The sequence below is a fragment of the Balaenoptera musculus genome, chromosome 8 (assembly GCF_009873245.2).
Source record: "Balaenoptera musculus isolate JJ_BM4_2016_0621 chromosome 8, mBalMus1.pri.v3, whole genome shotgun sequence".
Taxonomy (NCBI): Eukaryota; Metazoa; Chordata; class Mammalia; order Artiodactyla; family Balaenopteridae; genus Balaenoptera; species Balaenoptera musculus.
In genome coordinates, this window is record NC_045792.1 from 105,662,145 (window position 1) to 105,803,778 (window position 141,634).

Consider the following 141,634-nt stretch of genomic DNA (forward strand, 5'->3'; position numbering starts at 1 on the left):
GCTTTAGTGGCTTCTTCAGATTAAAATTGGGACAGCTTTTTTCTTTAGTTGTACAGAATGTCCTTAATTTAGGAATTTTTTTTATAGTAGGTCCTTGTTGGTTATCTGTTTTAAATATAGCAGTGTGTACATGTCAATCCCAAACTCCCAATCTGTCCCTCCCCCGCACCCTTCCCCCCAGTAACCATAAATTCGTCTCTAAGTCTGTGAGTCTGTTTCTGTTTTGTAAATAAGTTCATTTGTATCATTTTAATTTTTTTTAGATTCCACATATAAGCGATATCATATGATATTTGTCTTTCTCTGACTTACTTCACTTAGTGTGATAATCTCCAGGTCCATCCATGTTGCTGCAAATGGCATTATTTCATTCTTTTTAATGGCTGTGTAATATTCCACTGTATATATGTACCACATCTTCTTTATCCATTCATCTGTCAATGGACATTTAGGATTTTTAAACTTTATGATGGTTGGAAAGTGATATGCATTCAGTAGTGATATGCATTCATACTTCAAATTTTGAATTTTGCTCTTTTCCCAAGCTAGGGATACGTATGCTCCCTTCTAGTGATGCTGGGCAGCTCTCAGACATGCAATCACAAGGCTAAACAACGGATACATTTACAACCATTCTGTTTTTCACTTTCAGGACAGTATCAATAAATTCCAAGAGATAGTCAACACATTATTATAAAATAGGCTTTGTGTTAGATGATTTTGCCCAACTGTAGGCTAATGTTAGTATTCTGAGCACATTTAAGGTAGGCTAGGCTAAGCTATGATGTTTGGTAGGGTAGGTTTATTAGATGCATTTTTGACTTACTGTGGGTTTATCAGGACTTAACCCCATCGTAAGTCGATGAAGACCTGTATAGTACATAAACCCTCCTACCGAAATAATTAAATATTACAGATAAAGCTGAAGTTCCCTTGGGTTCCATACCATCCACAATCACACTGCCTTTCAAAGAGGGAATCCCTGTGAAGTCTGCTGTGTATCTTTTCAGCCCTTTCTCTGGAGATCAACATACACATGTGCATGTGGATCTCCTTACTCTTAATTTTATGGCTGGAAAAGCCACATCTCTTTGAACTCAGCTGAGTTTGGGGGCAGGCCTGAGAATGCAACTCAGGCTTCCCAAACTGTAGCCAATATAAACTGAAGAACCCAAGTGAAAAACCGTGAAGAGCTTGAATAGCCTGAGAAGCACATCAACCCCCAGGCCGTACCATTCACTCCTTCACACATCAGACATTTCTAGTGAGCAGTCCCCGTGGGTCAGGCGTGCATGGCCATCTGTGTGAGTCACCATGCTGGGCAGGATCAAAGGCCTGGAACCTTTGAGCACCTGCAGTTCCTAGATGCTCTTCTGGCCCTTCTGGATCGGACAAGGCCGGCTCTGTCTTGTCATTCAGGCCTCAGCTGAAACCCATTTTTTTTTTTTTCGGCCACGCGGCTTGCAGGATCTTAGTTCCCTGACCAGGGATGGAACCCGGGCCCCCTGCAGAGGAAGCGAGGAGTCCTAACCACTCGATCGCCAGGGAATTCCCCCAAACCCATTTCTAAATCAGCCTCCTTCCTGAGCCAGCTACTCTTCCCCCCCATAGACACACACACACACACACACACACAAGTGCCTAGGAACCCTTAAGATCCTTTGAGAGGTTTCCTTGGTTCTCAACCTCCTCCCAATGAAATTTGATCTCCACGACAGCCAGAACCTTTTGGGGTCCCCGCTGTATTCCCAGTGCCTAGAACAGAGCTAAGCATACAGTAGGTGTTCAATAAGAACTGTGGAGAAAACAGAATTCATGTATTTAACAGGTATTTATTGAGCACCTACTATGTGTCAGGCACTGTTCTAAGCCCTGGGGCAAGGGTGAGGATGCAAAAATGAACACAGCAAAATCCACAGCCCTTCTTAGCAGCCACCCTTCTCCGTCAGGTGTGTGAATCGAGCGAGGTCCACTCTGCCCAACCCAAGGCCTTTTCTGCATATCTTGGTCGGTCACCTTTGTCCTAAGTGCCTGACTGAGCCTGGTACTTGACCTATAGCCTCCTTATCAGTATAACAAAAGAGACAGAAAGCAATACTGTGGTAGACTGGGATTAATGTTTTTATTAATGATAACATTCACACTGCATTTTTCTAAGATTTATCCAAAAGAGCATATTGTATTTACATGCAATGGCCAATTCAAGATAACAAATTCAGACCACAGCTCCATTAAGACTATGGCTTATTCCAAATTTCAATTAAATACAGCATACTCCTACCTCCTGCTTTCAACATGTACAGTAAAACCCCACTCTTCCTCCTTTTAGGGAATATAAAATTGCATTGATAACTGCACGGATTAGCAGTGATTACATTTGAAACACTTAAAACCTGAGAGACAAGCCCAAATAAGTCTGAGTGCTAACACATCTGTGCTCGAATTCACCCGTGAATCATAATACAGACTGGTCAGTGGTCAACAGTGTATGATTTCAGTGGCCCTGGCTTCGACTGGAAGCTACACCTCGCTGAGGCAGAGGGGCTGTACCCCTCACGCCTCCTTGACTACATAACACAGATGAACAGGGCCTTTTGTTGCTCTGGTGGTTAGATGTCCCTTTTTGCTTTTTTTTGTCTGTTCTCATTTCTGCTTGCTTTTAAAAGAAAAAAAGTCTTTGGCCCATTTAGGTGGGGTTTTTACATCACAACATGTACAGGAATAAAATATGCACGTGCTCTGCAGCAAGCGCCTTCCTCTTGCTCCAAGGGTTCGGCCTCAACACCATATCACTGGAGTTCAGAACTCTTACAGAGGCGAGCCCCACCAGAACATAGTGGTCAGAAAAATAAATACATGATTTTAACAGATGGACAGCTAAGCTTGTCATTACAGCCCAGAGGCAGTGGGTATTATTTCATGCCACGATCCGTTCTTTTTACATTAAATACTGAAGACGATTCAGTGCCTCGTCGCTTTTTGGTCAATCACTCGATCAAGGCACTCCCATCCGAAGGGTAGGCTGTGTTAAACCCAGCACCTGTCACCTGTGACATTCTAGGAGGTCACCGATAACCCATCTCCCTCCGTCTCCCTGGAAACGGGAGTGGGTCTCCTCTCTCACCAGCTGGGATGCCCAACCCTGACCGCCCTGAGGTTTGCTTTTCTCAAGTTTTGTTCCTTCCTCAGTGGCAAATGTCATGTTCTCCCTGCCGCCACTTTGGGTAAGCAGGAATCCTGAGGCACCTAGGATGTTTGATTTTTCAGTGAGTGCTCCAGACACATAATCTTCGACCATCACATCCCCTGCTCCCCATTTCTGAGGCACGCCCACGTCTTCTTTTGCAGCTTAACGAGGAAGCTTAAGGAAGGCAGTCGGATGGGGGAATGCAGCACAGCTGCCCTCGTAAGGGAACTGGTCCTTCTGGGATGCAGGGACACCACAGTAAAATGCCTACATAGGGTTATCCACCCAGTAAGTTGAGAAGGAGTAAGAGACCCACAATTCCACCTAAAGACTTTACGAAATAAATCTCTCGTGCGGTCTCCCTTACATTTAGGGCCTTCCGTTTTTAAGGCACTGGGTTTTGAAGACTTGCAAGGTCAGGAAAACTAAAGATGAGACATACTACATGCTTCAAACATGGAGAGGCAAATGCAGACGACCAAACTAGACAGTGACAGAGTTACCACAGGGACAGAATGGGTTCCAAAAGCACAGCTTTTCTTGGTTAGTGCATTGCATGTGCATTGGCTATTAACTGCTAACATCTGCAGCTTAAACAACGCTTTTCTCTCGGAAGGAAACAAATGTTTACATCGCTCTGATAAAATTAAATGCCCGTAAGTACCAAGTGTCCGGTGGCCGCCGAGGAAGCGTGCCGGGTCGGTCATTTCCAACGAGTATGAAGTCACAGCCCCACTCATTCCATAAATCGCTCAATGACAGTTTCATCCCTTAAGAAACATAAGGCGATGGGAAGACCTTAGGGGGGACTTTATCCAATGTCCCCCAGGTTAGGACCTGCTTGGAAGGAGTAGGGTTATACTTCATGGGGTGGAGCCTCCCATCTAGAAAAGCAAAAACACCAAACCCTCGAAGGAAAGGAAACGTCTGAGTCTTTTAGAGCAAATTTTCATCCTGAACTACAATCAGGATTCACAGCTATTTTTCATTTGGTTTTTCATCGGAAGAGCTCATTTTCCTTCCCGGCAGTGCTAAGGGATTTACTTTTTGGAATTGGAGCTGAGCCCGAACAAACTCACGATGTCAATCATTGCTTGTTTCAGGTTCTTCCCGAAGCGATGAGAATCCTTTCATTTAAAAACAAAAAACCGAAACAGGTTACAACGTGGAAATTCTCACATTTCAAGCCTTTTCACTTGTAATCTGACTCGAAGAACTAACATTCCTTTTTGTCAATTCTCTAAGCTTTGACTTAGTCACTTAATCATTAAGTTAGAGCGTCTGGAGAGATGTTAAGGGTTAATAAAGATAGCATACATGTTTGTGTGGGTGTGTGTTTTCTTCTTTTCCATGATAGGTTATTATAAGACACTGAATATAGTTCCCTGTGCTATACAGTACGACTTGGTTGCCTACCTATTTTATATATAGTAGTGTATATTTGTTTTGTTTTGTTTTTGAAAACTAAGGTGCTTTATTTCTTTGTAAAAACAACTTATCAAGAGTAGTTTGAACAGTACTTTTCTTATTCTTGTCATATAACTTATTGTATGGAGCAAACATCATTTCCATGCCTCAGCTAATTGTCACACAGCTTTTGAAGTTTCCATTAGCTTCCAACACTTTATCTTTTGCAGTGAAATAACTCTGATAGTTTGTTTTTTTCATTTAATTTTTATTTTATATTATAGTTGATTTACAATGTTGTGTTAGTTTCAGGTGTACAGCAAAGTGAATCAGTTATACATATACGTATATCCATTCTTTTTCAGATTCTTTTCCCATACAGGTTATTACAGAATATTGAGTAGAGTTCCTTGTGCTATACAGTAGGTCCTTATTGACCATCTACTTTATATATAGTAATGTGTATCTGCTAATCCCAAATTCCTAATTTATCCCTCCCCACCCCCTTTTCCCTTTGGTAACCATAAGTTTGTTTTCTATGTCTGTGACTCTATTTCCGTTTTGTAAATAAGTTCATTTTTATCATTTTTTTAGATTCTACATAAAAGTGATTGCATGTGATATTTATCTTTCTCTGTCTGACTTACTTCACTTAGTATGATAATCCCTAGGTCCAACCATGTTGCTGCAAATGGCATTACTTCATTCTTTTTTATGGCCGAGCAATATTCCACTGTGTGTGTGTATACACACACACACACACACACACACACACACACACACACATACATCTTCTTTATCCATTCATCTCTTGATGGACATTCAGGTTGCTTCCATGTCTTGGCTATTGTAAATAGTGCTGCTATGAACATTGTGGTGCATGTTATCTTTTTGAATTAAGAGTTTTCTTTGGATATATGCCCAGGAGTGGGATTGCAGGATAATATGATAGCTCTATTTTTAGTTTCTTAAGGAACCTCCATACTGTTTTCCATAGTGGCTGCACCAATTTACATTCTGTGTGGGTGTGGTTTCCCCTAATCTAAGGCTTCCCCTAATGTCAATGCGTTACATAAAACACAATAAGCAAGTGAATTCTAATCTTCTCTGTTAAAGGTGAACCTGGCATTGCCTGTCAGGCTATGTACAATGTGGAAAGGAGAGAATATAAATAAGGATTAAATGTGCCATGCTAGGAAGGTGGTCACAGGTTCCATTCACAGAGAACACTGCAGACCCCTGCTTCAATGTGTATGTGTATTTCTTACCACGTGCACACGAATCTTAATCCACCCTCCAATGTTACAGAGAGTCTGGAAGCTGTAGAAGCACTCCAACATTACGATTTAAAACCACTGCGACCAGCAAAGATACACACTTTCAACCAAATAAGATCGATCCCTTTAAAACTATTAAAAGACTTTCAAAATCCGTTTTGAAAATGTCCCAACCAAGTAAGAGTATATAACTGAATTGCAATTTTCTGTCAAATCAAGGACGTGCTCAAAAGAAAACAGTGAAAAACCCCATCTTTAGAAGAGAGAACTTTTGTACTTACTGTCTCAGGGCAGGAGAACTTGGAAGAAATGTGGAAACTGATGAGCTTCTCACCCACGAGAATGTACGACACCCCATAGCCGTCGTCAGCAACCTACGGAAAAGCAGGTTTAAATGGATCTGTGGGGGCACTTCCCTGGCGGTCCAGTGGTTGAGACCCCGTGCTTCCACTGCTGGGGGCACGGGTTCCATCCCTGGCCAGGGAACTAAGATACTGCATGCCGCAGGGCATGGCCAATCCATCAATAGAACCCTGGGCAATGAGGCCACGGGCAAAGGGAATTTCTGACATTTTCACTATGAGACTGCCATCAATATCTGCAGACGCTTGGCTGCTTACCGGTCCAAAGCCGCCTCCGCTTGACACATACTCTGGATTCCTTTCCAAATTGAACAGTTCCACCTGCTGCTGAGGGGTCTGGCTGGTGGATAATCTCCAAGGCTCAGATAGCACCTGTGGAGTAAAACAAGGAAATGTTCCAACAACACTTCCCAATTCCATCTTCTTCTGTCCCCGAGGAGCCCGGGTGGAAGACAAGAAAGGGCTTGCTCGGTGTTTGGACTGTTTCAGACACCAGAGGCCTATGTCCCTGAAGGCCTCGCCGGCTCGAGGCAGGTCTGTGGAGAGGGATGGAGCAGGTGAGGACACCCGGACTGCAGGGGCCAACACCGGCTGATGGGGTCTTAAGGCAGAAAAGGTGGCAGATACGTGGAGTAAGATTCGGAACGGGGGCAGTGGTGTGCTGGAGCTGACTGGTACCAGCTCCCCTGAGCTGGCTGCCAAATTTCCGGAATTTTCCAAGCTGCTTGTTAAACACAGCCATTATTAAAAAATTAAATTTTATTGGGACTTCCTTGGCGGTTCGGTGGTTAAGACTCCACACTTCCACTGCAGGGGGCATGGGTTCGATCCCTGGTCGGGGAACTGAGAGCTCGCATGCCGCGTGGCACGGCCGAAAAAAAAGAAAAAAACACTCAGAGCTCATCACCTGCTAATTATTTTAGTACAAGCCATGGCATTCCAGGGGTTGAAGAAACGCGGCTCCAATTTTCCATGGTGAGGACAGGTGAGCCCCGAGACCCACCTGTGAGGCCAGTTCCGATTGGCAAAGCTGTACTACTGATCTACTAAGTTTTGGTTTAGCCAAGAAAGCTGAGCGGGCTGCCCCAGAAGTGACTCACCTCCTTCAGGAAAGGGGAGTCAACAGCGAGGTATTTGGACACCACATAGAGGCAGAAGAGATGGCGGTCGATCCCGGAGCCGGTCATCGCCAGGCGGCACAGGTGCTGATGCTTCTTGGCCGCAATCTTGAATAACTTGAGCCTCTGTTCAACCTAAAATAACAAAAGACGGGGACTTTCAAGTCGTGCATCACGGGCTAAGCTCCAGGATGAGGCTCACGGCCCTTCTCTCCAGCGGTCCGACAGGGTGCTGAGAAAGCAGGTCACTGGTGGCGGTGCGGGTGTCGGGGGTGGGGGTGGTCTCTGGGTGGTTGCCAAGGCGACCTGACCAGAAACCCCCCTGGCCGACTGCCGCTTCCGCAGATTCGCTGTGAACGGGGTGGCGTGGAGGCTGCAGGGGGACGAGTTGTTGGAGAGGCAGTTTCGGGGTCCTGTGTGCAGCCCACTGGGCGTCATTCCACCTTTTATACAAATGAGACCACCAAGCAGGTAGGAAAGCTCCAGCCTCCAAGTCTCATCAGGTGGAAATGACGCTCTGTCCCTCTTAGCGGGCTGCGATTGTTCCTGCGGGTCATAAATAACCCTCCAAAGTGGTCTGGAAGCTCTACTAAAACAGCGCTTCTGGGTCTTCAGGTTGGACCCAAAAAGCTTGCTTCAGCTTCCTTTGGGCCCTGTTCAGTCAATCACAGAATGAGGTGACACAGCACCCTTCCGTGGATGTGGAGGCCCATCCGGGCTTTGGCCCACCCACCCCAGAACTGGTCCTCAAGGCTGATTCTGAAGGCAGCTAATGACAGATCAGAGCAATCCGTCACAAGACCTACTGAGCTCTTCCCACAGAACTGAAAGCCTTTCCAGAACGGAGGTTCCTCCAGAGCAGAGCAAGAACCCTGGGCCATGTCTCCTCGGGAGTCAGCAGGCACCTGCACTCTGGGTCAGGCAGAACCGGCCGTGGATGGGCCTCAGCCCCTAACTAGGTGTGCGGCCCAGCAGTTTGCCGAATTCATCTAAGTCTCTGTTCCTTTATCTACAAAAATGAACTGATGATACTTCATGGGCCACCGCTAGGACTGTCAAAGGCAACGTACAGAAAACCTGGAGCCCCGCGCCTGCTCAAGGACCTTCAGCATGGGCAGCGGCCTTCAGGAACCCCAGGCAGAACGATCCTGTGATCGTCACTGTTTTCCCACCCAGACGCCGACCACTTGCACTGTCTCACAGCATCTCCCTGCCACTCCTTTATTCACTGGCTGTGTACTGCTCTGATTTAAAGACTCTTAGGAAGTATAATCTGATTTATAGAAGTTACAGAAGGACAGAAGATTGATGCAAACATGAACCTTTGTGTCTGTCCTGATGGTTATCTTTTTTCTTTTCTTTTTTTTTGCCACACCACGAGGCATGCAGGATCTTAGCTCCCCGACCATGGGTTGAACCCGCACCCCCTGCAGTGGAAGCACGGAGCCCTAACCACTGGACCACCAGGGAAGACCCCAACGGTCACCTTTTAATACTTTCTGTCCCTTCGAGAGGGGTGAAGGAAAGGAGATACTGGATATGGACCTGCTGGAGAAAGTATGCATGGGATTTAATCAGGGAAGCCTGCATGTCAACCTCAGGGGCTGTTCTGTGAAAAGCACTGTCCCGCTTCCGGCCGGGCAGCACCTACCGTCTGTGTGGGGTCCACCATGGCCAGCACAAAGTTGCACGACTCAGTGGTGCAGGAACGCACGGTCTCCGTCCTGCCCTCTCGGAAGAGCCGGGTCATGGAGGCCTCGTAGGTGAGGGAAAATTTGCCCATGTCCTGGGAAAGGAAAAATATTTTAACACAAGGCAGGGCATGTTGACGAACTAAAGCATAAGAGGGCATCGCTTAAGGTCAGCCGGGAAAAGCACACTTCATCGTCAGCTGCAGTTTCTAGTCATCGTCAATTTTTACTCGGGCTTATGCAGCAGGCAGGTGGAAACGTCATTAGCTTTGCAAAGGAAGGGGGGGTCCAGGTTTCTGTTTCCAAATGCAACTGGTGCCATGACCCGATTTCCTGAGTTTCACACACCTGCCCAAGTGCAGACGCGGCTATGGAGGGATACAGGACAGGACCAGGAGCTCGGCATGCAGGAGTAGGAAATTATTTAACTTCAGGAGAGGGGACCGGTTGAGAATGTCCTCCTCCAGGGAGCGGGAAGTGGGTGGGTGGCCAGCGCCTGCAGCACACAGCCCCCCGCCCCCCAGTAGACAGGAGGGAGAGAAAGCAGGAGGGAACAGCTGTGTGGGAGCTGGCAGAGGCGGTGGGGAGCAGACGGGAGGTCTCTTTAGAATGTTCGCATTTTCTCGGTGAAATAAGTTCACCTACTGAGAGTGAGGATGGGGAGGCGGCACTGGAGTCAGAAAGGGGGTGTGAAACAGGCTCTGAGGGCACAGGGAGTGGGTGGTCTGGGGCCATCAGAGTCAGGGCTCATGAATTAAGGAAGAGGAGCCAGCGATTTGGGGTTTTTCTCTGGCCATGCAGGACCAAAGCAGGCAGACACCTGGACTGCGCTGGGGATGGGTCTGCTGTGCTTGGGGCCCCAGGGCCGAGGTCGGGGTGATGGTGACAGGCTGTGGAATCCAAGTCCGGAGAGGAAAAGAGGGAGGCAAGATGGGCAGAGGGAAGGGCAGGGTGGAGGTCCTGATGGGGTCCAGGAACGCTGGTGTCAGGGAGCAGAGGGGAGACGGGAGGTCCCCCTCTGCTCCCATGGCTTGTACTAAAATAGTTAGCAGGTGATGAGCTCTGAGTGTTTTTTTCTTTTTTTTCGGCCGTGCCACACGGCATGCAAGAGATGCCTGAGGCTGGGACCCTGCAGGTGATGTGCAGATGGTACAGCAGGTGATGCATGAGAGCTGGGCCAGGTCCACGGGAGCTCGGGGCAGCCCAGCACCCGTGCCATGGGAGGAAACCATCTGCAAACCACCTGCTCGAAGACGACCAGGTTCCCCCACATGGACGGGGAAGTGCTGAGCGGCAGTTTGTAGACCCAGATGATTCCTGACCAGACGACATCCCTCTGGGCATTTGGGTCCTGGCGGCCCCAGGGTGACAGGGGACACCCTGCAATAGGCCGATACTGTTAAGTAAATTCAGGAGCGGTCAAGGCTGAACCTCTGGTGTGCGAGCCAGACCCGTGAGTAGCCTTGCAGGGCTCTTCCCCCCACCCCCAAGGCTGGTAGGGTTGACTTAACATTGGCTGTTCCCGCCATCCTGCACGTACAGGGATGAAGCCAGCCGGCCATGGGGTCTGAGTGCCATCCCAGCCTCTGGTGGCCCCCAGTGCCCAGCACAAAGACCCACCAGCCCACAACACTCGTCCTTTAATACACCGGTTATTAAATTTCCCTTGGATGGGGTCCTAGAGGTTCTAACTCCTCATTCTGTCCTACGGTCAGCAGGGGGTCCCAGGTCACTTACCAGATATGCCTTTGGGAGAACTCCCTACAGGAGGGGAGCTTACTATGGGGTTGCTTTCCAAGGGGCTCATCATGAAACACTGGGGAGCACGGAGGGAAGGAGGGGACAAGGAAAAAGTATAAATGTGGTATTTTAGTCATTTAATACAGGTTAACTTGGGATAGATGATGCAATGATTTATTTGAAGTCAACTTTCCAACATCAAACTTTAACTGTATAAGTGGTCAGCGCAATCATGCATTACACCCACAATTTTAAAAAATGGCCATCTCAAACCTCGTGGCCAATGCACTGACTGTTAGTGTGCTCAGACCCCTCACAGAGCCAAGCCGGGTTATGCCCGCAGCCCACTTAACCTGCTGCCACCAGCCTCCACAATGAGCCCTGTCCCCGACAGAGCTGGCCTTCAACCAAGCGTGCAGGAAAGAACCTTTGAACAGATGAATCCGATTTACACTATTAACAGATCACTTCAATCGATCATTTTCAATAGACTGAGTGCCATGTGAAGAATTGGTGTGCGCGGAGGGAACAAGAAGAACGTTCTGGTTGTTTCTAGCCGGAGCGCAAAGAATAAATATGAGCCCTTAGGTTATTAAAACAAATAATCCTTAACTTTGAAAGAGTAACTTGATTTAAGAGTCACTGTAATACATGCTTACGCAAAAAATTAAAACATAGAAAAATATAAGAAAATGAAGATCAATCTTCAGAGCACTGCCTGCCAGTATTTTCCATCTCTCCTTTCCAGATTTTGCATATAATAAAGTGAGAGTCAGGAAACGTTTTCTGTAAAATGCAGGTGGTAAATATCACCGTCCTGGTGGGCCAGGTGGTCTCTGCTGCAACTTTTCAGCTCTGCCACCGTAGCTCAAAAACAGCCGCGGACAATACGCCAAAAAGTGGGTGTGACCATGTGCCAGTAAACTTGATCTCTGCTCTCTGAAATTTCATTTGATTTTCACCTATCACAAAATAGTCTTAATTTTTTTCAACTATTAAAACTGTAAGACCAGGGACTTCCCTGGTGGCGCAGGTGTTAAGAATCCGCCTGCCAATGCAGGGGACACGGGTTCAAGCCCTGTTCCGGGAAGATCCCACACGCCACAGAGCAACTAAACCTGTGCGCCATAACTACTGAAGCCCACGCACCTAGAGCCTGCGAGCCACAACTACTGAGCCCACGTGCCACAACTACTGAAGCCTGCACACCTACAGCCCGTGCTCCGCAACAAGAGAAGCCACCACAATGAGAAGCCCGTGCACCGCAAGAAAGAGTAGCCCCCTCTCGCTGCTACTAGAGAAAGCCCGTGTGCAGCAACGAAGACCCAATGCAGCCAAAAAAACAACAAAGAAAGTAAGACCATTCTCCACTCAAGGGCCATGTGAACTAGCTGAAGGGCCCCTGTGGCCTGTGGGCCAGAGTTTGCAGATTACTTGTAAACAATGATTAACATCTTGTTTTATGACAAGTTTTTTCACAGAATACACCATAGACATCACTTAATGGTTACATAATATTCCATGTACAAAAATGCCATAGTCTAACAAATTTCACTTTGAGAACCTTTTAGATTGCTTCAAATTCTTACAGAGGGGCAAGCTTAAACTCATCTTTGTCAACCTGTCCTTTCACTGAATACAATTCTCAAAGTAGAATTTGCTGGGCAAACGGGTGTGCCTTCCCAGTGATTCTTCAGGCTGTGTGCACCCCACAGATGACCATTCCCAACTGCTGAGTTCGAACACCCCTTTCTCAGGCCACCCTTCCAAACATAGAATGTAGAAAAGCTCTTTGTAAACTGCACAGGCAAAAACTCAGTCTTATTTAAGCTGCACTTACTAGGTTCCTAGTAAGATTAAACTCTTGCTGTACATTCACTGACTGTTTGTTGGTATTTCTCTTCTCTTGTGAACCACCAATTTCTGCTCTGACTCCATGTTTTTCTATTGGGCGGTTTATTTTCCCGAAATGGAACCATCTAGCCAGTTTTTCCAACTTCACTGATGACTCAAGTCATTCCTTCCCATCAATGTTAAATGAATCGCTATATGATTTCACAGAACTATTCTGGCACCAAAACTACACTGTATGAATTACTATAAGCTTCTGATTTCTATATTTTTGGCTTTGAAAGAACAAGTCGCCACCTCACCCTGCCCCGTCTCCACATGACCACTTTTCCTTTTCAGAATATTACTGGTTATTCTCATATAAATGTTAGCCCTCCAGATGAACTTGAAGGTAAAGCGGTCAAGCTCCTTTCCTAAAATCATCTCCGGACCTCTTACTATGTTCACACTGCACGCGTGAACCGGGAACATCCATCTCCACGGTGACAAGTCTTTCTATCCAAAATCACAGCCTTCTCTCCCTTTCCAAGAGTCCATCCCTTCTCGACAGCTCTGGGCCTTCCTTCCCAAAGGTCCCGTCTGCTTTATAAACAGACGCCTGGGCAGTCCAGTGGTTAGGACTCCACGCTTTCACTGCCTAGGGCCCGGGTTCAATCCCTGGTCGGGGAACTAAGATCTCACAAGCCGCGTGGCACGGCACGCATGCCTGCATGGAGGAACAAAGAAAGAAAGAAACACCTGGGGTCCCAGATTTTTGCTTCCAGTTTGCATCACATTTTCCTACTATGTTTTCTGCTTGGCTATTGTGGCTGTACGAGGAAGATGCTGGTCTTTGTATAATTCTGCACCGGGCCTCCTTCCCGAGCACGCTTCTTAACCGTAAAAGCTTTTCCGCCCGCTCCATCTTCTGAGCAGACGTGCGAATATTCCTCCTGCCCCGTGATCCTGTCGGCTGCACTCGCTGTACTTCATGGAAAGCTGTCTGGGAACAGCTTCCTGGAGCCTCTTCATCCTTCTTGTTTTAATGGGGTCGCCTCCACACTTTACCTTTGAGGAATACGCTGGTGGCTGATACATGATGGGATTTACTGTGTTAAGGAAACAGCCCCTATACTAAGAGTTATCGAAACAGGATGCTACATTTTGAATGCCCCGTTAGCACCTGCCACAATGACTGGTTTCTTCTCTGATCTAGTAATATGATTTAATCTACTATTGGATTTACTAATACCAAACCGTCCTCCTGCCGTTGGTACTAACTATTGCTGGTGATTATATTTTCCCTATACTGGTAGATGCTATTTGCTCTTATTTTGCTTAGAATTTTTGCATCTGCATTTGTGAGCAATATTGGTCCGTGGCTTTGTTTATTCGTTCATCCATCAGCTGAAAAGCTGTATCACAGCGGTTGAGAACATGGGTTCTAGAACTAGCTTGCTTGGATCCAAGCTCAGCTTTGCCACAAACGAGCTATAGGTTGCAGGCAGGATACCGCACCTCCTCGAGTATAAAGTGGAGATGAGAAAGTACCCTCCTCGGGGTTGCTATGAGGGTTAACTGGTTGCTGCCAGCACTCAGCCTGGCACTGGGCAGGCTCCGTGCAGGTCATTGTCATGACCAGAGTGAAGCTAGTCCTGGGAGGCCATCAGGCAGCTTCTTTCCTTCCTGAAGCCTCTGGAGCTGCCCACTCTTCAAAGCCATGAAGCTGCTGCCAGCCGGTTCACACTGGCGGGCGGGCAGCTCTCCAACTACCTATCTGTCATCCATGCACACCGACCTTCTCAGACTGTCTACCTTGTCTGGGGCCCACTTTACTCATTTGTGTTCCTGCAGAAAATCCTCATTTCACCGAGATTTTCAAATGTGTTGCTATGGAACCTGGGATCCTCTTATTAAAATCGTCTCTGTATCTGAAGTGTCACCACCTCCTCAGTTCCTAACACTGCAGACTTACGTGCCATTTGCTTATCAATTTTTAAAAATCAAGATAATTAAATCTAAGATCCAGGACCTCAATCCCGTTATATCTTTTAGTCACTTGATCTGCCAGACAAAGCTCAAGTCTCCTACAATGACTGTGCTTCTCTCCAACCGCTTTGGGTGCATTTATTTCAGGGAATGTGTTACTTGGCAAAAAAAGGATCATCATGCATCATCATGACCAACTTTTTTTTTTTGGATTTTATTTTTTTATACAGCAGGTTCTTATTAGTTATCCATTTAATACATATTAGTGTATATATGTCAATCCCAATCTCCCAATTCATCACACCAGCACCACACCCGCCACTTTCCCCCCTTGGTGTCCATACGTTTGTTCTCTACATCTGTGTCTCTATTTCTGCCCTGCAAACCAGTTCATCTGTACCATTTTTCTAGGCTCCACATATATGCATTAATGTACGATATTTGTTTTTCTCTTTCTGACTTACTTCACTCTGTATGACAGTCTCTAGATCCATCCATGCCTCTACAAATGACCCAATTTCGTTCCTTTTTATGGCTGAGTAATATTCCATTGTACATATGTACCACTTCTTCTTTATCCATTCATCTGTCGATGGGCATTTAGGTTGCTTCCATGTCCTGGCTATTGTAAATAGTGCTGCAATGAACAATGGGGTGCAAGTGTCTTTTTGAATTATGGTTTTCTCTGGGTGTATGCCCAGTAGTGCGATTGCTGGATCATATGGTAATTCTATTTTTAGTTTTTTAAGGAACCTCCATATTGTTCTCCATAGTGGCTATATCAATTTACATTCCCACCAAGAGTGCAAGAGGGTTCCCTTTTCTCCACACCCTCTCCAGCATTTGTTGTTTGTAGATTTTCTGATGATGCCCATTCTAACTGGTATGAGGTGATACCTCATTGTAGTTTTGATTTGTATTTCTCTAATAATTAGTGATGTTGAGCAGCTTTTCATGTGCTTCTTGGCCATCTGTATCTCTTCTTTGGAGAAATGTCTATTTAGGTCTTCTGCCCATTTTTGGATTGGGTTGTTTGTTTTTTTAATATTGAGCTGCATGAGCTGTTTATATATTTTGGAGATTAATCCTTTGTCCGTTGATTTGTTTGCAAATATTTTCTCCCATTCTGAGGGTTGTCTTTTCGTCTTGTTTGTAGTTTCCTTTGCTGTGCAAAAACTTCTAAGTTTCATTAGGTCCCATTTGTTTATTTTTGTTTTTATTTCCATTACTCTAGGAGGTGGATCAAAAAAGATCTTGCTGTGATTTATGTCCAAGAGTGTTCTTCCTATGTTTTCCTCTAAGAGTTTTATAGTGTCCGGTCTTACATTTAGGTCTCTAATCCATTTTGGGTTTATTTTTGTGTATGGTGTTAGGGAGTGTTCTAATTTCATTCTTTTACATGTACCTGTCCAGTTTTCCCAGCACCACTAATTGAAGAGACCGTCTTTTCTCCATTGTATATCCTTGCCTCCTTTGTCATAGATTAGTTGACCATAGGTGCATGGGTTTATCTCTGGGCTTTCTATCCTGTTCCATTGATCTATATTCCTGTTTTTGTGCCAGTACCATATTGTCTTGATTACTGTAGCTTTGTAGTATAGTCTGAAGTCAGGGAGTCTGATTCCTCCAACTCCGTTTTTTTCCCTCAAGACCGCTTTGGCTATTCTGGATCTTTTGTGTCTCCATACAAATTTTAAGATTTTCTGTTCTAGTTCTGTAAAAAATGCCATTGGTAATTTGATAGGGATTGCATTGAATCTGTAGATTGCTTTGGGTAGTATAGTCATTTTCACAATATTGGTTCTTCCAATCTAAGAACATGGTATATCTCTCCATCTGTTTGTATCATCTTTAATTTCTTTCATCAGTGTCTTATAGTTTTCTGCATACAGGTCTTTTGTCTCCCTAAGTAGGTTTATTCCTAGGTATTTTATTCTTTTTGTTGCAATGGTAAATGGGAGTGTTTCCTTAATTTCTCTTTCAGATCTTTCATAATTAGTGTATAGGAATGCAAGAGATTTCTGTGCATTAATTTTGTATCCTGCAACTTTGCCAAATTCATTGATTAGCTCTAGTAGTTTTCTGGTGGCATCTTTAGGATCCTCTATGTATAGTATCATGTCATCTGCAAACAGTGACAGTTTTACTTCTTCTTTTCCAATTTGTATTCCTTTTATTTCTTTTCTTCTCTGATTGCCGTGGCTAGGACTTCCAAAACTGTGTTGAATAATAGTGGTGAGAGTGGACATCCTTGTCTTGTTCCTGATCTTAGAGGAATGCTTTCAGTTTTTCACCATTGATAATGATGTTTGCTGTGGGTTTGTCATACATGGCCTTTATTATGTTGAGGTAGGTTCCCTCTATGCCCACTTTCTGGAGAGTTTTTATCTTAAGTGGGTGTTGAATTTTCTCAAAAGCTTTTTCTGCATCTATGAGATGATCATATGGTTTTTATTCTTCAATTTGTTAATATTGTGTATCACATTGATTGATTTGCATATACTGAAGAATTCTTGCATCTCTGGGATAAATCCCACTTGATCATGGTGTATGATCCTTTTAATGTGTTGGTGGATTCTGTTTGCTAGTATTTTGTTGAGGATTTTTGCATCTATATTCATCAGTGATATTGGTCTGTTAATTTTCTTTTTTAGTAGTATCTTTGTCTGGTTTTGGTATCAGGGTGATGGTGGCCTCATATAATGAGTTTGGGAGTGTTCCTTCTGCAATTTTTTGTAAGAGTTTGAGAAGGATGTGTGTTAGCTCTTCTCTAAATGTTTGATAGAATTCACCTGTGAAGCTATCTGGTTCTGGACTTCTGTTTGTTGGAAGATTTTTTTTTTTTAACGTCTTTATTGGAGTATAATTGCTTTACAATGGTGTGTTAGTTTCTGCTTTATAACAAAGTGAATCAGTTATAAATATACATATATCCCCATATCTCTTCCCTCTTACATCTCCCTCCCTCCCACCCTCCCTATCCCACCCCTCTAGGTGGTCACAAAGCACCGAGCTGATCTCCCTGTGCTATGCGGCTGCTTCCCACTAGCTATCTATTTTACGTTTGGTAGTGTATATATGTCCTTGCCACTCTCTCTTTGTCCCAGCTTACCCTTCCCCCTCCCCATACCCTCAAGTCCATTCTCTAGTAGGTCTGTGTCTTTATTCCTGTCTTGCCCCTAGGTTCTCCATGACCTTTTGGGGTTTTTTTTAGATTATATATGTATGTGTTAGCATACGGTATTTATTTTTCTCTTTCTGACTTACTTCACTCTGCATGACAGACTCTAGGTCCATCCACCTCACTACAAATAACTCAATTTCGTTTCTTTTTATGGCTGAGTAATATTCCATTGTATATATGTGCCACATCTTCTTTATCCATTCATCTGCTGATGGACACTTAGGTTGCTTCCATGTCCTGGCTATTGTAAACAGAGCTGCAATAAACATTGTGGTACAGGACTTTTTGAATTATGGTTTGTTGGAAGATTTTTAATCACAGTTTCAATTTCATTACTTGTGATTGGTCTGTTCATATTTTCTATTTCTTCCTGATTCAGTATTGGAAGGTTATACCTTTCTAAGAATTTGTCCATTTCTTCCAGGTTGTCCATTTTATTGGCATAGAGTTGCTTGTAGTAGTCTCTTAGGATGCTTTGTATTTCTGCGGTGTCTGTTGTAACTTCTCCTTTTTCATTTCTAATTTTATTGATTTGAGTCCTCTCCCTCTTTTTCTTGATGAGTCTGGCTAATGGCTTATCAATTTTGTTTATCTTCTCAAAGAACCAGCTTTTAGTTTTATTGATCTTTGCTATCGCTTTCTTTGTTTCTATTTCATTTGTTTCTGCTCTGATCTTTATGATTTCTTTCCTTCTACTAACTTTGGGTTTTGTTTGTTCTTCTTTCCGTAGTTCCTTTAGGTGTAAGGTTAGATTGTTTATTTGAAACTTTTCTTGTTTCTTGAGGTAGGCTTGTATTGCTATAAACTTCCCTCTTAGAACTGCTTTTGCTGCATCCCATAGGTTTTGGATCATCGTGTTTTCATTGTCATTTGTTTCTAGGTATTTTTTTATTTCCCCTTTGATTTCTTCAGTGATCTCTTAGTTATTTAGTAACGTATTGTTTAGCCTCCATGTGTTTGTGTTTTTTACGGTTTTTTTTTCCCTTTAATTGATTTCTAATCTCATAGTGTTGTGGTCAGAAAAGATGCTTGATATGATTTCAATTTTCTTAAATTTACTGAGGCTTGATTTGTGACCCAAGATGTGATCTATCCTGGAGAATGTTCTGTGTGCACTTGAGAAGAAAGTGTAATCTGCTGTTTTTGGATGAAATGTCCTATAAATATCAATTAAATCTATCTGGTCTATTGTGTCATTTAAAGCTTGTGTTTCCTTATTAATTTTCTGTTTGGATGATCTGTCCATTGGTGTTAGTGAGGTGTTAAAGTCCCCCACTATTATTGTGTGACTGTCGATTTCCTCTTTTAGAGCTGTTAACAGTTGCCTTATGTATTGAGGTGCTCCTATGTTGGGTGCATATATATTTACGATTGTTATACCTTCTTGGATTGATCCCTTGATCATTATGTAGTGTCCTTCCTTGTCTCTTGTAACATTCTTTATTTTAAAGTCTATTTTATCTGATATGAGTATTGCTACTCCAGCTTTCTTTTGACTTCCATTTGCATGGAATATCTTTTTCCATCCCCTCACTCTCAGTCCGTATGTATCCCTAAGTCTGAAGTGGGTCTCTTGTAGACAGCATATATACGGGTCTTGTTTTTGTATCCATTCAGGGAGCCTGTGTCTTTTGGTTGTAGCAATTAATCCATTCACGTTTAAGGTAATTATCGATATGTATGTTCCTATTACCATTTTCTTAATTGTTCTGGGTTTGTTTTTGTAGGTTCTTTTCTTCTCTGGTGTTTCCCACTTAGAGAAGTTCCTTTAGTGTTTGTTGTAGAGCTGGTTTGCTGGTGCTGAATTCTCTTAGCTTTTGCTTGTCTGTAAAGCTTTTGATTTCTTCATCGAATCTGAATGAGATCCTTGCTGGGTAGAGTAATCTTGGTTGTAGGTTCTTCCCTTTCATCACTTTCAATATGTCATGCCACTCCCTTCTGGCTTGTAGAGTTTCTACTGAGAAATCAGCTGTTAACCTTATGGGAGTTCCCTTGCATGTTATTTGTCGTTTTTCCCTTGCTGCTTTCAATGATTTTTCTTTGTCTTTAATTTTTGCCACTTTGATTAGTATGTGTCTCGGCATGTTTCTCCTTGGGTTTATCCTGTATGGGACTCTCTGCGCTTCCTGGACTTGGGCGGCTATTTCCTTTCCCACGTTAGGGAAGTTTTTGACTATAATCTCTTCCAATATTTTCTCTGGTCCTTTCTCTCTCTCTTTTCCTTCTGGAACCCCTATAATGCAAATGTTGTTGCGTTTAATGTTGTCCCAGAGGTCTCTTAGGCTGTCTTCATTTCTTTTCATTCTTTTTTCTTTATTCTGTTCCGCAGCAGTGAATTCCACCATTCTGTCTTCCTGGTCACTTATCCGTTCTTCTGCCTCAGTTATTCTGCTATTGATTCCTTCTAGTGTAGTTTTCATTTCAGTTATTGTATTGTTCATCTCTGTTTGTTTGTTCTTTAATTCTTCTAGGTCTTTGTTAAACATTTCTTACATCTTCTCGATCTTTGCCTCCATTTTTTTTCCGAGGTCCTGTATCATCTTCACTATCGTTATTCTGAATTCTTTTTCTGGAAGGTTGCCTATCTCCACTTCATTTAGTTGTTTTTCTGGGGTGTTATCTTGTTCCTTCATCTGGTACATAGCCCTCTGCCTTTTCATCTTGTCAATCTTTCTGTGAATGTGGTTTTTGTTCCACAGGCTGCAGGATGGTAGTTCTTCTTGCTTCTGCTGTCTGCCCTCTGGTGGATTAGGCTATCTAAGAGGCTTGTGCAAGTTTCCCTAATGGGAGGGACTCGATCGTGACCATCTTTATTAAGAACTGTATTACTGTTAATTTTAGGTACAATTGTGGCCCATCAGTTGTCGTTTACCTGATACTAACATGGCCTCTTGTGCTCTTCTGCATCTGTTTATCTTCCTGACCTGAGTTATAGAGGAATCGAACCTACAGGCCACCCCCTGGATCCACCCCTGACTCCAGTGTCACCTTGGCAGGTCACCTCACCTCTCTGAACCTCGGTTTTCTCACCTGTAAAATGGGCAAACAATAGCTCGTCCCTAGTGAGGGGACTGTGAGAGTGCTGAGACCAGTGCCTGGCACAAAGCAAAACTCACAAGGGCAGAACCGGTATCCAGGGACGCTGCACTGCATCTGTGCACAGCACTCAAGTGTTAAAACAAAAGTTCTCCGTTAAAAACAGGGCATATCTTGGGACTTCCCTGGTGGTCCAGTGGTTAGGACTTTGCCTTGCAATGCAGGGTGTACAGGATCATTCCCTGGTCAGGGAGCTAAGATCCCACATGCCTCGCGGCCAAAGAACCAATACATAAAACAAAAGCAATATATTGTAACAAATTCAATAAAGACTTTAAAAATGGTCCCCATCAAAAAAAAAATTCTTAAAAAAAAAAAAAACGGGTTCGATCCCTGGTCAGGGAACTAAGATCCTGCACGCTGCTTGGCACAGCCAAAAAAAACCCCCAAAAAACAAACAAACAAACAAACAAAAAACCAGGGCACATCTTGAGCCAATGCCACAAGGATTTCCGCCAGCCCTGGAAACCAGGGGTGCCCTCTCAGGGTGGAATGCTCCCTCCAACAGAAAAAAATCCCACTAAGGTCCTCCCGGGGCCTGGGCTATGTCTCTGATGGGGCCGTCATGTGCAAGCCACAATGTGCCCAGGGGCCCAGAGAGAGGCAGTGGAAACACCAGAGCTTCTGCTCCTACAGGGACCCCCTCCATCCCAGAGCACCTCCCGGGACCTGGCATATCCGCTTTTATGAAAGAGGATGTCAAAGGTCAGAGACATCCAATCATTTGCCCTAAGTAGCTCTGCTTTACCAAACCCTAGGATTGGGTGCTTAAAGGTTTATTTCCCACTTCGTGGAGCAATGAGATCTCACTCGGCTACCATCCCCCACATTCTCCCTCTACTCCTGCGCAATACGGGAAACCGCTGCTGCCCCAGGTGCTTCTGCTGGACACTTGTCCCATCTGTCTGTGGGAGGAGCCCCACCCCCGCACCATGACAGGCACGACCTGCTCCCATGATGGGTCCGCCCTACCCACTGGGCAAACGGCCTTGGTCCTGCATTTAGGGACCGCAGAAGCCCTCAGGATGAAAACCCCAGCTCGGGGTCTCACCTTGTAATGAGCCAGCTGGAGGGAGAGCTGCACGAAGGCGTCCGGGCTGGTTCTGCATTTCTTGATCAGCCCTTTACCGAAAGCACTGAACAGAAAAGAACAGAAATCCACGTCGCTGGCCAGGAGGTTCGCGCTGCTCAGGGAAGTCTCTATGACTTCCTGACACTTGGGAAAGAAGGAGAAAAGCTTTCACTTAATGGGAGGGAAGATACTGACACATACTCTGAAGAAAACAGCAAGCTGGCTTTCAGCACAGCTAACAGAGTCGCTGCTTGGAAATACACACATCGCTTTTTCTTCTTGGTGTTTTCCAACCTTTCTAACCTAAGAGCTGCAACGAGTTAGCAACACGGCACGCCCCCCCGCCCTTGAAGAGCAGTGGGGTGGCCCAAGCAGGAGGAACTCCTGGTTCCCAGTGGGACCCCAAAGGGCATTTCAAAGTGTCACAGGTTCTGTTTCGTGAGATCCATTCTTGTTATATGCTGGCCATTAAGGAACCAGTTTTAAAAAGGAAATGGACTGGGACTTCCCTGGTGGTCCAGTGGTTAAGACTCTGCACTTTCACTGCAGGCGGCATGGGTTCGATCCCTGGCTGGGGAACTAAGATCTTGCACGCCGCAACGAAGATCCCACGTGCTGCAACTAAGACCCAGTGCAGCCAAATAAATAAATATTTAAAAAAAAAAAAAAAAAGATCCTGCATGCCGTACAGTGTGGCCAAAAAATTTAAAAAATAAAGTAAAAAGGAAAGAGACTGTGGTACAGTCGTACAATGGGAATGAACGCTCAACTGTGAAGTCACACGGAGGAATCTTAAATGACTATCACTAAGCGAAAGAAGCAGATCTGAAATGGCTACACACTGTACGATTCCAGTTATGAAATTCAGGGAAAGGCAAAATGATGGAGACAGTGAAAAGACCAGTGGTTGCCGGGAGTGAGGCAGGAGAGAGGGATGAATAGACAGAGGAAAGGTTTTTTAGGGCAGTGACACTGCTCTGTATGATACTATGGTGTCATTACACCTTTGTCCACACCACAGATGCAGAACACCAAGAGAGAACCCTGGGGAATTTCCTGGTGGCCTAGTGGCTAGGATTCTGGGCTCTCACTGCCAGGGCCTGGGTTCAATCCCTGGTTGAGGAACTGAGATCCTGCAAGCCACGTGGCAGGGACAGAGGGAAAAAAAACAGTGAGCCTTGACGTGAACTACGGACTCTAGTGATACTGACTTGTCAGTGCAGCTTCTTCGACTGTAACAGATGCACCAAGTGTCAGGGGACGTTGGTAGCGGGGGAGGTTGTGATGTGTGAGGGCAGAGAGAGCGCGGGGACTCTCTGAACCTTCCACTCAACTTTGCTGTGAACCTGAAACTGCTTTAAATAATAAAGTCCATCAAAAAAAATTTTATTTTTAATAAACGGTAAGTGACTTGGTTAGCTAAAAGGACCCTAGCCACACACTTCAGCAGAGGTTACATCTCTCTGAGGATCACACACCAGCCCCAGGGATGCAGGCTGGACAAAAAAAAGTGCAGATGGGCAAGACTGCAGGACTAGATGCAATATTTTCCACATCAAAATGTCTTCTTGGGGCTTCCCTGGCGGTCCGTGGCTAAGACTCCGTGCTCCCACTGCAGGGGGCGCGGGTTCAATCCCTGGTTTGGGGAATCAAGATCCCGCATGCGGCACGGCACGGCCAAAAAAAATAAAAAAGAAAAACACTTCTCAGGCCCCAGGAATTCCTGCTTGGCTTAGGTAAGCTAGGATTTGGTATTTCCAACCCTAAAATTCCTTCCGGAAATGGCTTCCACTGAGCGAACTGCATCGGAGAACACTTAGAGGGACAAAAATGACAAATTAGTGATTTAGAGTATTCCAACTCCAAAGGAAGTGATTTTGGTTTTCACTTTTTCATTGTGATGTCTAGCTAAGTTTGAGCTGGAAATTTCACTGACAATCTTAACCAAATGCTTTAAATGACAGAAGAAATATTTGCTGGGGCTTCCCAGGCAACAGGAGCTGTAGCAACTCCGGCGTCCCAGTAAGAAACCCCCAGGCAGACAGATTTCCGTCTCGGGGGTCTTCAGCTGACCTCGTGAACACTTCGGAAGGACAGCTGGAAAAGTCAACTGTTAAGAGTTTAAACTTGTTTCCCACCCAAGGTAATTAACAAGTGCCTGGTCACTGGGACTTACTTCCTGCGGGATGTCCCACTGTAGCCGGGTGGGGTATGGGATGTTCGGGTTGGTGTCCCCTTTACAGTGTCCATCCTCTGCATAACCCAGCTGGAAGCTGTCCGTGGCCAGGACATACTGTCGAAAATAAAAAGATACATCTGTGAAGTCAGAGCTCATCACAGCTAATAGCGTTACATAAAAGTTATCTGACCTCCCAAAGTAGACAAACCCTCGTTCTTTCTAGAGATAACATCAAGACTTAACCATAGGGCTTCCCTGGTGGCGCAGTGGTTAAGAATCCGCCTGCCAATGCAGGGGACACGGGTTCGAGCTCTGGTCTGGGAAGATCCCACATGCCGCGGAGCAACTAAGCCCGTGCACCACAACTACTGAGCCTGCGCTCTAGAGCCCACGAGCCACAACTACTGAGCCCGCGTGCCACAACCACTGAAGCCCGCACGCCTAGAGCCCGTGCTCTGCAACAAGAGAAGCCACCGCAATGAGAAGCCTGCGCACTGCAATGAAGAGTAGCCCCCACTCTCGCCGCAATTAGAGAAAAGCTGACACGCAGCAACGAAGACCCAATGCAGCCAGAATTTTTGAAAATATATAAATAAATAAATTTATTTAAAAAAAAAAAGACTTAACCGTAACTACTTGCTTACAGTCTGCTGTGCATCTGACATCCTCTGCCCAGCCACCTAGTGAGATATTCTTACCTCCATTTCAGGGGCAAGAAAAATGGACCTGGAGAGGTTCAACAGCGTTTGCACAGGTAAGGAGCACAGCCAGGATGCGAGCAGAGCATGTGACGCACAGAAAGCAGCTCAGAGCCTGCTTCGAGGTCCCAGGCTGTGAGCTAGTGCCCTCTGGGTGCTACCCCACTGAGTATTTACACTAGCCTGTGAAGTAGTAATTATCATTCCCGCTTGTATAAATGAAAAAGCAGCCTCAGAGAAGCAAAGAGTCTGTCCCAGTTCACACTCCTCAGGGGGCCAGGATGTGGGCCCAGGTGTGGATGTCTTCTGTTCACTGGCAGGTAAACCTACGCCAGTTTACTCAACGGTATCTACAGAGCACCTGCTACGGGTCAGCAATGCTTCTGAGCACCAGTGATAGGACGGTGAACAAAACAGACAAGAATGTCTGCCTTTCTACAAAAGGTTAAAGGTGGCCATGACCTAGCAATTCGGCTCCTAGGTATGTACTCAAAAGAAATGAAAATAGGGAATTCCCTGGCAGTCCAGTGGTTAGGACTCTGTGCTCTCACTGCCGGGACCTGGGTTCAATCCCTGGCCAAGGAACTAAGATCCCACAAGCCACGCGGTGCGGCAAAAAAAAAAAAAAAAAGAAAGAAAAAGAAAACATATGTTCACATAAAACTTGTATGCTAATGTTCACAGAAGCATTATTTATAGTAGTCAAAAAGTAAAAAGGATCCAGATGTCCACCAAGTGATGAATAAACAAGACGTTGTCTAATCATATGAAGGAATACTATTCAGCCATAAAAAGGAATGAAATACCGTTAATGGTACAATGTAGATGAACCTTGTAAACATTAGCTAGACACACAAGACCACGCACTGGGTGATTCCGTTTCTATGAAATGGCCAGAATAGTCAAACTGACAGAGTCAGAAAGGAGATTAGTAGTTACCCAGGGCTGGGATAAGAGGGGGCTGAGGGTGGGGAGTTTCCTTAGGGGGTGTGATAAAAATGTCCTGGAGGGGCTTCCCTGATGGCGCAGTGGTTGAGAATCTGCCTGCCAATGCAGGGGACACGGGTTCGAGCCCTGGTCTGGGAAGATCCCACATGCCATGGAGCAACTAGGCCCGTGAGCCACAACTACTGAGCCTGCGCGTCTGGAGCCTGTGCTCTGCAACAAGAGAGGCCGCGATAATGAGGCCCGCGCACCGCGAGGAAGAGTGGCCCCCACTTGCCGCAACTAGAGAAAGCCCTCGCACAGAAACGAAGACCCAACACAGCCATAAATAAATAAAAAAATTAAAAAAAAAAAATGTCCTGGAATTAGATAGTGGTGATGGATAGACAACCACCTGTAATGTACAAAAACCACTGAACTGTATGCTTTAAGAGGGTGAATTTCATGGTATGTGAATTACATCCAATAAAACAGTAATAAAAATATTTTTAAAAAAGGAATCCCTGCACTCAGGGAGCTTACATTCCAGTGGGGGAAGCAAAACAAACAAACAAAAAACAACTCAAGGGACTTCCCTGGTGGTCCAGTGGGCGCTCCCAATGCAGGGGGCCCCGGTTTGATCCCTGGTGAGGGAATTAGATCCCACATGCATGCCGCAACTAAGAAGTCCACATGCTGCAACAAAGCTCCCACGTGCTGCAACTAACACCCGGCGCAGCCAAAATAAATAATAAATAAAATTTAAAATATTTAAAAAAATTTTAAAAACACAACCCAAGGTCAGATGGTGATACTGTCAAATGGTGAGGGGGGCAGGGGGGTTCCAGGATGGGGGAGCGTGGGGGGGGGGGCGCATGCATGTGCGGTCACCATCCTGCAGAGCTGGGCAGGTGAAGGAGCCCAGCCTATCTGTGTCTGCACTGTGTCAGAGCCCCTGAAGAGTCCAACACAATTAAGCATCAGGAACACACCGACAGCCAACAGGATTCAGCTTGGACCAGATTTGTTTTTAGCTGGCATGGGTGGCGTCCTTGTACCGGCCCCTTAACTGGCTCTGGCGTGGGCCTCCACGACAAGACAGTGGGTCAGTTCCCATCCGTGCGGGGAGCAACTGGGCTCCTGTCTGACCCCTGGAGTCACAGGCCGTTCTGTCCACTGGGCAGTTAACAGTTAAACACCGCCACTTCCAACTAGTCACCCCGGTCTGAGACTAAATCCCTTTACCTTATCTTATCCAGAGTACTGAAAAAATAAGCCTGGCCTTGTCAGCATCCAGTAGATTTCTCTGTTTGGTAAATGTACCCTACGTAGTCCAGACTGCCTAGGATTCAGAGTCTTTTCCCGTTTACCAAAGAACAGCTCTTATGCACTTATTACTGGGAGAGTCCTTGGAACAGGGTGTAACAGACCTAGATCATTATCCTGTGCAAACAGACTTAGAAGGTCTTGTGGTGGTGTCCAGTGGTGCCGAAGGGGGTTTGATCTTTGCTTGATTTTCAGCTGAAAGGATCTCTAAGCCTTTGCCGGCAGAAGCAAAGACCAGGGTGGTGATGAGCCTTTTGGATACCTGGTTGTTTTTATCACGGATAAATGTCTTAGGACCACGCTGTTGTTGTCTTAGACTGGAGCATTTTTTCCCCCTTTTTAAAGGTTTCCCCACATAGAAAACCTCCCTTGGTTGAAGGAACAGCAGGTTAGGTTTTGCTGAGACCCTAACCAGGGGAAGACAGTCAAGTAAAGTGGAAAAGGGACAGGAGGAGCTCCCCTGTGGATGTCATCACAAGTGCACTACACGATCTGATTTCAGGGACAAGACCCGGGCTCTACGCCCTGGGCAGGGCGGTGAGGTGATCGGCCTGCGGTCACGGGGGTGTGTCTCCCATGTGGGAAGTGACAGTGAGTCACCGTGTTCCACTCCATTTATTAGAGCAGCAGCAACATAAAGACTGCAGAAATACTGTGTCCACTGTGACTCTCAAAGGGGCTTATCCCTTCAACAAAGTAACCTCAAGTCTCGTCAGATGGGATGATACAGAATTTCTGAGTCGAGTCCACTGGTTTGGTTGTTGTTGTTGTTGTTGTATTTATTTATTTTTAAAGACACCCAATTTATTTTGATGTTTATTTATTTATTTATTTAGGCTGCGTGGGTCTTAGTTGTGGCATGCAGGATCTTTAGTTGTGGCGTGTGGGATCTAGTTCCCCGACCAGGGATCGAATCCGGGCCCCCTGCATTGGGAGCGCGGAGTCTTAGCCACTGGACCAGCAGGGAAGTCCCATGTGTGGTTTTTTTTTTTTTAAATTGAAGTATAGGGCTTCACTGGTGGCGCAGCGGTTGAGAATCTGCCTGCCAATGCAGGGGACACGGGTTCGAGCCCTGGTCTGGGAAGATCCCACATGCCGCGGAGCAACTGGGCCCGTAAGCCACAATTACTGAGCCGGTGTGTCTGGAGCCTGTGCTCCGCAACAAGAGAGGCCGCGATAGTGAGAGGCCTGCGCACCGCGATGAAGAGTGGCCCCCGCTTGCCGCAACTAGAGAAAGCCCTCGCACAGAAACGAAGACCCAACACAGCCATAAATAAATTAATTAATTAATTTTAAAAAAATTGAAGTATAGTTGATTTACAATATTATGTCAGTTTCAGGTGTACAGCAAAATGATTCCATCTTATGTATATATTTTCAGATTATAGGTTATTTCAAGATATTGAATATAGTTCTCTGTGTTATACTGTAAATCCTTGCTGTTTATCTATTGGGTTGGCCAAAAAGTTTGTTCAGGTTTTCCCGTAGGATGTTACAGAAAAACCCGAATGAACTTTTTGGCCAACCCAATATTTTATGCCATAGTAGTTTGTTAACCCCATACTCCTAAATTTACCACTCCCTTTTCCCCTCTGGTAACCATAAGTTTGTTTTCTATGTCTGTGAGTCTGTTTCTGTTTTTTGTTTTTTATTTTTTTTGGGCTGCACCACGTGGCTTGTAAGATCTTAGTTCCCTGACCAGGAACTGAACCCAGGCCCTCAGCAGTGAGAGCACAGGGTCCTAACCACTGGACCGCCAGGGAATTCCCTGTTTCTGTTTTGTATATAGATTCACGTCTATTATTTTTTAGATTCCACGTATAAGTGATATCGTATAGTACTTGTCTTTCTCTGTCAAGTCCACTGTTGACAGGTCTAGAGTTTAGCAATTTCCTTACAAAAGAACCTGACAGGCGAATTCAGAAAACAAAACCTTCACTCAACTTTTCATGCCAAACATGACACAGGTCAAACAACTCAGAGAGAAATGAATTTTAAAACAGTTTAAAAGGTGGCAGGGCCAATAGGCACTGTATTTTAAAATGTTAGGTGGGGGACTTCCCTGGAGGTCCAGTGGTTAAGACTCCGCGCTTCCACTGCAGGGGGCACGGGTTCGATCCCTGGTCAGGGAACTAAGATCCCACATGCCGCCCGGCACGGCCGAAAGAATAAAAATAAAATATTAGGTGGAGGGAGAGGATGACAGGGATTTGGTGGGTTTTCTTAGAACTTGGTAATTCTAAGAATTAAGTGAAGTGGTAAAAGGCACGCGGCATTTTTATAAACCAAGATTTTAATATCCTTGCTTTTATTTGGCCTAACACTTGGCAGATAGGAAAATCTTGAAAACATAGCAAAGAAGGGGTCGTTTATTTCAAAATAACTGAGCTTCAGTTCCGCCCTGATGTCACTGCATTGGAGCCAAGGCCATCTCATTATTTTGGCTCCATCAGGACATGACATTAAATGTTTCCATTTAAGGAACCTCAGCGTAGGGAATGAAGCAGGAATGACTTCTGTTACTGATTTAACTTTACATTCGGCGCCGACACCTGCTGAAAACACTTATTATAACCAGACAGATACTATGAAGTTAAATTCAGTCTGGGGTTTGGTTTTCCAACAGCAATTTCCACACTCAGGTTAAACCTGAAGGCACTCACCTCCCAAAGGTGACCGATGATGGGGGCGTCGGCCCAGGAGTGCTCTGCGTTTATGCCCATCTTGCCGTTTTTGAAGATGACAAATGTGATCGATTTATCAAACCACCTACACGAAACAAAAATGTTTATGTGACTTACATGTTTACAGAGACAAAAATAAACCCAAACGATGTACTTGTTTTCCTCTGGATGGGCTCATTGACTTAGCACCTGCAGAGGTGAACAGGTCTCCGTAGGTGACAATAAAAGCACACATAAAACCCTAAGTCGTTCATTTCTCCCCTGCTCCCGATGCAGAGATATGCATTCAGGTACTGGAGAGCAGGAGAACAGGGCGTATCGTTGTAACAAAAAAGGATGCACAAGGCAACTGCGGAGAAATAGGAGGCTGCAAAGTCGTCCCTCGGTATCTGCCGGGGGGTTGGTTATAGGACCTGCTGCCGATACCAAAACCTGAGGATGCTCCAGCCCCACACAGTCGGCCCTCCGTACCCGCAGGTTCCACAACCGAGGCTCTTAAACAACGGTCCACGGTCTGTAGTTGGCTGAACCCGCGGATACGGAAGACCAACTGTGCCTGCCGCAACCCTCCCCCACCCCAGCCAATCCTCACCCCCAACCTGATGGGCAGGCAGGACCTCACTTTACAGACGAGGCAAAGGAGGCTCCAAGAGGTGGAAGAGCCTCACCACAATCACGCGATCGGTGAGCAAAGCCAGAGCCGACATCCGGGTCAGGCCCCGGGTACCACCTTCCCCCACCTGGTTCCAGGTAACCCGCAGCCACTTCTCACGAGCATCTCCAAGTGGAGGTGTCGTGCACAGAGAGGGGAAGGACCTCAAAGCTGCTGCTTGAGCTGTGTGTGCGTAACAGTTTTGGTGGAAAGAAGAGAGTTACCAGTCATGTCTTCATGCTAGCCTTATTCCTTAAGAGCGTCGATACACGCTTGAGGCTGGGTGTCAGCCACATGTAACATTTCTTCCAAGTCCACGGGCAAACCACTGTGTTTTGGAAGGTAAGCGTGATACCTGTCGAAACACCTGCCGTGCAGCAGAGACTTGGCGTAGCTATCCATCGACGTAACCGGGTCTTCCTCCCTATACCCTTGTTCTGTTTCGTCCAATGTCACGAAGAACGTGGCTTTTTCCACTGCATCCAGAGACTGCTTGTTCTTCCCGTGTCCAAAATAGGCCTGGCGACACTTGGCCCAGGGGACTCTGCAGTGAGGATTAAATACAATTAAACCTGCGGCAGGGACTTCCCTGGTGGCGCAGTGGTTAAGAATCCGCCTGCCAATGCAGGGGACACGGGTTCGAGCCCTGGTCCGGGAAGATCCCACATGCTGCGGAGCAACTAAGCCCGTGCGCCACAACTACTGAGCCTGCGCTCTAGAGCCCATGTGCCACAACTACTGAGCCCGTGAGCCGCAACTACTGAAGCCCGCGTGCCACAACTACAGAAGCCCACGCGCCTAGAGCCTGCGCACCGCAATGAAGAGCAGCCCCCGCTCGCCACAACTAGAGAAAGTCCTTGCGCAGCAACGAAGACCCATCGCAGCCAAAAATAAAAATAAATGAAAAAGAAACGTATAAAAAACCTGCAGCAGTTTGGTGACATCTCTTTATGTGGGATGTTTGAAACGACAACGGTTTTCAGTTTCCAGTGTTGTAGGGGTTTAAGGAAAACTATGTGTTTGCGACTTTCTGCATCTGCAGTCACCCACCTGCCTGCCGGCTGGGCTGCTTTGTTTGCGGGCAGGGGCCTCGCCTTCTCCTTGTATCTGCTCCAGGGCAGTCGCAGGCATGGAACCTCATCCATAAATGCCGAGTGAAGGACAAGAATGCAGACGGGCCCCAAGCTCCGCCGTCCAGGGCAGCGGACCCACAGGCAGGCAGGGCCCCCCTCACATCCTTCCCAGCCCCGCACCCAGACCCCCTCCACGGAACCACCCCACGGAAGCCACAGCAAGTGCCAAGAGCACTTCCCTGGTGCCGGGACGAGCTCACGGGCCCCGACACCACCGTCCCATTTTTCAGATGAAGAAACTGAGGCACAGAGATGAAGTCACAGCTCCTTCGTGGCAGGTTGGGATTCCTACCCAGGTCAGCCTGCCCCAGGTCCACGCGTCCATGCTACAAACAGCCACACGACACCCCTGTGATAAGGGGCACCCCCGGGAGCTGAATTCAGGGATCCTTTTCCGTCCCGCCCTACGTGGGGTACACAGAGCTAACGGGACACCCACTGCTTGAGAGCCACCCCAGCCGTGGCTTCCCCGGATGGCTCCTGGGCCCCCTCACTCAGGCCTCTGCCCACCCTTCCACGTCAGGGCCACTTGGCCTCTGTCTCCCACCCTCTTCTCCCCGCGCACCGAGTGCTCAGCTGAGGCCACCCATGCGGCCAAAACGCCCATAAACACAACGGGTCCCATCACAGGCTCAGCCTCAACCGCTCTCCTCAGTGCCTGGGGACAGCGGTGACCACCAGGATGGCTGGTACGAGCGCGGCGCTCAGGCAGATGAGACGGGTGATGCCCCACGGGGGAGCATCAGGGTGGGAGCTCGCTGAGCCTGCATCCCGCCCTGCCCCACCTCTGCCCAACTGGGTGCCCCCATGACACTCAATCAGCACTGGGGACCCAGGGCTCATTCCCCAGGACACACGCCCCCTCTGTTCCAGCTGAGTCTTCGCCCCCCAGAGATGGCCAAACACTCCAGCTTCTCGGACTGAGCCTCCCTTCCTACGAACACTGCCTGTTTCTGGTCCTCAAGCAGCGAGGATCTTGCTTCCAGGAGCCCCTGGACCAGAATGATCTCCTAAGTCTGCTCAGGTCACTCCAGCCTAACATGGTCCCTTTAACAGCAGCCCATCACAGAATCAAGCCCAAGTGCAGCCGGGCACACGGGACCCATCCCAGCTGGAGTTCCGGCACCCCGACCCACTCCACGGCTCCCAGCATTTGCTCCCTGGACGCCTCTGTGGCCTGTCGGTCCCCACGGCTCACTGCCGACCTCTGTGTGCCCTCGCCCGGGCACCTTCCTCTTCTCCACAGGTCGGTCACTCACCACCTTACTCCCAGTGCTGCCCTAACAGTGGCCACACTGCTGACCTCAGGGGTCCTCAGCCAGGGACCATACTGCCCCCAGCGGCCCTGGGCAAAGCCTGAAGACAGATCTGCTTGCCACGCTGGGGGGTGCTACTGGCATCCAGTGGGAGAGGCCAGGGGTGCTGCTCGGCATCCTGCGGTGCACAGGACCGCGCCCCCTCCGCCCCCTAAAGCAGACGTATCCAGCCCCGAAGGCATCAGAGCCGAGGCTGCACAAGCTTCAGACGAGGCAGGAAGTTAACCCCAACACAGAGGCCCCGGCTAAACACGTCTGTTTCTAGATTAAACATGCCGCAGCCCGGGGAAGACGCCTACTTCCTTCCTTCTGTCACGTGCCCGGGGACCCGTGCACATGCACGTCTGCCTGTCACACGGAGATGCCCGAGGGGACCTGAGGGTGGGGGCAGAATCCGCTCCCCGGGGACAAAGCCAAGCCAAGCACTGCAGGTCGTGGACACACCTCCCCGCCAGATGGGACCCTGGGTGAGGAGAGCGCTGTGAGCACCCACCCCCCACGGCCCCCAGACACAGCGGCATCGCGGAGGGGCTGCGCACCTGTCTCCCGCCGTGAGGGCCGCCAGCTTCGCCTCCCCAGCCTGGGGCTCCGACGGGTCATCCAGGATCCTCTGCATCTGCTGCTCGATCTCCCGGGGCTTCAACAGCCGGCCGTCGTGGTAGAGCCAGACCTTGAAGTAGCGGCCCTTGTGGAACACGACGATGTGCTTGCTGTCCCTGAGGTGCTGGAGGGTGTCTGGGGAGGCGGAGGGGAGAGACAGAAGCCGGAGGCACCCGGTTAGGGGAGAGGAGAAAACCACCCGTGACGGCACCACTGCCTCTCCCCGCGTCACCCCGCTCAGCTCACGAGTCCACTTCGCAAAGGTCTGCAGAGGACTTGGTAGAGCACCCGAATTGAGAGCTTTGGGATCAGACAGGCCTGAGCGCTAAGCTCTGCTCGACCACCCACCGGACGTGTCACCTGGAGCAAAGGACGCAACCGTCGCTAAGCCTGAGCCCTGGTGGGCCTGGGATGGACCCAGGCGGTGCCATTGTCTCTCCCTTACATTCTTGAGGGTGTCCCGGCTGGGGCAGATGTGGCCCCCCTACACTGGGCAGTGGGAAAGAAGGGGGGTCATGTGTCCCAGGCTGCTGGAAGTGAGCTGCTGAACCACGAATCTGGTTTCCCTGAGCACAAGCCAGGGTGCTTTCCACCATAAACCCTGCGTGGGAGCCAGAGCAAAACGCCCCTGAAACATCCAGATGAAGAGATAGGAATATTCCTAACCCAACCTAGAAAAAACTCCACCATAAGACAGCCTTCAGGCTTCCCTGGTGGCGCAGTGGTTGAGAATCTGCCTGCTAATGCAGGGGACACGGGTTCGAGCCCTGGTCTGGGAAGATCCCACATGCCGCGGAGCAACTGGCCCCGTGAGCCACAATTACTGCGCGTCTGGAGCCTGTGCTCCGCAACAAGAGAGGCCGCGACAGTGAGAGGCCCGTGCACCGCGATGAAGAGCGGCCCCCGCTTGCCGCAACAAGAGAAAGCCCTCGCACAGAAACGAAGACCCAACACAGCCAAAAATAAATAAATAAATTAATTAATTAATTTAAAAAAAAAAAAAAAAAAAAAGACAGCCTTCAACCGAAGAGAAACGGAGGTCTGAAAATCAGTTAACTGTCCAGGCCTGAGAAAGACAAAGGAAATTCAACAGAAGGAAGGTTGACGAGCCTGAAATCTCTGAAATCTTAGAAGGTCAGCACTCATCAGTGTGGTCTCCTCCAACATCTCCTGAGCATAAGGATAGAAAGTTCCAATTCCCAAAGGAACCCCAAGCAGGCCACGCACCTGTTTCCTCTCCTGGGATCCGAGAAGTATTAAACATTCGCTCCCACTGGGCGGAGCAGAGCGGAACTGTAGATCCCAAAAGAAAAATCTGTAATAGAAGCATGTTTCAAACAAAAATCTAAGGAGCAAATCAAGTCCACACATTTAAATGCTGGATTTGTTTTCTGTGCACATAGCGTGGCTGGACTTAATCTTTTCCAAACACTATAAAGAACGGTGGCTCCCTGGGACACTGTGCTGCCCTGGAGTTTGCAGAACCAGGCCAAGGCATAACATCCTGCTTCTTATTCCTAAATAACATACCCTAATGGGTCATTTATAAACTGACACTTAAACCAAAGGGGTATTCAAGAAAAAAAAAAATGCCGGGGCGGGGGAGGGATAAATTGGGAGATTGGGATTGACATATACACACTACTATATATAAATAGATAACTAATAAGGACCTACTGTATAGCACAGGGAACTCTACTCAACACTCTGTAATGGCCTACGTGGGAAAAGAATCTAAAAAAGAGTGGATATATGTATATGCATAACTGATTCAATTTGCTGTACACCTGAAACTAACACAACATTGTAAATCAACTATACTCCAATAAAAATTAAAAAAAAAAAAAAAAGAAGGAAAAAATGCCTTCTCGTGAGTAGCTCGACAGCTATATTATTTCCTTCACAAGCAAGTGAGGGTTTCTTCGTAGGACAAATTGCAGAACTAAAATACATCAAACATATATCCATTTAGGATACAGAGGAGAATTAAATCTCAAAGTAATTATGCTGAGTGAAAGAGGCTAGACCAAAAAAAAAAAAGCACGCTGTAAAATTCCATTCACAAGTTTTAGAAAATGCAAGCTAACCTAGAGTGACAGAAGGCAGATCAGGGCGATGGTGCGGGGGAGTGGAAAGGGACACCAGGGAACCCTTGGGGGTGGTTCACTAACTTGACTATGGTGATGGTTTCACGGGTACAGAGATATACGTCAGATATATGTCAGTATATCAGAACTTATCAAAGCGGATACTTCAGACATGTACAGTACATCAGTTACACCTTGATAAAGCTGTTCTGAAAGAATTTTTTAAAAAGCAGTTTGTTTGCATACTGGTTTGATTTCCTCCCGGTCCAGTTTGCGTCTGTAAAGCAGGATGGCATGGATTCCGTTGCCTGCTCTGGCTGCCTGAATGTGAGTCGGTGTGATGTACAGCAAATCCTGATACAAGAAAACACACAACAGCAGGGAGAATGTTCACAGGAAAAGACAAGCTAACTTCAACACACAGTTAAAATATTTCTATACATGTGTTAATGACATCTGCTCTGCTGGAAAAGAAATTATTCTCATTTTCTACACTTTTTCAGTTTTATTGTGTTCACGTTTCAAGCCCCCAGGTAATTCCTGGGCTAGGAAAGGTAACAGTATATTTTAAAAGTAAATAAATATAATTCAAGCCTTAAAAAAAAAAGATAACAGCGCTTCACCCCAATTATCCTCATAGAATGCATAAAAAGGAAAGCAGAAATTAAAAGGAGCAATTAGATAATTAGGAAGTTTTCTGAATGAGAAGGAACCAAAGGTTAAAATAACCTTTTATATAGAGCAGTGCTTGCAACTTTCTAAATCTGGGGACACATTTCTAAATGTCTACATTTTTCAAGTCCAAGGGATGCTTGTCTCCACTATATTTTGAGAGAACCTGTGTGCAGGGCTGCCCCTGATTATGTGGGAAATAGACACCAAAGTCTTCAGGAACGAAAGGGCACCAGGTGAACAGCTCACTCTCAAAAGCAGTCTTCTGGACCGCACCAACTATTTTTCTCTAAGTTTGAGATTGTTTCCAATGGAAAAAAAAAAAATTTTTTTTAAACAGTAGAAATTTTAAAGGAGAAAAACAGAAAAAGCAAACAAGAAAATAGAGAGATAGAAGAAGGTGGAAAAAATAAAAGGAAGCAAAGAGCAGAAAGAAAGGGAAAGACAGATTCACCAGTTATTTAAGGCCAGTTATTAGACCCCAATGAGGTGCTTCTAACAAAATAACAGGGTGTGCTCTGCAGACCACCCACGTCTCAAAAGGCAAGAAAGACCAAGGAGATGTGAAAATGACACCCAGTGCAGCACCCCTGGCGTCCCAGGGCCCAGAAGAACAAAGCTCAGCGTGTGGACAAACTCTCAGCCGACCCACAGACCCTGAGCTTTTCGGGGGTGGGCAGGGATGTGATCCTTCACCGCTACGCAGGCTCAGTTAGGAAAACAGAGGGAAGGAAAAGAGGGAGAGGTTCGCTGCCACGAGGAAAGCCAATTGCCACGAGAGCACTTGTACGATCCGAATTTCTCTGCAGCAGCTTGGTGGGTGCCCTTGAGCTACTTTGTAACTCCAAAAGGACATCCACGAGGCTCTCCAGTGTGCAAAGCAGGTCCTGGGCTCCCTGCTAGGGGCGTGAAGCCTCGGACGGAGGCGGCAGGGCCAGGAGGAGCCCGGGGAAACCCACAGCGTCCCCAGGCAGCCCACAGAGCCGGGAAGACGCCACCCCGGTGCGTGGTCTCCGTCAGACACCGCTCGGGACTCACCATCGCGTAGTAATTGCTGTTCACCATCAGCGGCCCTCGTCCTCGGAGGTAGATGTACTCCTCCCACCAGTCACTCACCTGTCAGGTGCACACAGGAGAGACCAACCGACAGGCTTAACCAGGCTGCCCGGGGCAGAGGCGGGGTGCGGGGGGCTGGGGGAGGGTGCATCTAGTGCTTTGTCATGCGTGTTTGACATCATTTCTCCCTCTCCTGGGGGTCAAGACAGCCCTAACTAGATGGAACGCAGAACAGTGGGAAGGAACTGGAAAGCGGTTTTATTCAATCAAGTCAAGACATAGCTAGAAGATAGATCACCTTCATTTAATAGAGGGTTAAAAAAAAAAAAAGACCAAATGGAAAAGAAGGGATAAATGTCGGACTGCTAACATTTCTTGACCATCAACACCACCCCAAACTGCCCCCCAGACTGCTTCTCATCTTCTGCTTCCAAGCCTCCCCAAGGCAGCCACTGACTCAACCGTGCTCGGTTCCCTTTCAGAACCACACAGGGCCCATGTGTGCTGTCCTCCCGATGTCCCCCAGAAGGCCAGCAACCTCGTCCTAACCACATCCACAACCTCCAGGACCCAAGCATCACGATTCCCTCACTTTGTAAAGCACATACACATACAGAACAGTGCACATCTAAGAACCTAAGCGTACGTGTGAAAATGTTTACAAACTCAACACGCCCATGTAACCAGCGCAGGATCAAAAGGTGACCTGCCCCACCCACCGTGGCCTCTGGCCTCTGACGGTTTTCTCCAGCCACCGCCCACTTCCAGCCCCACCCACCGGGTGTGCCTGGGTCACACCTTCTCCTCCAAGCTAGCCATTCCTCAAAACCTCAACCCCCCTGCCTCGTTTCCTCCGCCAATGTCTCCTCCCGCCCGCCATGCGCAGGGAAGTTAGCTGGCTCAGGGAACAGATTATACGCTCCTACAGAAAATTCCACCAAGAAAAATAGCGTGTATGTGTACTCACATAATTGGTAGCCCACCAGGATTTTAGCTTCAAATACCACTGCAATCTCGGCCCGAGATTGATAGCAAAATCTTGTGCCAGAGCTGTCATCCGTGTAAAGTCTCCTTCCTTCATAAGAGGCTTCACGGATTCCAGGTACTGGGGTTGATGGAAAAAACATAAGCCTCGTTACAACAGATGGTTTCCTTCCTTGTGCCTTAGAAAAAGGCAGGTCTTCACACATGGTAGCTAACTCCAATAATAAAGGATGTTTTAGATCAGTGATAACTCAACAAGTAAACTTTTTTGTCCTTTACTGGCATACAAGCTACCAGATCTTGAATCACCACAAAAATCATCAAAGTGGATTCTAGACTGACAAGATCGAGGTTTGGTCAACAAGGAACTTTCAATGTGTATTTTTTTCTCCGTCATCTGGTCCTTAATAAGAGCTCTATTCTCACCTAAGCTATGAAGGTGCCAATGAGATGGGTGGGGAGGCCCTGAGAGCCAAGGGTAGGACCAAAGGCTGGTGTTCAGGACATCAGGACAGGAAAGAGGAGCCAGAATGATAGGGACGGGGAAGGTCACGCCACCAAGTCAAGGCCAGGCCTCCAGTTCAGAATTTTCGGGGTCCCCACTTTGATCCGCTCTGGCCTTTGCAGGTAAGAGCAGGCAGGTAGCAGTTCACAGCACTCAACAGCGTCTACGACGTGCATAAGCAAACTTACGGGACACAAAACTGCTACTAAGCCCTGGGTTTGCCATGAGATTTTTTTTTTTTCTGGGCTATGCCGTGGGGCATGCGGGATCTTAATTCCCCAACCAGGGATCCAACCCGTGCCCCCTGCATTGGGAGCACAGAGTCCTAACCACTGGACCGCCAGGGAAGTCCCATCAAGTCATAGACCTTAACTGCAAAGATGCTGGCGTTTCAGAGCGGGCGTTCTGGGGGCGCGTGAAGCCGCACCTACCCTGTTGACGGTATCTTGGACGGCTGGGACCGGCAGGCGTGGCAGAGACGTCTGGAAGCTGTACAACATGGGTTTGCGGCCTGAAAAGATCTTGACCATACCCTTAAAAAAAAAAAAAAAAAAAAAAAAAAAAGGTACATTCTCAAAGACGAGCTCTGTCAAAGATCCGAAACCAGTTCTCCAGTATATACAACTTGCCGACCGCGGACTGATTTTCTGTGCTGGTTCATTTCCTGTAGTCCATTTTCTGCCCCTACACTTGCAGGCCTCAGCCAACAGGTAGCCCCAAATAAAACCCAGGGTGAATGAAACCCTACGTCTGACAGATGCCTTGAGACGTCCTGCCCTGCCCAGGTGTTGCTGTTCCCCGGGCACCCTGACATTGGGTCTGACTGTACTTCTGCACGGCGGGTAAGTTCCACCCACCTACTTCTGCAAGGCCCTCGGTTTCGGGATTGGCTCCCGGGGCTGGGAGAGGGACCTGGAGCCAAGTGCAGCCCCTTCGGTCAGTATCAAGCCTGGTGGATGGCACATACTTGCCTGCTATGGTCTGGAATGATCTAAACTTGCTGTGATGACTGGTCATCTCATGCTGACCAGACTTCAAAGGAACTTCTAGGGCTCACAGTGTGTATGTGGACAGGGGAGTGATTCTTGATGTTGAAGAGCAGGTGGGACTCACCTGGACACCAGCCATGAAGGCCACCCTGGGGAAGGTCGTTTACCTTGCTCTGTAAAGTGTGGAAACCATCTCAGAATCTCTCCTGGGAGTTGAATTCTACTTCTCTGGAAATCAGAAATCTTACATCCAAGCAACAGCAGGAAGTCGGTTTGGGAAAGAGTGAAGCCCAGGGTGTATGGTGGGCTTGGGCACGAGGGTGCCCGCTCCTTTCACAAGGAGTCCCAGGGCATAGCATCCAGACTCCGATGAACCCACCACGGGACAAACGTCCACGCACATGGCCGGTAAGTGACAGGCGGACTAAGGGCTGAGGTGAGCTGATGGAAGGTACTAGAAGCTAGGGGTGAGTCAGGGAGTCCCGGTCAACTGGCCAGCTAAGGTTAGAAAAGCTACAAAGAAGCGGACGGATGGCACTTTTATTTGATGGGTGACCTGGATGAGAAACCCAGCAGACATTAATACCAGACGTTCAGAGCACACTAAGATCGTTAAAGAAAAAGAGCCTCTGGCCCAAACAATGAGGCACGTTGAATCAAAGCTCTCTGGCACCTACAGGGCAATGCTCAAGTCACCAAGGGGACTGTAGAGCACAGGGAACTCTAGTCAACACTCTGTAGTGACCTATATGGGAAAGAGTCTACAAAAGAATGGATATACGTATATGTACAATGGATATATGTCTATGTACAACTGACTCACTGTGCTGTACACCTGAAACTAACACAACATTGTAAATCAACTACACCCCAACAAAAATTAATTTAAAAAAAAAAGTCACCCAGGGGAAAAGGCCCAGCGAGGACCTTCCTTTCAGAAGTAAAAGCCTCCCACACCAGATGTGGAGCTGACGGATGAGCCGAGCACAGAAGGACACATCCTGCGTGGTCTCACAGGTCCGTGGAACCATGGAAGCAGCAAGGAGGGATGGGGGCTGCCGGGGGCTGGGGGACACGGGGCTGCGGGACGGTTAAAAGGGACAAGGTTTCAGTTACAAGAAATAAGTACGTTCTGGAGGCCTACCCTACGGCATCGGGCCTGGAACCAACACTCCTGTGCTGGAGTCTTCCAAATTTGCTAAGAGGGCAGATCTGATGTTAAATGCTCTTACGGCCAAAGGCAAGAGGCATAAGTGGGGCCCGAGGAAACTTCTGGAGAGTGGGTAGATCTGTGGCCTTGGCAGTGATGAAGGTGTCACAGGTGCACACTTATCCCTGAACACATCAAGCTGTGCAAGAGCTATGGCTTCGCAGATGTCAGGCATACCTCGAGAGAGCGGTTTAAAAACATCCACACCAGTTGTGCACTGGCGGTGAGTTTGCATTACCATCCAGATTTTGGTGGCGCGGCTTAACTTGCCGTGCTGGGCGAACATCCAGCCGTGGTAGGACAGCAGCACCTTCAGGGAGTAGCGCATGGTGATGATGAGGGCCACCCACAGGCCCGTGCCGAAGAGGACGCCGCTGACCACCTTCTTCGTCTGGCTGGACATGCAGCCACTGCCGAGACAAGACCAGACAAGCCACAGGTCGGTCCGCGTGGAAAGGAGGCCACGGGCAATGGCGCTGAGAGACGCCACGTGCTACAAAGTGGGGTGGGTGGTCTCCTGTGGACACAGCTGAGGCCACAGACCCCAATCGGAGTCAGGCCTGATCAGGGAGAGGACAACCCTTGTTAAGCCAACTCTCAAAAGACTCAGCCATCTTTCTCCTGGATTCGAGATGAACCAGCCGCATCTGCTTTGCTGGTCCTCTAAACAAACCAAGGCTAATCTGCATAACTGGGGAGCATGGATTACTTCCTCCAGGCCTAGGAATGAGGACGTGGCGGTGGCCCGTCCACGATGAGAGCTCAGCCCCAGACTGACCTGCTTTCTCCTGGGCTGGGAGCCGGCAGCAATCCTGCACTTTCCCTTCCTGCTGCTCATGACGCTTTTTCCTTAAACACACCTTGGGATTTCACCAGGATGCATAAGAAACGCACATCAACCGGCACAACTATTACTTCAACTATTTAGATCAAAAGAGCTTGTTTTCGATCTGGGCAGGAACACTTACCATGAATACACATAGAAACTGATGATGTAAAATGATCATTTAAATCGAAAACTGACAGAGAAAATGTTTTCGTTTGCTAAGGAAAGTAATATATTATCTGGTAAAGATGGGACTTCAAAAATGAGAAGAAACGCAGCTACTCATTCACCTTTGTGGGCTGTAGTTTTAGTTGTTTTGGAAACCACAATATATTTTCAAAATAAAAATAATTTAAATAACAAATGCTGGCGAGGTTGCGGACAAAGGGGAACACTTACGCACTGTTGGTGGGAATGTAAATTGATGCAGCCACTGTGGAAAACAGTATGGAGGGTCCTCAAAAAAAAAATTAAAAATATGATCCAACAATTTCACTTCTGGGCATTTATCTGAAGGAAATGAAATCACCCCGTGTTCACGACAGCACTATTTACAACAGCCAAGATATGGAAACCTAAGTGTCCACGGACAAATGAATGGATAAAGAAGAGGTGGTAGGTATATATCAATACAATGGAATATTATTCAGCTAGGAAAAAAAGAAGAAAATCCTGACATTTGTGACAACATGGATGGACCTTGAGGGCATTATACCAAGTGAAATAAGCCAGACAGAGAAAGACAAATATCATATGATATCTCTTAAACGTGGAATCTAAAATATGACACAAACGAGCTTTTTAATGAAACAGAAACAGACTCACAGATAGAGAAGACTGTAATATATATATGTATATATTCCTGAATCACTTTGCTGTACACCAGAAACTAACACAATATCATACATTAACTGTACTTCAATTTTTAAAAAAATGTTAAAAAAAGAAAGACACATACTGTACAATCTGTTATACATGAAATCTAAAAAACATTTTCAATTTGTAACTATATTTGGTGATGGATGTTAACTTTGGTAATCATTTTGCAATATATACATATATCAAATCATTATGTTATACACCTAAAAATGAATACAATGTTTTACGTCAATTATATCCTTAACCTAAAGGTTTCGCCAATATTTGGAAACCACCAATTAAACATCTTCTCTTACTTCAGTAACACAGAAACAAAAAGTAAAATACTGGCAAAAAGTCTGCTTCAAAACATATCTTTCTATAACCTGTCAATTCTTGCATTCAGGTTTAACTGTAGTCTCTACTTTAAACCTCTACCTTCTTTTCTGATAGTCTAATCTACAAGCAAACTTGGATTTAAGAACCTGTCTTTCAGACAATCTATGTTTTAGATTTCTAAGTCCTATGTCACTGAACTTGGAAAAGACACACACACTTGATTCACAAAAATCAAGTAGTATTTTTACATTAACAAACAAATGATGTGTTCAGTATTTTTAAAAAAATTTTTTTCTTTTTTTTTTAAATTATTTTTCGGCTGTGTTGTGTCTTTGTTGCTACATGCGGGCTTTCTCTAGTTGCGGCGAGCGGGGGCTACTCTTTGTTGCGGAGCGTGGGTTCTAGGCACGCGGGCTTCAGTAGTTGTGGCGCATGGGCTTAGTTGCTCCGCGGCATGTGGGATCTTCCCGGACCAGGTCTCGAACCCGTGTCCCCTGCATTGGCAGGCGGGTTCTTAACCACTGCACCACCAGGGAAGTCCCCCAGCATTTTTTATATATATGCATACAGGCACTTTGACAGCAAGCATTAGGTTTAATAGCTTTCTGTTAAAGGGCGTGTCCCTTCCGAGGCTGCAGGGGATGGGCTTACACAGAGCACAACGTACACCTGGACTCAGGGAAGCTGCAACCTCAGGACACTGGGAACCCTCTCCAGGAAGATTTTGCAGAACAGCCCTTGAACCTGGAAGACGCAGGCCCCTTAACCTGGTCTTTCGAAATTTGGGCCAGGGATGGCCCAGTTTACTGCAATTGGTTTAGAGGGACAAAGAAACAAATCTTATAAAGACCCAGATTAGGAAGGGCTTTAAATAGGCAACACTTCTAAATATAATCCAGGGTAAAGAGACGACCCCCACTCGAAAGTAAATTAAAAAACTGTGTTAAACCCAAGTAGGCAGGAAATCGGAGGTGAACTGTCTGCAGGGGGGGCAGGCCTGTGGCTCCCCGGAAATAAAGGAGGGGAGGAGAGAGGCTGGGGCAGGGAGGTGAGAGCGACAGGGTCCCTGCCTGGCTTCCCGGCCCCTAGGCAGACCAAGGAGTCGGGCAGGCGTCCAGCACAGGCGTGCTTCCGCTGCAATGACAGGGCTCTGTATCCTGGGCCCTGCGGACGCTTATAAAGGCATGAGCCGGCGACCCCGAGGTGGCCGGAGGCTCCGAGTGACTCAGCTGGACTCTCGGTGACTCTCGTGTATCCCAGGACACCATGAATACGGAGCAGCTTTCAGGAGTGAGGGGCACCCGCTCAAAGCAACGTAGGAAGATTCAGACCTTTAACGTAAAACCACTTAATCATTTCTTTAGAATGATCAGAATCAAATTCAGTCCTGAGCTGGGAGCTTTCCTTTATGTCACATTTTGCCACGTTACTTTCCTGTCCTTTTCTGAAGGAACAATATTTAAATCCAAACAACCAACTGATTTGGTAAAAGGCCCAGAAGTTCATCTGTTTAGCTCAGGCCCAGCCCCGACCCTGTAGCTACGGCCCAGGGACCCCGTGGGCATACCTGGGATGCACCCCATCCCTCACAGACCCCACCTGCCCCCCAAAACCCGTGGCGCAAAAAGCAAAGCCCAAGCACGGGACGAGGACTTGGGAACTATTATTTCTCTAGTAATAGACCTACAGTGTCCTCCGATGTTAACAGGCAACACACGAATAGGATCAAAGGTCTGGCAGGGGACAGCCACAGCCGAGCTGGAGGCACGAGTACTTTCCAACCGGAAGATAAAAATATGTCTTCCACGGGACTTCCTGGGCAGGCCAGCGGTTAGGACTTGGCGCTTTCACTGCCCAGGGCGCGGGTTCAATCCCTGGTCGGGGAACTAGGAACTAGGATCCCGCCCCAAGCTGTTTGGTGCAGCCAAAACAAACATTTTAAATATGCCTTCCAGAGCCAGGGCCGCCATCACAAATGGGGTAATGGCAACAGCCCTGTGTGTGTCCCATCATTTGGCCACTCGAACACCAATAAGGCAGAGGTGCTGTTTTTTTGCGTTTGCCTGGCGAGAAGCTTCTCCGAGGGGAGGCTCAGGGCGCGTTGAAGGAAGCACAGGTGTCCGAGGCACCACGCGGAGCTGGATGTGGATTCCAGCTCCCCACTTCCCCTCTCTGTGACTCTGGGCAGGAATCTGCACCTCTGAACATTTCCTCACTTTTTCATGTCGGAGACCCCAGTGAGAGAGGTCACTGCAGCGCAGGGGCCAAGCGGCAGGAGAGGCTACACTGGAGCCAGGGCCACCCCCAGGACCGGAGGGAAGAAAGAGGGGCTCCAGAAATGCCCTCGAGAGCACAGCCAACATTCTGGCATGAGACCCCAGGCACCACGTACCTTGCAAGAAAAATATCAACCAAAGGCCCCGTCTAGCCGAATATCACGGTATTAAAAAAGCTCCTAGAAAAATCTACAGTAACCAGGAGAGAGTGTTGGGGTCCCCCCCGGTGTTCTAAGCCAATCAGACAGGGAGCTGAGGGGCTGAGGTCTCCCCAGAGCCCCCAAGAGCAGTCAGTTCCCGGGGTCCCAGAACTCCAGGATGGACCCCAGTGCAGGGAGGAGACCTTGTCCAGAACCAGCTCCTGGGGCAGAAATTCATCTTGAGGGTCCCCCTGGCCAGGCTAAGTTGACTGCCACTGCTGGCCCCCACCTTGGGCCCTGACATGTCCTGGCGGGTACCCCAGGACCAAGGCTGGCCTTCTTGTCCCTGGTCTCCAGAGAAAGGTCCACAAGGGTCCCCCAACTCCTGAGGGGACCTTCATACCAGTCCAGGACACGGGGAGAAAGCCGACATGACAACCACAGCAAAAGCCTCAAACTGAATCCACAAGAGCCATGATGTGTGAGAAGACATAAAAACGTCAGCAACAAAAAAGTCAATAACTCCCTAGACCGTTGGAGATTTGAAAGGATTACTTACGTCCTGTCAAGGGTCCGATTGATTTTTGCAATTATTCCCAAAGAGGGGTCGATCTTGGTGTACATTGTTGATACCACGCCCACAACCACGATGAGCCAGCTGGAGGGACTCGCCGGGTACACGCCGGTGATGATGCCATTCTAAACACAGACACGCACGGCATGAGCAACGTCCCTCCTGGTGGTGGGGGCCCGTGAGCTGGCAGGCAGTGGAGGGGTGGGGGCTCTGCACACAGGGGCAGCTAAGTGGCCACACTATCACTACTGGAAACGTTCCCCAGAGCCTCCAGCCCCCAGCTGCTCCAACGTCTGTCCAGCTCCTTCCCTTCCTCTACTTCTGAGCCAAAACCCTCCCTAAAACAGTTCCCCCCGAGAGTGACCCCAGGACATTAGACTCACCCGAAGCACTAGTTTAACATACAGATTCCCGAGCTTCACCCAGACTGACTCAAGACACTGGCCACCTTGCCAACCACGACGTCCTCTCCCCAACATGCTACACCCAGGATGCCTGGAGACAACCCCCCACTCCAAAACTACCCTTCCTGCTGCTCCTGAATCAGACACCATTTAACCAGTGTTATTTCCAGGAAACCTCACTCCATGTCGAGAATTTGCCGTAAGGTGCTTCAGCCAGAGCTCCCCCAGCCTGCCTTCAAAAAAAAAAGTAGCAGTGGAGGGGGAAGTAAGACACATGACCCAAAATTGGCAAAATGTTGACAGCTATGGAAACGAGCAGCGTGGCTTTATTACCCTCTTTATTTTTGCGTATGTTTCAAAACTTCCAATTAAAAAATCTTGGGACTTCCCTGGCAGTCCAGCGGTTAAGACTCTGCACTTCCAATGCAGGGGGCCCAGGTTTGATCCCTGGTCGGGCAACTAAGATCTCACATGCCACGCAGCGCAGGCAAAATATTTAAAAATTTTAAAAATAAATAAATAAAAAATTAAAAAAAAATCTTACTGAAGCCATCTTAGTAAGATTGATCTGATAATAGTTAAGATAATAGATTAAAAAACTCTCAAAGCTTTATCTGAATTCTCTCAGAAGAGACTTACACATCCCTACATGTTATTCTCATTATGGAGAATCACAGGAGATTTTAAACAAAGTGGTTGGGCGCAGGGGGGGCCTTCTGGTGTTCTCTGAACCGTTCTTGTAAAATAAACAGATACATACGTTAAATTAAAATGGAGGAGGGCTTCCCTGGTGGCGCAGTGGTTGAGAATCTGCCTGCCAATGCAGGGGACACGGGTTCCAGCCCTGGTCTGGGAAGATCCCACATGCCACGGAGCAGCTGGGCCCGTGAGCCACAATTACTGAGCCTGTGCGTCTGGAGCCTGTGCTCCGCAACAAGAGAGGCCGCGGTAGTGAGAAGCCCGTGCACCGCGATGAAGAGTGGCCCCCACTTGCCGCAACTAGAGAAAGCCCTCGCACAGAAACGAAGACCCAACACAGCCATAAATAAATAAATAAATAAATAAATAAGCTTGCTTAAAAAAAAAAATGGAGGGAGGACTTTTCTAGATAAAAGGTCTCTGCTCACCACACCCCCCGACCCGGCAGCAGCTCTGCCAGCCTTGCCCCCCTTCCTCTGAGCATCAGATGGTCCCCTAAGGAACCACGTGATTAGGATGCACCCTCGCTGTGCATTGTCTGTTTTCGTACGTTAGTTTTGCCTCCTCGGCAGTACCACAAGGTTTTTAAAGTCCGGGAACAACGTCTCCACTGGGTTAAGACGACGGCCACACCGGGGCACCCAAGCTTCTACTTTCCTCCATTTGTAGGTAAAAGGAGGCGTCCCAGCAAGGTCAGGAGCGCAAAGGGCACTTTCCCCTGTAGGTGGCGCCCTCCTCCACTTCGGGTGAGTCATGCTGCTGGCGCCCACAAGACACCAGCGTGACGGGGCCATATGTACCTGGGCCCCAGACCCCTCCGGCAGAGCCCGGGAACACCTGTCCAGCCAGGCCAGGTCCCAGGGGCCGGCCCACTGTCTCCCTGGTCACTGTTCCCATCCACCCTAGCTCCTGGGCCTTTTTCTTTTTCTTTTAATATTTATTTATTTATTTGGTTGCACCGGGTCTTAGTTGCGGCTCGCAGGCTCCTTAGTTGCGGCAGACAGGCTCCTTAGTTGCGGCATGTGAACTCTTAGTTGCGGCATGCATGTGGGATCTAGTTCCCAGACCAGGGATCGAACCCGGGACCCCTGCATTGGGAGCATGGAGTCTTACCCACTGCACCACCAGGGAAGTCCCTTTTCAACAGCCCGCCTCCGAGCTGCCCTCTGAAGGGAAAACTGGAAAACAAACACACAAACTGGGGAACAGGGAGGCAGACACTTTTGGTGCACTTTCGTCTTGTTTGAATTTTTTTAAACATGCATTTGTCCTTCTGTGATTCTTATTTTCTTTTTTTTGGGAGAAGGAAGGATTTATTCTTACAGGCAGCAGGTAAGGAGCCCCCCGGGGATCTTCCCCAGCAGGGTCTCCCTAAACAGCAAAATTGGGGAAGTTTTAAGCGAAGGGTACATGCATGTTCATGACTTTTGTGATTTTTAAAATAAAGTGAATTAAAAACAAGACACGTGCTTAAAAACAGTGAATAAATGTCCACTCTTGCAGGTAAACAGAATTGAGAACATGAGTAGTTAACTGTATTTGCATTTACGTGCATCTTTTTCAACGCTTGACTATTTTATTGGCGAGACTGCTGTTAAACTCGCTGCGGTTTCACACAGCTGAAAAACAATCCTTTTCCTACAAGGTGTAGATAGAGGGTTCTGGACTCGGAGCCGAGACATGGATTCTAGCCTTTATTCTGCTTCTACCGAGCAGGTCACTTACCCTCTCCACGTCCTGATTTCCTCGCCTGCCCTACGGGGTCCCGATTCACCCTACCTGCCTTACAGAATTTCTCCAAGAATTCTGCGAGCCAATACATGGGAAAGTGTTTCACAAGCCTTAAGGACCACAGAAACATACATGATGTGTCATCTACCACTCTGACACACTGAAACTTCAATAAAGGGAATACTGTACAGATTGAAGCAAGTGTCTGAAAACCTTGAATCTGATGAACTTCTTCTTCCAGGAATGAAGTCCAGACAGATAGATCTGCCTGAGGGCCTCGTGGCTCAGCCGGAGGTCGATTCCGTCGGGAGTGACCGTGAACTGAAAGGCCACGGCTTGGTGAGCCTCCGCCATGGTTATCGAGCTCCTGGAAAGACAAGGGGAGAACGTAACACGGTGGAGCACTGACCGGATGTTAGAAAACCCCGAACTTGTAGAGAAGCGTAATCCATTCTGAATTTGACTGTTTTCCTCCCATTTGATAGATTTCAAGTTTTTCATTAACACACCCGATTCTGTGATTAGCCATCACCCCTCCCCTGCTGGTCCAGCGAGATACAGACAACTGCGGCCTCTGCCTGGAGGCGCTGGGTGATCAGCAGAGTCTAGGAGCCGGAACCCCTCGCTCCTCCCTCCACTCCCCGCCATCCCACAGAACTCTGCTGCCCAGTCTACACCCGGCTGACCCAGGAAGCCCGGGGCGGTTTAGCAACGTGCCCTGCAAATGGGAGGCCAATCCCATTCCCGCCCACCAGCCAGCCTAGAGGCTGGCACAGAAAGTCCACAAATCCATCCATGATGGCCCCTGATCCCTTATCTTCGGGGATGAACGGTGGGAAAACGGGACCAACACCAAACACCTTGGCCTCTGGTGCGCATGGGGTTGCTGCCCGAGAAACCCCTTCAGGCTCCACAAAGGACTCCACGAAAAGCAGACGCACAGAACCCTCAGGGGGAGGCGGGCTGTTGACAAGACAGGCTGGGCCTTCCTCCTCAGAGGCTGTAGAAATCAAACTGCTGTCAACAGCCAGTATCACATTCCCCCGCTGCAGGCCTGGCCCTCCCTGCGGGCTTCCCTGCCTGGCAAAGGCAAGTGCATTTCACTTCCCCTGCTGGGTATATCTGGTCTCCCTTCACCTTCTTCCTTGGCGGGCTCCCGACTCACCTCTTCCCTCTTGGCCTCCCCACCACCAGCCCCTCTGCCACCTTCTGAAGGCGGGTGATGGCACCACCTCCTCCTAAACCGTGTGCCACCAAGCACATGTGGATAAAGAGGAGCTAAAAATCCAGAATAAACCAGAATAAAAATCCAAAATTGTGAGCGTGTGTGTGCATCCCCATCGCATGCTGTTTTTCCTTTTTTTACCCGTGTAATAAGCCTATTGGGGGCAGATGTCGGACCCGTCAAAATCAAGGGTAAGGCGGTTTCAAAGATACCGAGTTACAAAAGTCAAACTAACTTAGTCTTCAGCAAATCAGGACAAATGATCTCAACTTTCACTCACTGGTTTGTTCAACAAGCGTGTGCTGACTGCCTCCTGTGTGCCAGCCGTGGGGAGAATGGAGGTCCCCCTGCCCTCCTGCAGCTCAGACAGGGGGCGGAAAGAAGAGGGAGTGACAGAGGGGACCTCCCAGGTGACACGGAAGCCCAGGAGAAGGGTCGGCCAGAGGGCAAGACTTTCAGGCCTGAAGGCAGACCTGTGAAAGGGCTGGAGGTGCAGGGTGGCTGGGGTCAAGGTGGGCGCTAAATTCAGAAATGGAAGTCCCAGAGGCAGTCGGGTTTCATGCTGAGGGCAATGGAAAAGTATCCAAAGGCTGTGAGTCAGGGGCGTCAGTTCCTGCGTCTGTGTCTGTTCTAAAGAAGACCGCTCGGGCTGCTGTATGGAGCCAGGAGCAGGTGGGGTGAGGAAATGAGACCAGTACGAAGCTGGGGTGGTCTTCCAGGAGAGCGTGGCCCAGAGTGGGAACAGGGGGGACGGGGAGGGTGACCCACTCCAGACAGGTTTCGGAGGCGCCCTGGGGCTGGGGTCTGAACCGTGTGGGCACCACGGAGCCTCCACATGCAGAAGAGCCACAGCGCGGGGAGGGCTGGGAGTGGAGCATTCACCCCGGGGTGGACTGGGGCACCCAGGTGGGGATGCTGGGGCAGAGGGAGCGGCTGGGACGGGCACCCGAGAGCTCTGCTCAGATGACCTTGAAAGAAATAAGCAAGTCGGCGAAACTGCATCCCACTCACGGAACCTTGGCTTGGTGCCATCTGCCCGGCATTCAAGAATAGTTACACATTATTTGGGACTTCCCTGGCGGTCCAGTGGTTAGGACTCTGTGCTTTCACTGCTGAGTGCCTGGGTTCGATCCCTGGTCAGGGAACTAAGATCCTGCAAGCCGTGCGGCGTAGGCAAAAAAAAAAAAAAAAATTACACATTATTTACCTGGCACTGAGCAAACGTCCACAGCCTGGCTAATTATGAAGACAGATCCCATGTGAAAGCAGTACGATCTCTAAGCAAAAGCTCGCTGCAGGTAAATTTAAAATGTTGAAGACATTTTAAACCAACAGCTGGAATCCATTTCTCGAAAAGCTACCCAAGGTGGCTCTAAGATTTTTCCAGAACCTGAAGGTTAACTCAACCCCTCCCCCCATCAAAGCCTTGGGGTGAACACGAAGCAGGTCTTACAAAGATAAGAATTCTGCACAGCATGCATCACAGCAAATAAAATTATGTGATTGGCTACCCTTTCAATGATTTTTTAAAAATTAATTAATTTTTATTTTTGGCTGCGTTTGATCTTCGTTGCTGCACGTGGACTTTCTCTAGTTGCAGAGAGCGGGGGCTACTCTTCGTTGCGGTGCACGGACTTCTCATTGCGGTGGCTTCTCGTTGCGGAGCACGGGCTCTAGGCGCGTGGGCTTCAGTAGTTGTGGCACGCGGGCTCAGTAGTTGTGGCTCGCGGGCTCTAAAGCGCAGGCTCAGTAGTTGTGGTGCACGGGCTTAGTTGCTCCGTGGCATGTGGGATCTTCCCGGACCAGAGCTCGAACCTATGTCCCCTGCACTGGCAGGCGGATTCTTAACCACTGTGCTACCAGGGAAGTCCCTCAATGATTTTTAAAATCTTTCAAGGGCTTTGTGCAGAACAGGAAGGGATTCTTAATGGCAGTAGATTAAATATAGTGTTTGTAGCCAATTCTCTCCAAAGGTATGTGTACGGTGTTTGCTCGGGGAGCTAACATCTGCCGGGCAGGGTCAGACAGACAAGGATATTTACAGCCTCCGTTTCTGGAGGCCTTTATCAGAACTCTCTGAAAAACAGATAATTAATAAGGGCCTATACTGTATAGCACAGGGAACTCTACTCAATACTCTGTAATGACCTACATGGGAAAAGAATCTAGAAGAGTGGATATATGTATATGTATAACTGATTCACTTTGCTGTACAGCAGAAACTAACACAACATTGTAAATCAACTGTACTCCAAAAAAAATTATTTTATTTTTATTATTATTATTATTATTTTTGGTCACACCATGTGGCATGTGGGATCTTAGTTCCCCCACCAAGGATCCAACCCGTGCCCCCTGCAGTGCAAGCGCGGAGTCTTAAGCACTGGACTGCCAGGGAAGTCCCTAAAAATTATTGAAAAAACTCTGAATTTAACTAGTGATTTGCTTGTTTTGATTGGTTCAGACTAAAAACCAAATAGCAGAGTCTTAGGTGCCCTCCAGGTGGACAATTTGTTTTTCTAGTTTTGCAGGAGCCAGGATGACCATCGTGAGCCGGCCTCCCCTGATTTGAGCCAGAAGCAGGAGTTAGTGAACCGGATGACAAGGGCTTGAGAAGCTCCCTCTGCAAATCTATCGAGTGAAAATTCCACCCTCGATTTTGGCATCCACAGCCTCGCACTTGGAAACATTTAGCCTTGTAATACTGTCCCCTGCAGCCACCAGGACAATGCAGAGCTTAGCTGCAGCAAACTACCACTTCACACTCACCAGGACGGCCATAATCAAAAGGACGGGCGATAACAGGCGCTGGCGAGGATGTGGAGAAATCGGAACCCTTGTGCATGTCTGGCCGGGATGTCAGATGGCACAGCCCCTTTGGAAAAGTCTGGCAGCTCCTCAAACGGTCAAATGTGGAGTTACCACACGACCCAGCAATTCCGCTCCTAGGCTCATGCTCATGAAAACATGTGTCTGCACACAAACCTGTACATGATGTTCACGGCGGCATTATTCATAATAACCAAAAAGTGGAAGCAACCCAACATCCTCCCACTGATGAACGGGGTACACAAAATATGCCCTATCCATACAACAGGATGCGATTTACAGGCAATACAAAGGGATGAAGCGTTGACACACACCACCACACAGGTGAACCTTGAAAACATGATGCTGAGTGAAGGCAGCCAGACACAGATGGCCAAGTATTGTACGATTCCATCTACGGGAAATGTCCAGAACAGTCACATCCACAGAGACAGAAAGTCGTGGTTGCCTAGGGCCGGGGGGAGGTGGGGGTTCAGGAGAGGAGGGTTTCTTTTCGGGGTGATGAAATGTCCCAAAATTGATGGGGGTCACAGCTGCACACACGTGTGAATATACTAAAATCACTGACGTGTACGCTTGAGGTGGGTGGATGGTATGGGATGTGAATGATCTCCCAATAAAGCTGTCACAAAAACACCGCTGTCTCATGAAACAGAAGTGTTATCTATTTAACACTCATGCATCTAAACCTCCTCTCCTCAGATATGGAATTCAGGTGGGCGGGCGGGTGGATGCATTACTCCTTTCCCCCAGTGTGGCCCTAGTTCTCCATTCACACTAAGGACCCCTTTAAACAATTGTTACTTTATAACCTTAAGAATTACTATTAAATGCTTTTAGGTGTCACATGATATGGTGGTTATTTTCTAAAAGAGCTGCTGTCTTTTTTTAATGTCAAATCACCAACTTTATTTGTGATTCAGATTAAATTCTATGCATTGCTTCACCAATACACATGGAAATATAACTATATGGTATATTGTACGTTATCATTCATCAGGATGAGACTTTTTGCAGGTGCCTGAAGACAACTGTTTCAAACGTAACATGCACACATTTTACAATCAAAGTTAGAAAACTATTTTTTAATTGAATGGTAAGAGCTGCTATCTTTTGGCGATACATACTGAAATATTTACCAATGCACTTTTTTTTTTTTTAAATAAATTTTATTTTTATTTATTTATTTAGCTTTGGCTGTGTTGGGTCTTCATTTCTGTGCGAGGGCTTTCTCTAGTTGTGGCGAGCGGGGGCCACTCTTCATCGCGGTGCGCGGGCCTCTCACTGTTGTGGCCTCTCTTGTTGCGGAGCACAGGCTCCAGACGCGCAGGCTCAGTAGTTGTGGCTCACGGGCCCAGCTGCTCCGCGGCATGTGGGATCTTCCCAGACCAGGGCTCGAACCCGTGTCCCCTGCATTGGCAGGCAGATTCTCAACCACTGCACCACCAGGGAAGCCACTACCAATGCACTTTTATCATGTTGGGATTTGCTTCAAATCCACTGGAGGTGGGGGAAGGATGGACAGGGGAAGGAATTGCCATATGTGAGAACTGGTGAAGTTGGGCTGTGACCAAGTGAGAATCCTTATGCCTGTGCTGCTTTTTTTTTTTTTTTTTTTTGGTGGGGGGGCCATGCCACATGGCTTGCGGGGTATCTTAGTTCCCTGACCAGGGATCGAACCCGTGCGCCCTGTAGTGGAAGCACAGAGTCCTAACCACTGGACCGCCAGGGAATTCCCACCTGTGTCTCTTCTGTATGTTTGTCATCTGCTCTAATAATTGCTTAAAACATGTGTAAGGAAATAAAACACGTATCCTCTGCAGCCGGTGCTAAATCTCACACCCAGAGACCAACTTTCAAAGCTCCCCAGACGCAACAGGGAAATAGCTGCTCACCCACCCAACCACACCTACAGAAACAACAAGAAAGGAAGGGCGAGGCTGCCTGTGGGGTCACTGCGCCCCCTGCCCTGGGGCACCCTCGCAGGGCATACCCCCAGCTCCTACCTTCCACCCAACCCAGGTGGGTGTGGGTGCAGCCTGAACGCACCGCCCTGCCTCTCCCGCCTTGGAGTCGCCCCGAAGCAGCAGCGGGAATAACTGATGAAGACACAGCTACCATCATTTCCCAAAGGCTGACCACGGCCCCTGGAAATGAAGCATCTCCCCCGGGTCGCTCGACCAGAGGGTTCCTAACATCTCTAAAAATAGGGACCTTTTTCTTCAAATGTAAACACACAGGAAAGGTTCGTGGATAAAGCCTTTCCACCCTCTTCTTCCTCCCCTTGGCCCTGAGAGTTGGAGGGCTCCAGACCAGAGTTTGAAAACCACCATGAGAACGGTGGGACCTTGCCAACAGACAGCCCAGCCGTTCGTTCCTCTGGATATTTCCCTGAAGTCAATCAGGTCAGCAGCCCCGCAGAGTTGGCAAAAGTGCCTGGAGCTGAAGGGCCACTGCTGACGAATGGCCTCCCCACTGCTGGCAAATCTACCTGCCTGTGAGCAAACCACCTCCAGGTGAAGCTGGGGGAGAGGCCAGACCTGCTCCAGGTGCAAGGAGGCATGCCAGTAATAAACTCGTGGAAAATCAGGAATTATGAGGACCGCAAAAGAGCCCCAGTAAACTTTACTGTATTAATACAGCAGGATGTTTTCTGTCTTACAGCAGGAGATATTGCCAACGCATGAGAGCAAGGAATCACACCTACATATCCCCTCCCGGAAGGAACAGATACTAATACTTCGCCATGTGGACCGGAGACTGCCCTGTCCCCAACTCTCCCTTCCCGGTCCACATCCCTAGAGCCCCGAGGAGCACCAGCCCAGGCTGGCACGGCTGTCCTGTCACTGTCAGCGCCGCTGCAAACCTCAACACACCAGGAGAGGAAGGGCCCTGCGGCCAGCTGGCAGGCTGGGGCCCGTGTCTGGATCCGGGCCACTTACCCTGGACAACCTCTTCTCTGCATTCCTTCAACCTTACAGAATAAAGGCAAAGGGCATGCTAGGGGACTTCCCTGGCAGTCCAGTGGTTAAGACTCCGTGCTTCCACTGCCGGGGGCGCGGGTTCCATCCCTAGTCGGGGAACTGAGATCCCGCATGCTGTGCGGCACGGCCAAAAAATTAAAAAAAAAAAAAAGGGTACAGCAGGGCCCCAAGGGCCAGGCGAGCAGGTGGCACCCCCTCCCCGGCTTCCCTGGGCTGGCGCGGGCTCTGCCATATCCCACACACGGTGTGCAGCTAAACCCTGAGTGTCCACGTGCCGGCCCCCTCTCCAGCTTCCTCTCCCTCCCAGGTAAGGTCACCAGGTGCGCAGACTGTTTTACCAGTTCATCTGCTGAGGGTCCTCTTCCAGCCCCTCTGCACCCGGGATTCAGCCACCCACAGGGCCCTGCCCAGGGCTTTGCCTTGTATCTGCGCACGTGAGTCTCTCTCCAAGCTCATCTACACTGATGCCAACAACAAGTCAACTGAAAACCCATCTTGCATCTTTCCCGCATCCTCCCCGCCAACTCTCTCCTTGAAACACCTCCAACCGCCTGCCATGCCGGGGCACGAACGGGCTAGGGTGGTCCTCCCTCCATCTCTCACCCCATGCTGGACCACCACCAGAACCTGCTGTTCCGGGAAGGCATGCTGTCCCTCTCCCCCAGTACCACTCCACCTGGGTGGAGAGACGCGGCTTCCCCAGGGACCCACCCACAGAACGTGCACCTGTGCCCCGGATTCTCGGGAGGCTGGAGAAGAAAACACACGCACTGTCTCCACTTCTGCACTCGGTTGTTCTTGCAAATCATCATTGGGCAACTACCGGAGGCCCTCGGACAGGAATTCTGAACTGGAGAGAACGGGGGGACAGTGGAAGAACCTTCTGGGAGCGCAGGCTGGCTGCTCCTCCCCGCCGAAGGTCTGGCCAGGTGATGGGAGAAGGCCCCTTGGGGACTGTTCTTGATGCGAGGCCACCTCCTGCCATGCTCCGCCAGACCAGCTCGGGGGTAAACCGGAGGTGGCCGCTGGTGGCAGCAACCCCCCAGCTGCGGGGAGACATCCAGAAATTGATCCAACGTGCTGAAAACAAAGCCCTCTCTGGGTGCGTGTCGGCCGTGGGGCTAGGGACCCGTTTATTTCCCCCGGGGGGACAGAAATCACTTCTGGCCACATCAGGTGGAGAGCGCCCACCTGGAGCCCCACCTGACGGTGATCGTGCACAAACCTCCCGGCCCGGGACACACCTGGGCGCTGCTGCCCGCCCTCCCCACCACTCCCCCGCCCAGCTGAACATGGGAACCATGTGATGGTGCCGCCTTAGAAACCAGGAGGGCCACTAAAGGAGGGAGACAGTCACCAAGGTCTGTGCCAGAGCACTTAAGCACCTTATGCTAATCTGCTCCAGGAAAAACACCGAGATCCAGAATAAGACACTCCGGTTGAGAATGACGACCTATTTATTGCAATTTTAAAAATTCACACTTCTGGTCTTGAACTACGCCGCTCTTCCCGAGGCCCTCCCAAGCTCAGTCTCCTGGTCACCTCCTCTTTGGCCAGGCACACTGGTCATGCATGCCCTGTGGCCTGTGAACTCCGACTCATAGCTGGGATGCCTTCTGACCTTTTTCGATTTCCCTTTTTCTGCTTCACACCTAGCTTACAGCTCCCCTCTCCCAGGTGCCTGCCTTGGAATGCACATTCCGGAAACACAGGAATTCTATCAGTTACATTTAGCAATTTCAGCTGCACTTGCTGGCCAATGACTTTCACCTGTCAGTTATTCGTTTAATCTCCCAACATAAGCTGTAAAGCTCCCCAGGACACGAATCCTTGTTGAATTCTCTGAACAAACCATGAGCCCACAGACAGTTCTCCAACAGTGAATGTGTCAAGTGAACAATCTGGGGGGAAATGCTGTAACGTCTCATTCAATTTTGGTTAAGACTACCTTCATTTTAACAGCCCAACGCCACCCCCTAACTCCCTGGCCAATAAATTGGTCTGTACTTTGTCAAATGTGTTCACTTTGCCGTCTTTCTCCACAACCAATTCCTTTTAACAAAAGCCTTTAACCTCAGAGGTCAGTGGCCTGCAAATCGTAACACTGGTCATGTAATCAAGAAGTCATCCATAAGGACTTCCCTGGTGGCGCAGTGGTTAAGAATCCGCCTGCCGGGGCTTCCCTGGTGGCGCAGTGGTTACAAATCCACCTGCCAATGCAGGGGACACGGGTTCGAGCCCTGGTCGGGGAAGATCCCACATGCCGCGGAGCAACTAAGCCCCTGCGCCACAACTCCTGAGCCCACGTGCCAAGAGCCCGTGCTCCGCGCAACGAGAAGCCACCGCAATGAGAAGCCCGCGCACTTCAATGAAGAGTAGCCACCGCTCGCCGCAACTGGAGAAAGCCCGCAGGCAACAACTAAGACCCAATGCAGCCAAAAATAAATAAATAAATAAATTAATTAATTAATTCTTAGAAAGTCATCCGTAAGACATCCTGTTTCCCTCAAGGGCATCTGGCCTCCTTCAGAGCCGTCCTCCTCCACCCCCACCCCCAGGTTCTGCAACAGGCAGCAGGAAAGGAGGTGAAAGGTCACCCAATGGCAAGTGCAGGGCCAGACTTCAAAAGAGGCCTGGGGAAAACTGAGGTGTGAAAATCACCTCTATAATATAAAACAATAAAAACTTGCCATGTGACAGCAGGTTTCCAAGAAAACGGTCTTTATAGCATATAATCATATAATATATAATAAATTATGTGTTGTCAGAAGCCTTTCAAAAGTCTTGAAATTAACAGATAAGGAGAGAGGTAGGTAGTAGATAAATAGATAAGGCATACAGATTAATTTTTGTGCTTTTAACAATGAAGATACAAAATATTCTTTCTACCAAAGTCTTTGGCATATGCCAGACAATGTGATCTGTATTTTACCTGCGTTAACCCATTTAATTCTGACTGGAACCCTAGGAAATGGGTACTATTGCTATTCCCATTTACAAATGAGAAGACCGAGGCTTGGATGTCAAGAAACTTGCCCAAGGTTACAGCTAGCAAACAGCAGAGCTGGGAATCAGACCCAGGTTCAACTCCAAAACTCACGTTCTTACCTACCAAGTTAGCTGGTAAGTACTCCACACAAAGTTCTACTTAAGATTCCTAACGTTACAACACAGATATAAAATTAGGTCACTCTGTCGTAACCAAAATGATGTGATTGCAACCAGCAGTAAAACTACAGTAAGTACAAATACAGCGGGTGCCAACTCTAAAATTATTCCCATGTTCCAGTATTTCCAGTACTCCCACTAGAATTGCACAGTTCACAGGCCCACAGAAGCGGACCCTGCCCTCTATTAAAATCCACCTCATCTAGAGGCAAACAGCTGAGCTGGAAATCCTCTGAGAAAAGGTCACCCACAGGAAGCGATAGCTTAGCGCAGCAAGAGTACCAGGCAGGGTCTCCAGGAGCACAGCCTGTATCCCTCATCAGAGTGAGGCTGGATGACACTTGGGCCAGCACCCCTGGAAAACCTCCTGAGAGAAGCCACTGCAGGCAAAGAATCTGTAGCATCATCTTTAGCGGGGGGCAGAGCAATTATCTTATCATCTACCACATATTCTTCTATGGTCTCGTGACCAACGCCTGGGAGGGTTCAGCTAAACAAAGCTGATTCTGCCCTCCAGGACTGGCTCCAACTTGGGGAAACCATGTTCCTGCCATTCTTGACAACCAAGGTGGTACCCAGGTTTACCTCAGCACTGCTACCCGAAGCACATCAAGGAAAGTGCCAGGAAGGTTCTGGAAAGGTTTCACCAGCCCAGGGGTTCATGTGTCTTCTCAGGTTCCTTTTTGCTCTTTAGTATTTAGTATTCCTGCCATTTTGCTGCTGATGAGGGTGAGAGGTTGGATGCAGGCAAAAATTAGCAGTAACGGGAAGAAAAAATAAAAGGGCTCCTCTCCACTAGAGTGTGGGCACCCCACCTCTCTGCACACCACAGGCCAGTCCTTATTTCCTTGGAGACATGATCCTCTGTAATTGTGCTCTTGTGTTTGTTCAGCAAGTGTGTACACAAACAAATACAAATTATTCTTTCCCTAATCTGACGGAGGCACCTTAGAAGCAAGAACATGAGACTCAGAACTCACTTTAAATTTTGGGGAGGGCTTCGTGCACAGGAAAGGTGCAGGAACTTTCATTTATGAATGGCTACATCTTGAATTGATGACAGAGCACTGAAGAGCCGCGTTAATTAAACTGGCCACACGGTTCATTTCTCGCAGTGAAGTATATCATAATAAACCATTCACATTTACAGGGTAAAGATGCTCAGTCAAGGCAGGTTATAGGGGAAATCTGAATCATTTTCCCTTTTTCTATGGCTCTCGAAAAACAACAGCTTCTGCCTACCGAGGTACTGTAAAAATAAAACAAATTCAAATGTAAGACTTATACTGTGCCTTATCAACAAGTGATGGTTAATCAGTTAAATGCAGAGAAACGTGATTTCACCAAGAAAAAGAATTGGGGAAAGGTCATCGAGGGTCACATTTTTTTTTAATTTTTTAAAAAAATTTATTTATTTATTTATTTATGGCTGTGTTGGGTCTTTGTTTCTGTTCTAGGGCTTTCTCCATTTGCGGCAAGCGGGTGCCACTCTTCATCGCGGTGCGCGGGGCCTCTCACTATCGCGGCCTCTCCTGTTGCGGAGCACAGGCTCCAGACGCGTAGGCTCAGTAGTTGTGGCTCACGGTCCCAGCTGCTCCGCGGCATGTGGGATCTTCCCAGACCAGGGCTCGAACCCGTGTCCCCTGCACTGGCAGGCAGATTCCCAACCGCTGCGCCGCCAGGGAAGCCCCAAGGGTCACATTTTTATAAAGAAAATACAGAATGTCTTGGGGACTTCCCTGGTGGTCCAGCGGTTAAGACTCCACACTTTCACTGCAGGGGGCGCAGGTTCAATCCGTGATCCGGAATTAAGATGCCGCATGCTGTGCTAGGCGGCCAAAAAAAAAAAAGAAAGAAAATACAGAATGTCTTGGCAGGCCTAACCTGCCAAGATAATTGTCTAACCCAATTATCTGCGCTACCTCTTCAGGTGTTTTTCTCTGTATGCCCATCCAGAAGGACCCCCTCCAGCCTGGCCAACATCAGGACAATGGCCTGAGCGAGGACGGCTGGGAGAGGCATGCATCCACCCAAGAGAAGTCCCCGAACCTCTCCTCACCACCAGGGTGTGGTTCCCTCAAATGTCCCTAAAACCTTGTGGGGGGTGCACCGTATTTCCCACGCACGTGCTTCTCCTTTGCACCCAGAAGTACAGTTGAACTGGTCAAACCACACGTTCCAACTTGGGGACTGCAGAAGGCAGCTGTATCCATAAAACCTGCCTGAGGGGCTTCCCTGCTGGTGCAGTGGTTAAGAATCTGCCTGCCAATGCAGGGGACACGGGTTCGAGCCCTGGTCCGGGAAGATTCCCACATGCTGCGGAGCAACTAAGCCTGTGCACCACAACTACTGAGCCCGCGTGCTACAACTACTGAAGCCTGCGAGCCACAACTACTGAGCCTGCGTGCCACAACTACTGAGCCTGCGCGCCTAGAGCCCGTGCTCCGCAACAAGAGAAGCCACCGCAATGAGAAGCCTGCGCACAGCAACGAAGGGCAGCCCCCGCTCACTACAACTAGAGAAAAGCCCGCGTGCAGCAATGAAGACCCAATGCAGCCAAAACAAAAAACCCTGCCTGCGGGCATGGTATTGTTTGCTGGAAGCTGTATTCATTTCACACCCTCAAAAACTACTGTCACATCTGGCCTCTTTTGGATCCTCATAAAACCCCTGTGAGACAGGATGACAGGTGTCAGAGGCACCGCCTTAGAGATGAGGAAGTGGAAACCCAGAAACACACACAGCTGATTCAATGTCACATCCAGTGGGCCCTGGGCTGGGGGAGGTGCCGACACCCAGGCCCTCTGCCTGCACAATGGTCTGGGAAGCAGCCTGTCAGAGGGAGGGGGCACACGTTTTGGAGAATACAGATCTGGGTTCAAATTCCAGGTCTGCCACTTAGACGTGTGTGTGTGTGTGTGTGTGTGTGTGTGTGAGTGGGGGGGGGGCGAGAGCACATGTCATCGCCATTCATAAGATCTGTTTCCTGTCAAATAAAGTACGCACATTACTCGTAACTCACGTTAGGTCTCCAATGCAGGAACATACTCTGTACCTTCCCAACTGCAGCCACAGGCCAGCAGCAGTCCTCCAAGAATGTGGATTTCCATCCTTCCTCTTCCCACTGTGTTTGATACCCCAGCCCAACGTCTTTGACATTTAACTTTCAGCAGCATTACTGTACTTCACTCTGCGCAACAGTGTGTGCTTGCAAAACGAGAAAGAAACCAAAACTCCGTGCATTAAATCTTTTTAAGGGCACGGAGAGGCCGACACTTGGGAAAATCAGTGATACATGTATAATCTTATAAATGAAGTATTATTTCATAAAAAGCAAAGTCCGAGTTACAGCATATGACGACTTCTTAAAAGGCGAGGTTATTTTGTGTTAGCTTTTTTTTTTTTAACATCTTTATTGGAGTATAATTGCTTTACAATGTTGTGTTAGTTTCTGCTTTATAATAAAGTGAATCAGCTATATGCATACGTATATCCCCATATCCCCTCCCTCTTGCATCTCCCTCCCACCCTCCCTATCCCACCCCTCTAGGTGGTCACAAAGCACCGAGCTGATGAGCTGATCTCTCCCCGTGCGATGCAGCTGCTTCCCACTAGCTATCTATTTTACATTTGGTAATGTATATATGTCCATGCCACTCTCTCACTTCATCCCAGCTTACCCTTCCCCATCCCTGTGTCCTCAAGTCTGTTCTCTACGTCTGCGTCTTTATTCCTGCCTGACCCTAGGTTCATCAGAACCATTTTTTTTTTTTTTTTTTTTTAGATTCCATATATATGTGTTAGCATATACTTGTTAACTTGTTTTTCTCTTTCTGACTTACTTCACTCTCGGTACTTGTTTTTCTCTTTCTGACTTACTTCACTCTATGACAGACTCTAGCTTTTAATACAAACTTGTCAGGGAACTAGATCCCGCATGCCGCAACTAAGACCCAGCACAGCCAAATAAATAAATAAATATTTAAAAAAGAAAAGAAAAAAAAAAAAAGAGCCATTTAGGAAGCAGAATCTAGGATGACCCTCAGGTTCCTGGGATGGGTGGGCAAACCACCACATGGAGTGTATGGACGATTCCTTTCCTTTTTACCTAGAGAACTCAGTGTCCAACAATTAGCCAATAAGCCTTTGTAAGCTGAGCGTAGCTACCCTATTTTCCAACCCTCCATAGAGGCCATTACCCTACTGTACGCCTGGAGAGGCACACCTCACTCGGCAGCACAATTGCTTTCAATTATTAACTTCCCTAAACATTCCTGGACATAAAAACAGCCAACATGCAAAAAACTAAAGGACATTCCACTGAACTGAGGCTCTCAGTCACCTAATATTTGCTTGGGGTAAAAGGTGAAGTTCACAAAAGGCAGCAAAATATCAGAAATCAACAAGCACAAAATATTCCTTGTGTTAAGTAACAGATTTTTTTAAGAGTTTCCTTTATATTATCCATATTTTTACCATGTCATTAGAATGAACTGTTGAAGGTTGGTAGAATTATTCATATATTGCCTATTTTTATGCAACATCTTTCAAAATATAATTATATAGATTATAAATATAATTGTGTACAAATATAATGCAAAGGAAACCCCCTCAAAAAGGCTATTTTCATAGCTATTTTACTTACATACCCATGAAAGTTTGGCCTCTGCTTCCTTAATTCTTCCCAATTCTGTATTTTATAAAGCATTGGTTTGTTTTCTTGGCAGTAGGATTTGATGTTGATGGAGCTGTGAGATGTCTGTAACAGATTTTTTTTTAATGCCCTGTACAGCCTAGACTATTTCTACAGTTGTCAAGGAAACTTAATAGTGGGGAGGGGTACCGGGTGAGGAGGCCAGCTTTGTGCTGAATTCCCACCTGCACCCCCTTCATTTTGCACCGTGTGCCTGTAGTACTTATTTTTAAAACAGAAAAGTCCTCGCAAGAAAAGCTCAAGAGGGGCTCAAGCCATTCGAAGAAAGTACAGGTCTCGTTAAATAAGAGGGAGAGTCTCCGAAACACACTTGAAACACACCAGCTTGAACAACAATTTTATTCTTAAAAGCAGCAATTTTTCCGGAATTCAAAGTGCAGGCTTCCACCGGTAACTGAACTGTCAGGTCTGCCAATAATAACCATGCAGAGTGACTAAACATTTTTTCCAACAAAGGAAAAAATGCATCCGATCAAAGCGCAGAACCAGCCCCGGGCCGGAGCGGGTACGCGTTTCCGCCTCCCACCTTCCCACCGCCTTTAGACTCCAGGCTGCAACTTTAATTGCTCGCTTGGAACGCGTCCTCACTGGCAACGCCAGCAGCTGCGGTCGGCGCGGCCCGCCCCTCCCCCCCCGGGCGTCACGTGACGGCTGAGAAAAGTAGGGGAAAGGTTACCGCGAGCCCCGCCCCCGGCCTGGCGCGCCCCGGGCGCTCAGATCCTGTTCCACCGGCCCGGCCCAGAGACACCTTCCGGAGCGAGCTGGCGCGCGTCGGCGGCGCTGCCACCCCGGCGACAGCGGGCGAAGTGCAACGCCGCTGGGTGGGAAGGCCGAGCCCTGCATGCTCAACTTTGGGGACAGTTAAGAGCTTGGTGTGCCCGAAGACAACCCACACCAGAAACGCTGCCCCGCGCCCCGCGAGCCCAGAGCGCCTCCGGAAGGGGCTCACCGCGCAGCCCAAGGAACAATTAACTGTGCTTCCATGAATGGACACGCGGGGCCAGGGTTGCGTAAGCCCGGGCCCTCGCCCCAGGACTCCCCGGAGACCCAGGCTTGACCGCTCGGTGACCACGGGGGCTGGGGCCGGGGCCAAGGGCGGGCGGCAGCGACGCCAGGTTTCTTCCCTTCACCTCTGGGTTAGGCCGCTTGTTTTCAGTACAAACTCGAAAGGTTATTTCGGCCTGTGCATGACGCCAATTTCGGCCACTCTTGATACAAAGTATGTGCACTCCTTAAGATGGCTCTTTTTCTGATTCCAACAGCTGTTCACATGGAGTTCAGTGTGCAAGATCAGGTCTAGCCACACATCTTTGGAAGGAAACCGTTCATTTACATACGAAAAGGAGCCCCCGGACACGCAGGGGCAGAACCACCCCAAACTCCGCCAAGAATTTCGCATTCAGCTCCTATCACTTACAAGTAAACACTCCCTCGCCTCAACGATAAGCATTATCATCAGCATTAATGTTCTCATTTATGCCACACTCACTGAGTCACCTTAAATAATTTGGAAAGGGGGGTGATGCTTACTGGCATAAAAAAATAAAAAGACCAGTGTGTTCGGCCGTTTTTTATTCATTTGGTTTGTGGTTTAGAAGGAAATAAGCATGCTTGAATATCTGGAATGACCAGAAACCGGAAGCCTGTGTGAGAAAATGGTGTAACAAAATACACTTTTCAAAAGGTTAAACTGATTTTATTTGGTGACTTACAAAGTTACCAGTTTCCTACTAAAATCTGCCCTTCAATATTTTAATATCACATGGAGCACAGAGGAAACCGAAAGCAGTTCCGAGTTGGGAAAATTAAGTTGTTCTGTATTCAACCTGATTTCTCGAGATTTTTAACTCTTGGAGTTAAAAAAGTAAGATCATCTTTGTTCCGTTCGGCTTTAACGTGAGTCAACCACCGATTTACACTATAAACACAATGATCCACAGCCTTTCCAAAACGAAAGGAACTGTCTGCTCGCCCAGGGAGTTGGGGTTAGGGGCTGCCAGAATAGGGGCCCCGGAGCCCGGGCTGCTCTACCGCCCTGACCGTGCCGTCCGGGCTCGCAGGCCAAGTTCGCCCAGGCCTGGTCACGTGAAGCGCCCACACCCTCCCACCCCCTACAAGGCAAGCTCCCCGGCCCGGCGCGACCTTGGGCAGGCTCTCCTCGCCCACCTGCCCTAGACCGCGCGCCGCATGGAGGGATGGAGGACGCTCGCAAGAGGGGACCCAGGCCCGGCGCCTCCATTCGCATTCACCTAGGGCGCTCGGACCCCGCCTGGAGTCCCAGCGCCAAGGGCGTGTCCCCACGGCTCCGCTGCGGGGGCGGGAGCCTGGAGGGGGGTCGGCGGCGCCCTGCTGAGTCCCTAGCATCCCTCTGGCTCCCGCTTGGGCCGGCCCGCGACCAAGGGACGGCCCCCCAGACCCAATCCACTCTCGGAGGGGGAGGGGATGGGGCGAGACAGAGAAAGGATCCGCGGCGCCCTGCCAAGTCCCGAGGACTGAGCATCCCTCCCGCCGTCGCGTCCTTTCCACTGCCCTACCGCGGATCCCCAGACCCAATCCACTTCGGCGAGGGGAGTGGGATGCTGGGGAAAGGGAACCGGCAGTCCTGGTGGCCCCTGGCCGGGGGCATCCTACCGAGTCCGGAGAGTCAAGCGCCCCTCCAGCTCCCATACAGTACCTGCTCGCAAGGCCGACCGATCCTCGGGCAGACCCCGAGACCCAATCAACCCACTCCTGGGAAGTGACGGTGAGATGGTAAGGGAAAGAGAGCCGGTGGCCCTACTGGCCCCAGCCCGGAGGCGTACTGCTAAGTCCGAAGGGTTGAGCATCCCTCCCGCAGCCGCACCGGACCCGCCCGCATGCGGACCGACACTGACGCGGACCCCCTACACCCAATCCACTGCGGGGTATGGGGAGTCCCGCCCCGCTCCGGTTTCGAGCTCTCTAAGAACCGCTGTCCCTCGGCGCCCCGACACAGGCGGCGGCCCCCCGCCCCCGCCTCGGTCCGGGCCCTTGCAGTCCCCGTCCGCCCCCGGCCCTGGGCCCCGCCGCAGCCAGCCCCCGGCTCCCGCCAGCCCCCCAACCCCGCGGCGCGCGGCCTCAGCCCGGCCCTACCGAGTCGGCGGACAGAGGCGCGGCGACAGCCACAGCAGCAGCGGCGGCGGAGTGAGCGAGGCAGCGAGCGAGCGCCGGGCGGGAGGACAGCGGGCGAGGTTGAAGGCACCCGACACCGCCCGCGGCCGATTGGCTGAGGCGCGCGGGGCTGTGCGGCGACTCCCGGCGCTCGGCGGGCCAAGGGCGGGACCTGGACGGGACGGGGCGGAGCATCAGCAGGGGCGGGGCGCCCTGGGGAGCGGGTCGGGCGAGGAAACTGAGGCTCGCAGGGGTGCAGTCCGCCTCCGCCTCTGCCAGCTTGAGGCCTAGGACGAGATTTCTCGCCCTGCGAGCCTCAGTTTCCTCATCTGAGAAATGGGCCAACTCATTAGGGCCATGCCCGTAAAAGTACTTAGCACAGTGCCTAGCTCATGCTCGTCCTTTATAGGCATTGCCCCATATAATCCTCACCGCACCCCTATAAATAGCTGATCCTAGCCTGGGTCAGAGAAGGGATCACTAACCTGCCCACAATCACACTAAGAAGATGGATTCGACATTGGGCCCGGGTCTGATTTCAGAGCCCACACTCCAAATTGGACCTTATCCCAGGAGTGACAGCTGATAGGATCTTGAGGCAGCGTGGCTCACGAAACCGACACGGTAATGCCTATTCCAGTGACCTTTCTGAGCCCCCTCTTCATATAACTGGGATACAAATTGCTCCCTTGCAGGGCTTTGGTAAGATTTAGTAAACTATTCAGGCGCCTAAAGCATAGTAGGTGCCAGGAAAGAAATGGCTGGAGGTGGGGACAGAGTGACTGATGTGCCTTGTACCGGTCACTGAGCTCGCACTGGCCGATCTCAGGGTCTAGGTCTAGGCCGAGGGCAGCTGCCACCTGCAGCTACTTCGCGGGGTGGGGGTCCGCGCTTCCCGCGGCGTGAGCAGCCTCTTCCCTATCTCTGCCGAAAATGCTTCCCAGGCCCCAGCGGGTGGTCCCGCATACAGCAGGTGCTCCATAAAATAACCAGTTCTATGAACAAAGACCGGGCTTTCCTAAGGGTCAGCCGCTCCTCTGGGCGGTGAAAACTCCCTGCTGGTCTCTGTCTTTCCAGATGGGTTTAGAAGAGAAAATGAAAGTCCTGTCTAGTTCCCGCCCCCCCCTCCCCCCCCCGCCCCACTGCCGTACTACAGTGCGCTGTCGGCGCACACTCTCCAGGCTGTTTTGAATGAAGTCACAGGATAAGTGCTGTTTGTAACACTCCTTTGATTTCACTTGGCTTATGTCGTGGACGGGATCCCCTCTCGAGGCACAGAGATGACCGAGGCTTTCACAGTATGTAACGCGCCTCATGGACACTTAGGCACCCCCTTTTCACCGCAGCAGGCATAAATGAAGCTGTGTGGGCCGTCAATGTGCGTCTTTGAGCGCCTGTATCTCTCGGTAGATCGCTAGAAGTGAAGCAGCCAGGTCAAAGGCACGTGAGACGCCTTGGTGACATTTTGGTGCCACATGCCGAGCTGCCCTCTGGAAAAGCGTCTACTCCCCCCCGCCCCCGGGTGTGGGAGTGCGGCCTGGTCTCCAGGAGGTCACCACCGCTGGCTGTCAATCCTAAAGGGGGAGGAGGGGGGTATCTCTCCTTATTTTAATTCGCATTTCTTTGAAGTTAGAAGTTGGAGATTTCGTTCCCCTGCTGGCTCCTGTCTGGCCCGCGAGCGATCCCAGGTCCCGAACCCCGAAGATCTCGTGGCCCTAGAGGGCAGGTGGTCTGGGCCAAGGCACACTTGCCCGAGGCTCGGCTGCACCGCACCTACCCTGGCTCCTCCAGCATCACCTGTGCACCTCTACCAGCCTGTGGGCCTTCCTGGGTTGTGCCTCCCAAGTTGGACTGTCGCTCTACCCCACATGCCCTTCCCTCCTCTTCCTGGAACCCCAGCTGTCTGCAGGTCCCTGCCCCAAGGTCACTTTCTCCTTCCCTCCTTGCCCCTTTGTGCGCCCCACAGGGATTGGCCCAGTGTCCGTCGGTTCCCAGGGCTCTGCGGCCTTGACGGTGCACCCCTCCCCGTGCGCCGCCTCAGTGTCACCTGCAGGCCGGGAGGGGCAGGGGCAGGGACCGCGGTCGCCTCCGCGCTCACCTGTGCTCCAGAGGCTGGACTCTCTCCGGGGACGATAATGAGCCCACGCCTGCTGGCAACCCCAGCCGAGCGGTGGAGGCCTCGTTCCCTTCTTGAGCTCTGTTCCCGGGAACTGCAGCTCCCTGGGGTGGCTATTAATAAAGAACTGAGGAAATAGGTCCCTGGGGAGCTCCGGCCCGGTCGGATCCTGAGTTCCCTCGGGGCCACAAATATCCCAGAGTCTGCCTCAGAAAGTAATCTTTCTTAAGCTCTGTTTTTTTCAAATTCTTCCCGGGTTTGATTGGAACACACTGTAGCAGCCGCCTATTGTGGCCATAAGGAACACTTTTTTTAACAAACGCGTGTAATGTTTTTATTATTACTCGGATATTGTCCCTCTTTTTTTCTGATTTCTTTAAAGCAAACCCAGAAATCTTGTCGTTTTGTCCACAAGTTCTTGAGTACGAATCGCTAAAAAAAGATAAAGGTCCTTTTTAAAAAAAAAACCAGAATGGCAATGCCATTGTCCAACCTAAAATAGAGAAACAATTGTAATACAAAACTTGTAAAGCCTTCTGGGCCTTCGAAGAGCACAGCTGAGTCCCACTCACTCTTGCCAGCCTCATTTCTTGCTGGCAGCTCTCAGCAGGTTCTGATCCAAAAGTGTGTTGAGATTTTTTGGAACTCAGTTTCTATTTCCCATAGGAAACAATTTTATAATCTCAGAGTTCTGCACTTCTGAACTTGAACCTTGAGCCCCATAGGCAGTGAGTAAATAGTAGCGGTTCCCCGTCAGGGTGGTGACAATGTTTGCTCGGCCAACATCACTGGGATTTGGTGAGGACAAAATGAGATAATGCAGATGCAAGCAAAGAACGAAGGCGGCTAGACCACGTGCCAGTGAAAGGACCTCAGAGTGACAACGGATTCTTAACTGAATGGGCTTGGCCTATGACCCAGTAATCCTACTCCTGGGTATGCACCAAAGAGAAATGAGAACCCATGTCCACACCAAGACTCAGGCAGGAAGGTTTACAGAAGATTTGCTCAGGGTGACAAAAATCCAGAAACAACCCAGATGCCCATCAGCAGTAGAATGGTTAAATAAATCGTGGTTTCTCCATACAGTGTAATAATACACAGCCAGAAAAAAGAGTAAACTACTGACACACACAATGTGGATGAATTTTACAGAGCTTACGTTAAGCAAAAGAAAGCCAAACACACACAAAAATAAATATACGGTATTATTTCAATAACATAAGTGAGATATATTTTTTAAGGTTTTTTTTCTTTCTGTTCTGATAGTTTTTATTTATTTATTTATTTATTTATTTATGGCTGCATTGGGTCTTCGTTGCTGTGCACGGGCTTTCTCTAGTTGCAGCCAGAGGGGGCTATGGGGGCTACTCTGTTGCAATACGCGGGCTTCTCATTGCGGTGGCTTCTCTTGTTGCAGAGCACGGGCTCTAGGAGTGCGGGCTTCGGTAGTTGTGGCACGTGGGCTCAGTAGTTGTGACTCACAGGCTCTAGAGCACAGGCTCAGTAGTTGTGGCGCAAGGGCTTAGTTGCTCCACAGCATGTGGGATCTTCCCAGACCAGGACTCGAACCAGTGTCCCCTGCACTGGCAAGCGGATTCTTAACCACTGCGCCACCAGGGAAGTCCCAAGTGAGACATATTAACAGCTGTGATGGCTATTGACCTAGAAATATACAAAGGAGCCCGTGGTGGGGGTGGGGTAGGGGGAGGTGGGGTGTATGAAAATGCCTTGCTCCGTATGCATAAGATTATACACTTGATGGTGTCTTCTCCCTGATGTTAGGCCTCAATTTTATTTTATTTATTTATTTAATTTATTTTTTGACCACGCCTCACTGCTTGCGGGCCTTAGTTCCCCAGCCAGGGATTGAACCTGGGCTCCAGCAGTGAAAGCACCGAGTCCTAACCAACCACTGGACCGCCAGCGAATTCCCATGGCCTCAATTTTAATAATCAAAACTTAAAAAAAGATTTAGAGGTGAGTAGGGCATTGACTGTTGGTGGTGGGGGTGAGGCCATCTGGGGGGCCATGAAATGAAGAGGTGGTGAAGCTGAGACACTGGGTCACCTGGGGAGACTGAGGAGCTGGGGAGGAGGGAGAGAGTGGGGACAGCTGCCAGCTCCTCGCTGGTGCAGGGGAGCTGCAGGGAGAGCAGCGGGGAGAGTGTCCGCAGCCGAGGGGGTGGCAGGGCTGTGGGCGGGAGTGTCAAAGGAAACCTGCACCCCTGCCCCTCTTCTCCTCCTTCCTGTCCTGTTGCCTCCTCCTCCTCTCCAGGGCATGGACTCCACTCTCTTTCCCCTGCACCTCACAACACCCAGGGCCCTGATGGGGCCCTTTTAGGCACAAGGAAGGTGGGCAGAGGTGAGGGTTGCCTTCCCAGGGAGGCATCACAGTGGCCAGGCGTGGACACGCCTGGACCCTGGGCCAGGTCTGCCCCTGGCTGGCTTTGTGGGTGCCTCGCTCCCCCATCTGGGCCTCAATTTCTTCACTTAAAAAAAAAAAAAGGGACTTCCCTGGTGGTGCAGTTGTTAAGAGTCCGCCTGCCAATGCAGGGGACACGGGTTTGAGCCCTGGTCCGGGAAGATCCCACATGCCGCGGAGCAACTAAGCCCGTGCGCCACAACTACTGAAGCCTGCACTCTAGAGCCCATGAGCCACAACTACTAAGCCCGTGCCTAGAGCCCGTGCTCCACAGCAAGAGAAGCCACTGCAATGAGAAGCCCGCGCACCACAACAAAGAGTAGCCCCCTCTCGCCGCTACTAGAGAAAGCCTGCGTGCAGCAATGAAGACCCAACGCAGCCAAAAATAAATAAAATTTAAAAAAATTAATTAATTAAAAAAAAGAAAACTAGGACGTTGGGCTGGGACAATAATGAGCAAACTTTTCACCACCATTCTTTTTTTTTTTTAATTGAAGTATAGTTGATTTATAATGTGTTAATTACTGCTGTACAGCAGAGTGACTCAGTTATACATATGTATACATTCTTTTTCATATTCTTTTCCATGATGGTTTATCACAGGATATTGAATATAGTTCCCTGTGCTATACAGTAGGACCTTGTTGTTTATCCATTCTATATATAATAGTTTGCATCTGGGAATCCCAAACTCCCAATCCATCCCTACCCCCCCCTTGGCAACCACAAGTCAGTTCTCTAAGTCTGTCACCACCATTATTTATTTGAAGAAGCAGTAATTCTAGTCACTTAGGGGTGTGAACTCCGAAGCTAGACGGCCTTCAAACCCTGACTCTGCTGCTTCCCAGCTGAGTGATCCTGACCTCTATGTCCTGTGGTTTCCTCACCTGGAAAATGGGGAGAGGAATGGAAGCTGCCTTGGAGAATCCTAATGAAGATTACCTGAGTAGCTGATGGGAAGCCCTTAGGACGTTCCTCAGTACCCAGCAGGTGCCATATAAATGTTGGCTGTGACTATCTTTCTCCCTCTATGGAGCGCATGTTTTAAAAGCTTTTGTCTATAAACAGCACATTTAATAACTTATTTCCTCACTTATTAATCAGAAACATGGGCACAATTGCCATCTTACAATCAGCATGAGATGTATTCATTCCTTCAAGAGATGCTTGCCTCTAAGCACAGGGATTGCCAAGACCTGCTGGGCTGCCAGCCAGGGGCAGACAACATGCACACTTTGATCCATGTGGGTTCATTTCAGATAAATGTGGGACCTTTCTAAGGCTATTTGGAAAGGTCCGAATAGCTCAGAGGTCAGCATTATGACCTCCTCAGATCCCAGTCATCTCTGAGGGTCCCACCAGCCAGCCCACCTGGAGAATGTGAGCTCGGGCCAGGACCTGAGCTTCTTGGTGTGACCAGAGCAGTGTGCTGGGCAAAGAGCAGGCGACACCTCAGCAGATGCTCCTTGAAGTTGGCACCTTGACTGGCCTGCCTGGACACTGGGACCTCAGAGATGGGGAAGAGGTGACCATCCTGCAGCACATTTTAACAGATGCCTGAATATCCAAATAAGCATCGGCAGAAGACTTCTGTGTCAAGATGCTAATTCTTCCCCTTTGCAGAAGGAGATGAGGAGGTAATACCCTGAGTCAATAGTTTTTAAACTTGGGAGTTGAAGGCAGTCACTGACCCTTTGGAAACCTGATGACAGCTACAAACCCTTTCTCCAGAAAAACGCACACACACGTCAACAGTGGTAAATAATTTCAGTCTTGGACCTTCCGAAGCCCATTTATCAACTCCTGACCCACACAGATTAAGAAAAATGTATCCAAAATTTGGAAACAAAGCAAAAGGATGTCTGGAATGTCCTTTCACTGGCTCACTGTCTAACCGCCCATCCAAGGATTAGCTCATTCTCTAGGGAATTGTGTTTTGACTAAGCCCCAGACTCTTATGAAGTTACATGTAACTGGTAGACTTTTGTCCCACAAAAATGCAAGGATTAAAATAGATAACTAATAAGGACCTACTGTAGAGCACAGGGAACTCTACTCAATACTCTGTAATGGCCTACACAGGAAAAGAATCTAAAAACGAGTGGATATACGTTATATACGTATAACTGATTCACTTTGCTGAAACTAACACATTGTAAATCAGCTATATGCCAATAAAAATTTTTTTTAAATAAAGAAAAAGCAATGCAAGGATTTCTTTCAGTTGAAAAAAAGTATTCGCCAAAGTTGTGGTTTTATTGCCGTGTAGAATATTAACCAGTTTTGTACCTATTTAGGAAAACCAGATTTTGTCTACTCTTCCCGTGCAGGGAAACCCCCATCTCTTCCCCACTGTGTGTTTCTGCCCTGTTTGTTTTCTTCACTGCTCACAGGAAACACTTCACTTCCTTTTTTTTTTTTTTTTAAAGAATTTTCTCTTTTCAAAATTAAAAAAAAAAGTTTTTGGCCGCGCTGCATGGCATGTGGGATCTTAGTTCCCCGACCAGGGATCGAACCCATGCCCTCTGCATTGGAAGCGCAGAGTCTTAACCACTGGACCGCCAGGGAAGTCCCTAACACTTCACTTCTGACAGCTCTGGTCACCCAGTGTGTGGACGTTTTCCCCACACCAACAAGCAATTCTCCAACACCACTAGGGCATCCAAGAATCAGCTCAAATCTGACACTATCTACCCATTGATAGCATCGGATTTCACAGGTTAAGGGCTCAGTCCCACAAGACAGTCCCCTGACTTCAGATGTCAGTTGCAAGTCCAGGTTATCACCTGTGCTTCTGACCCCTGCTACAGATCAGAGGTTCCAAAGAGCCCCCCACCCTTGGGTTTGCTTGATTTGCTGGAGTGGATCACAGAACTCAGGAAAACACATTTACCAGCTTAGTAAAGGATATGATAAAGGATGCAGATGAACAGCCAGATGAAGAGTGACACAGGGCTCACCAGTGCCCAGCCGCACCTGCCTCTTCCCCAGGTTCCATCCTGTTGGGACCCTCTGCTGCATTTCACTGTTGCCACATCTCCCCCCTCCCTCTGGCAGAATCCTCTCCTTCTGTAACCCGTTAGTCACCCCTGCCCCACTTCTCCCCTCCCCTGGGACCTGTTCTCAGATGCCTTCCTTGGCTCCCTTCTGTCTGCCCCCCACCCCAGGCTAGGTGAGGCTCCCAGCCTCTTGCCTTGGCCCTGCCTCTGCCGCTAGCCTTGCTCTCCTGCGAGCTTCAACCCTGCCACATTGGCACCCCTGTTCTGATCCTCCCAAATCCCCAACAGAGGGTCCCTCTCCAAGAGAAATGACTTGACTCATTTGCTTCCTAGGGCTGTCACTCACCAGGAGGAGAAGTCAAGCTTCAGGTGCGAGCAAAGCAGGGCCACAAAGAAAAGAAAAATGGGAGAGGGGTGTTATATTTTCTCTGTTAAAGAAAGCAGCAAATAGCCCTCAAGGGAAGAATGAGAACTCTGATGGATTTTCTTACACTTATTTTAGTATATATCTTTTAAATTACACATGAAGAGGTTACCATAATCCTTTAAATTACCCATGAAGAGGTTACCATAATCCTTCTAGCAAGTAGGGCTTTTGAATGATCTGAATCCAGCCCTCGTCTTACCCATATTCATTCATTTGTCCATTCATTCATTTGTCCATTCATTCATTCATTTGGCAAATACGTACTGAGCAACTGAGTAGTGACAGAGCCTTTAGACCAAGCCCTGCCCTCAGGAGTCCACACTCTGGTGGGAGAGGCAGGCAAGAAACAAATAATCTCTCATGTGAAAAGAAAGGGAAAATGAGAAAACAAAACAAAACAGAAAGTGGGACAGAGTGTGCACGGCCTAGGATGCAGTGGATGGGAGCTGGTATTCAATGGACCATACGCTCCAAAGGGTGGGGACGCTGTAACCAGCACCTGATACATCATATGGTCTCAGAAATGTTAGCTGCATGATTAACTGATGGTTGAGTGGATGGATGGGTGGGTGGATGGGTGGGCAGATGGATGGAGGGCCCTGCCGGCTTAGCTCCCTGGGGCCCCTCCCATCCGGCCCTTCCTATCCAGGCCCTCATCCCATCTCAAAGTCCCCTGCAGGAACCCCTCTAAACTTCACTCCTGCCTGTCCTTCTTCTTGGTGCTCCTAAAGTCACCTTCTGCATCTCAAAACCTTTGATGCATCCTGTGACCTCAGGCAGACCCAGCTACATAATTTGCCCAGCACAGCACAGAGCAAAAATGCAGAGCCTTGTTCAAAAATCATTAAGAATTTCGAATATTACTCAGCCATAAAGAGAAATGAAATTGAGTTATTTGTAGTGAGGTGGATGGAGTTAGAGTCTGTCATACAGAGTGAAGTAAGTCAGAAAGAGAAAAACAAATACAGTATGCTAACATATATATGGAATCTAAGGGAAAACAAAAAAAAAAGTCATGAAGAACCTAGTGGCAAGACGGGAATAAAGACACAGACCTACCAGAGAATGGACTTGAGGATACGGGGAGGGGGAAGGGTAAGCTGGGACGAAGTGAGAGAGTGGCATGGACATATATACACTATCAAATGTAAAATAGATAGCTAGTGGGAAGCAGCCGCATAGCAAAGGGAGATCAGCTCTGTGCTTTGTGACCACCTAGAGGGGTGGGATAGGGAGGGTGGGAGGGAGGGAGACGCAAGAGGGAAGAGATATGGGAACATATGTATATATATAACTGATTCACTTTGTTATAAAGCAGAAACTAACACACCATTGTAAAGCAATTATACTCCAATAAAGATGTTAAAAAAAGAATTTCAAGACGGTGACAACCAGGCATTACACCAACCACAGGGCTCTTCTGAGTGCTGGCTCTGCGACCGCACGGGAGGGACACTCAGGCAGCCGGCCCTGTCCCCAGGACAGGGCCACAAGTCCTCCCCAGATCTGCACCCAAGAGACCACGCCAGCCTGTGTTTACAAGCCTCGATGAGTTCCATGCTCCTTCCACTCAAGACCTCACCTCACTTCCGGCCTCTGGGCATCTATTCCCACCGCCCAGGGTGCCTTCCCACGCCGTGGGCTAGGTGCCAGGAAGGGAGATGGGGAAAACCAAACCCAGTCCCAACTCCCCAGAGAAGATGCTCAGAGGGCACCTGGGTTCTGGCGCAGCTGTGGCTCTGTCCAGCTGTGAGGCCCAAAGCGGGCGAACTTTCCTCTGCTGCAGAACAGGCAGCAACGAGGACGATGCTGGATCCACGTGGGGCTCTGCTCATAGCCCTCCTCCCTGTTAAAAAATCTACTAAGATATGACTCATGTGTACCATAAAATTATCCTTTTAAAAGTGTACAATTCACGCTGCCATGGCCTGGGTTCAATCCATGGTCGGGGAATTGAGATCCCGCAAGCCGTGCAGGGGGCAGCCAAAAAGAAAAAAAAAAAAAAAGTGGACAATTCAGTGGTTTTTACATATACACGGTTATGCAACCATCACCACAATCTAGTTCCAGAACGTTCCCCAAAACTTTCTTTCCTAAAAGAAACCCCATGCCCCATCAGCAGCACTCTTCCCAGGCCCCCAGGCCCTGTCAACCACGAATCTACTTTCTGTCTCTATAGCCTTGCCTATTCTGAAAGTTTCATATAAATAAAATCCTACAATATGTGGTCTTCTATGTCTGCTTCCTTCACTGAGCATACTATCTTCAAGGTCCATCCAGGTTGTAGCCTGTGTCAGTGCTTCATCCCATTTTAGGGCCGCATATATCCCATGGTAAGGGTATGCCACATTTCGTTTATCCATTCATCCCCTGATGGATGCCCACAGCTCTTTCACACACCAGCTGCCAATCCGGCTGTGGGGGAGGGGTGGGGAGGGGTGCAGCCCCCCACTCTGACCTTGACCCTGAAATACAAGCCGCTGGCCGTCTCCCTTCCCACCGGAAACATTCCCACTTAACCTTCAAAGTCCAACTCAGACACCATCAGCTCCAAGAAGCCTCCCCAGATGACCCCAAATAGACTGATAACCCCTTTCTCGGGCCGTCCCACCGGGCCCGGTTCCAGGACACCTGCCTTTTCTAAGACCTGAGGCGTCTCCCCGCCCCACTCCAGATCCGGAACCGCGGTGGAGTCCCATTTCTGAAGCCCCTGGGCTTGGACTCCGCCAACCCGCCAAACCTTTCGTGGAAAGGAAAGAGGGGGATTGGCTAGGCGCTAACTGGCCGCCAGATAAACTAATTGTTTCCTTGAGCTCTCTTGCCTTTGACGGGAGGAGGAAAAGCCGGGGAATTTCGGGGATGGGTGGGGTGCGGAGGAGGAAGTGACAGCCCCAGCGGCGGGGTTGGGGGAGGACTGGGGGGGCAGGTGGGGCGGGGGCGGCAGACCAGCGGTTGTTGGCGGCTGCCGGACGCAGTTTCAGTTGAAAAAAATGCTCAATTGTCCTGCTCCCTCGAATCTGTGTTTTTCTCGTAGGAAGCTCGCAGGACGATCCCGAAGCTGCAGGCCCCTTCCCTGCCCGCCTGGGTGCCCGCCGCAGGCCCGGGGAAGGTCAAGGTCCCGGGCATCCCGCCGGTCTTGCTCGCTGGGGAGGCGTTGGTCGCGGGTGGGGAGGGGGCCCCGGGACGCCCCCCGGCTTCCTCCGCTCTCCCTCCCCCGCCTCCTCTCGGCGCCCACCGGACGGCCCCTTTGCGTCCCCGCGTCCCCTAGGGCCGCTCTTTTACGCAGGAGGAGGAGCTTCAGGTTAGAGGGAGAGGCGGCCGCGGCGGCGCGCTGGTTCCCCGCACACCCTCCCGGGGTCAGCAGAGGTCGGCCGGCGGGCGGGAGAGGGTGCCCCGGGCGCTCGCGGAGCGTCAAGGTCGCCCGGGGCCGCGCCCGCGGGGTCAGAGTCAGACTTCGGGAGGGACCGGTTCGGCGCCGAGCCGGGCGGGAGTGTGAAATCGCCCCCTGGCCGATTTCAGGCCGCAAGGAGGAGGCTGGGGGCGACGTGCGTGCCCTCCAGCCCGGAGCCCCGAGCCGGGCCGGAGCGCGGAGCCCCGGGGGTACTCCGAGCGCGCCCGCCCTGCGCCCTTCCACGCGCGGGGCTTCCTCGTGGCCGCGCGCTTCCTCCTGGGGTGCCCTCGGTCCGTGCAACCCCGGCGGATCCGCCTACGCCACGGCCAGTCGCCGCAGGGGCTGGAGCGGGAGTTGACTTACAAGGCTGGCTGCTCAGGCCACCCCTCTATTAACCTTTTAAATTACGCAATTAAGGTGTATTCATTGTGGGAAAACAGGGAACACTGAACCGCAATCAAAAAGTTTTAAAATTGCCTGGAATCGCACTCCCTGATAAGACGCGGCTGCATTTCCTTCCCGTCTTTCGTTGGCGCTACTTTCTGTGTATCTTTTCACTCTCATATCGTGCGTGTTTACGAAATGGAAGTCGTATGGTACACAAGCGTCTCTATTGTTTTTTTGATTTGACGTTATTCATTTTCCCCGAGTACTAGATGCATTCTCTTGGAATACATGGAAACTGCACAGAAGCCCCCTGGTCACCTCCCTCCCCACCCCATCCAACTCCCCTCTCTGCTCTGCTGGATGTTCTTCCAGACTTTTCCACATTTTACATCACACCACACACACACACACACACACACACACACACACACATATATAGTTTTACTTAGGGATCTCTTTTACATAAGTCAGATTGGGTTGTTTGGAATCCCCCCACCCCGCAACTTAAGGGTATGTTTTGGAACTCACTTGGTCTAGATACCCCTCTTTCTTAACTCCGTTATGATATTCCATAGTTTGCACCTTCATTCCTGTCGAGCATTCTCTGTTGTTTGTTGTTTTTCGTTTGTTTCCAGTTTCTCTCGATTCAACCGTTCATCCCAAATGCGTTTCTGGGGCACCTGCTTTGTGCCAGACCCAGACATCTCCTAGGTTCAGAAAGTATAACAATGAACAAAATAGACACCACCCTCCTGGGCCTGACCTTCTACAAGGGCAACTGACAAGTATACTGTAGGTAGGTCAGGACGGGTATTTTATTTTTTAAAATAGGGACGGTTCCAATCACTAATATGGCTCAAATATCAAATCAGTATAAAACAGTACCGAGGGAGGACTTCCCTGGTGGTGCAGTGGTTAAGAATCCACCTGCCAATGCAGGGGACACGGGTTTGAGCCCTGGTCCGGGAAGATCCCACATGACGTGGAGCAACTAAGCCCGTGTGCCACAGATACTGAGCCCGCGAGCCACAACTACTGAGCCCGTGAGCCACAGCTACTGAAGTCCGCGTGTCTAGAGCCCATATTCCACAACTCAGAGAAGCCACAACAATGAGAAGACCGTGCACCGCAATGAAGAGTAGCCCCCGCTCGCTGCAACTAGAGAAAGCCTGTGAGCAGCAACGAAGACCCAACGCAGCCAAAAATAAAGTATGAATAAATAAATAAATTTATATTAAAAAAAGTATCGAGGGAAATGTCTTACTCCCACATTTGCCCATTGGACACACGGGTAGCCACTCATTGGTTCCTTGTGTTATCCTTCCAGAATTTCCTTATGAAAATGCAAGCAGAAAAGAGTTGTTATGTATACTTCCCTTCTTTCCCGTGTAAAAGGAAGCTTGCTTACTTATATGTCTTGGCGCTATTTTCCTGTCATCACATAGAGAGCTTCCTTGTTCAACTTTATTTGTAAATTGTTTCAGGGTACACAGTGTTCTATCAATATGGTTTATTTTACCACAGTCTATTTGTGCCCTGTAACAAACACACACAGTGTGACACAGGGTGTTTCCTGTCTCTTGCCCTATAACATTGTTGCAGTGAATAACTATACAAAGGTCAATTTGCCCACCTGGAAGTCAATCAATAGAGTGGATTTTCAGAACTGTGATTGCTGAGTCAAGGCCTTGTGTGTGCACAGTGTTGATGTGTGTTACTGTTTGCCCTCTGTATTAGGGTTCTCCAGAGAAACAGACCAATCGGATATAGGAGATTTACATATGTATACATAAAATTTTATATATAATATAATATAAAGTAATAATTATAAGGAATTGGCTCACCGCTATGGAAAACAGTATAGAGGTTCCTCAAAAAACTAAAAATACAGCAATTCCACTCCTAGGCATATACCCAGACAAAACTATAATTTGAAAAAATACATGCACCTTTATGTTCATAGCAGCACTATTTACAATAGCCAAGACATGGAAACAATCTAAATGTCCATCGACAGATGAATGGATAAAGATGTGGTATATATATATATATATATATGTATATAATGGAATATTACTCAGCCATAAAAAGAATGAAATAATGCCATTTGCAGCAACATGGACGGACCTAGAGACTGTCATACTAAGTGAAGAAAGTCAGAAAGAGAAAGACAAATACCATATGATATCACTTATATGTGGAATCTAAAATACAAGTCAACATATCTGCAAAACAAAAACAGATTCACAGGTACAGAGAACAGACTTGTGGTTGCCAAAGGGGAGAGGGGGTAGGGGAAGGAAGGAATGGGAGTTTGGGATTAGCAGAGGCAAACTATTATATACAGGATAGATAAACAACAAGGTCCTACTGTATAGCATAGGGGACTATATTCAATATTCTGTGACGAATGATAATGGAAAAGAATATGAAAAAGTATATATATATAAGAATATATATATAAGAATATATATGTATAACCGAGTCACTTTTCTATACAGAAGAAATTAACACAATATTGTAAATTAACTATACTTCAATAAAAATTTTTAATCTTTTTTTATAAATTTATTATTTTTTTAATATTATTTATTTTTGGTTGCGTTGGGTCTTCGTTGCTGCGTGTGGGCTTTCTCTAGTTGCGGCAAGCGGGGGCTACTCTTCCTTGTGGTGTGCAGATTTCTCATTGTGGTGGCTTCTCTTGTTGCAGAGCACAGGCTCTAGGAATGCGGGCTTCAGTAGTTGTGGATCGCGGGCTCCAGAGCGCAGGCTCAGTAGCTGTGGCACACGGGCTTAGTTACACCTGCGGCATGTGGGATCTTCCCAGACCAGGGCTTGAACCCGTGTCCCCTGCATTGGCAGGCGGATTCTTAACCACAGCACCACCAGGGAAGCCCTTCAATAAAATTTTTTGAAAAAGGAATTGGCTCACATAATTATGATTTGCAGTTGGCAAACTGGAAACCCAGAACAGCCCGTGGTGTAGTTCCAATCCGAAGACCAGCAGCCTCAGGACCCAGGAAGAGCCAATGTTTCAGTTTGAGTCTGAAGGCAGGATAAACATTGATGTCCTTCTTCCAAAGCAGTTAGGCAGGAGGAGCTCCCTCTTACTCAGGGGGAGGTCAGCCTTTTCTATACAGGCCTTCAACTGATTAGATGAGGCCCACCCAAATTAGGGAGGGCAATCTGCTTTATTTAGTCCACTGATTCAGATGTCAATGTCATCTAGAAACCCCCTCACAGACACACCTAGAATAATGTTTGACCAAAGTTCAGGGCCTCCAGTGGCTCAGTCAAGTTGACATATAAAATTATTCCTCATACCCTCACCAGTGTGTCTTTTTTAAAGTAGCATTATCAAAATATAATTCACGGGAGTTCTCTGGTGGTTTAGTGGTTAGGATCCCAGGCTTTCACTGCCGTGGCCCAGGTTCAATCCCTGGTCAGGGAACTGAGATCTCACAATCCGTGCAGTGTGGCCAAAAAAAAGAAATGCGCGTGCGTGTGTGTGTGTATATATATATATAAAATTCACATATGATATAAGATATAATTCATCCATCTGAAGTGTATTTTCAATGGTTTTTAGTATATTTACAGAGTTGTGCAATGATCACCACAATCAATTTTGGAAAATTTGCATTATCCGCAAAAGAAACCTCCTACCATTAGCAGTCACTTCCCATTTGCCCCCAACTCTCTCAGGCTTAAGCACTAATCTACTTTAAGCACTAATCTACTTTAGGTCTGTATGGATTTGCCTGTTCTGGACATTTCATATAAATGGAATCATACAATATGTGGCCTTTGAGTCCAGCTTCTTTCACTGAGCGTAGTGTTTTTGAGGTTCACCTGTGTGGTAGTATACGTCAGTATTTAATTCTTCGCTATGACTGAATATTATCTCATTGTATGGATATACCACCTTTTAAAAATCCATTCATCTGCTGATGGCTATTTGGCTTCTTTCCACTTTTTGGCTATGCACCATTTTACATTCCCATCAGCAGTGTATGAGGGTTTCACTTTCTCCACATCCTCATCAACACTTGTTATTACCTGCAGGTTTGATTTTTAAAAAATTTTTAAATTATTTATTTATTAGGCCACATTGTGCAGCATGTGGGATATTAGTTCCCCGACCAGGGATCGAACCCGTGTCTCCTGCGTTGAGAGTGCAGAGTCATAAGCACTTGACTGCCAGGGAATTCCCACTGTAGTTTTGATTATAGCCATCCTGGTGGATATGAAGGAGTATCTCATTATGGTTTTGATTTGCATTTCCTTGAGGGCTAACCAATTTGTCTTTGACTTTGATTTTTTTTTATGAAGTTTTTTTCTATAAATTTATTATTCTCTTATGGCTTCCAAATTTTGACTTATAGAGAAAATTGTCCCCACTCTAGGGTCATAAAGAAATTTTCCTATATTCTCTTTTAGTACTTCTATGCTTTGAAGTTTTACCTTTAAAAGAAGAAGGAAGATTACTAATTTACTACAGCAAGAAGAAGAAAGTTTTCTCCTTGCCCAGCAACCACCCCAGCCAATGAGAAACCACCACCACTCAGCCAATGAGAAACTATCACCACCCTGAACTCTGGCTTTCCTCCAATAGGCTTTTTGCCTGGGTATATGCCTAGGAGTGGAATTGCTCTATTTTTAGTTTTTTGATGACCCTCTATACTGTTTTCCATAGCAGTGAGCCAATTCCTTATAATTATTACTTGATATTATATTATATATAAAATGTTATGTATAGGTATGTATATCTCCTATATCCGATTGGTCTGCTTCTCTGGAGAACCCTAATACAGAGGGCAAACAGTAACACACATCAACACTGTGCACACACAAGGCCTTGACTCAGCAATCACAGTTCTGAAAATCCACTCTATTGATTGACTTCCAGGTGGACAAATTGACCTTTGTATAGTTATTCACTGCAACAATGTTATAGGGCAAGAGACAGGAAACACCCTGTGTCACACTGTGTGTGTTTGTTACAGGGCACAAATAGACTGTGGTAAAATAAACCATATTGATAGAACACTGTGTACCCTGAAACAATTTACAAATAAAGTTGAACAAGGAATCCCCTCCCAACTCCCTCCTTTCCTTTATAAAAGAATGCTCCTCTCTTAGTTTTTCAAACTTGCCTGTGGTTTGCCATAGCTTGCATGTCCCAAATTGGAATTCCTGAATCATTTTGCTGGTAAAATAACTAGCTATTTTATTTTAAGGTTGACACAATAAACGACACATATTTATAGTGTACGCTTTGGTAAGTTTTGACATCTGTATACACTCATGAAACCATCACCACGATTAACATAGTGAAGACATCTAGCACATCTAAAAGTCCCTCCTGCCCTTGATGGTCCCTCCCCACTCCTTCCCCTTTGCAGGCAACCAACAATCTGCTTTTTGATAATGATTCCATAGTTTTTACTATATGACTGTTACATAATTATTTGAGCAATTCTATACTGTTGGACATCTGCATTTATCCCATTTTTGCTATTTATTAATCCAGCCAGGATGCACATCCTTGTACAAACATAACTCTCCACATATCTGAATATTTTTTTGGGACAAATTCCTAGAACTGATATTACCAGACCAAAGGTTATGAATGTTAAGACTTTTGGGACAATTTGTGAAATCCTCTTTGTAAGGCTTGCTAGGTATGACATTCACTTTACATTTGGTTTTCTTTCTGGAAAGTTGAATCTTTTTGTTTTTATTTATTTTTATTTTCTTTTCTCTTTTTTATTTTGTTGTTGTTCTTTGTTGTTTTTTTCTTTCTTTTTTTTTGGTTGAATCTTTTCAATACAGAAGAAGGAGGAGGGGGAGGGGGAGGGGGAGGGGGAGGAAGGAGAAGGAGAAGGAGAAGCAGCAGCTAACTCTCCAAGTGCAGCTCAGATGTTTCTGCTTGGAATAAGGGCTGGCTGTTTTGGGGAGGTACTTTTGTGGCTGTGAAAGCAAAAAACATTAACATCTGATTGGATTGCCTCTTCCCTGGGACCCAACAGCACTCTGTACCTTGGTGGGGTCCTGCCCAGAGCAGGCTGTGATGGCACCAGCAGCCCTCCTTCAGCCATGACCCACCCTACAGAAGTCTGAAGACTTCTGCATCAAGGATGGTGAGATAAAAACCTTGGATCAACTTCTTTGAGCTCAACAGGCTTCTCTGATGGAGTCTGGGCCTCCAGGCACAGGGTCCTCAGAGTGGCTGAGAGCAGTTCTGAGGCAGGTGGAGGGGAGAAGCAGGTTTGGGGGCACCAGACATGCCACCGCAAACTAGGCCTCTTTGGCCTTTGAATTATTTTGACTTAAAGGCCATTGAGAACCAGTAGACACAGGAAAAGCTCTAAAAATGGGGCACAGGTTTTCCTTTGTAAAGGAAATTTTTAAAAATTTATTTATTTTAATTTTGGCTGTGCCACACGGCTTGTGGGATCTTAGTTCCCCAACCAGGGATTGAACCCGGGGCCACGGCAGTGAAAGCGCCGAGTCCTAACCACTGGACCATCAGGGCATTCCCGGAAATTTTTATTCATAAAGGTAATTTCCTTTTGTAAAGAGTCTCCTTCTCCAATCAAGGAGGTACAGGACTTGAAACTCTCATCAACAGAGGAGATAAGACTTAAATCTGCATAGCGGGACTTCCCTGGTGGCACAGTGGTTAAGAATCCACCTGCCAATGCAGGGGACACGGGTTTGAGCCCTGGTCCAGGAAGATCCCAAATACTGCGGAGCAACTAAGCCCGTGCACCACAGCTACTGAGCCTGTGCTCTACAGCCCGTGAGCCACAACTACTGAGCCCATGCCACAACTACTGAAGCCCAGGTGCTCTAGGGCCCGTGTGCCACAACTACTGAGCCCACATGCTGCCACTACTGAAGCCTGCGAGCCTAGAGCCTGTGCTCTGCAACAAGAGAAGCTACCGCAATAAGAAGCCCACACACCGCAACAAAGAGTAGCCCGGCTCGCCACAACTAGAGAAAAGCTCGCGCGCAGTAACAAAGACCCAATGCAGCCAAATAAATAAATAAAAATAAATTAAAAAAAACAGACAAACCTGCATAGCAAACCTTACTAAACAACCCTTGATTATCATTCTTTTCCCAGTCACCTTCCTATAACTTGTATCCTCCCACCCCAAAGCCCAAATACTCTTTTCCTTGGTTTTAAGCTAAGATAGTATTTAAGGTCAAGTTCTAACTATCCCAGTGGGTTACTCATCACTCGTGCTCCCTTGTGTCCACATGAGATGACCATGTTAATACACTTCTTTTTGCCTTTTTCTTTTTATTCTTCTTGGCTGTACCACGCAGCATGTGGGATCTTAGTTCCCCCACCAGGGATCGAACCCGTGCCCCCTGCAGTGGAAGCACAGAGTCTTAACCACTGGACCGCCAGGGAAGTCCCTGCTTTTTTCTTATTAACCTGTCTTTGGTCCCTCTCATTTATAGAGCCCTGGCTGGAGAACCTATGATGGGTAGAGGAAAATAATTTTTTCCTCCCCTGCCGGCACAAACCTCCCCAGCGAGGCTCGGGACATAGGCCACCTGGCCTCAAGCCAGGTGCCTCCACTTACTAGCAGTGTGGACTTGGATGTGTTTTTTTAACTTCTCCCAGCTTCAATTTCCTTATTTGTATTGATAATTAAAGGATAATAAAAGATTATTATAAGATTACTGTGAGAATTACGTGGGTGTGATGGTTAATTTTATGTGTCAACTTGACGGGGCTGAGGGATGCTAATAAAACATTATTTCTGGGTGTGTCTGTGAGGGTGTTTCCAGAAGAGATTAGCATTTGAATCACAGAGTGGGTAAAGAAAGTGGCCTTGCCCTCATCAATGAGGCAGCACCATCCAACCTACAGAGGGCCTGAATCGAACAAAAAGGGAGAGGAAGGGCAAATTGTTTCTTCATAATTAAAAAATATATTTATTTATTGGGACTTCCCTGGTGGCACAGTGGTTAAGAATCTGCCTGCCAATGCAGGGGACACGGGTTCGATCCCTGAAGAGTGCGCCACTTCAGTAGTTGTGGCGCACGGGCTTAGTTGCTCCGTGGCATGTGGTATCTTAGTTCCCTGACCAGGGGTCGAACCTGTGTCCCCTGCATTGGAAGGCAGATTCTTAACCACTGGACCACCAGGGAAATCCCCAGGAAGGGTGAATTTGCTCTCTGCTTGAGGTGGGACATCCATCCTCTGCCCTTGGACATCAGTGCTCCTGGTTTTTAACCTTTGGACTTGGAGTGGGACTTATATCATTGGCTCCCCTTGTTCTCTTGCCTTCAGGTTTGTAGTAGAATTATACTTTTCTGGGTCTCCAGCTTGCAGATGACAGATTGTGAGACTTAGCCTCCGTAACAGCATGATCCAATCTCTCATAATACATCTCTTTCTCTATATCTATATATATCCTATTGGTTGTTTCTTTGGACAGCCCTGACTAACACAATGGGATTTTTTTGGGATTAAATGTTAACCTAAAGCAATAAAATAGCCAGTTATTTTACCAGCAAATGGGTTTATTCAGGAGCAGCAAAGAATTGCAATATAGGCATGCAAACATGGCAAACCACATGCGAGTCCAGTAAAGCAGAGGAGAGGAAACCCTTTTATAGAGGAGAAGGGGGAGTTGGGAGGGACTGTTATAAACAAAAAGTCCACTGGAGGAAACTGGGGGCTGGAAGTGTAGTGGCCTTTCATTGGCTGAGTTATGACAGTCTCTCATGGGCTGAGCTGTTGCCAGGCAAGGAGAAAATCTTTGTTTCTCCTGCTGGATGTAGTAAGCAGTGTCACTTCCTGCAGAGAATCTGAATTAAGGTCAAGTGGTGAGAGCTCCCCCTTGTGGCCTCCTGAATCCATTTTTTTTTTTTTTTTTTCCTGAATCCATTTTAATGAGGTTTCCCTTTACTAATTTTCACAGTTATGATAACTCACGCAAAGTGCCTGGCGCAGCACCTGGCCTACAGCAAGCACTGGATGAAAGGTAGTGATGGAGTGGGCGGAGCCTGGAGGCGGAGAGAAGGGGAGAGGGAAGCAGTACTCCTCCCACACCTGCTGTGGGTCACTAGGCAGTCCACCTGTAAACTGACCTCCAGTGACCTCACCTGCCAGGTCCCCTCCACTTTTCAGAGGTGGAAATTGAGGCTTAGAGAGGGTCGAGCACTGGCTCAAGACCCGTAGCCAGTGATCAGTAGAGGCTGGAACCGAAAGTGGTCTGGGTGCGTCCGGGCACAGGATGAGATTCGGGTGACACAGGAACACAGTTTCGATTTTCACAGTTAGGCATTTGTTTAATATGTGTCAATAAACAGCTGCTACATCAAGGCTAGGACTTCATAGCTCTAATGGCTCATGACAAAGCTAAAGGAAGGGTTTAAGTAAAAAAACAAAAGTGAGGGAAATTAGAGAAAAGTGTTAGGTATTAACACCCATGTTGGTAGGCTACAGCAGAAATCAGGAAGGTCAAAGTTGAAGGGAACCTGGGAACGGTGGTGATAGGCAAGGGTCTTGCTGCTGAACCTCGCCCCAGGGAAATCCCTTCCTTCTGGAACAGACATCAGGTAAGAAGGACAGGTGCGGGATGGTGGTCTTAAGTTTCCAGGTGCCCCACTCTTGCTGGGGCAGCAAGACAGGTCCCATCACCCTAGCCCTGCACCCACCCCTGGACCCCTCCCCACTCTTCAGGGAAGGACAAAGGCCACTGGTCCCAGGGGTCCAGATACCCATCCCCAGTGGAAGGATGGGGACGTGACAAGAAAGAGAAGGCAAGAGTCTCTAGGGGAGGGGAGGTGTTTGGAGGGTCCCAGGTGTCCAGTTGGGACCACCTTGGCCAATTTTGCTTTGGTGGGACCTCCGCAATGAGTCCCCAACCTGCTGTGACACCAGTAGCCCTCCACAGTCCCAGAGGGAGCTCTGGGCCTTCCTTAAGACCTCCTGGCTGCCTGCCTGCCGCTACCAACACCCATCAGATCTGCAGCTGACTGAGGGCTCCTGTGGATCTGACCCTTCTCTAGTCCCTCCTTCCTGCTGGCTTTTCCTGCAAATCATCCTAGAAACGTTACCGATCCTCTCGAATTTCCTTTAACCATTTCCCTGCATTATACACCCTGTACACCAGTGGTCCCCAACCTTTTTGGCACCAGGGACCGGTTTCGTGGAAGATGATTTTTCCACAGATCGGGGGTGGGAGGGATGGTAATACGAGTGGCGGTGAGCAGCAGATGCAGCTTCGCTCGCTTGTCCTCTGCTCACCTCCTGCCGTGCAGCCGGGTTCCTAACAGGCCACGGACCGATACCGGTCCATGGCCCAGGGGTTGGGGACCCCCGCTGTACACCATCTCCAAGCTGTGTTGCGATTTATAATAAGGAAAGTATATCTGGTCTTCATCCCTGTTCCTGGGGCAGAGTTCCTAAAACATACTCCTGGAATTTCCTAAAGGATAAAAGTCACCAGAGTGGAATGTGTGTCTTTTGTTATAACTGGTCCCTTTCAGCCACACCTGATTTATATTAATGGGGTGACTTTTGGAAAGCTCCTAGTTCGAACTTTAAGCCTCACCCCCAACCTCTGAGGAGCAGAGAAGGGCTGGAAGTCGAGTTAATCACTGGCGGTCAATGATTTAATCAATCATGCCAACTTAGTAATTATAGATCATCATGTCATACACCTTAAACTTACACAGTGTTCCATGTTGATTATACCTCAATAAAGCTGGGAAAAAAACTTTCCCCTCAAAATAGAAGTCATGCCTCTGTAATGAAGCCTCGTTAAAAATCCTTAAAGCGCGGGGTTTGGAGAACTTCAGGTTTGGTGAACAAGAACATTCATGTGCCAGGAGTGTCGTGACTCCAAACTCCACGGGGGCAGATGCTTCTGTGCTCGGGGTCCGTCCAGGCCTGTGCTGTGTGCCTCTTCACCTGGCTGTTCATTCGCATCCCTTAGTATCCTTTGTAATAAGTGAGTAATTTAGTAAGGAAACTGTTTCCCTGCATTCTATGAGGCTTGCTAGCAAACAGTCAGCCCTGAGGAGGGAGTCATGGAAACCTCCAGTTTGTCGCTGTCGGTCAGAAGCACAGGTGGCAAGCTGGACCTGCCATGGGCGTCTGAAGTGGGGCTGTCTTGTGGGACTGGGTCTGAGCTCTCCCCAGGTGGGTGGTGTCAGAATTCAGCTGTAGGACCCTCAGCTGGTGTCCCGAGATTCTGAGGATTGCTTGGTGTGGGGAAAACTCCACACTGGGGGGCCAGACGTGAAGTCCTGAGTGCTGAGAAGTGTGAGGGTGGTCGTAAGAGCAGAGCAGAGAAGAAACATACAGGTGTTTTTCTATTCACAGGTCTCTTACATTTTTTCTTTGTGCATTTGGTCATTTACTTTCTACTTCGTTGTTGTGTTCTCAGAGGCATTGTTTCCTTTTTTTTTTTTTGGTCACGCCGCATGGCTTCCAGGATCTTAGTTCCCCAACCAGGGCTCGAACCCACGGCCCCTGCAGTGGAAGCATGGAGTCCTAACCACTGGGCTGCCTGGACCGCTAGGGAATTCCCGTTTCACTTTTTTTTAAAAAATTAAAGTTCTAAAGTTTTAATTAAAGTTCTAATACTCTTTTTTTTTTTTTTAAATATTTATTTTTGCTGGGTCTTAGTTGCGGCATGTGGAATCTAGTTCCCCAGCCAGGGATCAAACCCAGGCCCCCTGCATTGGGAGCACGGAGTCTTACCCACTTGACCACCAGGGAAGTCCCCCCAAGTTTCACTTTTAAAAAAAAATGTTTTCATGTATTTATTTTTGGCTGCGTTGGGTCTTCGTTGCTGTGCGTGGGCTTTCTCTAGTTGCTGCGAGCGGGGGCTACTCTTCGTTGCGGTGCGTGAGCTTCTCATTGCAGTGGCTTCTCTTGTTGTGGAGCACGGGCTCTAGGCGCACAGGCTTCAGTAGTTGTGGCTCATGGGCTCTAGAGTGCAGGCTCAGTAGTTGTGGCGCATGGGCTTAGTTGCTCCGCGGCATGTGGGATCTTCGCGGACCAGAGCTTGAACCCGTGGCCCCTATATTGGCAGGCAGATTCTTAACCACTGCGCCACTAGGGAAGCCCCTGGCAGGTGGATTCTTAACCACTGCGCCACTAGGGAAGTCCCTTCATTTTTTTGAATTAAAAAAAATTTTTTTTCGGCCGTGTGGCATGTGGAACTTCCCCAAACAGGGATCAAACCCATGCCCCCTGCAGTGGAAGAGCAGAGTCTTAACCACTGGGCTGCCAGGGAATTCCTGGAAGGTTTTCTTAAGGAACTTTTCTTATCAGGTGAAATACCATTTTCAATTTCAAGGTATGGGTTTGACAGTAAAGTAGAGTCTTCCCTTAAACGAGCAGGCAAATCACATGTTTCCTTTTGTATGCATTGCAACGTCCTGTGAAGAGAATTATCTGGAAGGTAAGAAAGTGTCAGTGAGCCGCTGAGCAGTGTGCCTTAACAATTAGCCATGATGCCCACGTTCACCCCAGCACACCCACCGGTGCAAGGCAAGGCGGGTGCCGCTAATGTCCGCACTTTTTTTTTTAAAATGTCATTTTAATTTAATTAAATTAATTAATTAATTAATTTTTGGCTGCATTGGGTCTTCGTTGCTGCACGCGGGCTTTCTGTAGTTGCGGTGAGCAGGGCTACTCTTTGTTGTGGTGCGCGGGCTTCTCATTGCGGTGGCTTCTCTTGTTGTGGAGCACGGGCTCTAGGCGCACGGGCTTCAGTAGTTGTGGCGCATGGGCTCAGTAGTTGTGGCTCGCGGGCTCTAGTGTGCAGGCTCAGTAGTTATGGTGCACGGGCTTAGTTGCTCCGCGGCATGTGGGATCTTCCCGGACCAGGGCTTGAACCCGTGTCCCCTGCATTGCCAGGAGGATTCTTAACCACTGCACCACCAGGGATGTCCCGCTAATGTCCCCACTTGGCAGACAAGGAAACCAAGGCACGCAGTAAGAACTTGCTCAGGGCACAGATGGAATAAGTGGCAGAAGTGGGGTTCAGCCTTGCTGGGCTGGCAAGACTCCACTTTTTTTTTCTTTAACATTTTTATTGGAGTATGATTGCTTTACAATGTTGTGTTAGTTTTTGCTGTATAACAAATAAAATCAGCTATATGTATACACATATCCCCATATCCCCTCCCTCTTGTGTCTCCCTCCCACCCTCCCTAGCCCACCCCTCTAGGCGGTCACAAAGCACCGAGCTGATCTTCCTGTGCTATGTAGCTGCTTCCCACTAGCTATCTATTTTACATTTGGTAGTGTATATATGTCAATGCTACTCTCTCACTTCATCCCAGCTTACCCTTCCCCCTCCCCGTGTCCTCAAGTCCATTCTGTACATCTGTATCTTTATTCCTGTCCTGCCCTTAGGTTCATCAGAACCATGTTTTTTTTTTTTTTTTTTAGATTCCATATATATGTGTTAGCATATGGTATTTGTTTTTCTCTTTCTGACTTACTTCACTCCGTATGACAGACTCTAACTCCATCCACCTCACTACAAATAACTCAATTTTGTTTCCTTTTATGGCTGAGTAACATTCCATTGTATATATGTGCCACATCTTCTTTTTTTTTTTTAAAGGATATTTATTTTACTTTTTTTTTTTTTAAAGGAATTCCTTTATTTTTATTTTTTATTTATTTATTTATTTATTTATTTTTGGCTGTGTTGGGTCTTTGTTTCTGTGCGAGGGCTTTCTCTAGTTGCGGCGAGCGGGGGCCACTCTTCATCGCGGTGCGCAGGCCTCTCACTGTCGCGACCTCTCCTGTTGCGGAGCACAGGCTCCAGACGCGCAGGCTCAGTAGCTGTGGCTCACGGGCCTAGTTGCTCCGCGGCATGTGGGATCCTCCCAGACCAGGGCTCGAACCTGTGTCCCCTGCATTGGCAGGCAGATTCTCAACCACTGCGCCACCAGGGAAGCCTGTGCCACATCTTCTTTATCCATTCATCTGTCAATGGACACTTGGGTTGCTTCCATGTCCTGGTTATTATAAATAGTGCTGCAGTGAACATTGTGGTACATGACTCTTTTTGAATTATGGTTTTCTCAGGGTATATGCCCAGTAGTGGGATTGCTGGGTCGTATGGTAGTTCTATTTTTAGGTTTTTAAAAACCTCCATACTGTTCTCCATAGTGGCTGTATCAATTTACATTCCCACCAATAGTGCAAGAGGGTTCCCTTTTCTCCACACGCTCTCCAGCATTTATTGTATGTAAATTTTTTGATGATGGCCATTCTGACCAGTGTGAGGTAGTTTTGATTTGCATTTCTCTAATGATTAGTGATGCTGAGCATCCTTTCACGTGTTTGTTGGCAATCTGTATATCTTCTTTGGAGAAATGTCTGTTTAGACCTTCTGCCCATTTTTGGATTGGGATGTTTGTTTTTCTGATATTGAGCTGCATGAGCTGCTTGTATATTTTGGAGATTAATCCTCTGTCAGTTGCGTCATTTGCAAATATTTTCTCCCATTCTGAGGGTTGTCTTTTCGTCTTGTTTATGGTTCCCTTTGCTGTGCAAAAGCTTTTAAGTTTCATTAGGACACATTTGTTTATTTTTGTTTTTATTTCCATTTCTCTAAGAGGTGGGTCAAAAAGGATCTTCCTGTGATTTAAGTCAAAGAGCGTTCTTCCTATGTTTTCCTCTAAGAGTTTTATAGGGTCTGGCCTTACATTTAGGTCTTTAATCCATTTTGAGTTTATTTTTGTGTATGGTGTTAGGGAGTATTCTAATTTCATTCTTTTACATGTAGCTGTCCAGTTTTCCCAGAACCACTTATTGAAGATGCTGTCTTTTCTCCATTGTATATTCTTGCCTCCTTTATCAAAGATAAGGTGACCATATGTGTGTGGGTTTATCTCTGAGCTTTCTATCCTGTTCCATTGATCTATATTTCTGTTTTTGTGCCAGTATCATACTGTCTTGATTACTGTAGCTTTGTAGTATAGTCTGAAGCCAGGGAGCCTGATTCCTCCAGCTCCATGTTTCTTTCTCAAGATGGCTTTTGCTATTAGGGGTCTTTTGTGTTTCCATACAAATTGTGAAATTTTTTGTTCTAGTTCTGTGAAAAATGCCATTGGTAGTTTGATAGGGATTGTACTGAATCTGTAGATTGCTTTGGGTAGTATAGTCCTTTTCACAATGTTGATTCTTCCAATCCAAGAACATGGTATATCTCTCCATCTGTTTGTATCATCTTTAATTTCTTTCATCAGTGTCTTATAGTTTTCTGCATACAGGTCTTTTGTCTCCTTAGGTAGATTTATCCCTAGGTATTTTATACTTTTTGTTGCAATGGTAAATGGGAGTGTTCCTTAATTTCTCTTTCAGATTTTTCATCATTAGTGTATAGGAATGCAAGAGATTTATGTGCATTAATTTTGTATCCTGCTACTTTACCAAATTCATTGATTAGCTCTAGCAGTTTTCTGGTAGCATCTTTAGGATTCTCTATGTATAGTATCATGTCATCTGCAAACAGTGACAGCTTTACTTCTTCTTTTCCGATTTGGATTCCTTTTATTTCTTTTTCTTCTCTGATTGCTGTGGCTAAAACTTCCAAAACTATGTTGAATAACAGTGGTGAGAGTGGGCATCCTTGTCTTTTTCCTGATTTTAGAGGAAATGTTTTCAGTTTTTCACCATTGAGAATGATGTTGGCTGTGGGTTTGTCAAATATGGCCTTTATTATGTTGAGGTAAGTTCTCTCTATGCCAACTTTCTGGAGAGTTTTTATCTTAAATGGGTTTTGAATTTTGTCAAAAGCTTTTTCTGCATCTATTGAGATGATCATATGGTTTTTATTCTTCAATTTGTTAATATGGTGTATCACATTGATTGATTTGCATATATTGAAGAATCCTTGCATTCCTGGGATAAACCCCACTTGACGATGGTGTATGATTCTTTTTATGTGCTGTTGGATTCTGTTTGCTAGTATTTTGTTGAAGATTTTTGCATCTATATTCATCAGTGATATTGGTCTGTAGTTTTCTTTTTTTGTGACATCTTTGTCTGGTTTTGGTATCAGGGTGATGGTGGCCTTGTAGAATGAGTTTGGGAGTGTTCCTCCCTCTGCTATATTTTGGAAGAGCTTGAGAAGGATAGGTGTTAACTCTTCTCTAAATGTTTGACAGAATTCTCCTGTGAAGCCATCTGGTCCTGGGCTTTTGTTTTTTGGAAGATTTTTAAATGTCATTAGTAAGTCTTTTTTTTTAAAAAATTTTATTTATTTATTTATTTATGGCTGTGTTGGGTCTTCGTTTCTTTGCGAGGGCTTTCTCTAGTTGCAGCAAGTGGGGGCCACTCTTCATCGCGGTGCGCGGGCCTCTCACTATCGCAGCCCCTCTTGTTGTGGAGCACAGGCTCCAGACGCGCAGGCTCAGCAATTGTGGCTCACGGGCCTAGTCGCTCCGCGGCGTGTGGGATCTTCCCAGACCAGGGCTCGAACCCGTGTCCCCTGCATTGGCAGGCAGATTCTCAACCACTGCACCACCAGGGAAGCCCCTGTTGGAAGATTTTTAATCACAGTTTCAATTTCAGTGCTTGTGATTGGTCTGTTTATATTTTCTATTTCTTTCTGGTTCAGTCTTGGAAGGTTGTGCTTTTCTAAGAACTTGTCCATTTCTTCCAGGTTGTCAATTTAATTGGCATATAGTTGCTTGTAGTAATCCCTTATGCTTCTTTGTATTTCTGCAGGGTCAGTTGTTACTTCTTCTTTTTCATTTCTAATTCTGTTGATTTGAGTCTTCTTCCTTTTTTTCTTGATGAGTCTGGCTAGTGGTTTATCAATTTTGTTTATCTTCTCAAAGAACCAGCTTTTAGTTTTATTGATCTTTTCTATTGTTTCCTTCATTTCCTTTTCATTTATTTCTGATCTGATCTTTATGATTTCTTTCCTTCTGCTAACTTTGGGGTTTTTTTTTGTTCTTCTTTCTCTAATTGCTTTAGGTGTAAGGTTAGGTTGCTTATTTGAGATTTTTCTTGTTTCTTGAGGTAGAATTGTATTGCTATAAACTGCCTTCTTAGAACTGCTTTTGCTGCATCCCATAGGTTTTGGGTCATCGTGTTTTCACTGTCATTTGTTTCTAGGTATTTTTTGATTTCCCCTTTGATTTCTTCAGTGATCTCTTGGTTATTTAGTAGCACATTGTTTAGCCTCCATGTGTTTATATTTCTTACAGTTTTTTTCCTGTAATTGATATCTAGTCTCGTAGCATTGTGGTCAGAAAAGATACCTGGTATGATTTCAATTTTCTTAAATTTAGCAAGGCTTGATTTATGACCCAAGATATGATCTATCCTGGAGAATGTTCCATGAGCACTTGAGAAGAAAGTGTATTCTGTTGTTTTGGGATGGAATGTCCTATAAACATCAATTAAGTCCATCTTGTTTAATGTGTCATTTAAAGCTTGTGTTTCCTTATTTACTTTCATTTTGGATGATCTGTCCATTGGTGAAAGTGGGGTGTTAAAGTCCCCTACTATTATTGTGTTACTGTCAATTTCCCCTTTTATGGCTGTTAGCATTTGCCTTATGTACTGAGGTGCTCCTATGTTGGGTGCATAAATATTTACAATTGTTATATCTTCTTCTTGGATTGATCCCTTGATCATTATGTAGTGTCCTTCTCTGTCTCTTGTAATAGTCTCTATTTTAAAGTCTATTTTGTCTGATATGAGAATTGCTACTCCAGCTTTCTTTTGATTTCCATTTGCATGGAATATCTTTTTCCATCCCCTCACTTTCAGTCTGTATGCGTCCCTAGGTCTGAAGTGGGTCTTTTGTAGACAGCATATATACGGGTCTTGTTTTTGTATCCATTCAGCCAGTCTATGTCTTTTGATTGGAGCATTTAATCCATTTACATTTAAGGTAATTATTGATATGTATGTCCTTATTACCATTTTCTCAATTGTTTTGGGTTTGTTTTTGTAGGTCTTTTCCTTCTCTTGTGTTTCCTGCCTAGAGAAGTTCCTTTAGCATTTGTTGTAAAGCTGGTTTGGTGGTGCTGAATTCTCTTAACTTCTGCCTGTCTGGTTTTAATTTCTCCATTGAATCTGAATGAGATCCTTGCTGGGTAGAGTAATCTTCGTTGTAGGTTTTTCCTTTTCACCACTTTAAATATGTCTTGCCACTCCCTTCTGGCTTGCAGAGTTTCTGCTGAAAGATCAGCTGTTTACCTTGTGGGGATTCCCTTGTACGTTATTTGTTGCTTTTCCCTTGCTGCTTTTAATATTTTTTCTTCGAATTCAATTTTTGATAGTTTGATTAATATGTATCTTGGCATGTTTCTCCTTGGATTTATCCTGTATGGGACTCTGCATTTCCTGGACTTGACTATTTCCTTTTCCATGTTAGGGAAGTTTTCAAGTATAATCTCTTCAAATATTTTCTCAGACCCTTTCTTTTCTCTTCTTCTTCTGGGACCCCTATAATTCGAATGTTGGTGCGTTTAATGTTGTTCCAGAGGTCTCTGAGACTGTCCTCAATTCTTTTCTTTCTTTTTTCTTTATTCTGCTCTGTGATAGTTATTTCCACTATTTTATCTTCCAGGTCACTTATCTGTTCTTCTGCCTCAGTTATTCTGCTATTGATTCCTTCTAGAGAATTTTTAATTTCATTTATTGTGTTGTTCATCATTGTTTGCTCTTTAGTTCTTCTAGGTCCTTGTTAAACGTTCCTTGTATTTTCTCCATTCTATTTCCAAGATTTTGGATCACCTTTACTATCATTACTCTGAATTCTTTTTCAGGTAGACTGCCTATTTCTTCTTCATTTGTTTGGTCTGGTGGGTTTTTACCTTGCTCCTTCTTCTCCTGCATATTTCTCTGTCTTCTCATTTTGCTTAACTTACTGTGCTTTGGGTCTCCTTTTCACAGGCTGCATGTTCCTAGTTCCCGTTGTTTTTGGTGTCTGCCCCCAGTGAGTAAGGTTGGTTCAATGGCTTCTGTAGGCTTCCTGGTGGAAGGGACTGGTACCTGTGTTCTGGTGGATGGGGCTGGATCTTGTCCTTCTGGTGGGCAGGGCTGCGTCTGGTGGTGTGTTTTGGGGTGTCTGTGAACTTTGTATGATTTTAGGCAGCCTCTCTGCTAATGGGTGGGGTTGTGTTACTGTCCTGCTAGTTGTTTGGCAAAGGTTGTCCAGCACTGGAGCTTGCTGGCTGTTGGGTGGAGCTGGGTCTTAGCATCGAGATGGAGATCTCTGGGAGAGCTTTTGCTGTTTGATATTACGTGGGGCTGGGAGGTCTCCGGTGGACCAATGTCCTGAACTCAGCTCTCCCACCTCAGAAGCTCAGGCCTGACAGCAGGCCGGAGCACCAAGACCCTGTCAGCCACATGGCTCAGGCAGCCGTCCTGTCATGGAGTCACCTGAGAGCCGGGCATCCTAGCGGGGACTCCTCTCCTCAGGTCCCAGAGATGCCTGAGGGGCGGCCTCCTGTCAGGGGCTTCCTGGTCAGGTGCAGTGGCCTGAGGGCCGGGCGTCAGGTCTGAGTCATGCGGGGCACTGGGCACTTGCCTTCTCTGCTCCAGAGTGCAGCGTCGGGGGGTTCGGCTGGCGTCTGAGGCCCAGGTTATGGCTTCCACCCAGGTTTACATCTGGGCCCCAGGTTTAAGACTTGGGGGGTTTCAAGACACCACTTTGAACAATTCAAAAAAACCCCTCAGGGGCTTCCCTGGTGGTGCAGGGGTTAAGAATCCGCCTGCCAATGCAGGGGACACGGGTTTGAGCCCTGGTCCAGGAAGATCCCACATGCTGCAGAGCAACTAAGCCTGCGCGCCACAGCTACTGAAGCCCCCGCACCTAGAGCCCATGCTTCGCAACAAGAGGAGCCACCGCAATGAGAAGCCCGCGCACTGCAACGAAGAGTAGCCCCTGCTCGCCGCAGCTAGAGAAAGCCTGTGCACAGCAACGAAGACCCAACACAGCCAAAAATAAATAAATTTATATTAAAAAACAAAAAAACAAACAACGCCCCCCTCAGTTCGTTATTTGTCCAAACCTTCAGCCCCAAGAAGATCTCCCTTGGCCTCGGTTAAGAGGGGAGACTCGGGGCTTCCCTGGTGGTGCAGCGGTTGAGAATCTGCCTGCCAATGCAGGGAACACGGGTTCGAGCCCTGGTCTGGGAAGATCCCACATGCTGCGGAGCAACTAGGCCCGTGAGCCACAACTACCGAGCCTGCGCGTCTGGAGCCTGTGCCCCGCAACAAGAGAGGCCGCGATAATGAGAGGCCCGTGCACCGCGATGAAGAGTGGCCCCCACTTGCCGCAACTAGAGAAAGCCCTCGCACAGAAACGAAGACCCAACATAGCCATAAATAAATAAATAAATAAAATAAAACCAAAGTTAAAAAAAAAAAGAGAGGAGACTTGGCCGCTGAGCTTCCTCAACCCTGGCCGCCCATATCAGATCTGGGGAACCAAAAAGAAACACCATCACCCCTCTATGGTTTAGCTTCTTTGTGTGTAAAATGGTGAGAAACGACAGTACCCACGTTGCAGGGCTCTTGGAGGTGCAGATGATTTAGTGCACCTGGCCCAGAGCCCCGAGCCCAGAGCAGCTCACAGATGTCTCCACTGTCAAGGTCTGACCTGCATGGACCTCCCAGCAACGGCGACAACTCTCCGCTCCTTCGTCCCCTCGGGGCAGGGGCTGCGTCTCCCCACGCTCGCACGCTCCTTTGTCCCCTCGGGGCAGGGGCTGCGTCTCCCCACGCTCGCACGCTCTCCTCTTTGGCTTGCTGGCTGCAGGCCGGCCCCACGCCAGGCAGTTTCACTTGGAAATGATCCCTCCGCGAGGTGGTCTTTGTCCCCCCGAGATCGTTCCTGCCAGTCCTGAACTCTTATCAGGAGCCTCGGGTAGGGCCGGACTCTATCTTGCAATTCTGTACTGCACACCAAGGCCTGGAAGCGTTGCCCGGGTTCCAAGGGGACGATGTGTCTCTGGTGGCCGCCCACGGGAGCAGAGGAAGAAGAAAGCCAGACGGCGTCTCTAGGGAGGTGAGCAGCCTGGGTTCTGCATTTCCCCGTCTCTGCCGCGGGGCCTTGCAGGAAGTGGGTCAAGGGGCACCCAGCCGCCAGGTGTGCCGCCCTTATCTCCGAGAACCAGGCCCTGCGGGTGTGCGCCCTGACTCAGTGGAAGTGGCCCCAGGAGTCCGAGGCGCCTGGGGTGGGGAGATGTCGGGAGGAAGCTGCCCTCCTGACAGCTGGGCTCACCTGCAGGAAGCAGAGCAGCCCCGCCGGCACTGTAGAGCAATTTACATCTTTATTTAAAAAGTATTAAAAAAAATTTTTTTTTGGCCATACTGCACGGCATGCGGGATCTTAGTTCCCCAACCAGGGATTGAACCTGTGCCCCCTGCAGTGGAAGCACGGAGTCTTAACCACTGGAGCGCCAGGGAATTCCCAACTTACATCTTCAATGTTTGTAGAGCTCTGACTGTGGTCCTGCTGGACACCAAGGACTCCATCTTTTCTGTAAAACTGCTGGGCCAGCCGCCTCACCCGACGCCACTGGGCAGGCTCCACCGACCCTCCGCCTCCCCCAGCCCCCATGCCCCCAGGCCTGCGGCCCCGAGCACAGCCTGACACCCACCCCGCAGACGGAAGGAGCCCCTTCAGCCCTCCCCTGGTCAGCAGCAGCGTGGAATTAGGGGTTGTGACGGAGACATTCGTGCATTCACCTGCATCCCTGCTGCGGGCCAGGTGTGGTCCTGGATGCTGAGTGTACGTTAGTGGGTAAAACAGATACGTTCCCCCCTCCTGGAGCTGGCGGTCCAGTGGGGGAGGGAGGCAGAGGAGAAACCCGGGACAGAAATACACGTGTGCTGACACCAGGTAGAAGACGGGGAGCAGAGACGGTGACCTGGGGAGGGACCTGCTGAGATGGGACAGCTCCACAGCCCCATCTGAGCTAGTGACACGTTTCAGTAGCAGCCAGGCCCCCTGGTTAGTAACGGAGGTGACAGTCTGATCAAAGCCCTCGTGCCTGGCCCGGGGCTGTCCTGCATCCCATCATCCCCTTTCACGCTCTCCCTACATGCTCCACCCCCGCTATCTGTCTGGACCCGCTGGGACCCGCTGGGAGGTTTTGGGGTGACCGCGGACTCGGGTCTCGGGCCACGCCTGGCCCTGAGAGGGTTAGCCCTGCAGCCTGGCGGAGGGAACTGGGCGGAGGACGGAGGGGCAGCCTGAGCTCGGGAGCCGGGCGAGGCCAAGGTGGTGCCCGCTGGGCAGGGGTCTGGATTAACGGGGCGGAGGGGGGGCAGGGAGGCAAGCAGGTGCTTGGAGGTGAAGGCCCCACCGCAGACCAAGCAGCAAAGTATTCCTGTGAAAAAGGGAACAGACACCGGCCTGGGAGGGCCCGGCAGGCAGCGAGATGACAGGCGGTGAGGGTGGTGTGGCTGGAGCCCCCTGCCAAGCCCAGGTGACCTGCAGCTGCAGTGTCCTGTCACCGGCCAAGAACAGCTGGGAGGGAACAGTCATCAACGACAGCCCCGGGAATCCAATTTTTGCCTTTTTTTTTTTTCAGTCAACTGATGTGACTCATTAACCTAGTGGGTTTTTTCCCTTTGTTTAAAAAGTTGTGGTGAAATATACATAACATACAATTTACCAGCTTAACCACTTTTAACTGACAATTCATCGGCATTAATGGCATTCATAATGTTGTGCAACCATCACACTATCCACTTCCGGACTTTTTTTATGACCTCAAACAGAAACCTGGTGCCCAGGAAGTGAGAATTCTGTGTTTCCCCTCCCCCAGCCCCTGATGACCTCTAACCTACTTTCTGTCTCTATGAATCTGCCTATTCTGGGTATTTCACATAAGTAGAATCATACAGTATTTGTCCTTTTGTGTCTGGCTTCTTTCACTCAGCACACTGTCCTCAAGGTCATCTGTGCTGTAGCAAGTGTCCGAATGCCACTCCTTTCTTTTTTGGCTGTGGCGGCTTGCAGGATCCTAGTTCCCCAACCAGGGATCGAACCTGTGCCCCCTGCAGTGGAAACGTGGAGTCCTCACCATTCCTTTTTTATTGCGAATAAACACGTCCATTGTAGGTGCAGACTACATCTGTTTATCCATCAGGATGGACACGAGTAATTTCTGCCTCCTGGCTATTGTGAATGATGCCTAGTCCCGCTTTTAAAAGGAGTAATCTTTCACCAGTTCGACACCGACGTCAGTGCTTTACAGGCACGTCACCCGCTCCCCAGAGCACGGTGGCTCTGCCTCTTTCTAGGATCACAAATGCTGCCTAGGCGGAGCAGCTGCTGTCGCCCAGAACCCTCACAGTGGTCCAGAGGGTGGGTACTAGTATCGCCCCCATTTGAGGGATGAGTAGTTGAGGCCCAGGGACCAGATAACGTGCCCAAGGACTCCTTGAGGGGGTGGGTCTGGGGTTCACACCCAGGTCAGTCAGGGTCCGGAGCCACCCACCCCCTCCCCAACTACGTAAGCTGTGCTGCCTGACTATGACAGACGATTTCAGAATCTGTTCTGTATTTCAAGCATGTGGATGTGCGTAAGTTGAAGGATGTGGGAGGTGGTTCCCATCTTAACCTGCACAGGTAAAACGGACCACAGGAGTGGGCCCTAGGCTGGCCGAGAGGACCCGGAGAGAGCCAGGCCCCGGGATCCAGAGCCGTGGCTCTCAGAGCAGTCCACACGAGCTACAGCGTGTGGAAGGTTATCTCAGATCCTGACGCGGCGGTGTCAGAGGGAGCACACCCACGCCTGAGGTCGGCCCACCACCCCTGCCGCCCACCCCAGGGGCCCTGCAGCCAGTAACCAGCGGCCGGAATCCAGAATCTCCGCATCCAGCGGGACTGCTGCCCCCTGCTGTACATGGAGGGCACTGCAGGAGGGGGAGTGTCCCCATGGGCCTGGCCAGCCAGCATCCCCCAGCATCCCCGAGGGCGACTGGGTACCTGAAAGGGGGCAGGGAGGAGAGGGGTTGGCCTCCTGGTGCAGTGCCGCCCGCCTTTCTCACTCCCCCGTCATGGGACTCCGGAAGAAAGTATTAACTACAGTTTGATAAAGGGTTTTATTGTGTCTCTTGAAAGCCCTAACTATTCTCTTGGAGGAAGCCTGGCCTCTGTGAAGGACACAGAACCAGGAGCCTGGGCTGTCCGGGAGACCCCCGCTCCCTACACTCGACCCCCACCTCCACGTCCTTCCATTTGCCCTCCAGCCCTGGCCCATCTGGTTCAGGACCCCTCCCTTGTCACAGGGGTGAGCTGCCGGCCTGACCCGCCCCAGACAGCAGCCCCCAACCCTTCTGGGACAGGAGGCTGCCTTTAGGATCAAGTTCAAAACTGCTCTGGCCCCTCTGCTCTGTCACTTCACATCCAGTTCCCAGACGTGCTGCGCTGCCCCAGCTCTGCAGCCCCACCACCGCGCCCTGGCCTTGGACATAGTGCCCCCGTCGGGCACTGTGGTCCTCCTTCCCTGCTGGACCCAGCGGAGCAAAAGGACCAGGGCAGGGACTCTGCACCCAGATACAATGGCCTGGTTTGTATCTCAGCTTCTTAGAAAAGCAAATCACTAGAAACAGGTAATTGGACTACCCAAGGGATGGAATTTGCTCATGTTTCTGTACATCTTGCCCAGGAGTGGAATCCAGACCGTGTCTCTCCTGGCGTCAGCTCCTGGGCCCCAGCTGTGTCCCCCACGTCACGCCCCTGCGGTGCTCGGTGGAGGGCAGCCAGTAACATCAGCCTGTCTCTTACACAAGCATCCCGGCTCCAGCCCTGGGAGGGCCACGCGTGTAACTCTTCCCGAACTCCTGGTTTCTCCAGCTAAGGGAGGCTATTCCTTACTAAGAACAAGCTCCCAGTCAGGGCGCTCAGCCTCAAACAAGCCACAACAGGACTGAGCTTTTTACAGCAGAGCTACCTACACCACAACACGGAAACCCGGTCTCCTCGGAAAATGGATTTATTTTTATATTTCTAGAAACATTAGGTTGACGATCAGCACAGACATGGAGCAATCTTGATGGTGTTTATCCGGAGGACGGTCTGAGGACTCACGATAACTGCAAGACAGAGCAGGGCCCGGGCATGAACACAGATCTGGACGCTGTCGACCAGCTACCGCGAGACCCAGCCGCCGCCCGCTCTCTCCTCGAGGGTCTGCCTTGCACCAGCACCGCCCCGCAGCTGGGCGGAACCGGGCACCCAGTGATGTCCCACAGGCCGTGGTTTTGGTCATCGCTGACCACCTGCCTCACCACTCGCTCCGTGAGCCCCGTCAGACCCCGCAGGGGCTGCAACGCCCCAACGTGCCCAGAGACCCCTGCCCTGCATGGGTGGGGGCACCCCTTCTGGCTACGCTGGGGCTACTGGAGCTGGCGGAGGGCACAGGAGAGGCTCCCTACTGACCCAACTCTAGTAAAGCTGAAGCTACCGTCTCTGGTACGTTTCACGGTTTGTAACCGAGGATTGTGAGAGACAGACATCGTCCCTCATCATCTGCAGGGGATGGGTTCCAGGACCCCCGAGGACACCGGCATCCAAGGACGCTCAAGCCCCTTAATAAGAGGGTCTAGTGTCTGCATGTAACCTACACACACCCTCCCGTATACTCTAAACCATCTCTAGGTCACATGTGAGGCCTAAAACACTGTAAATGCCACATGAACAGGTGTAAATACAATGTATAATATAGATTCTATGTAAGTACTTGGTGAAGCAAATTCAAGTTTTGCTTTTTGGAACTCTCTGGGATGTTTTTTTCCTGCAAATTTTCTTTACTTTTTTTTTTTTGGCCCTGCGGCACGCGGGCTCTTAGTTGTGGCATGTGGGACCTTAGTTCCCTGGCCAGGGATCAAGCCTGCGCCCCCTGCATTGGAAGCGCGGAGTCAACCACTGGACCGCCAGGGACGTCCCTCCTGCAAATTTTCAATCTGTGGCTGGTTGACTCTGCGAGTGTGGCAGACGGGGATACAGGGGGCCAACTACACTTCCTGAGACAGGATGCTGCAGCCTGTGGGTCCCACCCCAAGGGGCTGTGACCTCCAGTGGAGGCCCCTGCAGGGACAGTTCTGTTCCTGCTTGTGGGTTTACTGGGCAATGGCAGGGGGCTCTGGATGGGAACAAAAGGTCACATGGGGTCACGAAGATGGGGGAGACACAGCCCAGGCCGTGGAGAGCGGGCAGCGACGGCTGGGGGAGGGCCGAGGGGGCTCCCTCCGTGAACCCTCGTCCCGGCCCTGCTCCGTGAGGCCAGGCAGGGAGAGCGGGGTCTCCTGCCCCCACTCAGGGCACAGGCGGCACAGGCTCCCCTCCTGTCCCTACGCTGAGCCGCCAACTCCCACAAGTCACCACAAGGCCGCTGGATGCGGCGGCCTCTCCACTCCCGCTCACCAGGCCCTGCCTGAGCCCCTGGGGCCGGGCCCTGCTGTGAAGTCCCCCTCTCAGGTGCCAGCCCTTCCCGCCGCCGCTTCCTCCCTTCCTGGCTGAGGTTCTGCCCACCCCACGCGCTGCACCTGCCAGAACCAGCGGCAAGTCCACACAGGGGCGCTGCTTCTTCACCTCTCTGACCTCTGACCTCACCCCTTCGCGCCTCCATCCCCTGCCCCCTCCCAGCAGACCCACCTTGGTGACGCCCGTTGTTACCGGCCCTTTAAACCAGGGGCACCACACGTCGGGGCACCGCATGCCGCTTGGACGCCCCTTCGGCCGGGGGACAGGATGGAGGGCCCTCCCGTCCCTGGTCTGTCAGCCCCTGTGCTCGAGCCCACCCTCCCCGCTCCATCCCACCAGCATCCCGATGCCCTGGCCCTCCAGGGGCCACCCCGCCTGCTGCCTCCCCGGGGAAGCCTCTCCAGACCTTCTCTCCCAGGACTCCCTTCCTTCGGGCTCCAGACGGGCCTCCCTCCTCCCCCAAAGCCTCTTTCGCTCCTTCAAACAAACCAGCCCCACCTCCGCCTCCCAGCCCATCCTCGACCTCACACCCTTCCAGCCGCCACCTCTTCTCTTTAACCACCTTCTGAGGAGGCTGTCCCCACCTGCCTTTGCTTCACGGAACAAACATGAACGAACGCTCGAAGTGTCACGGTAAGATGAAGTCGGACGAGCCGCCCACGGGAACCGGGACACGGGACGCACGATCCCTGTGCATCTGTGACTCCTTCCTTCCCGCCCCCCAGAGGCAGCCACACCCGTAATGCTGCGCGTATCGTCCTTCCTTTAAAAACGTGCCATCGTATGCGTGTGCATAACGCGTGCGGGCGCGAGCGTGTGCCCGGCAGCACGAGGCTGAGCTCTGCCCACCTCCGGGCTTCACATAGTCTAAGATGGTCCCTGCCGTGTGGAGGTGGGCCATCCACTGCACTGGACAACATCCCACTGAGGGAATCTCCGTTTGCTCGTCCATTCCCCGTGGTGGACACGTGACCTGCTTCTGGGTTTCCCGGCAGGAACCCAGCTGCCACTGACGTCTCCCAGGGCCGCGTCCTCCACATGCCCCGGAGTGGTTATCGACTGCTACCCGCCCCTCCCCGGCAGGGCCAGGACGCGGGCAGAGCTCTCACTGGTCTCGCTGGTCTCTGGGCCGCTGCACCCCCAAGAGCGCCCGGCGGAGGGCAGGTCCCCGTCCAGCCTGGCCCAGCGCAGGACGCGGGGCAGCACCCAGAGGACGGGAACGCAGCAGCCACGCTTTCTCCAACTTACTTCTTTTCCTTTTGTAGTTTTTCCTTTTCTTGAATCTCATATTGATTTTTGGCCACGATTCTGTCTTTTCAATGACTGTGGCTTCTACTTGAACAAGATCCTTTCTGGAAGAGAGGAAAACGAACCGTAATGTACCTTCCTGATTATTTTTCAGTTTTACTAGTGCTTCACATGAGAACATCTAAATAAACTTTAACTTTCTTTTCTGCGGGTTGTCAACGTCATACGCCCTCCCTGCAGACACCGTGAAAACTACCAAAAAGCACGACAAAGAACAGTGTCGTGCCACAGCGAATCTTAAGAGGGCCAAACCGCAACGAGTGAGGAACAGGCCAACGATGTGCTCCGGATGCTCTGTGCGCGGGGCACTACACACCCACGGTGAGAGGTGTCAGCGCGCTGAGCTTGGTGGTTGCAGCGGGTGTGACGGGAGCCCCTCTGCCCAGCACCCCCGCCGGCATCTGAGAGCACGTTACCTGAGGAGGGGTCTGCCGAGCAGCGTGAAGTCGTCGGCCCCAACCAGCAGGACCTGGAATCAAACAGGCGTGTTACCAGCAAGCAACACAAAGCCCCTAGAACAGGCAGCGACCCGAGCACGCTGGAAACGAAGCAAGGTGTCGGCTCCCTGAAACCAAGACGTGGGCTTGCTCTGCTATCTAACTAGCGACTCCCTCAACCTGGGACGGAGGGGGCGCCAGCGGGCGGCGTGGCTGTGTGTGCAGGGGCGCTGGGCTGCCTGCGGACACGCCGCGCTGTCAGACCCGGACACACGGAACTTGGTCATCCCGGTGAGCGGGTAACCTCCTATGGCAACAGTGGCTTCTAAAAAATAACAACTTTTTATTGAAGTGTAATACATACGGGGAAAAAATGCACAACCCAGACTGTGGTGTCCTTTATGCAGTTCACAGTCCTGCCGATACTGCAGAGACTGAGGTTCAAGGTGTTCTTTTTTTCTTTTTTTTTTTTAATTAATTAATTAATTAATTTATTTATGGCTGTGTTGGGTCTTCGTTTCTGTGCGAGGGCTTTCTCTAGTTGCGGCGAGCGGGGGCCACTCTTCATCGCGGTGCACAGGCCTCTCACTATCGTGGCCTCTCTTGTTGCGGAGCACAGGCTCCAGACGCGCAGGCTCAGTAGTTGTGGCTCACGGGCCCAGTTGCTCCGCGGCATGTGGGATCTTCCCAGACCAGGGCTCGAACCCGTGTCCCCTGCATTGGCAGGCAGATTCTCAACCACTGCACCACCAGGGAAGCCAAGGTGTTCTTTTAATGACAGCAAAATCCTGCACGGCCAGGAAGCCTCTCTCACCAGAGGGAAACTGTGACGCCAAGTGTGGCCTCAGGTGAAGACAGCTCTGTGACCCAAGTGCAGTGGGGTTCTCATTACACATTGGGAGACTGTCTGAAATTCTCCTGATGAGAAAAAAACTCGATTGCATTAAGCTTAACTGTCTAAAGACAAAGCCTATTTTATAATAACATCAATGGGCTATGCATGCTAGGTGATGACAAATAATGAAATCTTGCTTGACTCACTCTCAGCCCAACACGTTCTCTATTGCTGGGTTTCCTACGTTATGAAAAACCACCTGCATTAGGTGGAGCTTCCTATGTTTTTGTTAATGTGAAATGTTTCAAAATAATGTCTTTTTAGAAATCCTCACAAACACACTCCAGAAGTCTCTTATTTTAGATGTAAAAGGTAAATGTACTCTTGTTCATGAGCTCGTGACAGAACCACGGGGGTCACCAAGGAGAAGGGGCTGTGCTGGCTGCTGGCGTCCACACAGCACCCTGTTTCAGCTCTGAGCCGTGGTCCTGCTCGGATCACAGACTGTGGGAAGACCGTCTGAGAAAGGAGAGTTTAATGCTCCCCTGGGTGTAAATATGCAAAGAATCTATAATCACTAAGGAAGGAGGAGTTTTAAATTATAAAGAAAACCGTATGTTATATCACATCATACCAACGGTTAACCACGTCCAAAAAAAATGATCCGGTACAGAAATCTCATATTTTATCTACAGTTTTATGAACAGAAGTAGAATAGGCAAAAACCAAATAGGCCCCCGAACACAGCAAACAGAATCATAAGCGGAGGGCAGAAGCGCTTGGCTAAACATGCAGGACACAGCACGCAGCAGTCAGGAGGGTCAGAAGATGGCCAGCGCCCTGCGAGATGTCTCTAAACCAGTGCTGACTGCTCAGGACAGCGGCAGCTGCCACGCCTAACGTCAGGGGAGTGTTCGAGCCGAAACGCAACATTTTCTCTTCATAAATCTGGGCCTGAGAACTCTTTACATCTTACTCTCTACATTTTCACTGTACCTGTGATCAGATATTTTCCTCTAAGAATATACGCTAAGGAGACGTGAGGCAAACCCATAGACACACGCTCCTCCTTAGAGAAACGTGCTGATCGTCTCCCTGTAAGGAGGGGCCCTACCGAGTTGGGCCGCCCTCGGGGAGCAGCTCTGCCCACACCCCCGTGACCCCACCGTGCCCACCCGGCCAGCCTGCCGTGTCCCCAGAGCTGACCCACAGTCTCACCTTCTCCAACCGGATCCTCTCTCCACACGCAACGTCTAACTTGTTTTCAATTAAAATCAGGTCTTCAGAGGTCACCTTCCACTGGTGGCTGGCAAAGTGCACCACGGCAAAGAGCCTGCCGTAGCGGCCCCGGGCGATCAGCTCGTTCACCTTCTCCACGACCTCTGCGGGGAGAAGGGCGGTCAGGGTCACAGCTACACCCTCGGACCCGGGGGCCCTCTGTTCCGCCGCAGCCTCGGCCCTGAGCATCCCTGGAGCGGGGGCAGGGCCTGTGCGAGCAGCCCCTCCTCGCTCTCCCCGCCGCAGGCCCAGGGTGAGCCGCTGCTCCCAGGAGCTGGCACTTGGGCGCTCGGGGCACACGGGGCTCTCACAGACGATCGTGCCCTGACGGCTCAGAAGCCCCCATCCCCCGGCCACCCTCCCGCCTGAGTGCTTGGCGTGCCTGGCTTGGTTCCTCTGACCCTGCGGTGGAGAAACCCTCACCTGGTTTGATTCCCAGTTGTTATTAACAACGAGCCAGCGGCCTGGCAAAGCGAGAGGAGAGGCCTTCTTGCAAACAAGGAAAACCTAGAATTATACCTCATGGGGCTGGACGCTACCTGCTCGCCTCCGTCCACACCCAGTCCCCGCTCCCATGGTCACCACCTCGCCTTAGGCCCGGCCCTTCTCTCCTGCCCCGACCCTCTGGCCTCGCCTGCGGCTGAGCGCAGGGCACGGTGTCTGCCCTGGAAACCGAGTCAAGCCCTCGGCTGCACCTGGCCAAGAGGGCGGAAACTCGCCTGCAGTTTTACTTTTCGGGCACAGCACCTGAAATAGTATTTAAAAACTGGAAGATTCCACACATTACTATGGACTTCCAGCTTTTGGAAACTGAGGATCTTGCACTCCCTCCCGGTGCTGGGCGTGGTGGCCACACTGCCCTCCTGGTGACACGTATTCTGTCTGACAAGCCTCCCGACACCCTGATGGCCTCTCGAACACCCGGGCTGGGGCCGGCTTCCACTGATGGCCGAGCACGTTGTTCTTCTTCCCTGAACTCCCGTTTCTACCAACAGCGGGGAGACAGAGCTGGGCCCTGGCCCTTCCGCCACCCGCATTACCTGCCTGCAACTCGGCTGGCGCCTTGGTGCCCTAGGAGGACTGGCTCAACGAATGAGAGTTTTGAACTCTGGTGCTGAGCGAACCTGAGCTTTCACGCTGCACCATGTCTCGGGCACCTGGGAACGTGAAGTCCTTGTTCCGTGGCCAGGAGGCCCCCTCTGTGGTGGAAGCAGGGCCGCCACCCCCTTGCTTTTGCCTCTCTTACCTGCGTGGTGTCTGGCCTCCTCGACGGGGTCCGGCACAACAACTTCTGGCCAAGGTGGTGAACTCAGTGACGTTTTAGGAACGTATCTGTCAAAATATTTTACAGACGTGGGTCACACACACGTGAAAAGACGGTTCAAGATGTGTGAGAAATGGCTGCGCTCAGCACACTAGGAAGGGCAAGGACCCAGCCCGTCTCTGATGCTTGTGTGGCTGGCGGGACAGCTGCCCCCGCAGTTGTAGGCGAGCAAAGCCTGCCCCCCCGAAAATGTCTCTGAGGCAGGCAGATTACTTCAAGCCGAAAACAATCAAGGCCCAAAAGACGCAGGAAGACACTTTGGCAGGAGGCAGGCAGGCCTGGGTCTGCGCACAGCTGCCTGAAAGACTCGAGATGGAGGGCCTGTCCTGGGACAGGGCATCACCAGAGACGGCCGCGAGGAACACGGGGGCCCAGAGATCCCAGGCCGCTCCTGTCCCACTGTCTCTGCAGGCCCAGCAAACATTTATTCACCAAACATCTACTTTTCCATCTCCACGTGAATCGCCTTCGTCCCCTTTGAAGTCTCAAACCCCTACCCTCAACATCGTCTTTTGTCTTTAGCTGAAGGTGCTACTTAAGGGGAGGGCTTCGGCCATTTGGGCGAGTGGCTCATTTCTCCTGGGTCTCTCCTGTGTGTACAGGTTATTAAACTTTGGTTTGATTTTTCTCCTGTTAACCTGTCTCATGTCAATTTAACTCTTAGACCAGCCAGAAGACCCCAGAAAACTGGGGACCCTGCCGCTTCCAGCGCAGGGCCCAGGCCCCCCGTCACTGTCACAGAAGGTGCTGAACAGACCTGTGAAGTGAGCGAACGCCCTCCCTGCCGGAGTCAACCGGCCCCCAAATGAAGCTGTGCACCCCCGTCGCGCGTCGCGTCTGAGCGTCAGGAGCCCCGGGCGGCCCGGCAGCAGCCGAGGACCCGGGGACAAACCTGGGAAGGGACCGGGGGCAGCAGTGGCCGCGCACGGCGGTCACAGGAGAAGCCAGCCGAGTTCACGAAAGCGCCCCTTAGGGTTTCTGCCTCCACCCTCACCCAGGGTGCCCACTGCTGCTTTAGGGAAACACCAGGCCCTGCGTCCCCCCCGCTGAGAATCTCCGCTGCAGGAGCGCAGGCAGCTGCACTGAGAGCTTGCTACGTGCCAGGCGCTCTTCTCTTTTTTTTTTCTAATTTTTGTATTGAAGTATAGTTGATTTACAATGTTGTGTTAATTTCTGCTGTACAGCATAGTGATACAGTTATACACATACATTCTTTTTTATATTCTTTTCTGTCATGGTTTATCTCAGGAGATTGAATATAGTTCCCTATGCTCTACAGTAGGACCCTGTCGTTTATCCATTCTATGTATAATACTTTGTATCTGCTAATCCCAAATTCCCAATCCATCCCTCTCCCACGGCAACCACAAGTCCTTCTAAGCTCTTTTTTTTAAAAAAATTTATTTTATTTTTGGCTGCATTGGGTCTTCGTTGTTGCATGCGGGCTTTCTCTAGTTCCGGCGAGCGGGGGCTACTCTTCATTGCCGACTGCAGGCTTCTCATCGCGGTGGCTTCTCTTGTTGAGGAGCACGGGCTCTAGGCACACGAGCTTCAGTAGCTGTGGTGCGCGGGCTTCAGTAGTTGTGGCGAGAGGGGGCTACTCCTCGTTGTGGTGTGCGGGCTTCTCATTGTGGTGGCTTCTCTTGCTGCGGAGCACGGGTTCTAGGTACTCGGGCTTCAGTAGTTGTGGCACGTGGGCTCAGTAGTTGTGGCTCGCGGGCTCTAGAGCGCAGGCTCAGCAGTTGTGGTGCACAGGCTTAGTTGCTCCGCGGCATGTGGGATCTTCCCGGACCAGGGATTGAACCCATGTCCCCTGCACTGGCAGGCGGATTGTTAACCACTGAGCCAGCAGGGAAGCTCCCTTCTAAGCTCTTTAGATGCAGAAATTCACTCGACTCTCGTGAAAACCCACTGAGATGGAGACTAATATTGCTTCCATTTTGCCGAAGAGGAAGGAAGCTCAGAGTGCGTGACCCTGCTCAGGGACCCGGGCTGACAGGGCGGGGCAGGGACGGGACCCTGTGTATCCCTACCTGAGTATGATTTTGTCAAATTTACCTTCTGTAGTCTATATTAATTTTATGTTTTTTCTTTAACACTGAAATGCTCTTTCAAATTACGTGAGGTCCTCCTAGAGATTCTGACACAACCATCCTGTGATTCGACCTTCCCAGTTGGAAATAAACCCCCAGTTAGGAGTTCAAAGCTTTTGCCTAGAAAGTCACAGCTGTGCAAGGCCCAGAACACCTTTGTCTCTGGGTGCTTGAGGTTCTGTCTGTATTTCTATATGTCAAGGGTCTGAGAAAAATACTGTCAAAAAAGTTAAAAGAAAACTAAATATTCTTGAAAACCCAAATGTTTGAAGTTTTGACTTCAGAGAGGAAAGGAAGAGAGTCACCAAAACCCACATTTTGATATTACCCTTGTGGAAATGAAGCGCTCTGCGAACGGAACCTTCGAGAAGCAGACCACAGGGAAGCTGAGGGAATAAGAGACACGCGTAGTTACTAGTACGAAGCGCAAACTGCCCTTTACGATGCTCAGTGTGCAAGTGCCGCTACTGTGACTGGCACCCGATTTAAACCACCACATCACGACATGTCTGCAGAAAAATCTAGGCCAACAAAACTGAAAGAACATCACTTATAGCTACTGGTTATTACCATAAGCGTCAGGATGTGTTTATCACACCATCGAAAAGGGCCCAAAACCAAATCACCTACCTGCTAACCCATGCCTTGACCACAAGTGCCCACTAAGTTCAGGCCCTGCTCGGTACCCAAGTGTGGGAGCAGCCTCCAGGACTCCCCCCGTGTTGTCCCCCGACAGGGCGCTGGTTTCTGTGACCAACAGCATGTGGCAGAAGTGACAGGACAGCACTTCCGAGAGTAAGTTACACAAGGGCAGCTGCTGTCCTGGGCGTCCTCTCTCATCTCTGCTGCAGGGCTGCTGTGCTATGAGCAGTCCCTGGAGGGGCCTCCCGCCAGCAGCCCAGGCAGGGGGCTGGAAAGCAGATTCTGCAGCCCCAGCTGACAGCCTGACTTGAATCTAATGAGAGACTGGGAGCCAGAAGCACCCGCTAAGCTGCTCCTGGATCCTGACCGTCAGCGATGGCGTGACCTAATACCGTAATACATGTTAGGTATCTTAAGCTGCTGGATTTGGGGGTAACCTGGGACACAGCAGTAGATAACTAATACACCAACAAAGGCACCCAGAGCCTACTGAGAAGGACTCAGAAATAAAATGCCTGGTGCTTAAGTGCAAAAAGCAGAGGACAGGTTTCTCAATAACTACTGTTGGTTTTATTTCTTCAATGGAGCTATAATTTATAAACCATAAAATTCACTCTTTTAAAGCTCACTCATTAGCGGTTGTTCCCAATTCTTGGTCTCCTGGGCTGGTTTCTCTTCCCCTCTGCCATCTTGGTGTGCCTGTGGTTTAGACGTTGGATCTTACCTCTTCTTTACCTATGGCCGTTCCTCTGGTGATTGTATGAATTTAAATGTCACCTATACACTGGTGACTCCCAAGTTTACACCTGCAGCCTGTCGGACACGACAAACACCTGTCTCTTTGTCGTCGTCACCTGCATGTCTGACAGGCGTCTCAGAACCTAACAAAGGCTCCTGCTCTGCCCCTCACGCCTGCTTCTCCCGCACCCCTCCCCATCTCACGTAATGGCGACTCCATCTTTCTAGTTGCTCAGGCCCCAAATCTCAGTCATTTACGACCCTTCTCTCTCACACCCCTCAGCCAACCTATCAGCAAATCCCCTTGCCTCTCTTTGAGAGATCCAGGCTCTGACCACTTCAATCACCCAAGCCTGGATTGTTACTAACACCTTGCTCTCGCCGTAGCCTCCCCTCTCTGCACAGCAGCTAGAGGGATCCTGTTAAAACTGAGGCCAGATCATGTCACTACTTTGCAAAACTCTACAAGAGCACCCCATTTCACTCAGAGAAGAAGCCGAAGTCTTACAGTGGCCGACACGGCAGTGGGCAGCGCGATTCCGTCTGTCTCTCTGAGCCCATGCCTCACGAGCTTCCCCTTGTTCACCGCGCACCTGCCATTCTGGCCTCCTGGCTATTCCTGGGAGATGCCAAGCACAAGGGCCTATGCCTTGACTGCTCTTGCCCTGGACGCTCCCCCACCCCACGTGGCCCCCAGGCTAATTCCCTACTTCCTTTGGGTCTCCACTCAAATACCGTCTCAGTAGAGAGGCCTTCCCCACCCATCCTATTTAAAATTGAACCCTTTCTTCCCAACTCGTGCTTTATTTTTCTCCATGAGTCTTAACAGCTTCGAACATACTACGCCATTTGCTTCTTCTTAAAAAATTGCCTGTCTCTCTGCACAACCCTTCCCCCCCGCGTCCGAATGCTAGCTCCATAAAAGCAGGGATTATGGTTTTATGTTTATAACTGATGTATTCGCTATCCTGGACCAGTGTTTGACTTGTATAGGTGCTTGATAAATGGTGAATACACGAATAAATGAATGAAATCTACTCTGCTAAGCCACCAAATGAAGCCCCTGTGGCATTCTCCGTGATTGGGAACTTGTCATTGGCCTCTCTCGAGAGCCATCCCACCACTGAAAGCTCACAAAGTTTCTGCACCTGATCTGCTTCCCCTGCCTATGGTCTTAGCTTAGCAGTGACCCCACTGGGAACAAATGGTCCCCCAGGATCATCCTTTAGATCCCTAAGGACCGTGCCAGTGTCCATCCTGTTTCCTTCACTCACTCTTCAAGGTCCTGCCTGTTTACCATTTTGGTCACCCTCTCTTTACTCAGTTCACTTCATCTGTGCTTCTCTCTGAAAACAGTGGGTCTGGAATTGAACACAGCATTCTAGAGGTGGTTTAATGTTGGTAGAATGCAGTAAGTCCCACTGCTTTTGTAAAAACTTCCCTGCCTGCTTAAACCCAAGTTTTATTATGGAAAATGACAAGCATACAAAAGTAAAGACAAGAGCGAGTCCTCCTGTATCTCTCCCTAGACTCAACAGTTATCAACTCAAGGCCAAGCTTGATTCATTCACAGTACCTCTGGCCCAACTCTGTGATTAAAGCAACTGTCAGTATATTTCTATGAAAGATAAAGATTCTTTACAAAAACACAACCACAACTTCATTATCACACCTAAAAAAGGGAACAATTATTTATCATCATCAAATAGACAGTCAGACCCAATTCTAAAACATACATAAACATTCCCTCACACAGATACACACTCCAACCGTTTCAGACAGAGGTTTATAGTGTTTCTGACAAACATAATCTTTTTGAGCCTCATGACACCCCAGTGCCTAAAATACAGCTGTCGCTTTTGCTGGATTGGTTACCATTAGGCAAGGACATTCATCACCATTTTCCAGCTGAGGACAGTGAGGCTCAGAGAGTGGCTCGCAGCCTGCAGGCGATGCTTAAAGCACAGGCCTTGGAGCCGGACCGAGTTGTCTGATTCCGTCCTCTCCCACCTCCCTGCTGTGTGACCATAAGCAAGTTACCTAACCACTCTGAGCCTCAGTTTGTTCCTCCGGTTAAATACAGCCTATATAGAAGTTGGGGAGCTTTCATCAGTATTTAAGCTACTAACTAAAGGAACCAGGATCTGAACCCAGGTTTCCCCAACTGTAAAGTCCGCGTTGTCATCACCGCATCAAAAAAAGCGATTAACATCGATCGGACACAGACACACATGTGGCGGGACGGCGGGGCGCCCCGCTTCCTCCCTTCACCCCGCGGCCAAGGTCTCACCCTCTCCGGGCCCCGACGCTCTCAGGACACTGCGGCTGCATGCAGACACCAGCCGCCCGAAGGCGACCGGCAGGGCCGACGCCGCCACAGCCGCCGCCATCTTCCCGCAGCCTAGACCGACACCGGAAGCGGAAGAGGCACGAACCTGGTGCGTCGACGCACCGGGCCCGGCCGGGAGCACCGCCCCTCGCGGCAGCCGGAACTCGGCGGCTCGGGACCTCGGCTGCTCCGGGCCCAGGCCGGACTGCGGCCATGGCCTCGGCGGCTGTGGAGAGCTTCGTGACCAAGCAGTTGGACCTGCTGGAGCTCGAGAGGGACGCGGAGGTCGAGGAGCGCAGGTATGGCCGCCGGCCCGGGCCTCGGGGTCGGTCCGGCGGTTCCCCCAGGCCCCCCTACTCTCCCAGCTCAGACCCCGGGCGGACCTCCCTCCTGGGGGCTCGGCCTGACCAGCCTTGGGGTCGGGATTTGCCCTCCTGACTCCTCGAGTCCGGATCGCGGCTGTGAAGGGGCTCGGCCTCCCCCAGAGATAGAAGCCTCTTCACCCCCCGGGGCAGCCCGTTCCGTTTGGGGGACCCTTAGGAAGGGTCTGTTCTCCCCCTGAAGTCCCCCTCTGAACTTTGCCTCGTAGGTCCTGCCTCTCTCCCCAGTTCCATCCCCAAAGTGTTCTCAGCCCTCTTCCGTCATCGTCCCCTCTGTCAGTGTTTGCGCCTGTTCCGTGCCAGGCCCCGAGTGAGATAGAGTCACTGATGGTCCCCTGGCGGCTGGGTTTGAGCGGAAGGGGCAGGTGGGAGCGGAAACAGTTCCCTTCCAGCGTGACAGGTGCTGACCCGTGTGTGCAAGCAAAGTGCTGTGGGAGCAGGAGGGTGGACAGCTGACCCTGGGGAGCCTTAGGTTGAGGCTGGCTTCGTGGAGGAGGTGGTGCCTGAGCACAGCTTGCAGAAAAATAGGGGTTCAGGTGGATGCGGGGGAGGATATTCCTGGAAGAGATGTGGGGAGGAAGGGGAGCCCTGCAGGCGAGGGTGGAGCCCTGAGAAAGCCGGGCTTGTTTTCGTAGGGCTGAAACTTTGAGAGATGACACTGAGGGCTGTAAGAGCACCCCACATACATCAATCCCTTTAAACCTCACGTCAGCTCTGCGGAGTTGGTTACTGTAATTCTCGTTTTATGTCTAAGGAGGCTGAGACAGAGAGGTTAAGTCACGTGCCCCAGGTAACACAGGTCGAGCCAGGATTTGAGTTCGGGCAGGCTGATCCCAGAGTTTGCACTCAACCGTTGTGCTGCCCAAGTGGAGAGGATTTGTTTTAGAGGTTTTTGATCGTGATGGTTAAGAGCGTTTGCAGTCCTGTTGACCTCAGTGGGATCCCAGCTCCATGATTTATGGCTGGGTGACTTTGCAGCCTTAGTTACCTCATCTGTAAAATGAGATCATTCTCACAGCAAACCAGTGAGGTGGGAACACAATGATCTCTTAAGTCAAGTGATCAGCACGGTTCAGAGTACAGAGTAAGCACCCATGGGAAGATAGGCGGGGGCCAGATTGGGAAGGGCCTTGCGGAGAAGATTGTATTATATTCTTGTGCAGAGGATGGGCCTCGGCGCAGTTAAGCAGGTCAGGGAGGTGAATAGATTTTCATCTTAGGGGGATCTGTTGGATATTGCTGCTGGGATTGGCTGGGGAGAACCCAGAGGTAAAGAAGTTAGGAAGCTCAGTTTAGTCCAGAGACGGCCAGTGATGTGGGCTTGAACCAAAGCTGTGGCGGCGAGGAGGAGGCAGGGGTGGATTCTGGGTACAAATGGGAGGGGCCTGGTGGGACTCAGTGACACACAGGACCCAGGACAGAAGGTGAAGATGAGCGAAGGTTCTGTCTTGGGAAACTGGGAGGAGGGCACAGACCGCGCTGGGGCTATGGGGGGGGCAGGTTTGAGAGGGGGCAGGTTTAGAGTTTCCCTGGTCACCCTTAGTGCCTGTGCAGAGATCGCCATCTGTTCTTCCTGCACGGTTGGAAGTAAAAACTGGTAAAATACAAATACTGAAGTCTCAACATTGGGTGTCTCCCAGGTCCTGGCAGGAAAATGTCTCTCTGAAAGAACTCCAGAGCCGAGGCGTCTGCTTGCTGAAGCTCCAGGTATCCAGCCAGCGGACCGGGATGTACGGACGGTTGCTGGTCACCTTTGAGCCCAGGAGATGCATATCTGCAGCTGTGCTTCCCAGTAACAGCTTTACTTCCGGTCTGTGCATTTTTCTCATAGGTGGACATTGAGTATTGCTGTCTGCAGGTGTGGGTTGTAAAGACCAGGTCACATACGACCAGTTGGGGAATAAAGCATTGTAATGGAAAACTCTCACTTAGGAATTCAGCAATTACGAGGCTTTTTGGTAGTTTAGATCAGCGCTGTCCAGACTGGCAGCCACCAGCCACGTGGGGTTATTGAACACTTGAAATAACGGCTAGTGGTTGCTGCTCGTGTAAAATACACATGAGATTTTGAAGATTTAGTACAAAAAATTTAGAATATCGAGTAATTTCTTTGAATACTGATTATGTCTTGAAATGATAATATTTTTCATATATTGGGTTAAGTAAAACATGATTAAATTTACCTGTTTCTTTTGGTTTTTTAGTATGGCTACTAGAAAATGTAAAATTACACAAGATTCTCACATGTCTCTTGAATAGCCCTGGTCCAGATGGTTCAACGTGTGTAGTTGTGTATTCCCAGACCTTCCCTGTGCCAAGGATACTTTGGCTAAACTTGTGGCAGCTCTGCTGGAAAGGAGGGGCAGTTAGAAGAAGCTTCTTAAGCTCACACCTGGGATGCTTGTTTTATTTATTTTTTATTTTTATTTTTTCCTTCGGCCACGCCGCACAGCGTGCGGGATCTTAGTTCCCTGACCAGGGATCGAACCTGTGCCCCCTGCAGTGGAAACGCGGAGTCCTAACCACTGGACCACCAGGGAAATCCCTGGGACGCTTGTTTTTGATCAGACCTGGAGACTGGGGGAGAGCAATTCTGCCGAACGCTGTACTTCCACTAGAAAAGTCTCTCTGCCTTGTTTGGTGGTGACAGAGTTTGTTGGTTTCACATTTCGATTTTCTAGACTCTTGCCCCACAGTCGTTGGAATACGGACGGGCTGGGTTTGGAGACAGATAGGAGGAGGGGAAGCTGCTGGTTTGGAGTCAGATCTTACACTTTGCTGTTAAGTGGCCGAGAGTCAGTCACGTGTCCTCTGAAGAACAGAACCAAGGGGATTACAGTTGAGCTTTCGGCCTCGCCATCAGGATGAGTGGGTGGGACTGAATGTACGTGCAGGGCGTTTGTAAGCTCTGAAAACCAAAGGAATAATATGTGTTCAGTTAGTGAGTGTTGTGGAGTGAACGACCTGAGAGGTTGATGAGTAGCTGATAAACAGGAAGCTAGCTGCTGATGTGAAAAAGGACGGAGCTGAAAACCTGACGTGTTGCCTCAGCTCCTGATCAGACGTAGGTGGGGTTGTTAGTTTCTCGTCTCCTGAAGAGCAGTTTTAAGGCTCTGTAGCTGAGAGATGTGAATTCTGCAATGTGGGACCCTACTCAGGGCGGCCGGTGGGGAAGTCACAGTCGGGACGGGGTCGCCTGCGCTCAGCCTCACGGAGGCCCCCGTGCGCAGAACCGGACCTCGGGCCCAGGGGCGCTGCTGCCACCTGCTCTTCGTCTTTAAAAGTTGGGGCGGGAGACAGAAAAGATTCAAGGTGCAGATGAAACTCATTGGCTGGAAGGAAAGCAGCTAGGACTAAGAATACGCCTCATGCCTGGCTGACGTCTGGCACGTACTCTGACTCGGAATAAATGGCGTGTGAGTGTGTGGGTGGCCCTGGCTGCATCTCAGCGCGGATCCTTGTTTGGTCAGAACTGTCTGTGTTCAAGTGACAGAAACCCCGAGCCAGGTGGGCTGGAGCAGGAGGGGGCCGCATGGGTTGTGATAGCTGGAAGGCGGCTGCAGGGCTCAGAGGAGGTCACCTGGGCTCAGTTCCGCTCCGCGTCTCGGCTCCGCCCTCTCCTGGGTCGGCTTCCTTCTCAGGCGCCAAGTGGTAGCAGCTCCAGCCCTCACGTCCTCTCCAGTTGCTGGTCCAGCTGGGAAGGGTGAGGGCCTCCTTGCAGCTGTCCACCCGAAAGTCTCACCACGTCTCAGGGGCTCTGATTTGGTCCCTTGTCCATCCCCGAGCCAGTCGCTGGCCAGGGGGCACGTGAAGCCCTGATTGGCTCGGGTGTGGGTCGTGTGCTCCGTCCCGGCATCAGGGGGAGCCTCTCAGACTCGCCTGGTGATGGTGAATCACCAAACAGCTGTCGCAGGAGTGGGGCGGCCCAGCTGAGCGGGCAGCAAACCACCCTGTCCCTCCTCCATCAGTCTTCCCTTTCCACCTGGAATGTTCTCCCCCAGGTGAGCCCGTGGCCCCCACTCTTTCCATGGCCCACCCTGCTTCCGGGTCACCCCTCAGAGAGGCCCTTCCCACACACTCTGCAATGGCACCCTCGTCCCTCTCCACCCTCTGCTGCACTTCATCTTTTTTCTCTTTTTTAATACGTTTATTTATTTAATTTGTTTTTGGCTGCATTGGGTCTCCGTTGCTGCGCACAGGCTTTCTCTAGTTGTGGTGAGCGGGGGCTACTCTTCGTCGCGGTGCACGTGCTTCGCATTGCGGTGGCTTCTCTTGTTGTGGAGCACGAGCTCTAGGCGCGCGGGCTTCAGTAGTTGTGGCACGCAGGCTCAGTAGTTGTGGCTCGTGGGCTCTAGAGCACAGGCTCAGTAGTTGTGGCGCCCGGGCTTAGTTGCTCCGCCGCTTGTGGGATCTTCCTGGACCAGGGCTCGAACCCGTGTCGCCTGCATTGGCAGGTGGATTCTTAACCACTGTGCCACCAGGTAAGTCCCTGCACTTCATCTTAACTAAAGCCCTTGGCTCTGACCCCTGGTAGGTTTTTGTATTTGTGCCTCTCCTCCTTAACGTGAGCTCAGGGACCGTGTTTTATTCCTAATATAGACCAGCACACAGAACAGTGCTGGGCACAGAGGAAGACTTTAAATATTTTATTGACTGTCATGTTTGTTTTAAACAGTTCGTTGAGCTGCAGTAAATTTTCACATATGATGTTAGTTAAAAGTATTTTTTTTACTGACTTCATTTCTAATGAAAGTAACAGATACAATGTTTGAAATATGCTGGAATTTGTTATATGAAGTAATTCACGTTTAACTTTGTTCAGCGTTTATGTAACTGGTCTTTGCTTCTGTAGGTGACATAGTGGGTCTGTATGAGGAAGACAGTCAGCTGGCCACTGGGATCCTGACCCGGATCACCCAGAAATTGGTCACCGTGGCCTTTGACGAGTCCCATGATTTCCAGTTGAGTTTGGACCGAGAGCATTCCTACAGGCTGTTAAAACTTGCCAACGACATCACTTATAAGCGACTGAAAAAGTAAGTGTATGTGACTGGAGGTCACATGTGACATTTTCCTTAAACACACCTCACTCCTGCTGGGCAGAAGAGGGCAGGCACAGCCAGTCTGGGGTCGGTCGCGTGCCCCTCATGGGAGACGGCGGGTGGCAGCGTTGCGTGGGGCCTCGGGTGCTGGGTTAATTGCTGGTTTTCACTAAGCTCCTAATTTTCATTTTCTCCTTTGTCAGAACTCTGATTACCCTAAAGAAGTATCATTCTGGCCCCGCGTCCTCGCTCACAGAGGTCCTCTTCGGCGGATCAGACCCCAGCCCTGCCAGTGAGATACGTAAGAGCTTGTGGTTTTCCTTTCCTAGTTGAAATCACCATGGACAGGATCTCGAACAGTGAGACCCTGGGCCATTTTAGCAAGAGTTTGAGAATGTACAGTGAGAAGAAATCTACCTTAGTGTCTTTTTATAAGTTTCTTTGTGTGACTTGCTAGAACTAAGTCTCTTTCCTGTACACGGTGTCAAAGAAGTAGCTCATTCCATTTTTTTTTATGATGTTCTTTCTACCATATCTAAATATTGAATATTTCTGTTTTGAAATGCGAGGGTATTTCTTCTAGCTCAGTGCCCTGTGAGAACAGAGGGTGGCTGCTCATGCTTCTTGCTCGACAGCATTTTTTTATAGTTTGAAAAGTCTCAGTTCTAAGTGCATTTGATTATTTTCTCAGTATCCTTTAAATTGAAGACAGTTTATTTCTAATTGTAAGAGTGCCGTGTATTGGTCATAGAACGTTTGGAAATAAAGAAGCATATAAACAAGGGAAAGAAATCACTCGAAAACCTGCCACTTAGAGTGAGCCTCAGTGATACGTGTGTGTATTCTCCTAGTTGTTTTTCCACCTCCACACAGAACAGTCTGACTTACATACAGACACACGCATGTGCACATGTACACACACACACACACACACACACACCATTCTCACGGTGGTCTGTGCAGTTTCTCATCTCCTTCAGTGTCTTGGAGAAGCTCATTTTGAGAGGAGTTTATCACCTCATCAAGCAGCTGTCTGTCATTGAACCACCCTGTAGATGTTGGACTTGGCCGGTTTTTACAGTATAGCTTCAGTCGTTCTCACACAACTACCACCCCACACCCTTTTCCTGTCAAGCCGGTGCTCATACCCTGGCAGTGTGTTGGCTCTAATAAGCTCAGGGCTGCTTTGTACCTTCTCAGATTCCAAAAGCACTCAACATTTCAATATGATTTTATTTCTGCCGACTGTTTACCGAGAGGCTACTGTGAGCTGGGACGGGAACTAGCATGGTATTTGCTGTGTTTCAAGGAACCCGATGCACCCTGGTTGTAGCCAGCGTCCAGGGGAGGAGGGGACACGCAGGAGCTCTGGGTCGGATGCTCCGTTGCTCTGTCTCCGTCTTACCTCCGGGTCGGCACCCTGTGCCCATGGGGGTCAGCGCGCGCGTCTCTGCTGCGGGCACCGCGGGGCGGAGGCTGCGGGTGCGAGGCTGGGTGCAGCGGCACCTGCTCTCAGAGCATGGCGCTTACGAAGCAGGTCGTCAGAATCGGCCGTGGAAGATTCAGAACAGAAACATGGTCCTGGATCTGCTCATAATTCCTTTTTGTTGTTTGTTTTCATTGTTTTATGGGCGTTTAAAAAGGGACACTATGGTAGAAGTGAATCTGTTCCCAGAAACATTTACTTTGCAAGAAGCTGTTACTCTGGAGCATGAGTTGGCAGACTTTTTCAGTAAAGGGACAGATGGTAAACATTGTAGGCTGTGCCGGCCGGCGCGGCGGCGAGCTGCTGGGGACAGTGTCCCAGGGACCCCTGACTCACCGAGCAGGCGGCAGGCTGTGCTTGGCCTGCGGGCCACAGTCTGCAGATTCCTGGTCCAGGAGAACAAAGCAGGTTGATTTTGCGTTGACTGGCTGACCCCTGGGGAGGGCCGGCTTTCTCCCCGTTACAGCCCGTATTTCTGTCGGCACACGCGGGGTCAGGGGTGGGAAGCGCCGGGTGACGGGGAGCTGGAGCCTCACTGTCGCTTGTTCCGCAGCCCCCCTGACCTTCTACAACGCCACTCTGGACGCCTCCCAGCAGGAAGCAGTCTGGTTCGCGCTGTCCCAGAAGGAACTCGCCATCATCCATGGGCCTCCCGGCACCGGGAAGACCACCACTGTGGTTGAAATCATTCTCCAGGCTGTGAAACAGGGCTCAAAGGTGGGCAGTGGGCACCGTGTCCCCGCCGGCACCCCTCACTCCGGTCTGCTGCGCTCGCAGGTGCCCAGCAGGGCCCCAGCCTGGGCTCCGGGGGACTCGGTGGGCAATGCTCCTGAGTGTTTACTGACCGAGCACTGGGCTGGGCCCTTTTCGGTCTCTGACAGCGCCTGGGGTGTGGGGCCGTGCTTGGGACCGTTGGTCTGGGGTGGTGACGCCTGGGCTACTGTCGACCAGGCCACGGTCCAGGAGCCGTCCGCTCAGCACCCATGCTCTGTGCTCAGGCCCCTGCTGGGCACGCCGGGCGTGCAGGTGACCAGGGACAGTCTGTGCCATTCAGGAGAAGACCCTGCAGCCAGTTACCCGAGACAAAAGTGTCTCGGTTAATCAGGTGGTCTGGTGAATTGGGCAGAGTGCAGGTTGCCGGTTTCCGAGATGTGGAATGTGATATCGTGTATTATTGTTCGCTTAGATTTTTAATGGTTGAGAAAGGATCTTTCATCCTCCTCTGTATCAACACAAGTCATCGTGGATTCTGAGCACATGGAGAGCTTTTTAGAAAACCTTTCTGAGTCATAAACGTTGGATAAGGATAAGAATTAGAGCAATATGGTCCACGTTTGTAGGTTGACATTTCCTGGGTGCTTCTTATGAACGAGGCACCTTTCTCAGTCTTTCCAGTGTTCGCCCCTTTAATCCTCACAGAAGCCCCGGGCGCGGGGACTCTATGGTCTCGGGCCCTGTCCCTCCACAGTGGGTGGCAGAGCCAGGACTCAGACTCGGGCGGCACTCTCCCCAGAGCCTCGGCTCCTGCAGGGAGAGCCATGTTGGTCACAAGGCCACGTCCAATGGTTTCCTGCAAATGACCATCTTGGCAAGACGTTTACCAAGAAAAGCTGGTGAAAGATGACTTACTGGTAGGGAGCAGATTTGATGGTTTAATTGGGTGCCTCTGTTTCAGGAAACAATGAAACAGGAGACACGAGTGTTCACGCTTTGGTGCAAACCGCCTTTGGCCACCTGGATGGGGTGGGGACTCTCCTCTCCGCCTCCCCTTACCGCTCCGCCCCCTCCTAAGAGCCAGACTGCAGTTCTGGAAGCAAGATTGAGCCCGTTCAGAAAGGTTTTTTCTCATTCCGCTTTGTCAGATGATAAAGTGACTTGATGGGTGATGAGACGGGTGTCCCGGCCCTGATTATCTCAGGGCACTTTGAGGCCTTTCCTTCCAGGTGCCGGGCATCCTTTCTGGTCCTTTGGAGCCTAACAGGTTCTTAAGACCCGAGGTCTAGTATCCAGATGTTGTGTCGGTTTGCAGTAACACATGTCCTGCAGACTGTCTGCATCCGTCCTTACAGCCGGACGTTTACACTGTAACGTTACTGGTTGCTCACATTCCACCCTCCTCTCTTTAACTTTCGGACTTCCCATTTGCTTAATGTAAACTTAAGTGATTTCGTTAGAAAAGAAATCACCAAGCCCGAGTTTGCGCTGTGCTTCCCCAGGTCCTGTGCTGCGCCCCCTCTAACATCGCCGTGGACAACCTAGTGGAGCAGCTGGCGCAGTGGAAGCAGAGGCTCCTGCGCCTCGGGCACCCCGCACGGCTCCTGGAGTCCGTGCAGCAGCACTCCCTGGACGCGGTCTTGGCGCGGGGTGACGGCACCCGGATTGTGGCTGACGTCAGGAGGGACATCGACCAGGTCTTGGTGAGCAGCTCTCAGCCGGTGTCCGCCCTGCGTGTGGTGTCATGATCTGCAGTCTTTGCCGGGAGTGCGCTGTATCCTGTTCTTGCTTTTCTCTGGCCTTTGCCGATTCATGTACTTATCGCGAACGTTGGGACCGCCCATTTTTGGTAGAGACCTGTGCTCAGCACTGAACAGGGACTCACCTGTCTTCAAGATAGTTTCATGAAGAGGCGAGCAATTGTCTTGCAGAAAATATTCCTCTTAAGGGTTCCCTGTGTCTGGCATGTTGGGTGGATGATATCGAGCAGCAGAAAAAAAGCCTGAAAATAAAAATTCTGAAAATATGTGTCCTCCCTAAATTTCTAGTCCATTAATATAAAACATGGTGTGACCCTTGTGAACGAGAGCTAGGTAGGTGATAGGTCAGTTTGAGATGGAGTTTTCTCGTGCAGTTCAGAACTTTCGAGCTCTTTGGTTCTCTAGTTTACACGTCTGCCCCGGTTCCTTTAGTCGCGTGTCCTGCCCTGTATTTGCTCACCGCCAGCCCATCTCACTGCCTCACATTTCTCTCCTCGTGTCCAGGGCTGGTGCGAAGACTCAGCCTTCCCCACGGACCTGTGGGATAGTGGGAAGCCCAGGGGCGGAGACCAGGACACATGCATGTTACTCAAGGTTAAAGGCGCTGTAGGAATTTGCAGTGATGTGATTCGCGCCGTCACACATGTGGATGATTTCATTTTCTTTTTTTTATAATTTTATTTATTTATTTATTTATTATTTATTTATTTTTGGCTGTGTTGGGTCTTCATTACTGCGCGCAGGCTTTCTCTAGTTGCGGCAAGCGGGGGCTACTCTTCGTTGCGGTGCATGGGCTCCTCATTGCGGTGGCTTCTCTCGTTGCGGAGCACGGGCTCTAGGCACACGGGCTTCAGTAGTTGTGGCTCGTGGGCTCAGTAGTTGTGGCTCGCGGGCTCAGTAGTTGCGGCTCGCAGGCTCTAGAGTGCAGGCTTCAGTAGTTGTGGCGCATGGGCTTAGTTGCTCCGCGGCATGTGGGATCTTCCCGGACCAGGGCTCGAACCCATGTCCCCTGCATTGGCAGGCGGATTCTTAACCACTGCGCCACCACGGAAGCCCGATATCATTTTCTTGTTCCTTTTTAAATCCATGCTTTTTGGGACCTCCCTGGTGGCGCAGTGGTTAAGAATCCGCCTGCCAATGCAGGGGACACGGGTTCGAGCCGTGGTCTGGGAAGATCCCACATGCCAGAGAGCAACTAAGCCCGTGCGCCACAGCTACTGAGCCCGCTCTCTAGAGCCCGGGAGCCACAACTACTGAAGTCCGTGAGCGACAACTCTTGAAGCCCGTGTGCCACAACTACTGAGCCTGCGCTCTAGAGCCCACGGGCCACCACTACTGAGCCCGCGAGCCACAACTGCTGAAGCCCGCGTACCTAGAGCCTATGCTCTGCAGCAAGAGAAGCCACCATAATGAGAAGCCCGCGCACCGCAACAAAGAGTAGTCCCCACTCGCCGCAACTAGAGAAAGCCCACACGCAGCAACGAAGACCCAATGCAGCCAAAAAAAAAAAATCCATGCTTTTCAGAGTTCTCTTCTCTGTAAGTTAGACCTCCCTCCTGTCATTCCGGCTAAAACCCCTTCTCCAAAGCAGAAATCACAGATAACAAAGGGGTTAAATGTCTTTTGTGTGTGGAAGTAAGTCAGGGTCTAGGTAGACATTTTGGGGGCTGAAGAAAATATTTTACTCTCTTGACAAGTGTGGAATAGTGAGAGAAACTCAGCTTCTCTCTGTATAAACTACTAAAACCCAAATCCTGGCACGAGCAGGTGCTTTTTCTTCCCCAGGCGTATGTCTGATGACTGTGCAGGGCAGGGCTGGGCTCCCACCCCTGGGCTCCGCTGAGCTTACGGTTCTTGGAGGACCTACACTCTCCCTTCCTCCCTCTCCCTGTGGAGGTGACAGTGGCTCTCAGGCCAGTCAGGATGTCACCTGTGTGGATCTGTTGCTCCTTCAAGAAAGACTTTTGACTTTTTAGTGCCTTTGAAGGGACTTACGGAAGTGGACCAATTGATGATAAATAAAAGCATTTTGTGAATTAAAAGGAGCTAAAATAAGTGCAAAGTCGAGCCAGAATTATGATGTTTTCTTTGCTTTTCTTTACAGGCAAAAAGCAAGAAGACCCAGGATAAGAGAGAGAAAAGTAATTTTCGAAATGAAATCAAGCTGTTAAGGAAGGAGCTGAAGGAGAGGGAGGAAGCAGCCATGCTGGAGAGCCTGGTGGCGGCCAACGTGGTCCTCGCGACAAACACAGGTGAGGGCACGGGCCTCCACCCCGTGTGGCCTCGAAGAGGGCTGGGAGTATGCCCTCTTCCTTGGGTTTCTGGAAGAGTTTGGTAGAATTGTCTTTAAAATTGGGTAGCATACACCAATTCCATCCCTTCGGGGCCTGGAGTTTTCTCTGTAGGGAGGTTTCTTCTTTTTTTTTTTGGCCACGCTGCACGCTGGCGGGATTTTAGTTCCCCAACCAGGGACTGAACCCGGGCCACGGCAGTGGAAGTGCCGAGTCCTAACCACTGAACTGCCAGGGAACTCCCTGTAGGGAGGTTTTTAACTGCAAATTCAACTTCTTTAATTGATACAGGATATTCAGGGTGTCTCTTCTTGAGTGAGCTTGTGTCTTTCAAGGAATTTGCCCATTTAATCTAGGTTGTTCAATTCCTAGGCATAAAGTTGTTCATAATAACCCCTTATCATTTAAAAAATGTCTGTAGCATCAGTAACAATGTCACCTCTTTTGTTCCTGATGTTGGTCATTTGTATCCTCTCTTTTTTCCCTGATCTTCTGGCAAGAGGGTTATTAATTTATTGATCACCTCAAAGCACCGGCTTTTGGTATCACCAGTTTTCTCTGTTATTTTTCTGTTTTCTGTTTCATTGATCTCGGCATTGGTTCCTATTATTTCCCTCTTCCCGCTCACTTGGGTCTAGTTTGCTCTTCAATTTCTGTTTTCTTCAGCTGGAAGCGGAGGTCATTGATTTGTATTGATTTGAGACCTGTTGTCTTTTATACTATAGGCACTTAGTGTTATAAATGTTTCCCCATGTACTGTTTTCACGACATCCCATAAATTCAGATGTATTGTGTTTTCATTTTCATTCATTGTGAAATACTGTCTCATTTCTCTTTTAATTTCTGTTTTTGACACGTGATGATTTAGAAGTGTGTCATTTTCTTTCCAAATATTTGGAGGTTTTCCAGATAGCTTCCTATCATTGATTTCTAATTTAATTCCATGTGGACAGAGGACATACTATGTACGACTTGGATCGTTTCATTGAGACTTATCTTATAGTCCAGAATGTGGTCTCTGTGAATGTTCCACGTACCCTGGAAAAGAATGGGCTGTCTGGTTTGGTTGAAGTGTTTTATAATGGTTGATAACTGTCGTTCAAGTCTGTATCTTACTGATTTTCTGTCTATGTGTCCTATCAGCGAGCGAGGGGTGTTGAAATCATCCGTAACTACACATTCGTTTATTTCTCCTTGGAGTTCTGTCAATGTTTGCCCTATGTCCTTTGTAGCTCTTTTACTAGGGGCGTAAATGTCATGTTTTCTTTATTAATTAACCAATTTATCATTATGAAATGACCTTCTTTATCCCTAGTATGTTCTTTTTTTGAAATCTACTTTGGTATAAAGATAGCCACTTCAGCTGGAGACCACATTTAGCTGCTTTAGGCCTTTCTAACATGGCCACTTGGTTCTTAAAAGCCAGCAAGTGAGAGAGTCTTGTAGCAGGATGGGTTATAGTCTTCCGTAATGCTACCGTGACATGACACCCCATCACCTTTGCTATATTCCTTTGGCTAGAAGCAAGGCACGGGTCTGGCCCACACTTAAGGGGAGGGTATTACACGGAGTGTGAATACCGGGAGGCCAGGGTCAAGGAGGGGGTTGCCTTAGGGTCTGTCTGACACAGCCTCTCGTGGGGGCTACTCTAAGGGACAGAGTCCAGGTTCTGATTGACTTTGTAATTATTGTTTCGCCCAGTTGCCTTTTAAATCAGATAGGACAAAAACAGAATTACAAAAATGCTTTCATACTGTCTTTTGTTCTTACCTATGTAGTTGCCTTTATTGGTGCTCTTTGCTTCTTTGTGTGGATTTGAGTTACTGTCTAGGGTTCTTCATGTCACCCTGAAGGGGACTCCCTTTAGTATTTCTTGAAGGGCAGGTCTCAGCTTCTCTTTACCTGGGAATATCTTTTTTCTTCTCTGTTTTTGAGTGACTGTTTTTAGAGGTAGGGTTCTTGGTTGACAGCCTTTTCCTTTTAGTTGTTTGAATGTGTCACCCCTTGCCTCTCGGCCTCTATGGTTTCTGCTGAGAAGGCAGAGTTAGTCTTACTGAGGATCCCTTGTATGTGACAGGTTGTTTCTCTCCTGCTGTTCCTTCTTTGTCTTTCGGCAGCTTGACTGTGGTAAAAGTCTCGGTGTGCTCCCTTTGGGTTAACCACGTGGAGTTTGTTGAGTCCCCTAGATGTGTGCCTTGTTTTTCATCAGATTTGGGAAGTTTTCAGCCATTATTTTTTCCAATATTCTTTTGGCCCCTTTCTTGCTCTCCTTTTCTTCTAGGGCTCCTATTATGCATACGTTGGTGTACTTGACGGTCTTCAAGGTGCTGGTCATGGAATTCATTCTTTATTCTTTCTGTTCCTCAGACTGAATAATTCAGTTGGCCTGTTTCCTGATTCTTCTGCCTTTTCAGATCTGCTGTTTAGCCCTTCCAGTGAATAACAGTTATTGTACTTTTCAACTGCAGACTTTTTTTTTTTTTTAATAATTTCTGTGTCTTTATCGATAGTCTCTATTTGGCGGGGCGTCATTCTCAGACATCCCTCGCCTTCACCTCCTGTGGGCGCAGAGCCCCAAGGTGAGCCAGAGGTGAGTGCGTAGGGCCTCCTCTGGTCTTTCCCGAGTGTGCACACAGCCCTTACACGAGTGTGGCTTCTCGATTCCCGGCCACGTGTCGGAGCTTTCAAAGCCCACGGACGTCTCACTCCCCAGGTTTTCCTTCAAAGCTCTGGTCATCCTGCTTTGCGCCAGCTGTTATCCACGGCCTCTGAGAGCACTCGTGTGCAATGGTGGCCTCTGGTTGTTTCCCGCTGACACCCCCTGGGGAAGGGCTGTTTGCACAGGGCGAGCTCCAAGTCAGGTCAGAAAAAGACAGTCTTGCGAGTGGGACCTTCCAGGGAACCAGCAGCACGTCTGACAGTGACAGTTCTCTGGGGGTGGGGCTTCGAAGGAGTTCTGTCCCCAGTGGGGCAGGCTGCTGCTTTTCCCTGTGACCGCAGGCCATTGGTTTCAGGGCCAGCACAGAGCTGGGAGCGGTGCCTGTGTGCAGGAATGCCACAGAGCCCGCTCTTCTTGCCCAGAGTTAGTCAGTTTTCGGAGCAGACACTCCTGGATTGCTGTAAGCTTTGGATTGATTTCTGGAGTTCTGAAACAGTCGCTTCTGACAGCTTTGCCAGTGTTCTCGTTGCTTTAGCGGTGGAGGGAGTTTCCAGAGGCCCTTAGTCAGCCGATTCTGCTCACATTCTTCTCTGACTGACTTTAATGCAGCACCCGCTGGAAATCACAGCCGCCCCTCCGTGCAAGGTCAGCATGTGGCCTTTTAGGTCCCTCCTGCTTAGACTGGGGAACGGGAGTGAGATTCCTAGAAGCACTTCCCTTTGCAACGTGAAATCACAGCCATAATCCAGGCACAGCTCTTAGCTATCCAAAGCCCCGTCCCAATTCTGCCTTCTCTGCAGACAGACTCCCTAACCATCTCTGAAAAGTTGGGCTCAGGAAATTTATCAAGATGTAGGTCTTAGTCATAAGATAATATACATCTTAACGTAATTAACCTAGGGGAAAAGGGCAAGAACTCACATTTGTAGCATTTGTTAAAGCCTATCATCTTGTGGCAGGCACTTGATATATATTATTTAATATGTGTGCTACGTGTTTATATATGTATTTGGACAACCGATGTTGTTACTTGACACATCCGTGCTCTGTTAGTATGTGGTATGTGTAACGGTCCGTGAGATGCAGGTGTTGTCCACGTCTGTAGATGAGGAGCTGGGGTCGGGTGGCTTGCCCAAGGCCTCGCCGCTGTTTGTGAGCGTGGGCATGGGCCCCGGGTCTCGCCCGCACTGGACCTTGTTCCACTGTTCGGCTCTGGGTTCCACGGAGGAGGCACTGGTGCGGTGGTTCTGTGTTGCTGGTACTTGGGGGTTTTTCCCTGGGTGAACGCCCAGCAGTTCATTGTTCTGTGTGTTCAAGAGAACACCTAAGAAGAGAATTAACTAAATTCTAAATTCAGAAAGTGATACAGAAATGCTATTTAGAATTAAGACAGCCTTCCAAGGATTTGGGGTCCCAGCCCCAAAGGGCTGATTGATTTTGGTGAATGGAACGTTGGAGTGGCCCATGGCCAGGGGCGCACTGCTTCACACTTACACGTGGAGTGGGCTGGAACCGTGAGCTCCGGAACGTCCTTCCCAGGTTTTATTCCCAGGTGCAAGCATATTACACGAGCCTTAATACAAGACTAGATGATGAAACAGTGGCTTGTTGGTGGCTCTTTTGGGGTGACTGCAGCTAGGATGACACAGCCGGTGCATCCTGTAAAGGCTTACGGTTCTGATTTCGACCAGGTGCCTCTTCGGACGGTCCCCTGAAGCTGCTGCCAGACGACCACTTCGACATGGTGGTCATTGACGAGTGTGCCCAGGCCCTGGAGGCCAGCTGCTGGATCCCCCTGCTGAAGGCCAGGAAATGCGTCCTGGCCGGAGACCACAAACAGCTGCCCCCCACCATCATCTCTCACAAGTAAGGCCCCTCCGCCCCTCAGCTGCCACCCACTTCTCTATCCCTCGAAGCCCAGCCCAGAAGCCCCGGGCTCACCCGGAGGCCCTGGAGGTGCTGGGAAGCCTGGCCGATGTGCTGACTTAAGGATGTGCGGTGGGCAGGTGGCTCCCTGGGCACCTGAGCCCCCACTTCGGCGGAGGGAAAAGCCTGGGGTCCCCCTGATCGGAGGCGTGGTTTCAGTTACACCGCACAGAGGAAGTAGGGTCTCAAGATGTATGACTCACAGATCCCAGAAGAGGGGACGCGGCCAGTGGGGGAGGGGCAGCCGTCCAGCCCAGGTCACTAGAGAGCGGCTGGCAGACCTGTCGTTTATAAGCTGGTGGGGGCCGAGGCCACTGGCTTTTCCCAGGCTTCACTGTCAGGGGTGGTTGTAAAAGGCGCCCCGGGTGAAGCAGAGCGGGAGCGGGAGCCCTGAGCTCGGGTCCTTCCTGGGCGTGCGGGCTCTGGCATGAGCGGGATGGTCACGCTGTGAGGCCGCCCGGGCAGCAGCTCCGACAGCAGTGGTGTTTCTCATCCCGCCGGGGGTGCCGTCCTCCGTGCGCTCCTGCACTTGCTCGTTTAGACGGCAGCTCGGTCAGACGTGTGCTCCCTGAGGTCGCGGGTCGAGTGGTGTCCATCCTTGCGGCCCCAGAACCGGGCGCGTGCTCAGTCCCTGCCTGTCGAGTTGACGTCCTCTAACGGGGCGGCAGGTGGAGGTGCGCGTTCGCGCGGGGTCCCGGGGGAGAGCTGGTCCCCTGGGTGGCCGCGTGACTGACTCTGGCTGATGGGCCCTCATCTGCAGGCACGTCCTTCCACTGAGGGCGCGAGGGGCGGCTCCGGGGACCGCGCTCCTGCCGCTGTAGAGACGCAGCAGTCAGTCCCTGGTGGTGTGACTGCTTCCTGGGTGCCTGCTGCCGCCACCGGGCCTCTTCACCCCGTCCGCAGACCCCCCAGGGCTCCGGCCACGCTGGCCCCTCCGTCCCTCCTCCCCGGGTGTCAGGGGTCCCGCCGTCCTTCATTCACTTCTCTGTCATCCCCGTCGACGGCTCGCCCGCCTGGCTTTCTCAGCCCTCGGCACTCCTGGCGGTGGTGTGCGTCGGTCCATCGTTTACTTCCCAGCGGCAGTGGGAGGCCTGTGAGGCCTGGAGACAAGGCCTGGCTCTTGGCGTCCCTGAGCAAACTGGCCTCTTCCGGGCCAGCTCCCACACCCAGGTCCAGGGGCGGCTCCCGGAGGCTGAGGCCCCCGCGAGATCAGGAGATCTCGGCCCTCTCCCTGCTGCTGCTGTTGGAGACGAGGGTCTCCTCCAGTCCATGTGAGGGAGGCCGTCGGTGGAGCTCACAGAAGGGGGGTGGGGACCCCGGAGTTGAGGAGTGTGCAGGTCAGGGTCCCCCAGGAAGGGGCGTCTGGCCGGGGGCTTCAGAGTGAGGGCGCAGAGCATGGGGTGAATAAAGTGGGAGACGGGGGAACGTGGTTTGGAAGATGGTCCTGGTGGGAGCGGGCGTGCGCGTGGGGACGGGCTCGGACGCTCTCCAGAAGCGGGGCCTCGGGGGCGTCGATTCAGCGGCTGGTTCCGGAGGAGGCCCGGGGGTCCTGGGAAGCGGGTCTCTGGGTGGACGGTGTGCCCTTGGGGAGGGGGCACCGTATGGTGTGTGTGGAGAAAGTAGGGTGATTTGGGGGGAAATCTGTCTGGGGGGTCGTGCTGGGTGTTTCTGGGTTTGTGTTTGGGGCTGGTAGTCACTTCACCCCTCCTGTCCTTGGCGCTGCTTTTAGTAGGTACCTTTATCAAACAGCATCAACTGCAGAGGTGTGGTCAGTCGCGGAAGGAGGACGGATGCCTGGAGTCACCCTGGGCGCGCTCCCTCGGTGGTTAGGGGAGGCTTTGGAGCCCGGCGGCCTGGCCGGGTCCTGGCTCTGCGGCTCACTGGCTGGGCGGCCTCGGGCTGGTCTCGCTCTCCTCGTGTGGAACATGGGAAGCGTACCAGTAACCGGCTCAGGCTTTGTGAGGATGAGGCGAGTTAATCGGTGTAAAGTGTCGAGAGCGGTGCCTGGTGCGTGGGAGGCACCCAGCAGCCGTCAGCTACTCCTCTTGTTAGTAGTGGACTCCTCACGGCCGGAGTGTGTTGGAATTTTTAAAAGCTTGTCTGTGTTAGTTCCCTTTAGCTGCTGTAACAAATTACCACGAACTCAAGCAACAGGGGTTTATTATCTTACAGTTCTGGAGGTCCAAAACCAGTCACTGTGGCTTGAGATCAAGGTGTGGGCGGGGCTGGTTCCTTCCGGAGGCTCCGGGGAGAATCGGTGCCTTTGCCTCTCCCAGCTTCTGGAGCCACCGGCCTTCCTTACCTTGTGACCCCGCCTCCGTCTTCAAAGCCGGCTCGGCAGCATCTTCGTGGCTTTCTTGTCACATCGCCTTCTCTGATGCTGACCCTCTGCCTCCCTCTAAGAAGACCCCTGTGATGACGTGGGCCCTCCCGGATGACCCGGGATCCTCTCCCACCTCTGCTCCTCCCCTTTGTCACCGAGGTCACACGCTTGCAGGTCCTGGGATTAGGATGTGGGCACCTCTGAGGGGCCGCACCCTTAGTTCTAGGTCAGAAGTGGGGCGTGGGTTGCGTGCTGAGGTTTGAGGACTGCTTTCCTCCCCGGCCCCTGGTTTCGGCGGGACTCAGGACTCAGGCCCTCCTTCCTTGTTCTCCCCTTGGGGCAGGGCCGCACAGGCGGGGCTGTCGCTGAGCCTGATGGAGCGGCTGGCGGAAGGGCATGGCGCCAGGTCGGTACGGATGCTGAGTGTGCAGTACCGCATGCACCAGGCCATCGCGCGCTGGGCCTCGGAGGCCCTGTACCAGGGACAGCTCACGACCCACCCTTCCGTGGCCGGGCACCTCCTGCGGTGAGTGACTCCGCTACACCCCCGTCCCCTGTGTCACCTGAACCATGTTCCATAAAGATCTGAGAGTGGAAGTGGCCTCTGAGACTGGATTTCTGCATTTCGCCCTGGAGAGCTGGGTCGGGCTCCTGCAGTCTGAGGTCCCTCGCTCTCTGCACCGTCCGCTGTCCTGTCGGGGCAGGGGGGCGGGCTGGGGGAGAAGGGCAGCGGGGCTCCTGTTTCTGGGACCCCAGCGCCGCTCTGTCACCGGGGCCTCGTGTGTTCAGTCTCACCTGTGTGCAGGGACCTCCCGGGGGTGGCTGCCACGGAGGAGACGGGTGTCCCGCTGCTGCTGGTGGACACGGCCGGCTGCGGGCTGTTTGAGCTGGAGGACGAGGATGAGCAATCGAAAGGGAACCCCGGTGAGCCCGCCTGCAAAGCGCCAGCCTTTCTGCTTAAAAAGACCCCGAGCTGCGCTTTGAAAACAGAAGCCCCTCTCAGTTGCCCATGTCACAGAGGAGCCGGGCGAAGGGAGGGGGAGGAGGTGAGGGCACGTTGCTCGCTGGGGAGGTGGTCCTGAGCCAGACGCCCTGGGAGGTCGAGTTCTCGACGGGCGGGCGGCCCCGAGTCAAGGGAGCGGGTGGGCCCAGGCCGCGTCCTGTGTCCTCGTTCAGAACCGAGTGGCCCGGCGCCGCCTGGCTTGGCCTTGGGACGCGACCCTGGCTCACTCAGGGCTGCCAGTCAGTGGGACGCACGGCCGTTCTTCCGCTGCAAGAGGAGGCTCCCGTCAGCTGCGGGTCCTGTGCTGTTTGCCGGGCCTGGTGGCCCCTCTGCCCCAGGTTGTTGGCTCGCAGGAGTCAGGCCCAGTGTGAGAGCAGCCTGTCGGCACAGACGGAAAAGCACTTAAAAAACAGGTGTGCAAGGCGTGCCCTGCCTCGTGCTGAAGAGTCGCCCATTTCCCTCCAGGTGAAGTGCGCCTCGTCAGCCTGCACGTCCAGGCGCTGGTGGACGCCGGTGTCCAGGCCGGCGACATTGCCATCATCACGCCATACAACCTGCAGGTGTGGGGCTCCGCTGTCTCTGTGTGTGTCGGGCAACTCGCCGCCCCAGAGGGGCCAGAGGGAGAGGGCGATTTATGGGCTCTTGGGACGAAAGCTCCAGGGTGGAACTGACCACATCCTGACTGGATCCAGGGCTCAAATGACCTCAGCAATGGCCTCCGTCCACCTGTCCGTGTTTTCCCCCTGCCATGCTGTCCCCTGCCCCATCCTGGGCTCTCGCCTGGTTTGCTGTGTCGGCTGCGTTTTCAGGCCTGCCCTCGGGGGCCAGGCAGCCTCAGCCCGACGTCATCCTTCCAAGGTGGTCCTGGGGGCCGCCTGTCTCCTTATGGCACTTCCCACGGGAGTCTCAGCTTTGAGTCTTATTGGTCCGGCTCAGGTTGTCCCGTCCCTGAGCCGCTGGCCATGGCCGGATGCCGGGTCCTTGCCCCTCCCGGGGTCGGCCTTCCGGCTCACGGGACACCACGGGGCTGGCGCGGCTCCGGAGGCTGCCCGAAGGAAGGTCGGGGGCGCGGCTGTCGCCTGGAGAAGGCCGTGGGTCGGGACCAGCAGACACAACAGACGTCTGCTGCCTTCTCTTGGGCTTTTTTGCCGTTTCCCCTCTCAGTGCCTCTGTGCTCGTGAAGCAAAGCCTGCCTGCTTTGGTAGGAAAGACGTACCTGCTTCAAAGCATTGTGAGGCCCGCAGATCAGTTGCCGTCCCGGTTTGGAGGCGTCACACGTGGGGATGTCTGAGCCAAGCGAGATGGTGGCACGCACGTCAGCGCTGGGGTGTGGGTCACAGCTGCCACGTTTGTGTGCTGTCTTATCTGTTGTGCGCACGCCCGCGGAAAGAGCGGTTCTCGGAAGCCTTCTCCCCGAGGCTCCTGCGGGGCCTCCCTGGGGCCTGGCAGCTCTGCAGGGCCAGGCCTCCGCCGGGCTGAACGGCAGCGTGTCCAGGCCGCCCCGACCTGGGCTGTGATGTGTGGCCTCGCTTGGTGTTTCAGGTGGACCTGCTCAGAGAGAGCCTCACGCACAGGCACCCGGAGCTCGAGATTAAGTCCGTTGACGGCTTCCAGGGCCGAGAGAAGGAGGCTGTGATCCTGTCCTTCGTCAGATCCAACAGGAAAGGTGCGGAGCTGGGAATTCCCTGGTGGTCCAATGGTTAGGACTCGGCGCTTTCACTGCCCAGGGCCCAGGGTCGATCCCTGGTCGGGGAACTAGGGTCCCACAAGCCGAGCGGGGTGGCTGGGGAGGCCGGGACGCTGCTGCAGAGGGGGTCCCGAGAGCCCAGAGCTTGTCTCCTGGCCTGTAGGCCAGTTTAGCCTCCGGGCATGGCTTCTGCGGCCAGGGCTTGTGGATGTTCCATCTGGTAAGAAAATTGTACCTAGAAACAGTTGTTAGTTAACGGGCTCTGTGAGTCGTTTCCAGTACGAGGTTGGCAGCAGATAAGAGGGGGGGATAAGCTGAGGCGGGGGAAGAACACACTGGAATGTCCCTGGCGCTTTCCCTCGTGTGTCGGCCGCAGCTGCAGCCCTGGGCTGTGTCCTGGGTCTGGGCTTAGGGAGAGGACTTTGTACCGACTTGGGAATGAGCGGCAGTCTGGTAGCAGCCAAAGCCCCAGGTGGGACCTCAGGACCGTCCTAGATGGCGGCTGGGGGCCGAGGGGTGGGTGCTGAGCGACGGGGCCCCTGGCTGCGGGGGTGGACGGAGCCACGTGGTTCTTCTCGGGTGATGGCGCTGATGGGGGGAGGCCTGCCTTCCTAACCCTTAGTCTCTGCTCCCCGCGCCCCCCGGCTCGTGTGCAGGTGAGGTTGGCTTCCTTGCCGAGAACCGGCGCATCAATGTGGCCGTCACCCGCGCCCGGCGCCACGTGGCCATTGTCTGCGATTCCCACACCGTCAACAGCCACGCCTTCCTGAAGACCCTGGTGGACTACTTCACGGAGCACGGGGAGGTGCGCACAGCCTTTGAGTACCTCGACGACATCGTCCCTGAGAACTACTCCCGTGAGGGTGCCCAGGGCCCTGGCCAGGCTGGCGCGAAGCCCCGCGGCTCTGCCACGACGGCCAGGAGGGCTCCCGGGAGCAGGCGGCCCACGGGGGCCGCGCTGGGTCGGAAGAAGCCGGGCACGGCGCCTTTGTCCTCCGAGGCCCAGCCTCAGCCCAGCCTCAATGGAGGCGGCCGGGAGGGAGCCAGGAGAAGAGAAGGCGCAGAGCAATTCAGGGCCGTGATAATGGAGTTCGTGGCCAGTGAGAAGACACAGCTAGAGTTCCCTGCCTCCCTGGATTCGCAAGACAGGATGTGGGTCCATCAGATCGCGGAAGAGTATGGGCTGAGGCACGAAAGTGCCGGGGAGGGGAAGGAACGGTTCATCACCGTGAGCAAGAGGGTCCCACCGGCCCCTGCGGCTCCAGCACCCCCGGCAGGGCCTGGCAGCAAAGCCCCTCTGTGTCCAGAGCCCCCCAGCCCTGTGCAGACAGAGCCCCCCATCGGGGAGCAGAGCAGCCAGGGCCAGCCGGACCTGAAGGCGCTGCACCTGGAGAGACTGCAGAGGGCGGGTAGCCAGCAGGAGCCGCGGGCCACGGGCTCCGGGCCGCGGAAATTAGCAGAAAAGAAAAAGAAGAAAGAAGCAGAAGGTAAGCTGGTCGACTCGCGAGAACATGGGCGTGGTGTCCCCTTTACTGGGGAGTTTGCCCCACCGCAGACCCACCTGCCACCCTCGAAAGAATCAGGAACCCCTTCCCGGTGGTGCCCCTGCCCTGATCCTGCACTTTGTGCCGGGTTTCAGTCGGTGTGGTCTGAGTTCCCTGAGGGCCGTGCTAGTCACAGTGGCCTCTGTGTGCCCGGGGCCTCGCCTAGGGCCTGGCAGGTAGGGAGCCCTCAGAGCTTCTGCTGCAGGTGAAGGGCCCGGAGGAGCAGCCGGCGTGGGCCCGGGGCCCCTGGGAACGGAGGAGCAGCCGCAGCGCCCTGCCGCGGCAATGGCGCTCCTTCCACGGGCTCGCGGGGTCCCAGGCAGGGCCGCGCACTCCGCTGTCGCATCCCGGGCTGTGCTGGCCCTCTGCTGGGGCGCCCAGGGCCTGTTTACTCTGCACCCCCGTCCCGTACTGAGATTGAAGGTCCAGGGTCTGGATTTTCTGGAGACGCCTCGGTGAGCTCTGTTACAGCCGCTTCCCTCTTGGCAAGACCGCGAAGCCGGTCCCGTTCCCCGTATCCCTTGATGCCTGTATGCAAAGCTGCACGAGCATAATTCTCAGCTTTCAAAGCCAGCCTTCCTGCGTCTGAGGGTCCGTCTGAACTCGCTCCATGACATTTAGTGAGCGACCTCTGTGTGCCAAGCTTTGCGCTAGTGAGCAAGACAGACGCCACCTCCGCCCTGTGGGAGCGGACACTCTGATGCGGGAAGGAGATGCTTCACTCCTGTTTAAACCCCACTGAGAACATGTAACTGCCATGGAGGACGGGGGCCAGGAAGGCATGACCGGAGGACCTGGCCTTCCTTCCAGAGGAAGGTGTGGGGCGTGGCCACTGGAGGACCGAGCGCCCTGGGGAGACATCACCCCATTTCAGGGGTGCTGGCACTGCTCGGGGTTTGAACTGCTTGAACGCTTCTTCAAGCAGCCAGAATTATGGTGTAATTTCAGAATTACGACCATATTATAATTGTGTCTCTTTTCCTCTTCTGAGCGTTTTCCTACAACTTTAAAAGATTTTCACACACCTGGTTACGAACGTTAAGGTTTCGTTAACCCTGGCCGGTGAACGTGCAGTAGTTCATCTGACCATTACCCTGGAGGCATGGTAGTTTGGGTTTTTTTGTACTTAACGAGGTAAGGAACATTCTCACATTTAAATGTTTTTCTGGATTTGAGAGGATGAACTTTGTGCAGGCCTGCTCCTGCACTGCCAGCCCTTTCTGGAAACTCATGCCTTCGCTGCCTGGTGTGACTGGTCGTCGGTTCGGTGAGGGACCCAGCTCGATGGTGCGTCTGCTCACCCGCTGTGGCCCCGAAAGCAGGAGGCGCAGCTGCTCGGTGGGGCAGCCGTGGGCCCGGCGGGAGAGTTCCGGTCCGACTTCTTTCTCCTTGCCTGTTCGGGTGACGCCTTTCTCCCCTCAGGACCCATGACCATAGATCTGCCCGCCGGGGAGGACTTTGACGCCCTGGTCTCGGCTGCCATCAAGGCTGACAACACTTGCGGCCTCGCCAAGTGCACAGCCAGCGTCGTAACCCTGGGCCAGCTCTGTCTGCACTGCGGCCGCCGTTACTGCCTCGGCCACCACCTGCCCGAGGTACGCGGGCCCTCGGGCTCGGGCAGTGGGGAGGGCGGCAGGGCTTTGTCTCCAGGGCGCAGATCCTGGGTGTATGCACCCCATGCAGACTGTGGGCCTGTGCGTGTGTGTGTCACCCACATACAGACTGTGGGCCTGTGCGTGTGTGTGTGTGTCACCCACATACTGTGGGCCTGTGTGTGTGTGTGTGACCCACATACAAACTGTGGACCTGTGCGTGTGTGTGTGTGTCACCCACATACAGACTGTGGGCCCGTGCCTGTGTGTGTGTGTGACCCACATACAGACTGTGGGCCTGTGCCTGTGTGTGTGTGTGACCCACATATAAACTTTGGACCTGTGCGTGTGTGTGTCATCCACATACAAACTGTGGGTCTGTGCGTGTGTCACCGCCAAGCAGATAGATATCACCCTGCCAGGGAGGTGTGGGAGCTGGCGCTGCACTGGCATCTGCTCGGAGGAGGGTCTGGGCAGGGCTGCAGGAAGGGTTTTGGGCTCTAGCTGCCAGCCCTGCCAGGGTGTGGACCCTGCCCGCCCCCCACCCCCGGGAGCCCGTAGGTGAGGGTCCATGTGTGGGAAGGATAGGGAGCCCCTCCGAGGTTGGTGCTGGGGCTTCATGACCCCCCGAGCTCTGCGATGGCAGAACTGGGGGCCTCTTCCCCCGCGCCCGGCGCAGCACCGCCTCTTGTTCCCCCAGATCCACGGCTGCGGGGAGAGGGCTCGCGCCCACGCGCGGCAGAGGATTAGCCGGGAAGGGGTCCTCTACGCCGGCAGCGGGACCAAGGACAGGTCCCTGGACCCTGCCAAGAGGGCGCAGCTGCAGAGGAGGCTGGACGAGAAGCTGGACCAGCTGACCGGCCGGCGGAGGGGCAAGAGGAAGGAGACGGGGAAGTGAGGCCGGGAACCCCACCGCCTGCACCACCTCTGTGTCTGAAGCTGTGGCCGCCGGTGAGCGGGGCTGCCCCCGGCGTGTTTCCGTCCCCGGCGGCAGCTCCTGGCGACAGTGCTGCAGGCAGAGCCACGCCGTCTCCCCGGTGACGGGTGAGGGGGCTGCGGGAGCACCGGGCGGTTAGCTGCTCTGACGCGGTGGGTCGCGGTGGAGAGGCCGGGGGCACAGCTAGGGCCAGTGGCCGCTTCTCAGGGCTGCTGTAGGGAAGG

The 141,634-nt window shown here is 50.2% G+C and overlaps 3 protein-coding genes across 4 annotated transcripts in view; 1 reads left to right on the plus strand and 2 right to left on the minus strand.

The window, feature by feature from the left end:
• Positions 1 to 2,098: 2,098 nt before the first annotated feature.
• Positions 2,099 to 66,985, minus strand: CPT1A (carnitine palmitoyltransferase 1A). Of its 2 annotated transcripts, none has more exons than XM_036859833.1 (19): positions 66,847 to 66,985; positions 49,029 to 49,182; positions 45,967 to 46,106; positions 41,207 to 41,378; positions 39,201 to 39,302; positions 38,248 to 38,385; positions 37,263 to 37,340; positions 35,799 to 35,906; positions 34,693 to 34,780; positions 33,405 to 33,600; positions 30,772 to 30,960; positions 29,744 to 29,849; positions 24,130 to 24,246; positions 21,933 to 22,097; positions 9,003 to 9,137; positions 7,334 to 7,486; positions 6,492 to 6,605; positions 6,153 to 6,245; positions 2,099 to 4,314 (listed from the first exon to the last, which is right to left on the minus strand). In XM_036859833.1, the coding sequence occupies exons 2-19, from the start codon at positions 49,167 to 49,169 to the stop codon at positions 4,228 to 4,230; spliced, it is 2,322 nt and encodes a 773-aa protein (XP_036715728.1). In that variant the 5' UTR covers positions 49,170 to 49,182; positions 66,847 to 66,985; the 3' UTR covers positions 2,099 to 4,227. The 2 variants fall into 2 exon arrangements, with proteins under 2 accessions (XP_036715728.1, XP_036715729.1); XM_036859834.1 differs by lacking the exon at positions 66,847 to 66,985 and adding an exon at positions 66,410 to 66,570.
• A 36,589-nt stretch (positions 66,986 to 103,574) lies between these two features.
• Positions 103,575 to 115,949, minus strand: MRPL21 (mitochondrial ribosomal protein L21). The gene is made up of 8 exons (XM_036861383.1): positions 115,926 to 115,949; positions 114,246 to 114,350; positions 112,673 to 112,743; positions 110,187 to 110,272; positions 108,881 to 109,044; positions 106,807 to 106,859; positions 106,331 to 106,434; positions 103,575 to 103,692 (listed from the first exon to the last, which is right to left on the minus strand). Exons 1-8 carry the CDS (start codon positions 115,947 to 115,949, stop codon positions 103,628 to 103,630), a joined length of 672 nt encoding a protein of 223 aa, XP_036717278.1. The 3' UTR covers positions 103,575 to 103,627.
• Positions 115,950 to 116,028: 79 nt separating this feature from the next.
• IGHMBP2 (immunoglobulin mu DNA binding protein 2) overlaps positions 116,029 to 141,634 on the plus strand; it is a 26,239-nt gene continuing 633 nt past the window's right edge. The window contains exons 1-15 of the mRNA XM_036860364.1: positions 116,029 to 116,365; positions 118,087 to 118,256; positions 121,299 to 121,482; positions 121,692 to 121,789; positions 123,528 to 123,691; positions 125,191 to 125,391; positions 127,553 to 127,700; positions 132,090 to 132,264; positions 134,991 to 135,173; positions 135,453 to 135,571; positions 136,116 to 136,210; positions 137,193 to 137,316; positions 137,994 to 138,824; positions 140,304 to 140,476; positions 141,174 to 141,634. The exon at positions 141,174 to 141,634 is cut by the window's right edge and continues 633 nt beyond it. Of these exons, the coding sequence (XP_036716259.1) occupies positions 116,067 to 116,365; positions 118,087 to 118,256; positions 121,299 to 121,482; positions 121,692 to 121,789; positions 123,528 to 123,691; positions 125,191 to 125,391; positions 127,553 to 127,700; positions 132,090 to 132,264; positions 134,991 to 135,173; positions 135,453 to 135,571; positions 136,116 to 136,210; positions 137,193 to 137,316; positions 137,994 to 138,824; positions 140,304 to 140,476; positions 141,174 to 141,371 (3,162 nt within the window). The 5' untranslated portion in view covers positions 116,029 to 116,066 and the 3' untranslated portion in view covers positions 141,372 to 141,634. The remainder of the gene's footprint in view (positions 116,366 to 118,086; positions 118,257 to 121,298; positions 121,483 to 121,691; positions 121,790 to 123,527; positions 123,692 to 125,190; positions 125,392 to 127,552; positions 127,701 to 132,089; positions 132,265 to 134,990; positions 135,174 to 135,452; positions 135,572 to 136,115; positions 136,211 to 137,192; positions 137,317 to 137,993; positions 138,825 to 140,303; positions 140,477 to 141,173) is intronic.

Bases quoted from the DNA above. Each gene is read 5' to 3' on its own strand.
- CPT1A (XM_036859833.1), bottom strand. From the start codon at position 49,169: ATGGCGGAGGCTCACCAAGCCGTGGCCTTTCAGTTCACGGTCACTCCC. The intron at 46,107-49,028 runs GTTTTCAGACAC...GTCTGTGTTTAG, and splicing joins AGAAGTTCATCAGATTCAAG to AATGGCATCATCACCGGCGT. The intron at 38,386-39,200 runs GTAGGTGCGGCT...CATCAACCCCAG, and splicing joins TCCAAGATACCGTCAACAGG to TACCTGGAATCCGTGAAGCC.
- MRPL21 (XM_036861383.1), bottom strand. From the start codon at position 115,949: ATGTTAATCGCTTTTTTTGATGCG. The intron at 112,744-114,245 runs GTAAGACTTCGG...TTATTCCCTCAG, and splicing joins CCACTGCCGTGTCGGCCACT to CTTCCCTGTGGTCTGCTTCT. The intron at 110,273-112,672 runs GTGGGTTTTGGT...ATATTTTGACAG, and splicing joins CACAAGGGTAATATCAAAAT to ATACGTTCCTAAAACGTCAC.